Below are 144179 nucleotides of genomic sequence, written 5' to 3' on the forward strand. Positions count from 1 at the left end.
CTGCTCCTGTATGAATAGTTCATTATGCCCCTTAGCAGTTTATGGGCACAAGTATGATCAATCCATACAGCACAGATTCATAATACAACTGTATGCATGGCCTATGGGCGCATACAGTATTACATTTTAGTAGGGGCAGGGAGAATATGTGCACTAGATCAATTTCTCTATGACTGGCTATTCTCTTATCACGGTCCTTAAATATTTAATACAAGAAGAAATATTAAGGTGGAACACAAGCACAAATTCAGCTCTTACGGCTACGAATGAGTAAACTATTCTACTAGCTAGGACCAACATATCCTGCTTGCATATACAGAAGCAGGCATGCACTCCTTATACTCATTACACAACTAAGTTTTAGATTTAATCAGACTCAATTTAATTGAGATTTAATTGAGTTACCAGCTCAGCATCACATTGCTCCTACATATCTGTATCCATAGATGAGTGTTTCACACCAGCCCTATCTCCAAGTAATTTCCTCCATCGTAAACAATCTATAGAGAGCCAAACAGTAAAAAAAAATGTTACCACTAGGCAGGTACAAGGACCAAGTAATATATTTACACCATGACTAGATATTACCACACATAATGACTGAATATTACCATCATACTGTTACTGGATAAAACCACAATATAAAAGACCAAGATTATCACCATACTGTATAATACCACTGTACAGTGATCATATAATGGTCAGATACCAGTTCTACACAGGTGATCTGCAGAGTACTGTACTACCATGCCTCAGACTGTAGAAGTGAATATACAGAAAACAGAATAAACAACTAGATAGGTAACACAGTTACTGTATGGGGCAAAAGGGGGCACTAGTCATTTGTGGAACATAATAGGGGGCACTAATATTTAGGGCTTAATATTACTGTGTTTGGAAGCAAAAAAGGGCATTAATACTCTTTTGTTGTCTAAAGGGGAAACTATTATTGTGTGGAGTCCTATAGTTATGACATCAATATTTCTGGTGTGTGATTTTTTAATTTCTCCTGAGAAAGTAACCTAGAATAATGTTTAACGCACATAACTCCTTCAAACAGGTTTTACTGTTCACAAAGCGCCAGTCAGCAGTAAAAAACAAAAAATCCAGCTTATGACTGGATGCTGACTGGGCGATGCGAGCTCCTGATTAGCTCCCGATAATACTAAGTTTACTATATAAGATGTACTTAATAAATGTTCTTCAGAAGAAGAGAAGCTTGTTTGTTTCACGTGTATTCTTATCCGATGCATCATATATACAATTAAGCAAACCTGATTGATAAGGCTCCGATACACTTTGAATATCACCTAAATTAAGTGATTTTTCCAACAGTCCCAATATTTCGGAAATACAGTGTTTGGTGATCACTGTGCAACACAGCAAGTAGAATGATGGGAACAATTGGGGCAGTAAAAGGCATGGAATTGTGGGTAGCAGCAGAACAGGGAGTTTGTGCAGAAGGTGGGGAATATACAGTTAGGGTGTTGGATAAGCAATAAACTAAAGATGTCTGGGCAACAAACATGTCTTTAGCTTTTAAACTTCCAAACAGCACAATTATATAATTTGTGAAGATTTCAGAATCATACCTAAACAGCAAAAAACCTACAAAATTTGGACTCCAAAATTTGTACAAATTGTACAGATTTCCTAACGACAATGTATGTCGTTACCTGTATATGTATATGTATCTGTCTGTATATTACTGTTAAATATTAGATAAAAGTTATTATTTTTATAAATGTTATTCATGTTAAATGTTTGGAGTCCAGGTTTTGAAAAATTTTTCATTGTGATCTGAAACAAATCACTACAGCAGAGGGGTCACCGAAAACGGAAAAATTTGTCACTGAAGTAATCCCCTAAAAATTAACTTTTATTAATTCGCTTAAAATATATGATGCCCCAAAAACACACGAAACGAAGAAAACATAACACATACAACATAGATGTTCTGGTCTGATGGACTAGAAGAAAAAATTCTAACGGTCCTCTGAAATAAAAAAGGATGTATGCACAAGGCTTATTCCATGGGGGAACCGGTAGAGATAGTCCCCGTGATATGCAAATAGATGGGTCATACAAGACCTGGGTATGATTTCTATGGGTAACCGATGGTGTAACACCCAACAAAAAATTAGTTTAGCATATCTAGAGGTACCTAAACAGACCAGGAAATGCAAAATATAGTGGTAGCTGATTGATAATCCTAATGGCCAGATTCCAATGTGATGCTCAATTAGGGTTTATTGATGTCCCTGAATAATGAGCACCCAAATAATCTAGCCAAAATGAATGTACTGATTTTATCCTATTATATCCTATTATACAGCAGGATTATCAATCGAAGTGCTACTATGCAAAGGGTAGATACAGTAGGTTCAGAAAGAAACCGTAGGTTTGATTCAGACGAAGAGAATATTAAATTTTATATGTTCGACGCGTTTCCGTCATATGATTGACTCATCAGGAACGTTATCATAGATGCGCAAAGACGTGTAGAATCAAGTACCTATCTCTCCTGCCAAATACTACTTGGAGAAAGTAAGGCAAAGAACATTGTGTGCGTTTATGATGAAACGGTATATGTTCTCTCTTGATGTATTCGAGAAGAACCTACCACACTAGATACTGCCCTCGAACCAGAAAAGTAGTTCTGGAAGAAGGAATGTAGCCTAAGCCACGTATATAGGAGTGTGCCCAACAGCTAAGGGGGAGATCACTTTAGATGCATCTAGTGGTCCCTCCAAGTGCTGTGGCACCTCCTAGAACTACTAGTGTTAAGGAAATGGACAACTATAGCCCCAGGTTAGATAACTAGGCTAATGTAACAATGGTCCTTGCCCTTCATACTGCCCCTACCTAAAACTAAGATAATAGCTAGAGGCATACAGGATTCAATAAGGCCTAATGTAGCAGAGATAATACCCTAAATAGATCCTAAATAATGCCTCTCAAGGTAGAGGAATACAGAGCATGGCAGCCTCTCCAGCCCAGAAGGTAGACTGGAGAGCAATAAGGATACCTGGTAAGTGCATTCCTTAAATGGGGCCTGATGGAACACACCCCTAATGGGTGTGATGTCCAACCTCCAATGAGTGTAGGGCAAGGCATTAAACTCCACCCAGAACAAGGTGGAACTAGTGGTGTCGTTCCTATCAGTCAAATAATCAAAGGAGGTGTAGCCCCAACAAAAATTTCCCTGACGGTGTTAATGTATAACATGCTCCCTAATCCGATGGTACAGTTACTTACATGTGTAATGCGGCGATCACCTGATACACGGCCCGATGGTCGTGCTGTGTACATATGACGTCACCACGTCCGAGCGTGGTGACGCGACTCCACCCCGGTTACCATGGTGCAAAGAATGCTTAATACCCAGCCCAATAACCTGATACACAGCCCGATGGCCGCGCTGTGTGCATGCAACATCATCACGTCAAGGCGTGGTGTCGCGGCTCCACCCCGGTTACCATGGTGCAAGGAATGCCTAATGCACGGCCCAATGGCCGTGCTGTATACAAGCAACATCCAGAGGACCGTTAGAATTGATTCTTCTAGTCCATCAGACCAGAACATCTTCGTTGTGTGTGTTACGTTTTCTTCGTTTCGTGTGTCTTTGGGGCATCATATATTTTAAGCGAATTAATAAAAGTTAATTTTTAGGGGATTACTTCAATGACAAATGCATTGTGATCTGGGCACAATATAGAAAAAAAGCAAGAGTAAATTATGCCAATCGGGAAAGACATTGCACATGTAAATGTGCTACAACACTGAAGTGACATGGATTATAAATATGTAATATAGCTGAGTTATTTTTTAACAACAAGTATATCCTGTTATCAACACAAGGTCATAGTGGAATATTAGTAAAAAAAAAACAACTTGTATTTCTTCAGGAACAAAGTCGTTGCAATCTCGGTGGCAGATTATTTTTAGTCTAATTTAAAGACTTTTTGCACCCTTTTCTACAAGAACTAAATGATACTAATTACAATTTGAAATATGAAGGACTATTTAGACCTGCAAATTAGAATAGTGAGGGCAAGATTAGAATATAACACATATTACAAAAATATGGCAAGGAATGAATTTATTCTGTATGATAGTTGTTACCTGCCTAGCTGGTTCTTAAATATACCTTACGGCTAATAGAGATGGGTTAAAAGTAGAGATGAGCGAACGTACTCGTCCGAGCTTGATATTCGTGCGAATATTAGGGTGTTCGGGATGCTCGTTACTCGTAACGAGCACCACGCGGTGTTCTGGTTACTTTCAGTTTCCTCTCTGAGACGTTAGCGCGCTTTTCTGGCTAATTGAAAGACAGGGAAGGCATTACAACTTCCCCCTGTGACGTTCAAGCCCTATACCACCCCCCTGCTGTGAGTGGCTGGGGAGATCTGATGTCACCCGAGTATAAAAGTCGGCCCCTCCCGCGGCTCGCCACACATGCCTTGTGAGTTAGCTGAGGGAAAGTACTATCGTGCTGGTGCTGCTGTAGGGAGAGCGTTAGGAGTCAGTGTAGGCTTCAAGAACCCCAACGGTCCTTCTCAGGGCCACATCTACCTGTGTGCAGGCTGCTGCTAGCAGTGTTTTTTTTTTTTTTTCCTCAAAATCGGCAGTGCAGAGCATTGCACCCGTCATTAGGGACAGAAGTGGTGTATAGGCAGGGAGAGTGTTAGGAGTGAGTGTAGCCTTCAAGAACCTCAACGGTCCTTTCTAGGGCCAAATTTAACCGTGTGCAGTACTGTGCTGGCTGCTGTTAGCAGTGTTGCATTTTTTTTTTTCCTAAAAATCGTCTGTGCAGAGCATTGCACCCTCCATTGATACTACAGGGACAGAATTGTGTAGGCAGGGCCACAACACAGTTATTGTTCATTGAATATACGCAGTGGGTGCTTCCCTTTGCAAAAAAGGAAAAGAAATTATATTTGGCCTGCCTGTGTCAGTCCTAAGGTCTCCGTGTACGTGTGTGCTGCGTGGACAACGTACAAAAATCAGACGGAACCAGCTACGGTTTACTGCAGGCTTGCGCCATTGTCTTTCCTGACTGGCAAATACCTGCTCTGCTAGAGTTAATAACTCTGCTACACTAAAGTTGTGTGACACTTTTTGAGGGCCACACCACAGATATTAAACTTCTTGTTCATTGAATATACGCAGTGGGTGCTTCCCTTTGCAAAAAAGGACAAAAAATTATATTTGGCCAGCCTGTGTCATTCCTAAGGTCTCCGGTACGTGTGTGCTGCGTGGACAACGTACAAAAATCAGACGCAACCAGCTACGGTTTACTGCAGGCTTGCGCCATTGTCTTTCCTGACTGGCAAATACCTGCTCTGCTAGAGTTAATAACTCTGCTACACTATAGTTGTGTGACACTTTTTGAGGGCCACACCACAGATATTAAACTTCTTGTTCATTGAATATACGCAGTGGGGTCTTCCCTTTGCAAAAAAGGACAAAAAATTATATTTGGCCAGCCTGTGACAGTCCTAAGGTCTCCGTGTACGTGTGTGCTGCGTGGACAACGTACAAAAATCAGACGCAACCAGCTACGGTTTACTGCAGGCTTGCGCCATTGTCTTTCCTGACTGGCAAATACCTGCTCTGCTAGAGTTAATAACTCTGCTACACTAAAGTTGTGTGTCACTTTTTCAGGGCCACACTACAGTTCTAAAAGTTATTGTTCATTGAATATACGCAGTGGGTCCTTCCCTTTGCTAAAAAGGACAAAAAATTATATTTGGCCAGCCTGTGTCAGTCCCAAGGTCTCCGTGTACGTGTGTGCTGCGCGGACAACGTACAAAAATCAGACGCAACCAGCTACGGTTTACTGCAGGCTTGCGCCATTGTCTTTCCTGACTGGCAAATACCTGCTCTGCTAGAGTTAATAACTCTGCTACACTATAGTTGTGTGACACTTTTTGAGGGCCACACCACAGATATTAAACTTCTTGTTCATTGAATATACGCAGTGGGGTCTTCCCTTTGCAAAAAAGGACAAAAAATTATATTTGGCCAGCCTGTGTCAGTCCTAAGGTCTCCGTGTACGTGTGTGCTGCGTGGACAACGTACAAAAATCAGACGCAACCAGCTACGGTTTACTGCAGGCTTGCGCCATTGTCTTTCCTGACTGGCAAATACCTGCTCTGCTAGAGTTAATAACTCTGCTACACTATAGTTGTGTGACACTTTTTGAGGGCCACACCACAGATATTAAACTTCTTGTTCATTGAATATACGCAGTGGGGTCTTCCCTTTGCAAAAAAGGACAAAAAATTATATTTGGCCAGCCTGTGTCAGTCCTAATGTCTCCGTGTACGTGTGTGCTGCGTGGACAACGTACAAAAATCAGACGCAACCAGCTACGGTTTACTGCAGGCTTGCGCCATTGTCTTTCCTGACTGGCAAATACCTGCTCTGCTAGAGTTAATAACTCTGCTACACTATAGTTGTGTGACACTTTTTGAGGGCCACACCACAGATATTAAACTTCTTGTTCATTGAATATACGCAGTGGGGTCTTCCCTTTGCAAAAAAGGACAAAAAATTATATTTGGCCAGCCTGTGTCAGTCCTAAGGTCTCCGTGTACGTGTGTGCTGCGTGGACAACGTACAAAAATCAGACGCAACCAGCTACGGTTTACTGCAGGCTTGCGCCATTGTCTTTCATGACTGGCAAATACCTGCTCTGCTAGAGTTAATAACTCTGCTACACTATAGTTGTGTGACACTTTTTGAGGGCCACACCACAGATATTAAACTTCTTGTTCATTGAATATACGCAGTGGGGTCTTCCCTTTGCAAAAAAGGACAAAAAATTATATTTGGCCAGCCTGTGTCAGTCCTAAGGTCTCCGTGTACGTGTGTGCTGCGTGGACAACGTACAAAAATCAGACGCAACCAGCTACGGTTGAATGTAGCCTTGCGCCAATTTCTTTCCTGCCTTGGAAATCAAATCACTTGTAATATAGCATGCTGAGGGGTAGGGGTAGGCCTAGAGGATGTGGACGCGGCCGAGGACGCGGAGGGCCAAGTGAGGATGTGGGCACAGGCCGAGCCAGTGCGGTGGCCAGGGGTAGAGGCAGGGCCAGACCGAATAATCCACCAACTGTTTCCCAAAGCGCCCCCTCGCGCCATGCCACCCTGTACAGGTCAAGGTGCTCTACGGTGTGGCAGTTTTTCACAGAGACGCCTGACGACCGACGAACAGTGGTGTGCAACCTTTGTCGTGCCAAGATCAGCTGGGGAGGCACCACCAACAGCATGCGCAGGCATATGATGGCCAAGCACCCCACAAGGTGGGACGATGCCCGTTCACCGCCTCCGGTTTGCACCACTGCCTCTCCCCCTGTGCCCCAACCTGCCACTAAGATCCAACCCTCCTCTGAGGACACAGGCACTACCGTCTCCTGGCCTGCACCCACACCCTCACCTCCGCTGTCCTCGGCCCCATCCAGCAATGTCTCTCAGCGCAGCGTCCAGACGTCGCTAGTGCCACAGTTTGAGCGCAAGCGCAACTACGACGCCACGCACCCGCACGCTCAAGCGTTAAACGTGCACATTGCAAAATTGATCAGCCTAGAGATGCTGCCGTATAGGCTTGTGGAAACGGAGGCTTTCAAAAGCATGATGGCGGCGGCTGCCACGCGCTACTCGGTTCCCAGTCGCCACTACTTTTCCCGATGTGCCGTCCCAGCCCTGCACGACCACGTCTCCCGCAACATTGTACGCGCCCTCACCAACGCGGTTACTGCCAAGGTCCACTTAACAACGGACACGTGGACAAGCACAGGCGGGCAGGGCCACTATATCTCCCTGACGGCACATTGGGTGAATTTAGTGGAGGCTGGGACAGAGTCAGAGCCTGGGACCGCTCACGTCCTACCCACCCCCAGAATTGCAGGCCACAGCTCGGTGGTGGTATCTGCGGCGGTGTATGCTTCCTCCACTAAAGCACCTTCCTCCTCCTCCTCCTCCAACGCAACCTCTGTCTCGCAATCAAGATGTGTCAGCAGCACGTCACCAGCAGTCGGTGTCACGCGGTGTGGCAGCACAGCGGTGGGCAAGCGTCAGCAGGCTGTGCTGAAACTACTCAGCTTAGGAGAGAAGAGGCACACGGCCCACGAACTGCTGCAGGGTCTGACAGAGCAGACCGACCACTGGCTTGCGCCGCTGAGCCTCCAACCGGGCATGGTCGTGTGTGACAACGGCCGTAAGCTGGTGGCGGCTCTGCAGCTCGGCAGCCTCACGCACATGCCATGCCTGGCCCATGTCTTTAATTTGGTGGTTCAGCGCTTTCTGAAAAGCTACCCCCACTTGTCATACCTTCTCGGAAAGGTGCGCCAGCTCTGCGCACATTTCCGCAAATCCCACACGCACGCTGCCACCCTGCGGACACTGCAACATAGGTTTAATCTGCCAGTGCACCGACTGCTGTGCGACGTGCCCACACAGTGGAACTCTATGCTCCACATGTTGGCCAGACTCTATGAGCAGCGTAGAGCTATAGTGGAATACCAACTCCAACATGTGAGGCGCAGTGGGAGTCAGCCTCCTCAATTATTTACAGAAGAGTGGGCCTGGTTGGCAGCCATCTGCCAGGTCCTTGGAAAATTTGAGGAGTCTACCCAGGTGGTGAGCGGCGATGCTGCAATCATTAGCGTCACCATTCCTCTGCTATGCATCTTGAGAAGTTCCCTGCAAAGCATAAAGGCAGACGCTTTGCGCTCGGAAACAGAGCCGGGGGAAGACAGTATGTCGCTGGATAGTTGATCTGGATTATGATTTCTCCAGCAGGCTTTGGGGTATTTTGCCGCTTCCGAATTATGTCGTGTGCACACATTGTCGCGCAGAATCAGACACAAATGCTGGTCTAAAACCGGGAGAGTCTCTACAATGTGTAGAGGCTCAGGCTTTTTATTATAACACATGACAACCGCCCTTCAATGGGCGTGCAACAGATTACATCAGTAACATATAAGATTCTCATTTGTCGGATCATATAGAATCCCCCACCTCTCTGCCCACCCCCCTTCCAAGTGGTGAGGTAGTATGGACTTTTGTCCTAGCTGAAGTCAGCTCCGTCTAGTGATGAATCATTGTTTAAATAGCTTTAGGATGGGAGTGGAAGGGGGCCTAGGTAAACACTCAGTATTGAACACAGGATATACACATAACACTATAGCCCTTTAACTCTTAGAGGCTGGTTGTGCAACTTGTGTAACTTCTATGTACTTAACTAACATTAGATCAGACATCCATTGTCTAGCAAATACTATGATTAGATAGTGTGTGTGTCCTTTAAACTCCTGAGCTGAAAGTCATTACAATAGCAAAATACATTTGGGTTATATTAATCGATAGACATTTTATAAATAATCATCATGTCTATCACATAGTCAGAGCACCCACCTGTCTATATTTCAGCGTGTTGAGGAGGAGGAGGAGCATGAGGAGGATGAGGAGGAGGGGGAAGAGACAGCTTGGCCCACTGGTGAGGGTACACATGCTGCTGGGCTGTTATCCTTTCAGCGTGTATGGCCTGAGGAGGAGGAAGAGTAGGAGGAGGAGGATCCTGAAAGTGATCTTCCTAGTGAAGACAGCCATGTGTTGCGTACTGGTACCCTGGCACACATGGCTGACTTCATGTTAGGATGCCTTTCTCGTGACCCTTGCGTTACACGCATTCTGGCCACTACGGATTACTGGGTGTACACACTGCTCGACCCACGCTATAAGGAGAACCTTCCCACTCTCATTCCCGAAGAGGAAAGGGGTTCGAGAGTGTTGCTATACCACAGGGCGCTGGTGGACAAACTTCCCATCCGACAGCGCTAGTGGCAGAAGGCGCAGTTCCGAGGGCCAGGTAGCAGGGGAGGCGCAGAGATCAGGCAGCATGTACAGCGCAGGCAGGGGAACATTCTCCAAGGCCTTTGCCAGCTTTATGGCTCCCCAGCAAGACTGTGTCACCGCTCCCCAGTCAAGGCTGAGTCGGCGAGAGCACTGTAAAAGGATGGTGAGGGAGTACGTAGCCGATCGCACGACCGTCTTCCGTGACGCCTCTGCCCCCTACAACTACTGGGTGTCGAAGCTGGACACGTGGCCTGAACTCGCGCTGTATGCCCTGGAGGTGCTTGCTTGTCCTGCGGCTAGCGTCTTGTCAGAGAGTGTGTTTAGTGTGGCTGGGGGAATCATCACGGATAAGCGTACCCACCTGTCAAACGACAGTGCCGACAGCCTTACACTCATCAAGATGAACAAAGCCTGGATTTCCCCAGACTTCTCTTCTCCACCAGCGGACAGCAGCGATACCTAAGCAATACGTAGGCTGCACCCGCGGATGGAAGCTACGTTCTCTCTCACCATCCAAAACGGGGACATTTCTGCTTCATCAATCTGTGTCTAATATTCCTCCCCCTCCTCCTGCTCCTCCTCCTGAAACCTCACGTAATCACGCTGAACGGGCAATTTTTCTTAGGGCCACAAGGCTCACTCATAATTTTTCTAAACAATTTTTATATGTTTCAATGCTCTTAAAAGCGTTGAAACTTTAACTTGAACCAATTTTTCGTTAAACTGGGCTGCCTCCAGGCCTAGTTACCACTTAAGCCACATTAACCAAAGCGATTAATGGGTTTCACCTGCCATCTTGGTTGGGCATGGCCAATTTTTTGGATGTACATTAGTACTGTTGATACAGCAATTTTTGTGGGCCCTCGCCTACAGTGTAATCAAATGAATTTTTAGCCCACCTGCATTACAGCTGACGTTACATCCGCTGTGTTGGGCAATGCAATGGGATATTTTTGTGTATCGCCGGTGGGTTCCAGGGAGCCACCCATGCTGTAGGTGCACACGGAGTTTAACCTACATCTGTCCACTTGTAAAGAACCCCAGTCTGACTGGGGCATGCAGTGTGGGCCGAAGCCCACCTGCATTAAGCACGACATTACTACCTCAGCTGTGTTGGGCAATGCAATGGGATATTTCTATGTACCGCCGGTGGCTTCCTGGCACCCACCCATGCTGTGGGTCCACAGGGAATTATAAATGCATCTGTGTCCACTTGTAAAGAACCCCAGTCTGACTGGGGCATGCAGTGTGGGCCGAAGCCCACCTGCATTAAGCACGACATTACTACCTCAGCTGTGTTGGGCAATGCAATGGGATATTTTTATGTACCGCCGGTGGGTTCCAGGGAGCCACCCATGCTGTAGGTGCACACGGAGTTTAACCTACATGTGTCCACTTGTAAAGAACCCCAGTCTGACTGGGGCATGCAGTGTGGGCCGAAGCCCACCTGTATTAAGCACGACATTACTACCTCAGCTGTGTTGGGCAATGCAATGGGATATTTCTATGTACCGCCGGTGGCTTCCTGGCACCCACCCATGCTGTGGGTCCACAGGGAATTATAAATGCATCTGTTTCCACTTGTAAAGAACCCCAGTCTGACTGGGGCATGCAGTGTGGGCCAAAGCCCACCTGCATTAAGCACGACATTACTACCTCAGCTGTGTTGGGCAATGCAATGGGATATTTCTATGTACCGCCGGTGGCTTCCTGGCACCCACCCATGCTGTGGGTCCACAGGGAATTATAAATGCATCTGTTTCCACTTGTAAAGAACCCCAGTCTGACTGGGGCATGCAGTGTGGGCCGAAGCCCACCTGCATTAAGCACGACATTACTACCTCAGCTGTGTTGGGCAATGCAATGGGATATTTTTATGTACCGCCGGTGGGTTCCAGGGAGCCACCCATGCTGTGGGTCCACAGGGACTTCACAATAGGGAGTTGTACCTGCCTGTGTCTAGGAATTAAAAACCGCGGTCTGACTGGGGCATGCAGACACCTTGACAGAAAGAATAGTGTGTGGCTCATAGGTTCCCCATTGCTATGCCCACGTGTGCAGCTCCTGATGGCGGTGGCACAGGATTCTATTTCTCATTGCTTCTGTACAGCATTGTGGGCTATCGCCCCGCCCCTTTTAAAGAGGGTCGCTGCCTAGCCGTGCCAACCTCTGCAGTGTGTGCCTGTGGTTCCTCCTCATGGCAGACGCACTTCTAAATAGACATGAGGGTGGTAAGGCATTAGGGCAGCTGAAGGCTGCGCAGGGACACTTTGGTGTGCGCTGTGGGGGGGAGGGGGGCGGTTGGGCAGCATGTAACACAGGAGAAGTGGCAGTGGAGTGTCATGCAGGCAGTGATTGTGCTTTGTTGGAGGTAGTGTGGTGCTTAGCTAAGGTATGCCATGCTAATGAGGGCTTTTCAGAAGTAAAAGTTTTTGGGAGGGGGGGGGCCCCACTCTTGCCGCTATTGTGGCTTAATAGTGGGACCTGTGAACTTGAGATGCAGCCCAACATGTAGCCCCTCGCCTGCCCTATCCGTTGCTGTGTCGTTCCCATTACTTTCTTGAATTGCCCAGATTTTCACACAAGGAAATCTTAGCGAGCATCGGCGAAATACAAAAATGCTCGGGTCGCCCATTGACTTCAATGGGGTTCGTTACTCGAAACGAACCCTCGAGCATCGCGAAAAGTTCGTCCCGAATAACGAGCACCCGAGCATTTTGGTGCTCGCTCATCTCTAGTTAAAAGTAATTGTACAAGGAAAAACACATTTGAACAAAAGACCATTATGATAACCTAATTGATGGAAAAAAAGATCCAGAAGATACATTAAAACAATATCTAAATAAAGTGATAGGATTAGTAAGGAAAAAGCTTTTTATAGAGAAGGACAGAATATAATCAAATCAAAAGGCCAGATATAATCAAAATTGTGATGCCCTATAAAGTGGAATGCAGGCGAGTAAAATCTCACTGGGGAACAACTTTGAATAAAATTTTGGTTCACTTCGGTTTTTCAGGTGATTAAATTTGGCAAGCTGATTTAAAAAATGCAGTTAGTTTTCTTCTATCACGTCATTTTTTTCTCTGTAGCTTATCTTAATACGATTACTCAAGCTTGGGTTGAGTGGAGCACTAGTGTTCTCTTATTGGCTGAGAAAGAACCTCCTTCGAGTGAGGAGGGGTGGATGATAACCTTGGCAATAGGTTGTTTTTTGTCTAGGCTATTCAGTTACATGGGTGACAGTGTGGTGAGGCATTGTGTGCCGCACTATATAGTGAATTAGCTACATTTATTTTTTTATTTACACACTTATTTACATTCCTTCAGATCATATCTGCATCTACTATTTCTCTTTGTTACAATAGATACATAAGAAAGAAAATAACCCAAAGCCGATGCCAAGCAAAACTACCACCGCATGAACCCTGTAAATCCAAATCATACATATTATAGAACAAATAGAGAAACCATTCCTGTACTTTATTTTAGCATTAATATACTAAATAAATAAAAAATATCTATAAATGTTAAAAAAATATATTTTTTTAGCTTTTTACCCCCAATTAAACTAAAAAACAGAAAAAAAAGTAAGTGAAAGAGATATTTAAAAAATAGCCCTATATGTTATGGGAAAAAAACGCTGCAAAAATAATTTTTGTAGCTAAAGGAAAAAAAAAAACAGGGCAGTAAAACCACCACATGGGTAAAATCCCTAAAAAATGTCTGGTCCTTAAGGTACAAAACAGCCTGGTCTTTAAGGGGTTAAGCAGGAATAGTAAATGCTTTTAGTACCTTGGTGTTAAGCTTCAATCAATCAATTCTGAAAAAATGAAAGCTGGCATTTTTATAGGCCCACAAATACAAAAATTATTAGTGGACAACACCAATGAGAAAACCATGAGTGAGTATAAATTGCGAGCATGGACTGCATTCAGAAATATGGTATAAAACGTCTTGGGAAACACAAAGGTTACAAATTACACCATTTTAGTTGATGAGATGTTGGAATCCTATAAACTGCTTGGTTGCAACATGAGTGTCAAAGTTCACTTTCTTCAGGCTCATCTAAATTACTTTCCTGAAAATCTTGGTGATTTTACGGAAGAACATGGCGAGTACTTTCATCAGGATATTAAAGTGATGGAAAGGAGATATCAGGTAGAGTGGACTGCACATATGTTGGATGTTGACAAGAGACTGTACAGACGAACACCGAAGAAAATCCGAAAAGAGGAAATTTCAAAGGGGAGCCAAGTGGTAAATGTTAGGTATGTTTGCATTTTCACACATTACAAATGTTGTCATATATGAATGTCATTAAAAATATATGTTTTTGCAATTGTCACATTTTTGTAATTTGTGAAAAAACCTGACGGGATACGAAATTTTGAAGGTCATTTTCAGAATCTGCGGGAAACATCCATTCCAGTACACCTCTTCTTTTCAAAACAACAAAACCTTGCATATCTGTGTTATATATAACTTTCACCAACTTTAACGTAAAAGCACATTCTGGGTGTTGACCTGTTCCAATAGTTTGGTTGGACATACAAACTTAGAGGGTCATAGGTTACAACTTTCACCCACCTTTTCACTTAGGTTACCTTTAAAACCATTTTCATACCTTTACCTTACTTACTCTCCCACCCCATACCCATCCCCTCTCAATCACCAAATCATATCATACAGCTGACTACTCCCCCAAACATTATGCCACATACTGATAGCAAGAAGACCACTTTTTCAACCTGTGATGTCAAAGGACTCAACTCGTCAAGCAAACACCATCATGCTATACCAATTTAAAGAAAGACATAGACAAAGTATAGCAAGTTCAAAGAACAGTTACCAAGATGGTGAGCGGTCTGCAAATCATGTCCTATGAAAAACGTTTAAAGGATATGGGAATGTTTAGCTTACAAAAATGAAGGATGAGAGGAGATTTGCTAGCTGTCTACAAATGTCTGAAGGGCTGTCACACTGCTGAGGGGTCAGCCCTATTCTCATTTGTAGGAAAGACTAGAAGCACCGGGATGAAACTGAAAGGGAGGAGACACAGATTAGATATTAGAAAACACTTTCTGACGGTTGGGGTGATCAATGAGTGGAACAGGTTACCACGGGAGGTGGTGAGTTCTCCTTCTATGGAAGTGTTCAAGCAAAGGCTGGACAAATATTTGTCTGGGATGATTTAGTGAATCCTGCACTGAGCAGGGGGTTGGACAAGATGCCCCTGGAGATCCCTTCCAACTCTACTATTCTATGATTCTAAGTAAAAAAAGAAACCCTAAGGTAGTAGGGAAAATGTAACATATAATTGAGTGTCCATGCAAGAAATGATATATAGGTAGAACTTCTAGGCACTGGAAGGAGAGGGTTGCAAAGCACATTATAATATCAAGGTGTTTGGTAAACATAATTTGTGACAGCAATTTAATGATCATCATAAATGCGAACCTCAGGGATTCAAGTTTTCAAATATACACACTGTTACTAAAGATTGGTGTGGAGGGGAATTTATAGTCAAAATGTCGAGTGGAGTCAAAGATGATTTGAAGCTCAAGCTCCAAGAGATCTTAGTATTGAGTTCGAAATATTTAGGTTTTTAGGATTTAGGAGCAGCGGCACGAGACGGAGGCACGAGCGAGCAGGGAGCTGAAGGGGACAGCGGAGCAGCGGAGCAGCTCAGCAGCCGAAGCAGGTGCGGGGGCAGCGGCAGCCGAAGCAGGTGCGGGGGCAGCGGCAGCCGAAGCAGGTGCGGGGGCAGGAGTGACCAGTGTGACCGGAGCGCAGCAGCCGGCGCCAAGAGGCCACCAGGAGTTCAGCTGAGACAGGAGGGCAGAGTGAGCGGCCGCCGGGACAGCGGGTGACGTCACCAGGAGGAGCGGAGGAGCTGAGTATCTACCTCTGTGTGTGTTTGTGAGCTGTGTGTCTTCTGTGTATCTGGTTAGTTGTGTCTTCTGTGTGTGTGTGTGTCTGGGGGTCTAAGTGTTTGTGAGGGGGGGGGGGAAAATTTTTTTTGACTGCTTGCGCATAAGTGTCAGCGGGTAAGAGGTTGCGCGAGAGAGGCAGCGGGTGAGGGGTTGCAGCAGCGGGTGAGGGGTTGCGGTAGCGGGTGAGGGGTTGCGGCAGCGGGTCAGCAGTTGCGACAGCGGTTGCGGCAGCGGGTCAGCGGTTGCGGCAGCGGGTCAGCGGTTGCGACAGCGGCACAGCGGTTGCGGCAGAGGGTCAGCGGTTGCGGCAGCGGGTCAGCGGTTGCGGCAGCGGGTCAGCGGTTGCGGCAGCGGGTTAGCGGTTGCGGCAGCGGCACAGCGGTTGCGGCAGCGGGTCAGCGGTTGCGGCAGCGGGTCAGCGGTTGCGGCAGCGGGTCAGCGGTTGCGGCAGCGGGACAGCGGTTGCGGCAGCGGGACAGCGGTTGCGGCAGCGGCACAGCGGTTGCGACAGCGGGTCAGCGGTTGCTGCAGCTGGTCAGCGGTTGCGGCAGCGGGTCAGCGGTTGCGGCAGCGGGTAAGCGGTTGCGGCAGCGGGACAGCGGTTGCGGCAGCGTGTGAGCGGAGTGTGAGCAAGTCTATCTTCACTACTTCCACAAGTAAATTGTAGATCCCCATTAGGATGAGCTCCATGCCTGGCAATGTCATCCAGTGTGCTACTTGTGCAATGTATGCGGTCCTTGATCAGCCGATCGAGGGTGCATACTGTTGCGCAAGATGCATGCACGTTGCAAATTTAGAAGCCCAAATTCTGGATCTAAATGGGCAACTGGCAACACTGAGAGCCATTGACATCATGGAAAGGAGTTTGGTGCTCACTGAGCAGGCACTCGCTGGGGAAGAGGCGGGGGCGGATGGTAGTACGGAAGAGCAGGGGGAGCAGGCAGTCAGCTGGGTGACAGAAAGAAGGAGGGATAGAGGGAAGAGAACCAGGGAGGCTAGTCCTGAACTGGCACAACCCAACAAATTTGCAAGATTGGCAGATGAGGGGGATGCCATTACAGAGCCAGCACCGCTGCAGCACGACACGCCCTCTGAACGCCAGGGGGATGACTGCTCCAGTGAGACGGGGACGGGGAGCGCAGGACAGGCTAGACAGGTTCTAGTGGTGGGGGACTCAATTATTAGGGGGACAGAGAGGGCAATCTGCGATAAAGACCGGGATCGTCGAACGGTGTGTTGTCTACCTGGCGCTCGAGTTCGACACATCGCGGATCGGATTGACAGATTACTGGGAGGGGCTGGTGAGGATCCAGCGGTCATGGTGCACGTTGGCACCAATGAACAAGTTAGAGGTCAATGGAGGGCCCTCAAAAATGATTTCAGGGACTTAGGGTCCAAGCTCAGGGCGCGGACCTCCAGGGTAGTTTTCTCGGAAATACTACCTGTACCTAAAGCCACACTAGAAAGGCAGCAGGACCTTAGGGAGGTAAACAAGTGGCTCCGGAGTTGGTGCAAGAAGGAGGGATTTGGGTTCCTGGAGAACTGGGCTGACTTTGCGGTCGGCTACAGGCTCTACCGTAGGGACGGGCTGCATCTAAATGGGGAGGGTGCAGCTGTGCTGGGGGAAAAGATGGCTAGAAGGCTGGAGGAGTGTTTAAACTAGGGACTGGGGGGGAGGGTAAAATGAGAAATAGTGGGGTAGCCAGTGTAATTAGCGATCTGGGTCCAAGCAAAGGGAATGGGGGACGAGCAGGGGGTGGGGTTAGTACAGTTAGAACTGATAGATCAGCCATAAGTACGAATAGCAACAAAACAAATTTAAAAAACAAAAAAAATGAAATAAATTGTATGATCACGAATGCACGAAGTCTGATCGGTAAAGTGGGCGAGCTTGAAGCAAGAATGACTGATGAAAGTTATGATATAGTCGGAATTACTGAAACATGGCTTGATGATAAGTGCGATTGGGCGGTGAATTTGCAGGGGTACAATCTCTTCAGAAGAGACCGAAGGAAACAGAAAGGGGGAGGGGTATGTCTGTACGTCAAATCGAACTTGAAGCCGAGGCTACGGGAGGATATAGGGGTAGGAAACGAACAGGTGGAATCTCTGTGGGTAGAAATACAGGGAGGAAAAAATAACAAAATCCTGATAGGGGTCTGCTATCGACCACCAAAAGCAACAGAAGAAACTGAAGACTTACTACTAAGGCAGATAGAAGAGGTGTCAAAACGATACGAAGTAATTATCATGGGGGACTTTAATTACCCAGATATAACATGGGAGAACGAAACCTGCAAATCTCACAGGGGTGATAAGTTCTTGAGAGTAATTAAAGACAATTACCTGAACCAACTTGTGCAGGAACCAACAAGAGGGAGAGCCATTCTGGACCTAGTGCTAACTAACAAACCGGAACGTATAAAGGGGGTGCAGGTTGAGGGGCACTTGGGGAACAGCGACCACAATATAATCAACTTCTAGCTGTCAATCAATAGGAAGCCTTATCAAAGAGCAACAAAGAAACTAAACTTTAGTAAAGCAAAATTTGATGAGCTTAGAACTACTATCGGTAACATTAATTGGGACAACATCCTCAAAAATATCAGTACGGAGGAAAAATGGGAAAAGTTCAAAAGGATCCTAATCGCCTCATGTGAGCAGTTCATTCCCTTTAAAAATAAAAGAAACTCAGCTAAAAGGAAACCAATGTGGCTCGACAAGACGGTACGAGGGGCAATAAATGAAAAGAAGAAAGCGTTCAAACTACTAAAGCAACAAGGCAGCGAAGAAGCGCTAAAATCATACAGGGAAAAAAACAAAATATGCAAAGATACGATTAAAACTGCCAAGGAGGAAGCGGAAAGACGGATCGCAAAAGAGAGCAGAAACAACCCGAAGCTATTTTTCAACTACATAAACAGCAAAAGGATTTGCAGGGAGAGCGCTGGCCCTTTAAAAAACAATGCAGGAGAAATCATTGATGATGACGAAGGGAAAGCAAATCTACTAAACAGTTTCTTCTCAAGTGTGTTCACCAAAGAAAAGGAAATGCCACACGAGATGCAGGGGAATAAAACGAACCCCTCACAAAATATCTCATACCTAACGCAGGAGGAGGTGCGGAAGCATCTAAAGAAAACTAAAATTGATAAATCACCGGGCCCAGATGGATTACACCCAAGGATACTAAAGGAACTAAGTGACGAGATAGCTAGGCCGCTATACCTAATATTTCTAGACACTATCAAGACCGGAGTAGTACCATTGGACTGGCGCATTGCCAACGTGGTTCCAATTTACAAAAAAGGGAGCAAAAGTGAGCCTGGTAACTACAGGCCAGTAAGTCTCACCTCAGTAACGGGAAAAATTTTCGAGGGGATTCTGAGAGACGCCATCGATGAGTACCTCAAGGAGATTAAGGGAATAACTCCTCACCAGCATGGATTCATGAAGGGTCGCTCATGTCAGACAAATCTGATCAGTTTCTACGATGAAGTAAGCTCTAAGCTGGACCAGGGAGAATCTATTGATCTTGTATATCTGGACTTCTCTAAAGCCTTTGACACCGTGCCACATAATAGGCTAATATACAAAATGAGGCAGCTCGGACTGGGCGAAAACGTGTGTAAGTGGGTAAAAAATTGGCTCAACGATAGAAAGCAGAGGGTGGTAATAAATGGTTCGTACTCTGATTGGACCACAGTCGCTAGCGGGGTGCCACAGGGTTCAGTATTAGGCCCCACTCTGTTCAACATATTTATAAATGACCTGATAGAGGGGCTGCACAGCAAAATATCAATATTTGCAGATGACACAAAATTATACAATATAATGAATGCAACGGAAGACAATGTGCGGCTACAAACGGACCTGGATAAGCTGGGGGCTTGGGCAGAAAAATGGCAAATGAAGTTCAATGTTGAAAAATGTAAGACTATGCACATGGGCAGGAGGAACGGATGTCACAAATACTCACTTAATGGGGTACCACTAGGGAAAAGTGATATGGAAAAGGATCTGGGGGTATTAGTGGATAATAGACTAAACTGGAGTAACCAATGCCAGTCAGCCGCTGCAAAGGCAAATAAAGTCTTGGGGTGCATTAAAAGAAGTATAGGGGCGAAGGACGAGAACATTATCCTTCCATTATATAAGGCACTTGTCAGACCTCACATGGAATACTGCGTACAATTCTGGACACCGGTGCTCAGGAAAGATGTCACAGTGCTTGAGGGGGTTCAAAGAAGAGCGACTAAACTAATACATGGAATGACGGGACTGGAATACCCAGAGAGGCTATCCAAATTGGGACTATTTACTCTAGAAAAAAGAAGGTTAAGAGGCGACCAAATAACCATGTATAAGTACATGAGGGGACAACACATGGATCTCTCCCGCGATCTGTTTACACCCAGGACCACGACGGTAACAAGTGGACATCCGCTACGATTAGAGGAAAGTAGGTTTCATCACCAACACAGAAAGGGGTTCTTTACTGTAAGAGCAGTTAGACTGTGGAACTCTCTGCCGGAGGAAGTGGTGATGGCAAAATCCATAGAGGAGTTTAAAAGGGGACTTGATGTCTTTCTGGAGAAGGATATTACAGGATATAAATATTAGGTTAAGTGTCAATCCTGGTATATAGGCAGGTAGGAACTATTAGGGGTTGATCCAGGGAACAGTCTGATTGCCATTAGGGAGTCGGGAAGGAATTTTTCCCCCAAAAGGGCTAATTGACTTCTGGCCTTGGGGTTTTTTGCCTTCCTCTGGATCAACACAGTAGGATAGACAGGCTGGACTAGATGGACAATGTCTTCATTCGGCCTTACATACTATGTTACTATGTTACTATGTAATTGTTTTTCCTTCTCCACTGCAGGTGATCTGGATATTTGATTTTAGTAATTTTTTTCTCTATATATAATTTTTTTCTTTCATCCTTTTCTGTTGTGGGTGTCCTGGATAGATATAGGCATCAGTTGGACCTTCTAAGCTAAACATACCTCCCCTTGTCAGATCTAAGTTGGGGCCTAGCAAATATTAGTGTGGGAGACTAGCTTTGAATTCCAAGACCTGTAAACTCTTATCTTATTGTATTTTTTTCATCTTTTGTCTTTTCTTGCAATTAGTTGGATATATTTGTTTGTGGTATATGCACCCATATCTTTATTAATCTCATATACATAATTTCCATTGTAACATTTCCATGCTGTGAGGGCCCTACAGCAGTTTCAGTGTGGTTATCTTGCTGCTTTAGGATGTTTGTATTGTATTGAACTTCTTAACCTTTTATTTTTAATAAGTTACTAAGTTATCAAGAAACTTAGAGAGCTGGCCTTTTCTACTGTATATAATCACAGGTGTGGGTGTGTGGATACCACACTATTCTGTACACTTGAAGGACCGGGCCAAGGTGCAGGCTGGGGTGGTACCAAATCCACTAGGGAGGCCTCTGCTGCGACCGACAGCTCAAGGACCATCAGGATGGCAGTCAGTTAAGTCTGAGCCACACCAAATGTCCTCCTTGAAGTCATCGTGGCTTTCTCCACTGTAGTGGGAACTAGCATAATTAAAGTCTCATGCCCAGTGTTATGCTACCTTAATATAAGCTTGGGTCACTAACGAGAGTCCTTGAATTGTGTCCAGGACATGATGGGTGGTGTGAAACTCCTAGAATTATTAGTATAGATTTGTTTCCCAGATATTCTTGCTGTTAAGCAACTTTTAATAAACAATAACCAGGAACAATGTGGGGCCACTCTGGCCATACAATAATGCAACTCTCCGCAACCAGTGGAATTGTAGAGGGTGCATCAGCAGCAATGTTAAGCCATAAACTGGCAAAGTTGGTGAGTTTGTAACACAGCAATATCAGGACCTAGTCCAGCTGTAGTCCTTTAGCCAAAGAATTGTAATATCACTGAATGAGTATGACCGTAATAACAAGTCCTTGAGAGTCACCACGCTTGCTTCTGCATATTAAGGTATAGCTCACAGTCCACTAGGCCGTGTACCAGCCGCCAACAGTTACCTCAGGAGGATCCCAGGATGCAACCACTCAGTAGCAAAATCCAGTTGGGGCTTTGCTTCCTCTTCTCTCCCCATAGGGTGCTTTGGTACTGATCACTCGTCAGATCCAGAACGCGTTCTGCAGTGGAGCTGCTACGTAAGCTTCCGTCTACGCCTGAAGCCCGCTAAAAACTGTCTTCTTCCAGGATTCTGGTCAGAGATTAAAGGATCTCAAGAGAGAACGCCCACACCCAGAGACTTCCCATTCACATAGTACTGGAAACGCTCTGGTCTTCTAAACTTTAGGCTAAAGGTACCATGTGCCCATTTATAAAATCAAGTGATAACACAATATGAAACAACATTCAATATGTTGTTACCCAGTTGCACACTCAAAGAATTGATAATCTTTCTGGGAATTGTGGTGACCATTCTACTATTTTATATTACAGTTTAAAAATGTGCCAAATTTATCACATTGGTTTATAATGAAGGAGGAATTTGACGCCCCTTCAGAACCTTTTTCTTGCTAAAACGTGTCTTTTATAGTCCAAAAAACATGGTTAATGCTGCGGTCAGTGCTGACTGCAGCATCTAAAAGGTTAACAGCCTGAATTGGAGTTCTCTCCAGTCCCATCCTTTGCAGTCAGCTATCAGTTCCAAAGTCAGGAGGATAGCTTTATCAGCGCTCTGCTGAGTCCCTGAGAGAACTGTGCCACTGCATCATTGTCTCTGTCCTGGCCAAATACTGATCTGTGTAATAGTGTTGGGCAGGAGAGGAAGCATGCACTGAGCTACTGAAAACTAAGTCCTGGTGGAAAAAAAGAACTGACCTCCACTGCAGCATTCGAGGAGCAGGCCCACAGCTGAGGAGATGGTGGGGAAGATAAGGACTTTGTCACGAGTGGCACTACCATCTTCTCCCCTGAGGGTAGCTCGGGACCCAACCAAGTTACTGCTGGGGGAGGACACAGGGAAAGGTAGTTGAGAATTATCTTGAGTCTCTTTTGTCACTCGTGACGCCACTGTTCTGTCCTCTGCAGTGAAGCTGGATGTTGTAATAAAAGAGTCCACACACAGAGTAACTTTTCATGGACAAACCTGGAATGATCGTTAGTGTTCGTTTACTTCAACTTCAGAACAGTTCCAATAAATACTAGGGTACTGACACAAATTACATTTTCAGAAGGTGGGGTGACAGGGAGGTCTTCTCTGGATGACTCCGGACAATCCAAAGGCCAGTTATCTGTTAACTGTTTCTTTCCCTCATACTCTCTACCAGTCAGCACTCACTCTTCAGATGCTTTTCTCTCTCCCTCTGTGCTTAGCGGTAGCACCAGCACATCCTGGGTAGTGTGGGCCCAGGGCAGACTTCAGACCATCGCTCGTCTTCTTCCATTCTGGGCCACACAGACTAGACAGTGTCCGTGCAGCTCACTTAAACTTCAACTGCAATCACACTTGCATACCCCTTGCAAACACATATATTTAGCCTGATCACATGACATGCAACATGATACATTTCTCAGACATAACCCAGACGTTAACCCATTCAGTGCTGCAAAGGTGCAATACACATCAAATGCATACAACACAGAAGACACTGACAAGACAAATGGCACGAGACCTACATATAGCATATATGGAGGGGACCCGCTAAGTATCGTCCAGTACAACGCTAAAAAAGTCCTTCAGTCCCATGGAGCGCAGCAGACAGCAGTAAAGCAGATCAAAGGTCCTGATCTGAAATAGCTTTCATGATGATGTGACCAGTTTCATGCTGGAAGGAGAGAGACTCTGGCTGCAGGAGGGAAAACCTCTCTACACTGACTACTAACCTAGTGTGTACAGGTATGTGCAGCTATTATTAAAATAAATAAGATGCATGTAGCAGAACTGTTTGTGTATGTGAACTGTATGCATACAGTAGAGCTGTGTGTATATGTAATGCACAGTGGATATAAAAAGTCTACACACCCCTGTAAAAATGATTTATTCCCCCCTGCAATGTGACACGTTATCTGTATGATCCAATTGAAAAAGAAACTGAAATCTTTTAGCATGGAAAAAAACAAAAAAAAAAACTAAAATAATGTGGTTGCACAAAGATGCACACCATAAAGTGAATACTTTGTTGATGTTCCCATTGACTTTATAACAACATTCAGTCTTATTGGGTAGGTGTCTATCAGCATGGCACTCTTCCTTACAAAAGCGCTCCAAATCTGTCAGATTGCAAGGGCATCTCGTGTGTAGCGCCCTCTTCAGTTAGACACATAGATTTTCAATGGGATTCAGGTCTGAGCTCTGACTTGGCTATTCCAAAACTTTAATCTTCTTCTGGGGAAGCAAAATTCTTCTGTTCATTTGGAGGTCTGCTTTGGATTGTTGTCACGCTGAAAGGTGAAATTCCTCTTCATCTTCAGCTTTTTAGCAGAGGCCTGTATCAAAATGGACTGATATTTGGAACTGTTCATAACTCCTTCTACCTTGACTAAAGCCCCAGTTTCAGCAGCAGAAAAACACTGCCACAAAGCATAACGCTGCCTCCACAATCCTTACTGTGGGTATGGTGATCTTTTGGTGATGTGCGGTGTTGGCTTTGTCTCAAACATACCTTTTGGAATTATGGCCAAAAATTCCAACCTTTGTCTCATCAGACCATAACATGTTTTCCCACATACTTTTGGCAGGCTTAATGTAGATATTGGGCTTGGATTTTTTTATTTTTTTTTAGAAAAGTCTTCCATCTTGCTCCCCTACCCCACAGCCCAGACATATGAAGAACAGGGGAGATGGTTGTCACATGCACTACACAACTGGTACTTGTCATAAATTCCTGCAGCTCCTTTAATGTTGCTGTAGGCCTCTTGGAAGCCTCACACATCAGTTTTCTTCTGGTCTTTTCATCACATTTTGAGGGATTTCCAGTTTTTGGTAATGTGACTGTTGTGCCAAATTTAATCGACTTCTCAATGAAGTCTTCTCTGTGTTGCATGGAATATGTAATGCCTTGGACATGTTTTGGTCCCCTTCTCCTGACTGATACCTGATTGCTGAAACATGCAACTAAGAAAATGTCTGGAAAATCCTACTGGAAGAGAACGTAAATAGAATCCCTGTAAATAATGGCAGCAGAGTACTGACTACTATTTGACATAATACATGTTTACGCGTAATTGGCTACTTCAGAACGCAACAACATCCTCAAACATAAGTGAATGTTTGCACTTATGCAACCACATTATTTTAGTTTTTTTCTTCCACCCTAAAAGATTTCAGTTTGTTTTTCAATGGGATTGTACAGATAACGGGTCACATGGAAGCTGGAAATAAATCTGAAATAATTCATCTTTGCCATATTTTTTAACATGACAAAAACGTAGCATTTTAACAGGGGTGTGTAGAGTTTTTATATTAGCTATATATGCAGCTGAGTGGTGTGTGTGTATAATAAAGAGAGTAAAAAAAATCATAATAGGCAGTAAAGCAAAAAGGATAAAGCAGGACAAGCGGACATATTTTGCAAATATTTACGTAGACAGTAAAATGTAATGAGGTATCTTCATGCGCCAAGGCACTTCATTTCAATAGTCAAAAGATGAAAACACAGTTTGTTTAATAGCAGCAGACTGTAGCTTATAAACGCACTAAACTAGCAGTAGATTGCAAAAGTGGAATCATAGAATAGTAGAGTTGGAAGGGACCTCCAGGGTCATCTGGTCCAACCCCCTGGTCAGGAAAGCTACACCCTAAATCAACTTTATAGCTTAGACCCCTCCTCTTTCCTAGAACACAGGGAAGCTTTAATTAGTATGAAAATTAACTGATATACTGTAGACTCAAAATGGGAACTTTTGGGGTTTGATCCATATTTGCCTATGTGGGTGACATATTTGCAATTGTTGATCATTGTAAGCTTCACCATGGTATGAGACATTAGTTTATGCCCCTGATGAGCCCCTTGAATCTAGGGGTGAAACCCGTATGATAAGAGGATATGTGTTTGTTATCTGGATATAATGGTCCATTCAGAGGTGTAACTTGAAGCTCCTGGGCCCCAATGCAAAACCTGTAACAGGACCCCCAACTATAATGATTTATTCATAGTATTGGGCTCCTTATATGGAGAAGAGAGGCCATATGGGCCCCCTAAGGCTTCTGGGCCCGGGTGCAACTGCATCCCCTGCATCTCCTATAGTTACGCCCCTGGGTCCATTGGTATTGGTATTAATCTGGTATTAAGTACTATCGTACATTGATCTTCATGCAATATTTTTTGTCATTTAGAAAGCCAATCCTGAAGTTTCAGAGAGCTTTATCTTCTCCTGTGTTGTGTGTCCACAAGTTAGATTAGATCTCTTTTTTTCCTGACTCTTACTATTGCATACTCTACCCTCCCCTATTCTTAATTAGGGTGAAATAGGATTAGGCTCTTGCGTAGGGTCATCTTTTTCAGGGTGGTCATTCTGCTATATTATCTACAAGTTAGGGCTGTGGACGGATTAGGGTACAAATAGTTTTTTTTTAAATTAGAAATAATAAAAGTTATGTTTTATTATACAGCACAGCACATTTTGCTGGGATTTTTGAATTTATTGTATCTGTGATTACACTATATTTGTCCAAAGGGGCATATATGGAAACACAGTACAAAATGCATGCCTTTACGTTGCATGGGATTATATATCATATTTCACAGTACTACCAGTAAATTTTAACTAGAGATGAGCGAGCGTACTCGTCCGAGCTTGATGCTCGTTCGAATATTAGGGTGTTCGAGATGCTCGTTACTCGAGACGAGCACCACGCGGTGCTCGACTTCATTACATTTCCTTCCCTAAGAAATTTCCGCGCTTTTCTGGCCAATAGAAACACAGGGAAGGCATTACAACTTCCTCCTGTGACATTCCAGACCTATCCCACCCCCCTGCAGTGAGTGGCTGGGGAGATCAGATGACACCCGAGTATTTAAATCTGCCCCGCCCACGGCTCGCCACAGACACAAGCTAAGAGAGATCAGGGAAAGTGCTGTCTTGCTGTAGCTGCTATAGAGAGAGTGTTAGGTGTTATTTTAGTCTTCAAGAACCCCAACGGTCCTTCGTAGGGCCACATCTGACCATGCGCAGTACTGTTGAGGCTGCTTTTAGCAGTTTTGCACAATTTTTATTTTTTTTTGTATATCGGGCGTGCAGACCATAGCGTCCTCAGTCTGCAGTCATTTTACAGAGTATAGGGGCAGTACTGCTGAGGCAGGGAAAGTGGTACAGGGAAATCCATATACAGGCTATATCACAGGCAGTGGGCTTTTTCAAAAAAATTGGAAAAAAATACTATATTTGGCCTGCCTGTGACCGTCTTCAGTTTACGGCGTGTCTGCTGGGGGTACTAGTAGTCGCTGATTAATACCCAGCCTTGCGCATAATTTTTTCTGGCTGCACTGTGTTTCAATAACCACAGTCATCCTCCAACAGGGAAATCCATATACAGGCTATATCACAGGCAGTGGGCTTTTTCCCCAAAATTTAAAAAAAAATACTATATTTGGGCTGCCTGTGACCATCTTCAGTTTACGGCGTGTGTGCTGGGGGTAGTAGTCGCTGATTAATACCCAGCCTTGTGCATAATTTTTTCTGGCTGCACTGTGCTTTCAATAACCACAGTCATCCTCCAACAGGGAAATCCATATACAGGCTATATCACAGGCAGTGGGCTTTTTCAAAAAAATTGGATTCCAGTAGCTCAGTCATACGCACCTAGGTCTGACTATAGGCTTGCGCATAATTGTTTCCTGGCTCTGCTGTGCTTTCCGTAAGCGAAGTCAGCCTCCAACTACAGGCCAATAAGCGGCACATTTAATTACAGTGTTCTGTTTCTGCTCTACTCATAATACTCCATGCTGAGGGTCAGGGGTAGGCCTAGAGGACGTGGATGCGGGCGAGGACGCGGAGGCCCAAGTCAGGGTGTGGGCACAGGCCGAGCTCCTGATCCAGGTGTATCGCAGCCGACTGCTGCGGGATTAGGAGAGAGGCAAGTTTCTGGGGTCCCCAGATTCATCTCACAATTAATGGGTCCACGTGGTAGACCTTTATTAGAAACTGAGCAGTGTGAGTCAGGGCCTGGGACCACTCACGTCCTACCCACCCCCAGAATTGCGGGCCCCAGCTCGTTGGTGGTATCTGCGGCGGTGTATGCTTCCTCCACTAAACCACCCTCCTCCTCCTCCTCTTACGCAACCTCTGTCTCGCAAACAAGATGTGTCAGCAGCAGCACGTCGCCAGCAGTCGGTGTCGCGCGGCGTGGCAGCACAGCGGTAGGCAAGCGTCAGCAGGCTGTGCTGAAACTACTCTGCTTAGGAGAGAAGAGGCACGCAGCCCACGAACTGCTGCAGGGTCTGACAGAGCAGACCGACCACTGGCTTTCGCCGCTGAGCCTCCAACCGGGCATGGTCGTGTGTGACAACGGCCGTAACCTGGTGGCGGCTCTGCAGCTCGGCAGCCTCACGCACGTGCCATGCCTGGCCCACGTCTTTAATTTGGTGGTTCAGCACTTTCTGAAAAGCTACCCACGCTTGTCAGACCTACTCGGAAAGGTGTGCCGGCTCAGCGCACATTTCCGCAAGTCCAACACGGACGCTGCCACCCTGCAGACCCTGTAACATCGGTTTAATCTGCCAGTGCACCGACTGCTGTGCGACGTGCCCACACGGTGGAACTCTATGCTCCACATGTTGGCCAGGCTCTATGAGCAGCGTAGAGCTATAGTGGAATACAGTCTCCAACATGGGCGGCGTAGTGGGAGTCAGCCTCCTCAATTCTTTACAGAAGAGTGGGCCTGGTTGGCAGCCATCTGCCAGGTCCTTGGAAACTTTGAGGAGTCCACCCAGATGGTGAGCGGCGATGCTGCAATCATTAGCGTCACCATTCCTCTGCTATGCCTCTTGAGAAGTTCCCCGCAAAGCATAAAGGTAGACGCTTTGCGCTCGGAAATGGAGGCGGGGGAAGACAGTATGTCATTGGATAGTCAGAGCACCCTCATGTCTATATCTCAGCGCGTTTTGGAGGAGGAGGCGGAGGAGGGGCAGGAGCATGAGGAGGAGGGGGAAGACACAGCTTGGCCCACTGCTGAGGGTACCCATGCTGCTTGCCTGTCATCCTTTCAGCGTGTATGGCCTGAGGAGGAGGAGGAGGAGGATCCTGAAAGTGATCTTCCTAGTGAGGACAGCCATGTGTTGCGTACAGGTACCCTGGCACACATGGCGGACTTCATGTTAGGATGCCTTTCTCGTGACCCTCGCGTTTCACGCATTCTGGCCACTACGGATTACTGGGTATACACACTGCTCGACCCACGGTATAAGGAGAACCTTTCCACTCTCATACCCGAAGAGGGAAGGGGTTTGAGAGTGATGCTATACCACAGGACACTGGTGGACAAACTGATGGTAAAATTCCCATGCGACAGCGCTAGTGGCAGAAGGCGCAGTTCCGAGGGCCAGGCAGCAGGGGAGGCGCGGAGATCAGGCAGCATGTACAGCGCAGGCAGGGGAACACTCTCCAAGGCCTTTGCCAGCTTTATGGCTCTCCAGCAAGACTGTGTCACCACTCCCCAGTCAAGGCTGAGTCAGCAGGAGCACTGTAAAAGGATGGTGAGGGAGTACGTAACCGGTCGCACGACCATCCTCCGTGATGCCTCTGCTCCCTACAACTACTGGGTGTCGAAGCTGGACACGTGGCCTGAACTCGCACTGTATGCCCTGGAGGTGCTTGCTTGCCCTGCGGCTAGCGTCTTGTCAGAGAGGGTGTTTAGTGCGGCTGGGGGAATCATCACGGATAAGCGTACCCGCCTGTCAACTCATAAAGATGAACAAAGCCTGGATTTCCCCAGACTTCTCTTCTCCACCAGCGGACAGCAGCGGTACCTAAACAATACGTAGGCTGCACCCACGGATGGAAGCATCGTTCTCTATCACCATAAAAAACGCGGATCTTTTAGCTTCATCAATCTGTGTATAATATTCATCCTCCTTCTCCTGCTCCTCCTCCTGAAACCTCACGTAATCACGCCGAACGGGCAATTTTTCTTAGGCCCACAAGGCTCAGTCATATTACTTTTGTAAACAATGTTTTTACGTTTCAATTCTCATTAAAGCGTTGAAACTTGCACCTCAACCAATTTTTATTTTAACTGGGCTGCCTCCAGGCCTAGTTACAAATTAAGCCACAGTAACCAAAGCGATTAATGGGTTTCACCTGCCCTCTTGGTTGGGCATGGGCAATTTTTCTGAGGTACATTAGTACTATTGGTACACCAATTTTTTTGGGCCCTCACCTACAGTGTAATCCTAGTAATTTTTATGGGCTTCGCCTGCACTCATGATACAGCAAGGTGTGTGGGGTTGGCCTACACTTTTGCTACATAAATGTAACTGGGGCCCTGTCTATACTGCAAGTACTGAAATGTGAAAAAGACTGTTATCTCCCTAAACTGCTGCAACGGGAATGTTACTGTGGCCTGTCTTGACTGCTACTACTACTGAAATGGAACTAAGACTGTGCTCCCCCTATACTGCTGCTAGTAATATGTTACTGGGGCCTGTCTTGACTGCTACTATTACTGAAATGGAACTAATACTGTGCTCCCCCTATACTGCTACTTGTGATATGTTACTGGGGCCTGTCTTGACTGCTACTACTACTGAAATGGAACTAAGACTGTGCTCCCCCTATACTGCTGCTAGTGATATGTTACTGGGGCCTCTCTTGACTGCTATTACTACTGAAATGGAACTAATACTGTGCTCCCCCTATACTGCCGCTAGTGATATGTTACTGGGGCCTGTCCAGACTGCTACTACTACTGAAATGGAACTAATACTGTGCTCCCCCTATACTGCTGCTAGTGATATGTTACTGGGGCCTGTCTTGACTGCTACTATTACTGAAATGGAACTAATACTGTGCTCCCCCTATACTGCTACTAGTGATATGTTACTGGGCCCTATCCAGACTGCTACTACTACTGAAATGGAACTAATACTGCGCTCCCCCTATACTGCTGCTAGTGATATGTTACTGGGGCCTGTCTTGACTGCTACTACTACTGAAATGGAACTAATACTGTGCTCCCCCTATACTGCTGCTAGTGATATGTTACTGGCGCCAGTCTTGACTGCTACTACTACTGAAATGGAACTAATACTGTGCTCCCTCTATACTGCTGCTAGTGATATGTTACTGGGGCCTGTCCTAATGCTACTGCTGAAATGTTACTAATTCTGGGCTCTGCCTATACCGCTGCTAATGCTATGTCACTGGGGTGTGGAAACGGAGGCTTCCCAAAGACATGATGGCGGCAAGGCCATTTCCCACCAACGAGGTTACTGTTAAGGTGCATATAACCACGGACAAGTGGAGAGGACACGTAGTGCCTCAAAAACATCCCCCTCCTCCTCCAACAATGAAAGCATTCTTGGCAAATACCTTTGCATAGGTCCGTCTGGTGGCAGTTCAAGAATTTCACCTTTAATGACACAACAAGAGAGCCCCCCCACCATCCCCCCCGCCACGGCCCACTTAATCATAGCCACATTCCGAAAACCAACTAAATAAAACCGCGCTACTAGGTCCGCAGTCGCTACCACATTCCCACCAACGCGGTTACTGTTAAGGTACATATTACCAGTCTGACTGGGGCATGCACTGTGGGCCGAAGGCCACCTGTATTGTATCTGACGTTAGCTCTGCTGAGCAGGGCACTGCAATGGGATACATTTATGTACCGCCGATGGGTTCCAGGGAGCCACCCATGCTGTGGGTCCACAGGGACTTCACATTACGGATTTGTACCTGCCAGTGTCTATGTATTAAAAACCCCGGTCAGATTGGGGCATGCGGTGTGGGCCGAAGCCCACCTGCGTTTAATCTGACATTACCTCAGCCGTGCTGGGCAATGCAATGGGATTTATTTATGTAACGCCGGTGGCTTCCTGGGACCCACCCATGCTGTCGGTCCACACAGAGTTGTACCTGCCTGTGTCTACTTATAAAGAACCCCAGTCTGACTGGGGCATGCAGTGTGGGCCGAAGCCCACCTGTATTTAATCTGACGTTAGCTCTACTATCCGGGGCACTGCATTGGGACAAACTACAGGAGCAATACATCGCTAATGAGATGTGCACAGCTACGCTAGAATTGGAGTCCGCTGTAGGCACGCGATTGCTGAGGGTTTGTGCAGAGGCCTATGTCCTGGGTGCAGTGAAAGTCCGCTTCCAGCCTAGGATTGCTGAATCGGTGGGCCGAGGCCTATGCCGTGGGCGTGGTGCAAGTCTGCCATGTTTGGCTGCTCAGATCAATTTTTTGTTCATGTCTTGGGTTTCCTAGGACCCACCTATGCTGTTGGTGCAAACTTAGTTCCCATTGCGGTGTTTGACCTGTCTGGCACAAAGGCACTGACTGACTTGGGTATGGGGCAGAGCGCTGACGGCTTTCCCCTTGCAGTGTGGATTGAGCTATGCGACACCTTAACAGAATGAATACTGTGTGGCACATGGATTCCCCATTGCTATGCCCACGTTTGCAGCTCCTGACGGAGGTGGCACAGGATTGGAGTTCTCATTGCTTCTGTACAGCATTGTGGGCTGTCGCCCCGCCCCTTTTAAAGAGGGTAGCTGCCTGTCCCTGCCAACCCTCTGCAGTGTGTGCCTCCGGTTCCTCCTCATGGCAGACGCACTTATAAATAGACATGACGGTGGTGTGGCTATGAGGCCAGCGTGTGGCATGAGGGCAGCTGAAGGCTGCGCAGGGACACTTTGGTGTGTGCTGTGGACACTGCGTCGTGCGGGGCGGGGTTGGGCAGCAAGTAACCCAGGAGAAGTGGCAGCGGAGTGTCATGTAGGCAGTGATTGTGCTTTGTTGGAGGTAGTGTGGTGCTTAGCTAAGGTATGCCTCGCTAATGAGGGTTTTTCAGAAGTAAAAATTGTTGGGGCGGTCCCGCTCTTGCCGCTATTGTGGCTTAACAGTGGGACCTGGGAACTTGAGATGCAGCCCAACATGTAGCCCCTCGCCTGCCCTATCCGTTTCTGTGTCGTTCCCCTCACTTTCTTCAATTTCCCAGATTTTCACAAATGAAAACCTTAGTGAGCATCGGTGATATACAAAAATGCTCGAGTTGCCCATTGACTTCAATGGGGTTCGTTACTCAAAATGAACACTTGAGCATTGCGGGATGTTCGACTCGAGTAACGAGCACCCGAGCATTTTGGTGTTTGCTCATCTCTAATTTTAACTATATTAATAAGAAACGTAGAGACTAGAGATGAGCGAGCACCAAAATGCTCGAGTACTCGTTACTCGAGTCGAACTTTTAGTGATGCTCGAGAGTTCGTTTCGAGTAACGAACCCCATTGAAGTCAATGGGCGACTCGAGCATTTTTGTATATCACCGATGCTCGCTAAGGTTTTCATTTGTGAAAACCTGGGAAATTCAAGGAAGTGATGGGAACGACACAAAAACGGATAGAGCAGGCGAGGGGCTGCATGTTGGGCTGCATCTCAAGTTCCCAGGTCCCACTATTAAGCCACAATAGTGGCAAGAGTGAGACCCCCCCCCCCCCCCTGCACTGTCAGCGTAAAGATCGTTCTCCTCTGCCACAGCTGTAACAGCTGTGGCAGAGAAGAATGATGTTAGCCCATTGAATTCAATGGAGCCGGCAATACAGCCGGCTCTATTGAAAGCAATGGGCTGCCGGAGATCGCGGGATGAATTGTCGGGATGAATTGTGGGTGTGAGTGAGATCTGCCTCTGATTGGTCAGGCTGTGACCAATCAGAGGCAGCTCATTCAGCAGGCGGGGATTTTAAATCCCCGGCTGCTGAATACTACTCACAGGTGTTCAGAGCAGTTCAGGAGGACTGCAGCCGGACGCGCTGAACTCCGTCTGCCGGGACCAGGTGAGTATATATATTTTTTTATTTTTACACATTTCTGGATGAATTGCAGGGAAGGGCTTATATATTTAAGCCCTTCCCGACAATTCATCCCGCAATCGCCGGCAGCCCATTGCTTTCAATGAAGCCGGCTGTATTGCCGGCTCCATTGAATTCAATGGGCTAACATCGTTCTGCCGGGACAAGGTGAGTATATTTTTTTTTATTATTTTTACACATTTCTGCATGAATTGCAGGGAAGGGCTTATATATTTAAGCCCTTCCCGACAATTCATCCCGTGATCGCCGGCACCCATTGCTTTCTATGGAGCCGGCTGTATTGCCGGCTCCATTGAATTCAATGGTCAGTGCTCGTTTAATCGAGACGAGTACCGCGTGGTCCTCGTCTCGAGTAACGAGCATCTCAAGCACCCTAATACTCGAACGAGCATCAAGCTCGGACGAGTATGCTCGCTCATCTCTAGTAGAGACGGATTTTAAGTGGAGGTAATATGAAACAGATGCTGCTGGCCAGAAGTGAACATCTGCCTAAACAACAAGGCTCCATTGATCAGGGGTTTGATCCATTCAGCTACTGCTACCAGCTGGCTCCCAAAACCACCCAGAGCAGGGCAAGAGGTGAAGTAAACACAAATTTGGTGGAAAGCCAAACAAGGGACAAAATGGCAGCTCAGTGCTAATGAATAAAATCCCACGCGGATCCCTCCTAATGGTCCAGAATCCATACATGTGTACTACAACAGAGTTAGTAGGTGGTGCTGTAGTTGTGTGAGCAAAATGTGTATAATATTTGGTAATAGTCATTTGTCTTTGAGACAGCAATCTGGGCAGTTATGAGGGAATCGTGGCAGAGCTGACAGAATTCCAACACTGTCAATTTTTTTGGGCCCGTATGGTGGTTGCTTCTGCAACAGAGATAGTGGAAGATTATGACCATATACAGTAAGACTGGAAAAAAACGCATCCAACAGACACCAGCGGGGGCAGAAATGTGTGAGTGACAGTCAGACGATCATTGCGTAGGGTTGTGATGGAATAGAAGCAGACTACAGCTGCAAAAGTGACTGCAGAGCCGAATACCATGCACACAAACCCTACCAGTACCAAAACATTTCAAAGGGAACTACACAAGTAAGACTTTTATGGATGAGCTGCCATTCCAAAACCACTCATTAGTGATCAAAATGCTACTGAGCGAAGACAGTGGTGTAAAAGTCATAAAACGTGAGGTATGGAGTAATGGATGAAGGTCATTTGGTCGGATCAGTTGACCTTTACATCTGGAGAATGCTATCCCAAGCTTATGATCCAGATTGCTGCCAAGAGTGAAACATGGAGGGGCTTCACTCATCGTATGGGCAGCAATATTGTGGTATTTTTCTAAACCCCGCACAGTCGTATCATTGCCAATGATTATGTGACCATTTTGAGCAAGCAGGCCTATCCTATGGTGCAAAATTTGTTCCCTAGAACTTGCCAATGTTTTGCAGAAAAGAATAGTACAAGATCCCCTTGCAAACAATACAGGACTTGTATTTAGCCATTCCGAGGAGACTGCAAGCAGTTCTGACAGCCAGATGTTTTCCTGTAGCATATTATTCAAGGTTTTGTGTTTTTTCTGGTGTTTGGTGTTTTCATATTTTTGTCCACCCCCTATATATCCCACAAAAAACAAATTGTAACACAGCTTCATTGATTGAAAAATAAAAAAGGTTGGGGGTCTGAAAATGGTGATAGAAACTAAAACATTTTTCATTTTTTTAAGAATTTTTTTTAAATAAAGTAGTACAAGTGAAGGAGATAGTATGAATAGAAAAAATAAATCCCGCACTCATAAAATTGTGTACAGGAAAATTAGTAATACTCACTGGAGGAGAGGGGGGTTATGTGTTGGGATTAGCAGCTGACACCTGCATTGTATGGCATTCCAGGCAAACCTGCTCCATACAAACCCCGAACCTCCATGACATCATAATGCATCATGGAGTGTTAAAGGGGTTAAGGGATTAATATTTTCCTGGAGACTGGGACATGACATCTTCCCCATAAAAGAAAAAAAGACTTAAACAATGCTGTTAAAACAAAACAGTGACATTTTTCAAAAAACTGCTGTGTGTGAAACCACACTTGTCCTTTAATTTGATGTTTGACCACAATAACGCCTCATGAACACTAGTTGGCAGCATTGTACCATACATGTTTGATTTTGTGTCATTCTTTGTGGAGCCTTAAAACTGAAATAGTACAACTCACTTTTAACCAAAACTCCATACAGAAACACTAATCACTAGGAAGTTCCTACTGCTTGTGGGGAAAAACTACAACTAATTTGATTAACCCCTTAAGGACACGGCCTATTTTGGGCTTAAGGACGCAAAGATTTTTGGCGGATTTTCATCTCCTTTTTTCAAAAGCCATAACTTTTTTATTTTTCTGTCGACAAGGCCGTATAATGGCTTGTTTTTTTGCGTGGCGAACTGCAGTTTTTATGGGTGCCATTTTTGCGTACATAGACTATATTGTAAAACTTTTATTATTTTTTTATGATAACATGGAGAGAAAACGCATCAATTCTGCCATAGATTTTTTTTTTACAGCATTAATCTTGCAGTGTAGATGACAGACTACATTTTTTCTGCGGGTCGGTACGATTACAACGATACCAAAATTCTTATTTTGTTTTTAGGTTTTTTCACTTTTCTGCAATAAAAACCCTTTTTTGGAAATCTTTTTTTTTCTAAATTGCTGCTTTCAAATTCCTATAACTTTTTTATTTTTTCATGGACAGAGCTCTGTGAGGGCTTATTTTTTGCAAGACGAGCTGTAGTTTTTATTGGTACCATATTGAGGTACATACGGCTTTTTTTATCACATTTATTGCGGCTTTTGGGAGGTATTTTGCCTCAGTTTTTTAGCATTTTTTAAATGATTTTTGCCATCTGAGAGAAACAGAGTGTACAACTTATTGTACACGCCATTATGGACACGACGATATCAAATTTATGGGATTTTAATTGTTTTTTTATGCTAATATGCAAAAAAGCACAAAAGGTTTTCTTCTACATTTTTCTTTTTTGTACATTTTTATTATCTTACAGCATAGCACCGATGAATGCTATGATAAGGCATTGCAGGACTCTCCTGCAATGCCTTATCGCTTATTACAACGATCATAGGCAATGGTAATACAGGACGCCTGTAGGTGGTATCCTGTTACCATAGCAACCAGCCAGGCTCTCTACGATTATATCGCGAGAGACCGATGCAGTTACAGAGGGAGCGTGCACCCTCTGTGAACCCTTCCCATGCAGCGATCTACAAAGATCGCCGCAGGGAAGGGGTTAACAGTGGTGGTCGCATCTCCGATGCACCCCTGCTGTTGCAGCAGGAGTCCGGCTATCAGTGACAGCCAGCTCCCGCTGCCAGATAATGGGAGATCTCCTCTGATTTTGTGCTATCCCCAGGACGTAAGTTTATGCCGTGTTGTGGGAAGTACCCCACTGCCAGAATGTAAACTTACGCCTTGGAACGGAAAGGGGTTAAAGGCTTGGTACACTTTTGCAATCATTTGTATAATGAACCAATGCATGGCCACTCTTCCTGGGTTACTAGAGATGAGCGAGCACCCAAATGCTCGAGTCCGCGTTATTCGAATCGAGTTTTTCGTAAACTTCGAGAGCTCTACTCAAGTAACGAACCCCATTGACTACAATGGGAGACTGAAGCATTTTTGTATGTGGGACGCCAGGTGCCGAGCTTTTTTTTTTTTCCTAGGTTCGTACCTCTCTCTCTCCTGCCTGCCAGACAAAAAATTTGCAAATGATGCACGCTGCGTCGCGGTGGGGAGGGGCCAAAACAGGCACTTCACAGCGAGTAGGAGCCAAAAACTGGAGCGGGGTCAAACACGGCTTGATGCTCGTTCGAGTAAGCTCGGCAGAGTATGTTGTCTCAACTCTATGGGTTACACCTTTTACCATTCCTCCTGAATGTTTGTCATATATATATATATATATATATATATATATATATATATATATATATATATATATACTAGCTGATATACCCGGCTTCGCCCGAGTTAATTTGGTGCTGGTGTTTATCTGGTGTTCACACGGAAAATCTTATGAAGTCGTGGTTACTTTAGAGATACCGGGAAAACATATGTACACCATTTTGCATAGTTCTCTGCGTTACCCAGGAAACACCACGTGGAGGTAACCATGCGACGTTTCCTTCATATAAAATGACATCAGGAAGTGAGAGAATTAGATTACGTACATAAAATTTGGACACTAATTCTTTTGCGCTTAGAATTGAATAATCGACTTGGGACCTATTAACTTTTCATATTTATAACACAATCAATGCTTGTGCCAAATTTCATGTTTCTATGACATTGGGAAGTAAGAGATTTGGATTATGTACATAAAATTTGGACGCTAATTCTTTTGCGCATAGAATTGAATAATGGAGTTGGGACCCATTCGCTTTTCCTATTTATGACATAATCAATGCTCGTGCCAAATTTCCCGTTTCTATGACACCGGAAAGTGAGAAAATTACATTCCGTACGTAAAATTTCGACGCTAATTCTTTTGCGCATATAATTGAGTAATCGAGTTGGGACCCATTAGCTTTTCCTATTTATGACATAATCAATGCTCGTGCCAAATTTCCCATTTCTATAACACTGGAAAGTGAGAAAATTAGATTCCGTACGTAAAATTTGGACGCTAATTCTTTTGCGCATAGAATTGAATAATGGAGTTGGGACCCATTAGCTTTTCCTATTTATGACATAATCAATGCTCGTGCCAAATTTCCCGTTTCTATGACACTGGAAAGTGAGAAAATTAGATTCCGTACGTAAAATTTGGACGCTAATTCTTCTTTTGCGCTAGAATTGAATAATGGAATTGGGACCTATTAACTTTTCCTATTTATGACATAATCAATGCTCGTGCCAAATATACCGTTTCTATGACACCGGAAAGTGAGAAAATTACATTCCGCACGTAAAATTTAGACGCTAATTCTTTTGCGCATAGAATTGAATAATCGAGTTGGGACCCATTAGCTTTTACTATTTATGACATAATCAATGCTAGTGCCAATTTTCCTGTTTCTATGACACTGGAAAGTAAAGAAATTACATTCCGCACGTAAAATTTCGACGCCAATTCTTTTGCGCTAGAATTGAATAATGGAGTTGGGACCTATTAACTTTTCCTATTTATGACATAATCAATGCTCGTGCCAAATTTCATGTTTCTATGACACCAGAAAGTGAGAAAATTAGATTCCGTACGTAAAATTTGGACGCTAATTCTTTTGCGCATAGAATTGATTAATCGAGTTGGGACCCATTAGCTTTTCCTACTTATGACATACCCAATGCTCGTGCCAAATTTCCCGTTTCTATGACACCGGAAAGTGAGAAAATACATTCCGTACGTAAAATTTCGACGCCAATTCTTTTGCGCTAGAATTGAATAATCGAGTTGGGACCCATTCGCTTTTCCTATTTATGACATAATCAATGCTCGTGCCAAATTTCACGTTTCTATGACACCGGAAAGTGAGAAAATTACATTCTGCACGTAAAATTTGGACGCTAATTCTTTTGCGCATAGAATTGAATAATCGAGTTGGGACCCATTAGCTTTTCCTTTTTATGACATAATCAATGCTCCTGCCAAATTTCAAGTTTCTATGACATTGGGAAGTGAGAGATTTAGATTATGTACGTAAAATTTTGATGCCAATTCTTTTGCGCATAGAATTGAACAATCGAGTTGGGACCTATTAACTTTTCCTATTTATGACATAATCAATGCTCGTGCCAAATTTCCCGTTTCTATGACATTGGGAAGTGAGTGATTTAGATTATGTACGTTAAATTTCGACGCCAATTCTTTTGCGCTAGAATTGAATAATCGAGTTGGGACCCAATTACTTTTCCTATTTTGGAGATAATCTATGCTTGCGCCAAATTTCATGTTTCTACGACATCGGGAAGTTGGAGAACTTTTGGCGAGTCAGTGAGTGAGTGAGTGAGTGAGTCAGTGAGGGCTTTCAGCTTTATATATATAGATATTAGAGATGAGCGAGCATACTCGTCCGAGCTTGATGCTCGGTCGAGTATTAGGGTGCTCGAGATGCTCGTTACTCGAGATAAGCACCACACGGTACTCGTCTCGATTAAACGAGCACTGACCATTGAATTCAATGGAGCCGGCAATACAGCCGGCTCTATTGAAAGCAATGGGCTGCCGGCGTACGCGGGATGAATTGTCGGGAAGAACTTAAATATATAAGCCCTTCCCTGCAATTCATCTAGAAATGTGTAAAAATAAAAAATATATATATACTCACCTGGTCCCGGCAGAACAATGTTAGCTAGAGATGAGCGAACGTACTCGTTTCGAGTACTTACGCACCCGAGTACCGCCATTTTCGAGTACTTCAGTACTCGGGTGAAAAGATTCGGGGGGCGCCGGGGGGCGGGGAGAGGCGTGGTGGTGCGGGGGGTAGCAGCGGGGAACAGGGGGGAGCCCTCTCTCTCTCCCTCTCCCCCCCACTCCCCACTGCTACCCCCGTGCCGCCACGGCGCCCCCCGAATTTTTTCGCCCGAGTACGGAAGTACTCGGAAATCGCGGTATTCGGGCGAAAAAGGGGCGTGGCCGAGCACGTTCGCTCATCTCTAATGTTAGCCCATTGAATTCAATGGAGCCGGCAATACAGCCGACTCCATTGAGAGCAATGGGCTGCCGGCGATCGCGGGATGAATTGTCGGGAAGGGGTTAAATATATAAGCCCTTCCCTGCAATTCATCCAGAAATGTGTAAAAATAAAAAATATATATATACTTACCGTTTCCCGGCAGACGGAGTTCAACGCGGCAGGCTGCAGTTCTCCTGAACTGCTCTGAACAGCTGTGAGTAGTATTCAGCAGCCGGAGATTTAAAATCCCCGCCTGCTGAATGAGATGCCTCTGATTGGTCACAGCCTGACCAATCAGAGGCATCCCTCACTCACACCCATTCATGAATGGGTGAGTGAGGGCTGCCTCTGATTGGCTCAGGGGCAGCTCTCAGCTGTCCCTGCGCTAAGCCAATCAGAGGCAGCCCTCACTCACCCATTCATGAATTCATGAATGGGTGTGAGTGAGGGATGCCTCTGATTGGTCAGGCTGTGACCAATCAGAGGCATCTCATTCAGCAGGCGGGGATTTTAAATCCCCGGCTGCTGAATACTACTCACAGCTGTTCAGAGCAGTTCAGGAGAACTGCAGCCTGCCGCGCTGAACTCCGTCTGCCGGGACCAGGTAAGTATATATATTTTTTTTATTTTTACACATTTCTGGATGAATTGCAGGGAAGGGCTTATATATTTACCCCTTCCCGACAATTCATCCCGCGATCGCCGGCAGCCCATTGCTTTCAATGGAGTCGGCTGTATTGCCGGCTCCATTGAATTCAATGGGCTAACATCGTTCTTCTCTGCCACAGCTGTTACAGCTGTGGAAGAGGAGAAGGATCTTTACGCTGACAGTGGGGGGGGGGGGGGAACTCACTCTTGCCGCTATTGTGGCTTAATAGTGGGACCTGGGAGCTTGAGATACAGCCCAAAATGTAGCTCCTCGCCTGCCCTATTCGTTTCTATGTCGTTTCCATCACTTTCTTGTGTTTTGCAGATTTTCACAAATGAAAACCTTAGCGAGCATCGGCGATATACAAAAATGCTCGAGTCACCCATTGACTTCAATGGGGTTCGTTACTCGAAACGAACTCTCGAGCATCACTGAAAGTTCGACTCGAGTAACGAGCACCCGAGCATTTTGGTGCTCGCTCATCTCTAATAGATATACATTGGCACTCTAGTGGCTGCTTCAACACCTGCACTACAAAAAAATATATACATGCACACAGTACTGTGCTAAAATTGTAGGCAGGTGGGGAAACAGTGTTTCAAAGTAAGAAAGCTTTCAAACAAGCTGTAAATCATGGTACTGGCCCACATTCCATGTTTAGGAGATGTATACAGTATGCAGGGTCACCGACCGCAGGCAGGGTGGGATTGCAGAATCTGACCTGGCTGCAGACATGAGGCCTAACAGATTGTGAAGTGGAGTAAAAAAGAAAGCTGAATTAAATCAATATTTGGTGTGACCAGACTTTGCCTTCAAAACAGCATCAATTCTTCTAGGTACTCTTGAACAAAACCAGAGGTTTTCTAGGATTATAGGCAGTTGTATGGTTAACCAATTATACTAAGCAGTATCATATGCAGGGTACAATGCAGTCATTAACTGAAACAGCAAGAACTGTGTAGGAGGGTTAAAACTGTCTGAGGAAGAGCCAAACTCTGGTGAGGTCATACAGCATAACAAGACTGAGCAAAGCAGCAGGACAAAAGTTAAACTGCACCAGCAAGATTACAAGGCAGACTGGGCTTTCAAGATGTGTTGTGCAACCTCTTTTGAAGAAGCACAAAGAAACAGACAATGTTGAAGACCATTGGCACAGTGATCAGCCAAGGAAACAGCACAACAGATGAGAAATCATGCTTACTTCACTTCAAAACTAGAACATATCCGGCAGTGCTATCAGCTCAGAACTGGCAGAAACCAGTGGGACTTGGGTATACAGTACAGAGAAGTCTGGCCAGAAGTGATCTTCATGGAAAAATTGTGGCCAAAATCCCAAACCTTCGATGTAGAAGCTGCAACTCAACTATGCTTAGAAATATAGGAACTGGGGTGAAGAAAAATAGCAGCAGGTGTTTGGGACTGATGAGTCAAAATGTGAAATATTTGTCTGTAACAGAAGGCAGTTTGTTCCCTGAAGGGCTGGAGAGCGGTACTATAATGAGTGTCTGCAGGCAGCAGTGAAGCATGGTGGAGGGTGGTACTATAATGAGTGTCTGCAGGCAGCAGTGAAGCATGGTGGAGGGTGGTACTATAATGAGTGTCTGCAGGCAGCAGTGAAGCATGGTGGAGAACGGTACTATAATGAGTATCTGCAGGCAGCAGTGAAGCATGGTGGAGGATGGTACTATAATGAGTGTCTGCAGGCAGCAGTGAAGCACGGTGGAGATTCCTTGTAAGTTTACAGCTGCATTTCAGGAAATGGAGTTGGGGATTTGGTCAGGATTAGAGATGAGCGAGCACCAAATGCTCGGGTGCTCGTTACTCAAGATGAAATTTTCGTGATGCTCGAGGGTTTGTTTCGAGTAACGAACCCCATTGAAGTCAATGGGCGACTCGAGCATTTTTGTATATCGCCGATGCTCGCTAAGGTGTCCATTTGTGAAAATCTGGGCAATTCAAGAAAGTGATGGGAACGACACAGCAACGGATAGGGCAGGCGAGGGGCTACATGTTGGGCTGCATCTCGAGTTCCCAGGTCCCACTATTAAGCCACAATAGCGGCAAGAGTGCCCCCCCCCCTCCCAACAATTTTAACTTCTGAAAAACCCTCATTGGCAATGCATACCTTAACTAAGCACCACACTACCTCCAACTAAGCACAATCACTGCCTGCATGACACTCCGCTGCCACTTCTCCTGGGTTACATGCTGCCCAATCCCCCCCGCACGACCCAGTCTCCACAACGCACACCAAAGTGTCCCTGCGCAGCCTTCAGCTGCCCTCGTGCCACACCACCCTCATGTCTATTTATAAGCGCGTCTGCCATGAGGAGGAACCGCAGGCACACACTGCAGAGGGTTGGCACGGCCAGGCAGCGACCCTCTTTAAAAGGGGCGGGGCGATAGCCCATAATGCTGTACAGAAGCAATGAGAAATCCAATCCTGTGCCACCTTCATCAGGAGCTGCACACGTGGGCATAGCAATGGGGACCCCATGTGCCACACACTATTGATTCTGTCAAGGTGTCTGCATGCCCCAGTCAGACCGGGGTTTTTTATAAATAGTCACAGGCAGGTACAACTCCGCAATGGGAATTCCGTGAGCACCCACAGCATGGGTGGCTCCCTGGAACCCATCGGCTGTACATAAATAAATCCCATTGCATTGCCCATCACAGCTGAGGTAACGTCAGGTTTAATGCAGGTGGGCTTCGGCCCACACTGCATGCCCCAGTCAGACTGGGGTTCTTTAGAAGTGGACACATGCATTTACAACTCCGTGTGGACCGACAGCATGGGTGGGTCCCAGGAAGCCACTGGCGGTACATAAATATATCCCATTGCATTGCCCATCACAGCTGAGGTAACGCCCAATTAAATGCAGGTGGTCTTCGGCCCACACTGCATTCCCCTGTCAGACTGGGGTTCTTTAGAAGTGGACACATGCAGTTACAATGTCGTGTGGACCGACAGCATGGGTGGCTCCCAGGAAGCCACCGACGGTACATAAATATATCCCATTGCATTGCCCATCACAGCTGAGGTAACGTCAGGTTTAATGCAGGTGGTCTTCGGTCCACACTGCATGCCCCAGTCAGACTGGGGTTCTTTAGAAGTGGACACATGCAGTTACAACTCCGTGTGGACCGACAGCATGGGTGGGTGCCAGGAAGCCACCGGCGGTACATAAATATATCCCATTGCAGTGCCCAGCACAGCTGAGGTAACGTCAGCTTTAATGCAGGTGGGCTAAAAATTACTAGGATTACAATTAGAGATGAGCGAACGTGTTCTTCCGAGCTTGATATTCGTGCGAATATTAGGGTGTTCGTGATGTTCGTTATTCGTAACGAACACCATGCGGTGTTCGGGTTACTTTCACTTCCTTCCCTGAGACGTTAGCGCGCTTTTCTGGCCAATTGAAAGACAGGGAAGGCATTACAACTTCCCCCTGTGACGTTCAAGCCCTATGCCACCCCCCTGCAGTGAGTGGCTGGGAAGATCAGGTGTCCGCCGAATATAAAAGTCGGCCCCTCCCGCGGCTCGCCTCAGATGCCGTGTGAGTTAGATGAGGGACAGTGCTGTTTGTACCGGAGCTGCTGTAGGGAAAGAATTGGTAGTTAGTGTAGGCTTCAAGACCCCCCAAAGGTCCTTATTAGGGCCACTGATAGCTGTGTGTTGGCTGCTGTTAGCAGTGGCAATTTTTTTTTTCTCAAAATCGCCTCTGCAGAGCGTTGCACCCGGCATTAGGGACAGAAGTGCTGCATAGGCAGGGAGAGTGTTAGGAGTGAGTGTAGCCTTCAAGAACCTCAACGGTCCTTTCTAGGGCCATATTTAACCGTGTGCAGTACTGTGCTGGCTGCTGTTAGCTGTGCTGCATTTTTTTTTACTTCTCAAAATCGCCTCTGCAGAGCATTGCACCCTCCATTGATACTGCAGGGAAAGAATTGTGTAGGCAGGGCCACAACACAGTTATTATTCATTGAATATACGCAGTGCTGCCTTTTGGTGCAAAAAAACGGAAAATATTTCTATTTGTCCTGCCTCTGTCCGTCCTAAGGGCGGTGGACACGTGTCGGCTGCGTGTGCAACCTTTAAAAATCAGACGCACCCAGCTACGGTTTACTGCTGGCTTCGCCATTTGCTTTCCTTAATTGGGAAAAAAAATACCTGCTCTGCCAGAGTTAATAACTCTGCTAGCCTCACGTTCTGTGACACATTAGCAGGGACACAGCACAGTTATTAAACTTCTCATGTTCATTGAATATACGCAGTGCTGCCTTTTGGTGCAAAAAAACGGAAAATATTTCTATTTGTCCTGCCTCTGTCCGTCCTAAGGGCGGTGGACACGTGTCGGCTGCGTGTGCAACCTTTAAAAATCAGACGCACCCAGCTACGGTTTACTGCTGGCTTCGCCATTTGCTTTCCTTAATTGGGAAAAAAAATACCTGCTCTGCCAGAGTTAATAACTCTGCTACCCTCACGTTCTGTGACACATTAGCAGGGACACAGCACAGTTATTAAACTTCTCATGTTCATTGAATATACGCAGTGCTGCCTTTTGGTGGAAAAAAAACTGAAAATAATTCTATTTGTCCTGCCTCTGTCCGTCCTAAGGGCGGTGGACACGTGTCGGCTGCGTGTGCAACCTTTAAAAATCAGACGCACCCAGCTACGGTTTACTGCTGGCTTCGCCATTTGCTTTCCTTAATTAGGAAAAAAAATACCTGCTCTGCCACAGTTAATAACTCTGCTACCCTCACGTTCTGTGACACATTAGCAGGGACACAGCACAGTTATTAAACTTCTCATGTTCATTGAATATACGCAGTGCTGCCTTTTGGTGCAAAAAAACGGAAAATATTTCTATTTGTCCTGCCTCTGTCCATCCTAAGGGCTGTGGACACGTGTCGGCTGCGCGTGCAACCTTTAAAAATCAGACGCACCCAGCTACGGTTTACTGCTGGCTTCGCCATTTGCTTTCCTTAATTGGGAAAAAAAATACCTGCTCTGCCACAGTTAATAACTCTGCTACCCTCACGTTCTGTGACACATTAGCAGGAAAACAGCACAGTTATTAAACTTAGATTATACATTCACTAGAGGCAGTGGGGCCTTTCGTTTTCAAAAAAGGGAAACAATGATATTTGGCCTGCAGTCTTGCGCCAATTTATTAGCTGCCTGTGAAATCAAATCACTGGTAATACAGCATGCTGAGGGGTAGGGGTAGGCCTAGAGGACGTGGACGCGGCCGAGGACGCGGAGGGCCAAGTCAGGGTGTGGGCACAGGCCGAGCTCCTGATCCAGGTGTGTCGCAGCCGACTGCTGCGCGATTAGGAGAGAGGCACGTTTCTGGCGTCCCCACATTCATCGCCCAATTAATGGGTCCACGCGGGAGACGGTTATTAGAAAATGAGCAGTGTGAGCAGGTCCTGTCCTGGATGGCAGAAAGTGCTTCGAGCAACCTATCGTCAACCGCAGTTCTGCGCCGTCCACTGCTGCAAATCCGAATCCTCTGTCTGCTGCTCCTCCTTCCTCCCAGCCTCCTCACTCCACTACAATGACACCTGCTCAGGAGCGGGAACACTCCCAGGAACTGTTCTCGGGCCCCTGCTTAGATTGGGCAGCAGCGGTTCCTCTCCCACCAGAGGAGTTTATCGTCACTGATGCCCAACCATTCGAAAGTTCCCGGGGTCCGGGGGAAGAGGCTGGGGACTTCCGCCAACTGTCTCAACAACTTTCTGTGGGTGAGGAGGACGATGACGATCAGACACAGTTGTCTTGCAGTGAGGTAGTAGTAAGGGCAGTAAGTCCGAGGGAGCAGCGCACAGAGGATTCGGAGGAAGAGCAGCAGGACGATGAGGTGACTGACCCCACCTGGTGTGCAACGCCTACACAGGACAGGTCTTCAGAGGGGGAGTCAAGGGCATCAGCAGGGCAGGTTGCAAGAGGCAGTGCGGTGGCCAGGGGTAGAGGCAGGGCCAGACCGAATAATCCACCAACTGTTTCCCAAAGCGCCCCCTCGCGCCATGCCACCCTGCAGAGGCCGAGGTGCTCTAAGGTCTGGCAGTTTTTCACAGAGACGCCTGACGACCGACGAACAGTGGTGTGCAACCTTTGTCGCGCAAAGCTCAGCCGGGGAGCCAACACCAACAGCCTCACCACCACCACCATGCGCAGACATATGATGGCCAAGCACCCCACAAGGTGGAACGAAGGCCGTTCAGCGCCTCCGGTTTGCACCCCTGCCTCTCCCCCTGTGCCCCAACCTGCCACTGAGATGCAACCCCCCTCTCAGGACACAGGCACTACCGTCTCCTGGCCTGCACCCACACCCTCACCTCCGCTGTCCTCGGCCCCATCCAGCAGTGTAGTTCAGCGCACCGTCCAGCCGTCGCTTGCGCAACTGTTGGAGCGCAAGCGCAAGTACGCCGCCACGCACCCGCACGCTCAAACGTTAACCGTCCGCATAGCAAAATTCATCAGCCTTGAGATGCTGCCGTATAGGGTTGTGGAAACGGAGTCCTTCAAAAGTATCATGGAGGCGGCGGCCCCGCGCTACTCAGTTCCCAGTCGCCACTACTTTTCCCGATGTGCCGTCCCAGCCCTGCACGACCACGTCTCCCGCAATATTGTACGCGCCCTCACCAACGTGGTTACTGCCACGGTCCACTTAACTACGGACACGTGGACAAGCACAGGCGGGCAGGGCCACTACATCTCCCTGATGGCACATTGGGTGAATTTAGTGGAGGCTGGGACAGAGTCAGAGCCCGGGACCGCTCACGTCCTACCCACCCCCAGAATTGCGGGCCCCAGCTCGGTGGTGCTATCTGCGGAGGTGTATGCTTCCTCCACTAAAGCACCCTCCTCCTCCTCCTCCTCCTCTGTCTCGCAATCAAGATGTGTTAGCAGCAGCATGTCGCCAGCAGTCGGTGTCGCGCGGTGTGGCAGCACAGCGGTGGGCAAGCGTCAGCAGGCCGTGCTGAAACTACTCAGCTTAGGCGATAAGAGGCACACGGCCCACGAACTGCTGCAGGGTCTGACACAGCAGACCGACCGCTGGCTTGCGCCGCTGAGCCTCCAACCGGGCATGGTCGTGTGTGACAGCGGCCGTAACCTGGTGGCGGCTCTGCAGCTCGGCAGCCTCACGCACGTGCCATGCCTGGCCCACGTCTTTAATTTGGTGGTTCAGCGCTTTCTGAAAAGCTACCCACGCTTGTCAGACCTGCTCGTAAAGGCGCGCCGGCTCTGCGCACATTTCCGCAAGTCCCACACGGACGCTGCCACCCTGCGCACCCTGCAACATCACTTTAAGCTGCCAGTGCACCGACTGCTGTGCGACGTGCCCTGTGCGACGTGCCCACACGGTGGAACTCTACGCTCCACATGTTGGCCAGGCTCTATGAACAGCGTAGAGCTATAGTCGAATACCAACTCCAACATGGGCGGCGCAGTGGGAGTCAGCCTCCTCAATTCCTTTCAGAAGAGTGGGCCTGGTTGGCAGACATCTGCCATGTCCTTGGTAATTTTGAGGAGTCTACCCAGGTGGTGAGCGGCGATGCTACAATCATTAGCGTCACCATTCCTCTGCTATGCATCTTGAGAAATTCCCTGCAAACCATAAAGGCAGCTGCTTTGCGCTCGGAAACGGGGGCGGGGGAAGACAGTATGCCGCTGGATAGTCAGGGCACCCTCCTGTCTATTTCTCAGCGCGAACAGGAGGAGGAGGAGGAGCATGAGGAGGATGAGGAGGAGGGGGAAGAGACAGCTTGGCCCGCTGCTGACGGTACAGCAGCTGATTGCCTGTCATCCTTTCAGCGTGTATGGCCTGAGGAGGAGGAGGAGGAGGATCCTGAAAGTGATCTTCCTAGTGAAGACAGCCATGTGTTGCGTACAGGTACCCTGGCACACATGGCTGACTTCATGTTAGGATGCCTTTCTCGTGACCCTCGCGTTGCACGCATTCTGGCCACGACGGATTACTGGGTGTACACACTGCTCGATCCACGGTATAAGGAGAACCTGCCCACTCTGATTCCCGAAGAGGAAAGGGGTTCGAGAGTGTTGCTATACCACAGGACCCTTGCGGACAAGCTGATGGTAAAATTCCCAGCCGACAGCGCTAGTGGCAGAAGGCGCAGTACCGAGGGCAAGGTAGCAGGGGAGGTGCGGAGATCGAGCAGCATGTACATCCCAGGCAGTGCAACAGTCTTTAAGGGCCTGGCCAGCTTTATGGCTCCCCACCAAGACTGTGTCACCGCTCCCCAGTCAAGGCTGAGTCGGCGGGAGCACTGTAAAAGGATGGTGAGGGAGTACGTAGCCGATCGCACGACCATCCTTGGTGACGCCTCTGCCCCCTACAACTACTGGGTGTCGAAGCTGGACACGTAGCCTGAACTAGCGCTGTATGCCCTGGAGGTGCTTGCTTGTCCTGCGGCTAGCGTCTTGTCGGAGAGGGTGTTTAGTGCGGCTGGGGGAATCATCACAGATAAGCGTACCCGCCTGTCAACCAACAGTGCCGACAGGCTAACACTCATCAAGATGAACAAAGGCTGGATTTCCCCAGACTTCTCTTCTCCACCAGCGGACAGCAGCGGTACCTAAACAATACGTAGGCTGCACCCGCGGATGGAAGCATCATTCTCTATCACCATAAAAAACGGGGACCTTTTAGCTTCATCAATCTGTGTATTATATTCATCCTCCTCCTCCTGCTCCTCCTCCTGAAACCTCACGTAATCACGCCAAATGGGCAATTTTTCTGAGGCCCACAAGGCTCAGTCATATGACTTTTGTAAACAATGTTTATACGTTTCAATGCTCATTAAAGTGTTGAAACTTGCGCCTGAACCAATTTTTATTTTAACTGGGCCGCTTACAGGCCTAGTTACAAATTAAGCCACATTAACCAAAGCGATTAATTGGTTTTACCTGCCCTCTTGGTTGGGCATGGGCAATTTTTCAGAAGTACATTTGTACTGTTGGTACACCAATTTGGGCCGAAGCCCACCTGCATTAAGCACGACATTACTACCTCAGCTGTGTTGGGCAATGCAATGGGATATTTCTGTGTACCGCCGGTGGGTTCCAGGGAGCCACCCATGTTGTAGGTGCACACGGAGTTATTACTACATCGGTACACTTGAAAAGAACCCCAGTCAGACTGGGGCATGCAGTGTGGGCCGAAGCACCTCCAGGGCATACAGCGCGAGTTCAGGCTACGTGTCCAGCTTCGACACCCAGTAGTTGTAGGGGGCAGAGGCGTCACGGAGGACGGTCGTGCGATCGGCTACGTACTCCCTCACCATCCTTTTACAGTGCTCCCGCTGACTCAGCCTTGACTGGGGAGTGGTGACACAGTCTTGCTGGAGAGCCATAAAGCTGGCAAAGGCCTTGGAGAGTGTTCCCCTGCATGTGCTGTACATGCTGCCTGATCTCCGCGCCTCCCCTGCTACCTGGCCCTCGGAACTGCGCCTTCTGCCACTAGCGCTGTCGGATGGGAATTTTACCATCAGTTTGTCCACCAGGGTCCTGTGGTATAGCATCACTCTCGAACCCCTTCCCTCTTCGGGTATGAGAGTGGAAAGGTTCTCCTTATACCGTGGGTCGAGCAGTGTGTATACCCAGTAATCCGTAGTGGCCAGAATGCGTGTAACGCGAGGGTCACAAGAAAGGCATCCTAACATGAAGTCAGCCATGTGTGCCAGGGTACCTGTACGCAACACATGGCTGTCCTCACTAGGAAGATCACTTTCAGGATCCTCCTCCTCCTCCTCAGGCCATACACGTTGAAAGGATGACAGGCAAGCAGCATGGGTACCCTCAGCAGTGGGCCAAGCTGTCTCTTCCCCCTCCTCCTCATGCTCCTCCACCTTATCCTCCTCCTCAAGGCGCTGAGATATAGACAGGAGGGTGCTCTGACTATCCAGCGACATACTGTCTTCCCGCCTCCGTTTCCGAGCGCAAAGCGTCTGCCTTTATGCTTTGCAGGGAACTTCTCAAGAGGCATAGCAGAGGAATGGTGACGCTAATGATTGCAGCATCGTCGGTCACCATCTGGGTAGACTCCTCAAAGTTTCCAAGGACCTGGCAGATGTCTGCCAACCAGGCCCACTCTTCTGTAAAGAATTGAGGAGGCTGACTCCCACTACGCCACCCATGTTGGAGTTGGTATTCCACTATAGCTCTACGCTGCTCATAGAGCCGGCCAACATGTGGAGCGTAGAGTTCCACCGTATGGGCACGTCGCACAGCAGTCGGTGCACTGGCAGATTAAACCGATGTTGCAGGGTGGCAGCGTCTGTGTTGGACTTGTGGAAATGTGCGCTGAGCCGGCGCACTTTTCCGAGTAGGTCTGACAAGTGTGGGTAGCTTTTCAGAAAGCGCTGAACCACCAAATTAAAGACGTGGGCCAGGCATGGCACGTGCGTGAGGCTGCCGAGCTGCAGAGCCGCCACCAGGTTACGGCCGCTGTCACACACGACCATGCCCGGTTGGAGGCTAAGCGGCGCAAGCCAGCGGTCGGTCTGCTGTGTCAGACCCTGCAGCAGTTCGTGGGCCGTGTGCCTCTTCTCTCCTAAGCTGAGTAGTTTCAGCACGGCCTGCTGACGCTTGCCCACCGCTGTGCTGCCACGCCGCGCGACACCGACTGCTGGCGACGTGCTGCTGCTGACACATCTTGATTGCGAGACAGAGGTTGCGTAGGAGGAGGAGGAGGGTGGTTTAGTGGAGGAAGCATACACCGCCGCAGATACCAGCACCAAGCTGGGGCCCGCAATTCTGGGGGTGGGTAGGACGTGAGCGGTCCCAGGCTCTGACTCGGTCCCAGCCTCCACTAAATTCACCCAATGTGCCGTCAGGGAGATATAGTGGCCCTGCCCGCCTGTGCTTGTCCACGTGTCCGTTGTTAAGTGGACCTTGGAAGTAACCACGTTGGTGAGGGCGCGTACAATGTTGCGGGAGACGTGGTCATGCAGGGCTGGGACGGCACATCGGGAAAAGTACTGGTGACTGGGAACCAAGTAGCACTGGGCCGCCGCCGCCATCATGTTTTTGAAAGCCTCCGTTTCCACAAGCCTATACGGCAGCATCTCCAGGCTGATCAATTTGGCTATGTGCATGTTTAACGCTTGAGCGTGCGGGTGCGTGGCAGCGTACTTGCGCTCAAACACTTGCGCTAGCGACGGCTGGATGCTGCGCTGAGAGACATTGGTGGATGGGGCCGAGGACAGCGGAGGTGAGGGTGTGGGTGCAGGCCGGGAGACGGTCGTGTCTGTGTCCTGAGAGGGGCGTTGGATCTCAGTGGCAGGTTGGGGCACAGGGGGAGAGGCAGCGGTGCAAACTGGAGGCGGTGAACGGCCTTCGTCCCACCTTGTGGGGTGCTTGTCCATCATAAGCCTGCGCATGCTGGTGGTGGTGAGGCTGGTGGTGGTGGCTCCCCGGCTGATCTTGGCGCGACAAAGGTTGCACACCACTGTTCGTCGGTCGTCTGCACTCTCAGTGAAAAACTGCCAGACCTTTGAGCACCTCCGCCTCTGCAGGGTGGCATGGCGCGAGGGGGCGCTTTGGGAAACAGTTGGTGGATTATTCGGTCTGGCCCTGCCTCTACCCCTGGCCACCGCACTGACTCTTCCAACCTGCCCTGCTGCTGCACTTGCCTCCCCCTCTGAAGACCTGTCCTAAGTAGGCGTAGCAAACCTGGTGGGGTCAGTCACCTCATTGTCCTGCTGCTCTTCCTCCGAATCCTCTGTGCGCTCCTCCCTCGGACTTACTGCCCTTACTACTACCTCACTAATAGACAACTGTGTCTCATCGTCGTCGTCCTCCTCACCCACTGAAAGCTCTTGAGACAGTTGCCGGAAGTCCCCAGCCTCATCCCCCGGACCCCGGGAACTTTCCCAAGGTTGGGCATCGGTCACGACAAACTCCTCCGGTGGGATAGGAACCATTGCTACCCATTCTGGGCAGGGGCCCGAGAACAGTTCCTGGGAGTCTGCCTGCTCCTCAGAATGTGTCATTTTCATGGAGTGAGGAGGCTGGGAGGAAGGATGAGCAGCAGCCAGAGGATTCAGAGTTGCAGCAGTGGACGGCGCAGAACTCTGGGTGGTCAATAGATTGCTGGATGCACTTTCTGCCATCCACGACAGGACCTGCTCACACTGCTCATTTTCTAATAAAGGTCTACTGCGTGGACCCATTAATTGTGAGATTAATCTTGGGACCCCTGAAACGTGCCTCTCTCCTAATCCCGCAGCAGTCGGCTGCGATACACCTGGATCAGGAGCTTGGCCTGTGCCCACACCATAACTTGGGCCTACGCGTCCTCGCCCGCGTCCACGTCCTCTAGGCCTACCCCTACCCCTCAGCATGGTGTATTACCAGTAGTGCAGAAACAGAATGCTGTAATTAAATGTGCCGCTTATTGGCCTGTGGTTGGAGGCTGACTTCGCTTACGGAACAAACAGCAGAGCCAGGAAAGAATTTTGCGCAAGCCTGTAGTGAGACGTAGGTGTGTATGACTGAGCTAGTGGAATTCACAGCGCAGAAGCAGTCAAGTGTCCAAAGGCCACTAGTAGGCCTTAAGTATTTTGCTTCTATTTTTTTAACGGCTGAGCTGAGACAGCAGACAGATACTGTAGGCAGCGTAAATATGTATACTGTTTCCCTCTGGTCGGGATGACGGCTGTGATGTAACGGGCAACGTAGAGCCAGGAAAGAATTTTGCGCAAGCCTGCTGTAATACTCAGCTGCGTATTAATTAGGACTACTACCCCCAGCAGAGACGCAGTACACTCAAGACGGTCACAGGCAGCCCAAAGATAGTATTTTTCCCAAAATTTTTTGAAAAAGCCCACTGCCTATATAGACAGTATATCTCTTTCACCTTTCCCACTGTCCCTGCCTCACCAGTACTGGCCCTATACTATGTAAAATTACTGCAGACTGTTTCCCTCTGGACAGGATGACGGCGGTGATGTAACGGACAACGCAGAGCCAGGAAACACTTTTGCGCAAGCCTGCTGTAACACTTAGCTGCGTATTATTTAGGACTACTACCCCCAGCAGACACGCAGTACACTGAGGACGGTCACAGGCAGCCCATATATATTTTTTTTTCCCCAAATTTGTTTGAAAAAGCCCACTGCCTATATAGACAGTATATCTCTTTCACCTTTCCCACTGTCCCTCCCTCACCAGTGCTGGCCCTATACTATGTACAATGACTGCAGACTGAGGACGCAATGCTCTGCACGGCCGATATACAAAAAAAAAAAAAGGGCAACACTGCTAAAAGCAGCCTCAACAGTACTGCACACGGTTAGATGTGGCCCTAAGAAGGACCGTTGGGGTTCTTGAAGCCTAAAACAACTCCTAACACTCTCCCTATAGCAGCTCCGGCATCAGCAGCACTTTCCCTGATCTATGTCAGAATGCATCTGTGGCGAGCCGCGGGAGGGGCCGATTTAAATACTCGGGTGACACCTGATCTCGCCAGCCACTCACTGCAGGGGGGTGGTATAGGGCTTGAACGTCGCAGGGGGAAGTTGTAATGCCTTCCCTGTCTTTCTATTGGCCAGAAAAGCGCGCTAACGTCTCAGAGATGAAAGTGAAAGTAACTTGAACATCGCGTGGTGCTCGCCTCGAGTAACGAGCATCTCGAACACGCTAATACTCGAACGAGTATCAAGCTCGGACGAGTACGTTCGCTCATCTCTAGTCAGGATTAATGGTGTCCTTAAAGCTGAGAAACACCTATCCATCATACCGTACCAACAGAGGGGCACCTGATTGGTTTCAAATTTATTCTGCAGCAGGACAACAACCCCAAACATACAGCTAATGTCATTATGAACTATCTTCAGCGTAAAGAAGAACAAGGAGTCCTGGAAGTGATGACATGGCCCCATAGATTCCTGATCACAACATCGAGTCAGTCTGGGATTTCATGAAGAGACAGAAGGATATGATCAAGCCTACTTCTACAGAAGATCTTTGGTTGGTTCTCCAAGGTTCTCCATGCTGAATTCCTTCAAAAACTGTGTGCAAGTGTACAAAGAATTGATGCTGTTTTGAAGGCTAAGGGTGGTCACTAGAGATGAGCGAACACCAAAATGTTCGGGTGTTCGTTATTCGGAACGAACTTCCCGTGATGCTCGAGGGTTCGTTTCGAACAACGAACCCCATTGAAGTCAATGGGCGACCAGAACATTTTTGTATTTCGCCGATGCTCGCTAAGGTTTTCATGTGCGAAAATCTGGGCAATTCAGGAAAGTGATGGGAATGACACAGTGACGGATAGGGCAGGCGAGGGGCTACGTGTTGGGCTGCATCTCAAGTTCACAGGTCCCACTATTAAGCCACAATACCGGCAAGAGTGGCCCCCCCCGCCCAACAACTTTTACTTCTGAAAAGCCCTCATTAGCATGGCATACCTTTGCTAAGCACCACACTACCTCCAACAAAGCACAATCACTGCCTGGATGACACTCCACTGACACTTCTCCTGGGTTACATGCTGCCCAACCGCCCCCCCTCCCCCCCCACAGCGCACACCGAAGTGTCCCTGGGCAGCCTTCAGCTGCCCTCATGCCACACCACGCTCATGTCTATTTAGAATTGCGTCTGCCATGACGAGGGACCGCAGGCACACACTGCAGAGGTTGGCACGGCTAGGCAGCGACCCTCTTTAAAAGTGGCGGAGCGATAGCCCACAATGCTGTACAGAAGCAATGAGAAATAGAATCCTGTGCCACCGCCATCAGGAGCTGCACACGTGGGCATAGCAATGGGGAACCTATGTGCCACACACTATTCATTCTGTCAAGGTGTCTGCATGCCCCAGTCAGACCGCGGTTTTTTAATTCATAGACATAGGCAGGTACAACTCCCTATTGTGAAGTCCCTGTCGACCCACAGCATGGGTGGCTCCCTGGAAATATCCCATTGCATTGCCCAACACAGCTGAGGTAGTAATGTCGTGCTTAATGCAGGTGGGCTTCGGCCCACACTGCATGCCCCAGTCTGACTGGGGTTCTTTATAAGTGTACAGATGTAGTAAAAACTCCGTGTGCACCTACAGCATGGGTGGGTGCCAGGAAGCCACCGGCGGTACATAGAAATATCCCATTGCATTGCCCAACACAGCTGAGGTAGTAATGTTGTGCTTAACCCTTTCCAATCCAATTTGTATATGGTTTTCCTAGGGGGCTTACTCTTTTTCTGCTGTTATACAACGGCGCTATATGCTGGCTAAAGCCAGTACTGCATGAGCTGACACGTAGGATAGGCTCCGACAGCAGAGAGGCTGGCAATATACAGTAAGAGAACCCCGACGGACGTCTACCAACAACGGAGCTGTACAGCCTTAAACCCTAATGTCTTCACAGGTCACACAGTGGACTGGAAAGGGTTAATGCAGGTGGGTTTCGGCCCACACTGCATGCCCCAGTCAGACTGGGGTTCTTTACAAGTGGACACATGTAGGTTAAACTCCCTGTGGACCCACTGCCTGGGTGGGTGCCAGGAAGCCACCGGCGGTACATAGAAATATCCCATTGCATTGCCCAACACAGCTGAGGTAGTAATGTCGTGCTTAATGCAGGTGGGCTTCGGCCCACACTGCATGCCCCAGTCAGACTGGGGTTCTTTACAAGTGGACACATGTAGGTTAAACTCCCTGTGGACCCACTGCCTGGGTGGGTGCCAGGAAGCCACCGGCGGTACATAGAAATATCCCATTGCATTGCCCAACACAGCTGAGGTAGTAATGTCGTGCGTAATACAGGTGGGCTTCGGCCCACACTGCATGCCCCAGTCAGACGGGTTCTTTAGAAGTGTACAGATGTATTAAAAAAACTCAGTGTGCACCTACAGCATGGGTGGCTCCCTGGAACCCACCGACGGTACATAAAAATATCCCATTGCATTGCCCAACACAGCTGAGGTAACGTCAGCTGTAATGCAGGTGGCCTAAAAATTAATTTGATTACACTGTAGGCGAGGGCCCACAAAAATTGCTGTATCAACAGTACTAATGTACATCCCAAAAATTGGCCATGGCCAGCCAAGAGGGCAGGTGAAACCCATTAATCGCTTTGGTTAATGTGGCTTAAGTGGTAACTAGGCCTGGAGGCAGCCCAGTGTAACGAAAAATTGGTTCAAGTTAAAGTTCCAATGCTTTTAAGCGCATTGAAACTTATAAAAATTGTTCTGAAAAATTATTTGAGTGAGCCTTGTGGCCCTAAGAAAAATTGCCCGTTCAGCGTGATTACGTGAGGTTTCAGGAGGAGGAGCAGGAGGAGGAGGAGGAGGAATATTAGACACAGATTGATGAAGCAGAAATGTCCCCGTTTTGGATGGTGAGAGAGAACGTAGCTTCCATCCGCGGGTGCAGCCTACGTATTGCTTACGTATCGCTGCTGTCCGCTGGTGGAGAACAGAAGTCTGGGGAAATCCAGCCTTTGTTCATCTTGATGAGTGTTAGCCTGTCGGCACTGTCGGTTGACAAGCGGCTACGCTTATCTGTGATGATTCCCCCAGCCGCACTAAACACCCTCTCCGACAACACGCTAGCCGCAGGACAAGCAAGCACCTCCAGGGCATACAGCGCTAGTTCAGGCCACATGTCCAGCTTCGACACCCAGTAGTTGTAGGGGGCAGAGGCGTCACCAAGGATGGTCGTGCGATCCGCTACGTACTCCCTCACCATCCTTTTACAGTGCTCCCGCCGACTCAGCCGTGACTGGGGAGCGGTGACACAGTCTTGGTGGGGAGCCATAAAGCTGGCCAGGCCCTTAAAGACTGTTGCACTGCCTGGGATGTACATGCTGCTCGATCTACACACATCCCCTGCTACCTTGCCCTCGGTACTGCGCCTTCTGCCACTAGCGCTGTCGGCTGGGAATTTTACCATCAGCTTGTCCGCAAGGGTCCTGTGGTATAGCAACACTCTCGAACCCCTTTCCTCTTCGGGAATCAGAGTGGGCAGGTTCTCCTTATACCGTGGATAGAGCAGTGTGTACACCCAGTAATCCGTCGTGGCCAGAATGCGTGCAACGCGAGGGTCACGAGAAAGGCATCCTAACATGAAGTCAGCCATGTGTGCCAGGGTACCTGTACGCAACACATGGCTGTCTTCACTAGGAAGATCACTTTCAGGATCCTCCTCCTCCTCCTCCTCAGGCCATACACGCTGAAAGGATGACAGGCAATCAGCCGGTGTACCGTCAGCAGCGGCATGGCAGATGTCTGCCAACCAGGCCCACTCTTCTGAAAGGAATTGAGGAGGCTGACTCCCACTGCGCCGCCCATGTTGGAGTTGGTATTCGACTATAGCTCTACGTTGTTCATAGAGCCTGGCCAACATGTGGAGCGTAGAGTTCCACCGTGTGGGCACGTCGCACAGCAGTCGGTGCACTGGCAGCTTAAAGTGATGTTGCAGGGTGCGCAGGGTGGCAGCGTCCGTGTGGGACTTGCGGAAATGTGCGCAGAGCCGGCGCGCCTTTACGAGCAGGTCTGACAAGCGTGGGTAGCTTTTCAGAAACCGCTGAACCACCAAATTAAAGACGTGGGCCAGGCATGGCACGTGCGTGAGGCTGCCAAGCTGCAGAGCCGCCACCAGGTTACGCCCGTTGTCACACACGACCATGCCCGGTGGGAGGCTCAGCGGCGCAAGCCAGCGGTCGGTCTGCTCTGTCAGACCCTGCAGCAGTTCGTGGGCCGTGTGCCTCTTATCGCCTAAGCTGAGTAGTTTCAGCACGGCCTGCTGACGCTTGCCCACCGCTGTGCTGCCACACCGCGCGACACCGACTGCTGGCGACATGCTGCTGCTAACACATCTTGATTGCGAGACAGAGGAGGAGGAGGAGGAGGAGGGTGCTTTAGTGGAGGAAGCATACACCTCCGCAGATACCAGCACCGAGCTGGGGCCCGCAATTCTGGGGGTGGGTAGGACGTGAGCGGTCCCAGGCTCTGACTCTGTCCCAGCCTCCACTAAATTCACCCAATGTGCCGTCAGGGAGATGTAGTGGCCCTGCCCGCCTGTGCTTGTCCACGTGTCCGTAGTTAAGTGGACCGTGGCAGTAACCGCGTTGGTGAGGGCGCGCACAATGTTGCGGGAGACGTGGTCGTGCAGGGCTGGGACGGCACATCGGGAAAAGTAGTGGCGACTGGGAACTGAGTAGCGCGGGGCCGCCGCCTCCATGATACTTTTGAAGGACTCAGTTTCCACAACCCTATACGGCAGCATCTCAAGGCTGATGAATTTTGCTATGCGGACGGTTAACGTTTGAGCGTGCGGGTGCGTGGCGGCGTACTTGCGCTTGCGCTCGAACACTTGCGCAAGCGACGGCTGAACGGTGCGCTGAACTACACTGCTGGATGGGGCCGAGGACAGCGGAGATGAGGGTGTGGGTGCAGGCCATGAGGCGGTAGTGCCTGTGTCCTGAGAGGGGGGTTGCATCTCAGTGGCAGGTTGGGGCACAGGGGGAGAGGCAGGGGTGCAAACCGGAGGCGGTGAACGGCCTTCGTCCCACCTTGTGGGGTGCTTGGCCATCATATGTCTGCGCATGGTGGTGGTGGTGAGGCTGTTGGTGTTGGCTCCCCGGCTGAGCTTTGCGCAACAAAGGTTGCACACCACTGTTCGTCGGTCGTCAGGCGTCTCTGTGAAAAACTGCCAGACCTTAGAGCACCTCGGCCTCTGCAGGGTGGCATGGCGCGAGGGGGCGCTTTGGGAAACACTTGGTGGATTATTCGGTCTGGCCCTGCCTCTACCCCTGGCCTTGGCCACCGCACTGCCTCTTGCAACCTGCCCTGCTGATGCCCTTGACTCCCCCTCTGAAGACCTGTCCTCCTGAGTAAGCGTTGCACACCAGGTGGGGTCAGTCACCTCATCATCCTGCTGCTCTTCCTCCGAATCCTCTGTGCGCTGCTCCCTTGGACTTACTGCCCTTACTACTACCTCACTGCAAGACAACTGTGTCTGATCGTCATCGTCCTCCTCACCCACAGAAAGTTGTTGAGACAGTTGGCGGAAGTCCCCAGCCTCTTCCCTCGGACCCCGGGAACTTTCGAATGGTTGGGCATCAGTGACGATAAACTCCTCTGGTGGGAGAGGAACCGCTGCTGCCCAATCTAAGCAGGGGCCCGAGAACAGTTCCTGGGAGTGTTCCCGCTCCTGAGCAGGTGTCATTGTAGTGGAGTGAGGAGGCTGGGAGGAAGGAGGAGCAGCAGACAGAGGATTCGGATTTGCAGCAGTGGACGGCGCAGAACTGCGTGTTGACGATAGGTTGCTCGAAGCACTTTCTGCCATCCAGGACAGGACCTGCTCACACTGCTCATTTTCTAATAACCGTCTCCCGCGTGGACCCATTAATTGGGCGATGAATGTGGGGACGCCAGAAACGTGCCTCTCTCCTAATCGCGCAGCAGTCGGCTGCGACACACCGGGATCAGGAGCTCGGCCTGTGCCCACACCCTGACTTGGCCCTCCGCGTCCTCGGCCGCGTCCACGTCCTCTAGGCCTACCCCTACCCCTCAGCATGCTGTATTGCCAGTGATTTGATTTCACAGGCAGGAAATAAATTGGCGCAAGACTGCAGGCCAAATATAATTTTTTCCCTTTTTGGAAAACGAAAGGCCCCACTGCCTCTAGTGAATGAATAATCTAAGTTTAATAACTGTGCTGTGTCCCTGCTAATGTGTCACAGAACGTGAGGGTAGCAGAGTTATTATAACTCTGGCAGAGCAGGTATTTTTTTTCCCAATTAAGGAAAGCAAATGGCGAAGCCAGCAGTAAAGCGTAGCTGGGTGCGTATGATTTAGCAATGTTTTTCACGCAGCTCACACGTGTCCACCGCCCGTAAGGACGGACAGAGGCTGGACAAATAGATTTGTTTCCACTTGTTTTTCCACCAAAAGGCAGCACTGCGTATATTCAATGAACATGAGAAGTTTAATAACTGTGCTGTGTCCCTGCTAATGTGTCACAGAACGTGAGGGTAGCAGAGTTATTATAACTCTGGCAGAGCAGGTATTTTTTTTCCCAATTAAGGAAAGCAAATGGCGAAGCCAGCAGTAAAGCGTAGCTGGGTGCGTATGATTTAGCAATGTTTTTCACGCAGCTCACACGTGTCCACCGCCCGTAAGGACGGACAGAGGCTGGACAAATAGATTTGTTTTCACTTGTTTTTCCACCAAAAGGCAGCACTGCGTATATTCAATGAACATGAGAAGTTTAATAACTGTGCTGTGTCCCTGCTAATGTGTCACAGAACGTGAGGGTAGCAGAGTTATTATAACTCTGGCAGAGCAGGTATTTTTTTTCCCAATTAAGGAAAGCAAATGGCGAAGCCAGCAGTAAAGCGTAGCTGGGTGCGTATGATTTAGCAATGTTTTTCACGCAGCTCACACATGTCCACCGCCCGTAAGGACGGACAGAGGCTGGACAAATAGATTTGTTTTCACTTGTTTTTCCACCAAAAGGCAGCACTGCGTATATTCAATGAACATGAGAAGTTTAATAATTGTGCTGTGTCCTTGCTAATGTGTCACAGAACGTGAGGGTAGCAGAGTTATTATAACTCTGGCAGAGCAGGTATTTTTTTTCCCAATTAAGGAAAGCAAATGGCGAAGCCAGCAGTAAAGCGTAGCTGGGTGCGTATGATTTAGCAATGTTTTTCACGCAGCTCACACATGTCCACCGCCCGTAAGGACGGACAGAGGCTGGACAAATAGATTTGTTTTCACTTGTTTTTCCACCAAAAGGCAGCACTGCGTATATTCTATGAATAATAACTGTGTTGTGGCCCTGCCTATACAATTCTTTCCCTGCAGTATCAATGGAGGGTGGAATGCTCTGCAGAGGCGATTTTGAGAAGCCCCAAAAAAATGCAGCACAGCTAACAGCAGCCTGGACAGTACTGCACACGGATAAATATGGCCCTAGAAAGGACCGTTGAGGTTCTTGAAGGCTACACTCACTCCTAACACTCTCCCTGCCTATGCAGCACTTCTGTCCCTAATGCCAGGTGCAACGCTCTGCAGAGCCGATTTTGAGAAAAAAAAAATGCCACTGCTAACAGCAGCCAACACACAGCTATCAGTGGCCCTAATAAGGACCTTTGGGGGGTCTTGAAGCCTACACTAACTACCAATTCTTTCCCTACAGCAGCTCCGGTATAAACAGCACTGTCCCTCATCTAACTCACCAGGCATCTGAGGAGAGCCGCGGGAGGGGCCGACTTTTATATTAGGCGAACACCTGATCTCGCCAGCCACTCACAGCAGGGGGGTGGTATAGGGCTTAAACGTTGCAGGGGGAAGTTGTAATGCCTTCCCTGTCTTTCAATTGGCCAGAAAAGCGCGCTAACGTCTCAGGGAAGGAAGTGAAAGTAACCAGAACACCACATGGTGTTCGTTACGAATAACGAACATCCCGAACACCCTAATATTCGCACGAATATCAAGCTCGGACGAACGCGTTCGCTCATCTCTAGTGGTCACACCAAATACTGATTTGATTTAGATTTCCCTTTTGTTTATTCACTTAGCATTGTATTAACTGACAAAACTAAACTAACTCTTCTGTGTTTGGCCTTAGTCACACGGGCGTTTTTTCCCGCGATTTGCGGATCGCATGACGGATGCGCATCCGCAAATCGCGTGACTGGGGCCGAAAAATCGCCCGAAGAAACTGCTCCTAGAAACGGGCCGGAGCTGTCCAGCGCATTGATTTCAATGGAGCCGGCAATACAGCCGGCTCCATTGAAAGCAATGCGCTGCGGGCGATCTCAAGATGAATTCATGAATCGGTGAGTGAGTGCTGCCTCTGATTGGCTCAGCGCAGGGACCAATCAGGGGCAGCTCTCAGCTGTCATTCATGAATGGGTGTGAGTGAGAACTGCCTCTGATTGGTCAGGCTGTGACCAATCAGAGGCAGCTCATTTAGCAGGCGGGGATTTTAAATCCCCGGCTGCTGAATACTACAGAGAGCAGTTCAGGAGAACTGCCGCCGGCCGCGGCTGAACTCCGTCTGCCGGGACGAGGTGAGTATATATATATATTTTTATTTTTACACATTTCTGGATGAATTGCAGGTAAGGGCTTATATATTTAAGCCCTTCCCGAAAATTCATCCCACGCTCGCCGGCAGCCCATTGCTTTCAATGGAGCCGGCTGTATTGCCGGCTCCATTGAATTCAATGGGCAAACATCGTTCTCTGCCACAGCTGTTACAGCTGTGGCAGAGAAGAATGATTTGTCTACTATATGTTCTCAATGGGGTCGGCGCTGCTGCCGCCGGCCCCATTGAGCGCATATAGAGAAGAGAACAGGAATCGCAGATAGGCGCGACCTGCGATTTCTGTTCTATAATTTATCGGACGAGCGCATAAAAAGTGCTCATGTGTCCGATACCATTGCAAAGCAATGGTTTTATAAAATCACTGGACGCATGCGCATGCGCAAATCGCGCGAAAAAAAGCCTGTCTGACTAAGCCCTTTGAATGTATATATATAGATATAATATTATATCTATATATATAAAATTGAATGTATGTCTGTTTGCGTGTCTGCGTGTCTGTCTGTCTGTTTGTCCTTTATGCGCTACTACACCATTAATCCGATCGCCATGAAACTTTGGGAAGTTGTTGAGTACACTCCTGGGAAGATTATAGGCATAGTACATTTATGCTACGATAAATGGCGCACGTGCTTGCATTGTCGACAGTTACGACCCCCCATGTAGATCGTTCGATTTCCATCATTGCCACTAATTCTCTCACTTCCCGATGTTGTAGAAACATGAAATTTGGCACGAGCATTGATTATGTCATAAATAGGAAAAGGTAATGGGTCTCAACTCGATTATTCAATTCTAAGTGCCAAGAATTAGCGTCCAAATTTTACGTACGGAATCTAATTTTCTCGCTTCCCAATGTCATAGAAACTTGAAATTTGGCACGAGCATTGATTATGTCATAAATAGGAAAAGCTAATGGGTCCCAACTAAATTATTCAATTCTATGCGCCAAAGAATTAGCGTCCAAATTTTACGTACGGAATGTAATTTTCTCACATAGAAACTTGAAATTTGGCACGGGCATTGAATATGTCATAAATAGGAAACGCTAATGGGTCCCTACTCGATTATTCAATTCTATGCGCCAAAGAATTAGCGTCCAAATTTTACGTACGGAATCTAATTTTCTCACATAGAAACATAAAATTTGGCACGGGCATTGAATATGTCATAAATAGGAAACGCTAATGGGTTCCAAATCGATTATTCAATTCTATGCGCAAAAGAATTAGCGTCCAAATTTTACGTACGGAATGTAATTTTCTCACATAGAAACTTGAAATTTGGCACGGACATTGAATATGTCATAAATAGGAAAAGCTAATGGGTCCCAACTCGATTATTCAATTCTATGCGCAAAAGAATTAGCGTCCAAATTTTGCGTACGGAATGTAATTTTCTCACATAGAAACTTGAAATTTGGCACGGACATTGAATATGTCATAAATAGGAAAAGCTAATGGGTCCCTACTCCATTATTCAATTCTATGCGCAAAAGAATTAGCGTCCAAATTTACGTACGGAATGTAATTTTCTCACATAGAAACTTAAAATTTGGCACGGACATTGAATATGTCATAAATAGGAAAAGCTAATGGTCCCAACTCGATTATTCAATTCTATGCGCAAAAGAATTAGCGTCCAAATTTTGCGTACGGAATGTAATTTTCTCACATAGAAACTTGAAATTTGGCACGGACATTGAATATGTCATAAATAGGAAAAGCTAATGGGTCCCTATTCCATTATTCAATTCTATGCGCAAAAGAATTAGCGTCCAAATTTTACGTACGGAATGTAATTTGCTCACATAGAAACCTGAATTTGGCACGGGCATTGAATATGTCATAAATAGGAAACGCTAATGGGTTCCAACTCGATTATTCAATTCTATGCACAAAAGAATTAGCGTCCAAATTTTACGTACGGAATGTAATTTTCTCACATAGAAACTTGAAATTTGGCACGAGCATTGATTATGCCATAAATAGGAAAAGTTAATGGGTCCCAAGTCGATTATTCAATTCTATGCGCAAAACAATTAGCGTCCAAATTTTACGTACGGAATCTAATTCTCTCACTTCCTGATATATATAAATGAATGTATGTCTGTCTGTCTGTCCATTATGCATTACTACACCATTCATCCAATCGCCATGAGACTTTGGGAAGCTGTTGAGTACACTCCTGGGAAGATTATAGGCATAGTACAACTATCCTACGATAGGTGGCGCGCGTGCGAGCATCGTTGACAGTTATGCCCCCCAGACAAAGATCATTTGATTTCCATCTCAAGCACGAAAGCAAAATGCATTACGAGCAACGGGATGAGTGTTCAACCAGAAAATGATGCATCCGCCGAACGTTTCGCAAGACAATTGCTGGATATTCAGAATGCTGAGGTAAAATGAAAGCTGTGCTGTGATTGGTTGCTATTTCTTATACTGCTGAGGTAACATGAAAGCTGTGCTGTGATTGGTTGCTATATATTATACTGCTGAGGCAATATGAAAGCTGTGCTGTGATTGGTTGCTACTTCTTATACTACTGAGGTTACATAAAAGCTGTGCTGCGATTCGTTGTTATCTAGATATATAAAAACTAATGTGTGTCTGTCTGTCTGTCTTCGCAGCAACGCGCGACGGGTAAGCTAGTATATATATATATATATATATATATATATATATATATATATATATATACATATATATATATATACACTACCGTTCAAAAGTTTGGGGTCACCCAAACAATTTTGTGTTTTCCATGAAAAGTCACACTTATTCACCACCATGCGTTGTGAAATGAATAGAAAGACATTGACAAGGTTAGAAATAATGATTTGTATTTGAAATAACATTGTTTTTACATCAAACTTTGCTTTCGTCAAAGAATCCTCCTTTTGCAGCAATTACAGCATTGCACACCTTTGACATTCTAGCTGTTAATTTGTTGAGGTAAGCTTGAGAAATTGCACCCCACGCTTCTAGAAGCATCTCCCACAAGTTGGATTGGTTGGATGGGCACTTCTGGCGTACCATACGGTCAAGCTGCTCCCACAACAGCTCAATGGGGTTCAGATCTGGTGACTGCGCTGGCCACTCCATTACCGATAGAATACCAGCTGCCTGCTTCTGCTGTAAATAGTTCTTGCACAATTTGGAGGTGTGTTTAGGGTCATTGTCCTGTTGTAGGATGAAATTGGTTCCAATCAAGCGCTGTCCACTGGGTATGGCATGGCGTTGCAAAATGGAGTGATAGCCTTCCTTATTCAGAATCCCTTTTACCCTGTACAAATCTCCCACCTTACCAGCACCAAAGCAACCCCAGACCATCACATTACCTCCACCATGCTTAACAGATGGCGTCAGGCATTCTTCCAGCATCTTTTCATTTGTTCTGCGTCTCACAAACGTTCTTCTTTGTGATCCAAACACCTCAAACTTGGATTCATCCGTCCACAACATTTTTTTCCAGTCTTCCTCTGTCCAATGTCTGTGTTCTTTTGCCCATCTTAATCTTTTTCTTTTATTGGCCAGTCTCAGATATGGCTTTTTCTTTGCCACTCTGCCCTGAAGCCCAAAATCCCGCAGCCGCCTCTTCACTGTAGATGTTGACACTGGTGTTTTGCGGGTACTATTTAATCAAGATGCCAGTTGGGTACCTGTGAGGCGTCTGTTTCTCAAACTAGAGACTCTAATGTGCTTATCTTCTTGCTTAGTTGTGCAACGCGGCCTCCCACTTCTTTTTCTACTCTGGTTAGAGCCTGTTTGTGCTGTCCTCTGAAGGGAGTAGTACACACCGTTGTAGGAAATCTTCAATTTCTTAGCAATTTCTCGCATGGAATAGCCTTCATTTCTAAGAACAAGAATAGACTGTCGAGTTTCAGATGAAAGTTCTCTTTTTCTGGCCATTTTGAGCGTTTAATTGACCCTACAAATGTGATGCTCCAGAAACTCAATCTGCTCACAGGAAGGTCAGTTTTGTAGCTTCTGTAACGAGCTAGACTGTTTTCAGATGTGTGAACATGATTGCACAAGGGTTTTCTAATCATCAATTAGCCTTCTGAGCCAATGAGCAAACACATTGTACCATTAGAACACTGGAGTGATAGTTGCTGGTAATGGGCCTCTATACACCTTTGTAGATATTGCACAAAAAACCAGGCATTTGCAGCTAGAATAGTCATTTACCACATTAGCAATGTATAGAGTGCATTTGTTTAAAGTTAGGACTAGTTTAAAGTTATCTTCATTGAAAAGTACAGTGCTTTTCCTTCAAAAATAAGGACATTTCAATGTGACCCCAAACTTTTGAACGGTAGTGTATATATTAGATGGAGATGGGAATGCTGTTCCACATGGATGGAAAGAAAAAGGCCATAAGAGGAGTATCTTTGAATTCTGCCTAAGTTTTTTTACATTCAAATTATCTTAATTAATGCCACCAAACAGTAGCCTTGCCTATTACCACAATGAATTCCAAACAAGCTGTAAATCATGGCACTGGCTATTATTCCATGTTCAGGCGATGTATACAGTAGCCTGAACCAGTCAATGTATTTAAAATCTCAGCTTAGTGAGGCTTTCTAGGATATGCTGATCAGTGACAGAGGCCATTGATGTTTTAACAAATGCCTCCTCTCTACTGCAGTGTCGGATGCAGCAACGCTCATTTCAGTGTGGCTGTATCTGGTATGGCAGTTCAATTGCATTTAGCCCTACACTTGACTGATCTGAGCTGCAGTACCATGCACAGCTATACATTATACTGTATATGTGTGTAGCTGTGCATAGTACTGCCTAGAGATTGCCACCAAGAGATATGCCATGAAAGGCCAGTAGATATATAGATGCAGCATCTTACATTATACTGTATACTGTTAATTTCTTACAACATTACAGTAGAATCTAGCAATCTATTGCTGCAATGGTCAAGGATAATGTTAAAAATGGAGAAACCCTCCAGGAGGGGCAGGGGATTTAGGAAAAAAAAATAGATTGATCAACAAATGGCTTTATTGATATATATATATATATATATATATATATATATATATATATATATATATATATATATATATATATATATATATATGTACAAAGAGAAATATCTAATAGGGTGTTTCAAAAAATGTTCAGTTTCTTTGTTCTTCCCTCCATTAGGTACTCTTGCTCTATTTTCTCCCACACCCCAGAAACATACTGGTAAGTTCATTGGTGTCCTACAAGAATTGACCCTAGTGTGTATGTGTGTCTCAGATAAAGTAAGTTAAACGAAAGCCCCTTTGGGGACTGCTGTGAGTGATTTTAATCTCTGTACAGAGCTGAGGAATATATCACTTTAGGTATACAAGACATAAATATTTAGAACAACTTTAGTCAAAGTATCAGTCATATCAATTTCAGCCACTAGGTGGTGCTGTTGTTACACATATGATATACAAAGTAATAGCGAATATTTTTTTACCAAAATAAGCACTTTGGATTATGGACTGAAAAGTGACGGTGAAGTTTAGAATACACAGGTGTAGATGGATGTTTGGTGACAAAAACAATTAGACTATTCCTAATTATATGCATAGCATTATAATAAGTATGTATAGGTCATGTGTACACAAATACATGAATGACCAAATGGATAAATCAGCTTGTGTTTCTGTATGTAAGATGCATAAGTATTGGTGGAGTGTAGAGACGTCAACCTGAGGAAGCGCTTCACAGGGCGATACTTAATCAGCAGGTTATGGAAAAATGGGAGGCTTATGTAAAAGGAAAGGGCTAAAAATATTCAGACCCTCTATATTAAAATCAAATCCCAGATCTTTAAATTTAATTTCAGACCTAAGACCCCCAAATATGTTTTGACCCTAGAGCCCATATATTTATATTAGCCCCCAAATGCCTAACTTAATTCAGACCACCTTAACCCCTTAAGGACCAGGCTGTTTTGTACCTTAAGGCCTCATGTCCATGCAGTTAAAATCCGCAGCGTTTTTCCCGCACGCGGATCCGTGCCCCATAGGGATGCATTGGAAACCCGCAGGTAGTTAAATACCTGCGGATGTAATTTTTCACCTCAGGCGCGGATCCGCGTGCGGGAAAAAATCCGGACATGCTCTATTTTAGTGCGGGTCTCCTGCGGGGACGGCTCCCGCAGGCTTCTGTTGAAGCCTATGGAAGCCGTCCAGATCCGCGGCACACCCGCACCATAATTAAAACTCACCTGTCCTGGACGCTGCAGGTCTCCCTTCCTTCCCGGCCGGATGTTCTTTCTTCGGCCTGACGGATGTGCCCGGCGCATGCGTGCGGCACGCTGCCGGCATGCCGAGCACATCCGCCGGGCCGAAGAAAAAAGATCCGGCCGGGAAGGAAGAACCGTAGCGTCCGGAGAGGTGAGTTTATTCTTATTTTTTGGCCTCATGTCCGTGGGGCAGGAGGGACCCGCTGCGGATTCTCCATGAAGAATCCGCGGCGGGCCTGATTTTCCCTGGGCCTAAGGACTAGACACTTTTCAGGGATTTTACCCATGTGGTAGTTTTATTGACCTATTTTCTTTTCTTTAGCTACCAAAATTATTTTTGATGCTTTTTTTCCCATGACATATAGGGCTATTTTTTAAATGTCTTTTTCACTGACTTTTTTTCAGCTTTTTTAGTTTTATTGGAGGTAAAAAGCTAAAAAAAGAGATTTTTTTTTTAACACATAGTTATTTTTTAAATTAGTATATCTACGCTAAAATAAACTATGGGGATGGGTTTCTCAATTTGTTTTGGACGTTTTAATATATAATATGCCTGGTTTTGGGTTACAGGGTGCATACAGCGCCGATTTTAGTTGGTGTCGGCTTTGGGTTATTTTCTTTCATATGTATATATTGTTGTTTTATTCTGTAATTTTTGTTTACTTATTTATGTAATTATTCTTTGTATTATCTATGTCCCCATGACGTCATGTAAGACCTCTGGGGGACATTCACATGCTTTTGTTTTTTTTACATTTTTTGCATGATTGCAAAAGCAGAAGGCTTTAATCCCCGCCGTAATTTTACATATGGCTTGGCCTTAAGCCTGGGATCAATTCAATTCCCTGACCAAACCCTCACAAATATAGTCAGACTCCAGACCCCCTTTATGAATTTCAGACCTGGAATAGACCAAAAATATTTAGTTCCCTGTCCAGGCTGTATACCGTATTTTTCGCTCTATAAGACGCACCTGATGATTAGACGCACCTAGGTTTTAGAGATGGAAAATGGGGAAAAAATGATTTTGAACTCCCTCAGACCAGGCAGTGAGGGAGGTATTACATTAGGAATAAAGAGCAGTAGTACTGCCTCGGAACGAAGTATATACCATCAGATCAACCTGCCATTAAGGATCCAGGAAAGCTGAGTGTAAATGTAATGGTTATCTTTCTACTTGTCACCTAGCTTTCCAGGAGCCCTGAATGCCATGTTTGACTAGTTATACCAATGCATGTTGTATACATGCTTGAATAACTCTGGAGTTGGCATTCAGGATCCTGGAAGAGCTGGGTGAAAATGTAATGAGGATTCCATTAGTTGTCACCCAACTTTCCAGGAGCTCTGCATGGCATGTCTCATTATGGTTATGTATGGAGTAGATATCTGTGCATAAATAGGCCAAAATGTATACAACATACAGGCAGCTCTCTCCCCTTCCCCCCTGCTATGTAGCCGGCAGATGTGAGAGCTGTCTTTAACTACATCTGATAGATAAGTCAGAGGGGGGGCAGCAGTTCCTCTTACTAATCAGCTGTTTTATGGGCGCTGGGCTCTGCTTTGGCACGCTGTCTGTGGGCTTCATAGCAGGAGCCGCTGGCTGCCCGACCAACTGTCGAGCTCCCTGCTGCTCCCCCGCCCCCCCAGTCAGCTGTTTTATGAGCGCTGGGCTCTGCTATGGAGCAATCATTATCACACTATCTGTGAGCTTCATAGCAGGAGCCGTGGCCGCCCGTAAAACAGCTGAGCTCCCTGCTACTTCCCCGCCCCCACCAATCAGCTGTTGGGCCAGCCGCTCTGCTCTCCTGCTGTGTTGGCTTTGTACGCCGGCTGCACATTCGCTCTATAGGACGCACAGACTTATTCTCCCCACTTTGGAGGGAAAAAAAGTGCGTCTTATAGAGCGAAAAATACGGTAGTTCCCCTCTTTGCCCCCAAACCCTGGTCAGCTCTGGGCATCTTTGCATGGTTATGTTTACCAGACAGTGAACCCCATGAAAGCAAAACGCAAAAAAGGGGGAAATTTCTGGAAGGGGTTTTCCATTCCCCCCTAAAAAAATGTAATAAAAATTATACAACATATTATACATTTACCCATATATAGTTACCCTATTAGAATATACAACCCATCCCACAAAAAAAGCATACCCCAATGTCAACGAGTTATGGCTCTTAAAATGTGACAGGGTAAATTGTTCGGTCCTTCAGGCACGAAAGAGGCCGCCAATAAGGGGTTAAACTGGGTGAGTTGATACGTCTAGAAATGGGATAAGATTGAAACTTATAGCCAGTTTTTTCACTGGACCACTTCATCATCTCTTCCTAGTCCTTTAAAACTCAGAATACATTTTACTTTTGTATTGTTAACTGGATCTAAAGTCTACATGGCAGCTTTCTATCCGAGTTATCATGTTCGGTGTTCATGCATTCACAGCTCATCTTCTCTGATATTTATTTTGAAGCAGGCATTCACTTTAATGTTGAAAATTAGAGTGGACAGCATTATTCCTAATATAACCCTTTATCATGGTACTTTTGAGTACGCAGGTCAGAGTGGGGGGGGGGGGCGTGGGGGGCTGCTATGCTATAGGGAATGGGAGAGAGGGGTAACATACTTTTTGTTGAGAAGGATGGGAGCCAGGTTACTATGCTTTGAAGACAGGCTCAAATGCTACTGTTAGCAGGTATTTCAGATTCCAGGCTAGGTTTACATCTATGTTGATGGCTCTGTTAGGAGCCTCCATTATAGAATTTGTCAAAAATTCTGGAAAAAATATAATTCTGAGCTATTTAAGTAAAGTGACTGAAACAATGGTGGACAAACAATGGACCCCGTTATAGTCAATGGGCTGAGCTGCACTGTTTCCTAAATACCCATTTACTTTGCCTTGTATAATAGAGCGCACATGCATCTGGCTTCAGTGGGGGACAACGCTGGATCACAGGAATGCATGAATATAAAAAAATACGTTACCTGGCTCCATTCTTCGCTTCCTTCCACAGATGGAGCTATTCGGCTGCGTGAATTCCCCTTTCCTGCTCCCAGAATGAAGCAACGAAAGCAGAAGCTCAAGTCCATATGTGAAACCACCCAAAGAGGTGCTCTACTGAATGTGCTGAATTTATAGACTGTATCTTCTATAATGTGTTCTCTATAGGGATGATGTCCCAGTAGTGTTTGCCTTTATTCCTAGTATAGGTTCTGTTTCAATTATGAAATGCAAACATGGAGGAAAAAAGTAAGCCTGGAGTAAAACCAGAATGATTGCGATACGACAAAAGAAAATCTAGGACTGTGGAAGTTCCATTAGTACTTGGAATAATAGAGGTGCTGCCTACCAGATAATGCACCACCTAAGTGGGTGTAAATGCATAGGAAGAAATAGCCAAAATAACTGGTTGTTTGGCACAGCATTGCAAATATAGAAGAATATTAAAGATCAGAGACAATTCAGTGTGAAACTTCTCCTTTATTGAATAACATGTGTAGCCAGCACGGGAAATCGCATTTTGGGGACACACCCATTCATCAGTTTGGCTGGTTAAAATATACAGACTAAGCAATAAGTAATGAGAAATAAAATTCAGAATGTAATCGGCTATATGCAGCGTCCCGTAGGGTGCCCTCGGACACATGGCGTACGCTGAGGAACTGGGAGGCCAAGATGCTGGCTTCTCATGGTGGCACTTACCACACTCCCTCCCAAGGGGATGCATGCAGCCAAGGCCAGGGCAGCACTGGGCCTCTTCCGGACACCCCCGGCATGGGAATGTCCAATAGATGGTAGAACAGGGAAAGAGTTTGTCATGGGTGACGCCACCATTCCAGTACCCACCGGCATGAACATTGGCAGGGAAATAATTTAACCGCAGACAATGATAGAGTACCTCAGGACCCCGGGAATATGTAAAACCCATAGGGGCTCCCGACGTCTGTAAATAATATTGATCATTAAATGAAACAAAATTATGTTGTAACAAAAATTCCACTAATAAAATTATAAATTCTTTTAATTCATTTGTATATACACTAAATCCATCTAAATGATACCTAATAGCTTCTCTGGCCGCATGGCGTGGTATGCTCAAGTAAAAATCTTTTACATCCCAAATTAGCCAACAATAATTAGCTTTCCAATCCAAATACTGCAATTGCTGCACAACAGATTTGCTATCTCAAAGAAACCCCGGGACTCTGCAAACTAATGGTTGCAGGAATCAATCCATTCACGAACTAAGACGTTCACAGGGTGAATCAATCCCTGCAACAGTGGGATGTAATGGGGGTGGAAACTCCCCCTTATGCAATTTAGGAAGACCATGAAATATGGTCAAAGCTGGATTTTCTGGACAAAGGAACTGTGCCTCCTTATCACTTAGAATACCCATATTAACTGCCACTTCTAAGATTTTTTTAAATTTGGTGAGACATTTCTGTAAAGGGTTACATTCTATTTTCCTATAAATTTTATTGTTATGCAAAATCTTCTCCACTTTTAGAGCATAAAGTTTGGAGTCCATGATAGTTACATTACCCCCTTAAACCGATCTTTTAATTATCAGATTTTTATTTGATGCTAGTTTCTTTAGATTTTTTTTTTTCTCCTTCTGAGAGATTATTCTTCTCAGGATATACATCATTACTAGATTGTTTCATTTTAACTAGTTCTTTCTCTAAAATATTCTGAAAGTCATCCATAAATTTAGATCTAGATTCTTGAAAGAATGCACTCACTGGATGCTCACTCTCTGTCTTTGGGGGCTCACTCTCTTTTCATAGAAGTGGGCACTCCAAAAAATTTCTCCTCCTCCTCCATCTTCAGCACATAAATGCTGAGGGTGCCCTCATGTGTCTCTGTGTTTTCTCTAGCAACTCTATAAAATGGAAGACTAGATGAAAGCCCTTTCCCGCTCTCAGGCACTCACATTTATAGCCTCACTCATACCACTTGACAAGACATAAATTGATACATTTGCAGACAGTATCCAGGCTTTGCAAACACTTAACCTCTCACTTGCTGCAGCTGGGCAATACATATAACAGAATGACAAGACAGTTTTGCACAGTGCATCTACACAAGACACTACATATATGACATTATGGAGGGGGCCAGGAAAGTATGTATTGGGCCACTACATACACTTTATCTCTGGTCTCTAAAATTCATCTGTATTTGGAGTGTTGTGCCAAACCACCAGTTCTTTTGGCTGCTTCTTCCTGTTTCCATTATGTTATAATTGTGCTTGAGTTTATTCTAGCACCTCCTCCTCTTGCTCACATCACTCTTCTATTTCTTTGACCTAGAACAGATAATTAAATCCATTAGTTTTCACTATTAATGATGATTACATTCACATTTATTTCTCTGTCCCTAATGTTACCTCGCTGCTGTTCAGAGACCCAGAGTATTTATCAGTTTCTACTTCTCCTCCCACTTCCTAAAACCCAGAATGGATAATCAGTCTTCATCTTCTAACCATCCCATTCAGTCTCATTACCAGAACTATCAATCGCAGTAAATCGCTCCACACTTTTCTCAGTCTCATAAGTTAGCTGACTTGGACTCTACCCTTTCCTTCTAGTCTAAACAATCAGAAAATCACCCAGGGTCATGCCAGGCTAATTCAACAATAACCAAACAAAGTTGTCTTATGGGAACAAAAAAGCCTTGGTTATGGCCCCCACCAATATTAAAACGCAGTGTTTATTGTGAAAATTAAAACAAAACCACCTAGGAGGATACTTAAAATTACAGGACTATTGAAGCTCATATGAACTACCGTATATACCGGCATATAAGACGACTTTTGAACCCCGAAAAATCTGCTCTGCAGTCGGGGGTCGTCTTATGCGCCGGTAATACAAAAAAAAAAAAGTGTAAAAAAAAAAATTTTTATTACTCACCTCCCACGGCGTCCTGTCGCGCTCCGGCAGGATGTCGCTCGCTCCGGCAGGCTGTCGCTCGCTCCTCGTCCCCGCCGCAGCATAGCTTTCTGAATGCGGGGCTTGAAATCCCCGCTTCCAGAAAGCTAATACACACGCCGGCAGCCATGACAGCATTGAATGGCTGTGATTGGCTAAAACACACGTGGCTTCAGCCAATCACACTATTCAATGACATCATTGAATGGCTGTGATTGGCTGAAGGCGCACGTGTTAGCAATCACACCCATTCAATGATGTCATTGAATAGTGTGATTGGCTGAAGCCACGTGTGCTTTAGCCAATCACAGCCATTCAATGATGTCATGGCTGCCGGCGTGTGTATTAGCTTTCTGGAAGCGGGGATTTCAAGCCCCACATTCAGAAAGCTATGCTGCGGCGGGGACGAGGAGCGAGCGACAGCCTGCCGGAGCGAGCGACATCCTGCCGGAGCGCGACAGGACGCCGGGGGAGGTGAGTAATAAATTTTTTTTTTTTTTCTCCACTGAATACCGGCGTATAAGGTGACAGTTGGGGGGTCGTCTTATACGCCCCGTCGCCTTATACGCCGGTATATACGGTAAGTATTGATAGAACATTAATCAGACCATCCAATTGTAAAGTTGTGCAGTCTCAAAACTATCACCTATGGTACTCTTATATGCAGGAATTAACGCTGATCACAATAATCACATATGTATAGTAAAGGCAGCAGAAAGTCCTGAACTGAAATGCGAACCCCTTGCTCCACCGACATGTTTTGCTTAACTAGGCATCACCAGGGAAAAGAACGAGGCAACAGTGAAGTCAGCACCGCAATGACAGCTCCTAAATAACACATAACTGGAACAAGCAATCCATTATCCAATAGAATCACATATATTGTGTTCAGCCAATAAGGAATTGGCAATGGCGCTTACCGCTTAAGGTGGACAACAAGACCCAGTTATGATTGTTCCATTATATCCTAATAAACAGCTCCGCTGATGCATACCTTCTAGTCTACAAATCAAAGCCCCTGCCACCTCCTGTAATTTACATGTAAAAGCATTTCTTGAATTCCGCCTTTTTTTCTTAGATATTGTCATCAAAAATGCTTGTACATGCCCTCATCATTTCATGTCTAAACTACAACAACACCTTCTTTTGACATCCCCTCTAAAGATCCCCATGTACATTAGACTACAGTTGTCCGAGCCCTTCAGGATTCAAACTCAGGACCTCCGGTGCTCCGGATGGTGTCTCTCCCCAGTGAGCTTTTCAGCTTGTTGTAAAAGCTCTCCTGCTGAACCTAGCCTTATTCCCCCCTAAAAGGAATTATAAAAGCCGAACCCTGTCACTGCACCAGTGCATGATGATTATGCTTACTGCCTTTAGTCTAGCTCTTGCTACTACTGCTCCTATCGATACAATTGCTGAGACACACTGATACTAACCTCTGGCTTTCCTCCTAACAACAATACTTGCCTCCTCCATTTGTACTGCGAACCTGAGACCACCTGATACTGACCTCTGGCTTTCCTTCCGATAATGATACCTGCCGCCTCCATTTGTACTGCAAACCTGAGACTACCTGATACCAACCTCTGACTTTCCCCTGACTACTCTCTGAACCTGCATGACTACTACACTCGCAATTCCAACCTAGCACCTAAAATGCTACACCAATTTTGACAGGACTGGACGACATTCATGCATGTATGGGGGCCTCCTGACTTTCTTCTGGCATAAAATGTTGGGGTGGAGGGATCAGGCACGTTGAGTTTCAATTCAATATAAGAAAAATGTCTAGTACTTGGGATATTCCAAAATCTAAAATGCTTTATTAATCCTGTGTAAATATACCTTTAAAAACTGAAGTACAAAGCTGTTACAAATTCAAACATGTTTCCAACAAATGTGTCCTTTTACAACTACAAAGAAAAAAAAGGGGACAGCACTCCCAAAAAAACAGATAAAGAAGTGGGTAAGATAAATGGAGAACTCATCTGGTGTGGTGAAACCACCCCAGGAAAGTGTGGTAGGTCATCACGCTTAAAACTTAGGATGACCTTCAGAATAAATATGAAATATAAATACACTCAAAAGAATCCTTGGACATCCACTAAGGAGTGCGCCTAACTCTTCATTCCAACAACCAAGGGCCTGGTAATGAGTAGAGAATCAAATTCTAAAAAGTAGAGCGATAACACTCAGATAAAATCTTCAGTCTCCAATAATGGATAAAATAGAATGTGTGGGATAGATAGAATGAATAAACATGGTTTCACACCTTCACTTGGGAGTTCTGATTTCCTCCTTCATTCAGAGAGCAGGAAAGGGGAATCCCTGTATTTTGAACTGGATCTGTGACAGAACCTTTAACCAGAGGTTCCAGCGCAGATGTGAAACCGGGATTACATCAGCAATTATTGGATACCCCTGAGCGCTATCTCTCTTCTTTTTTAAATGTGTTCTTAGTCAAGGTATACTTCAAAAAAGCAATGCAAGATATTTAAGCAATAAGTAATCAAGCAGAATATAGTATTGATAACACTAAAATAAAAACAGCGAAAATAAAATAGTTAAAGAAATTATAAACTATGTTGTATGCAAATATGTAAAATTGTAACATTGACTCCTTCAGTGTCATGCTGGGAAATTTTCTGGGATGAGCTCCCGGCTATGTTTCACTATGGACCTGCAGAGCACAATGGTATAAGTTGTGGCATTATGCTCTGCCTGCACAGACCCACACAGAACAGTGCAGGACTGTAAAAAAAGAAGCAGGAAGATATTACCGATCTGCCAGCAGCTTCCCACTTCTTTTTTTAAACTCCTGCACTGCTTTGTTTACAGGTTGCCAGAGAGACCATCGGCTTGTCAGAAGCCGGACGATTGTCTCTGTGGCAGGGAGAGCTGGGGCTCGGCTATCAGATGATCGCCGGGCATCAGCTCTTACAGCAGAGGACGGAGAAAACCTCCAATCTCTGCTGTTTAACCCTTTACATGCCACATTCTATGCGACCGCAAAATAAAAACCCTTTCACAGCTCCACTGATAAAGAAATTTAAATGCTAGGGGTCTTTGAATGAAGTGATGAAAAAATACTCGTTTATTTATTTAATTTTTTTTAAACTCTGAAAAAGTAGCAAAAAAGAAAAAAACTGTTACAATTTGGTATTGGCATAATCATACTGGCCTGTAGAATTACTTTAATATATTATTTATACTGCTCAGAGAATGCAGTGAAAAATAAAAAATAGAGATGAGCGAGCACCCAAATGCTCCGGTCCGCGTTATTCAAGTCGAGCTCTTCGAAAAATTTGAGAGCTCTGCTCGAGTAACGAACCCCGTTGACTACAATGGGAGACTCGTATGTAGGGACTTTTTGTATGTGGGACGCCGGGTGCTGAGCTTTTTCTTTTCTCTCTCTCTCTCTCTCTCCTCCCACCCACCCCACACCCCCGCCTGCCGGACAAAAAATTTGCCATTGACGCACGCTGCGTCGCGGCTGGGAGGGGCCAAAACAGGCACGTCACAGAGGGGAGGAGCCAAAAACAGGGGCGGGGTCGAACACAGCTTGATGCTCGTTCGAGTAACGAGCACCATTAAGTACACTAATACTCAAACGAGCATCAAGCTCGGCAGAGTACGTTCGCTCAACTCTAATAAAAAACATTCCAGAATTACAGATTTTGTTAATCTTGCCCCTAGAAAAAATGGAATAAAAAGCAATCAAAATTTTACATGTTCCTAAAAAATAGATAAATGAAGATTAGAGTTCATCCCACAAAAAACAAGAGCTTCTAGAGCTCTGGCAGTGGAAAAATAAAATTAATACGGCTCTTGGAATATGGCAACAAAAAAGCAAACCTTTAGGCCTCATGTCCACGGGGAAAATCAGGCCCGCTACGGATTCTCCATGGAGAATCTGCAGCGGGTCCCTCCTGCCCCGCGGACATGAGCGCTGAAAATCAGAATAAATCAGAATAAACCTACCTCTCGCACGTTCCGGATACTTCCTTCGCCGCGGCGTCATCTTCTCTGCGTCGCGGCCGGATCTTCTTTCTTCGGCCCGGCGGATGCGCAGGATGACGTCGGTGACGTGCCCGCGCATGCGCCGTCCCGAAGCAAAATGATCCGGCCGCGACTGAGAGAAGATGACGCGGCGGTGAAGAGAAGAAACGGAGCGGGTGAGTAAAATCTGATTTTTGTCTCCCGCGGATCCGGACAGCTTCCATAGGCTTCAATAGAAGCCCGCGGGAGCCATCCCCGCGGGAGACCCGCATGAAAATGGAGCATGGTCCAGATTTTTTCATGCTCCATTTTTTTAAAATCACTTTTATTGACCATCCGCGGGTATTTATCTACCCCGCGGGTGGTCAATGCATCCCTATGGGGTGCGGATCCGCGTGCAGGAGAAGAGTTAAAATCTGCTGCGGATTTTAATTCTTCTTTTGCTCGTGGACATGAGGCCTTAAGAAAAAAAAATGTTTTAAATGTACAAAAACAGCAAAACATTAAAAAACTGCATAAACTTGGTATCGCTGGAATCGTGTTGACTCAGAGAATAACGTTATCACATTATTTATTCTGCACGCTGAAGGCCGTAAAAATGAGAAAGCAGAATTTATTTTTTCTCCCCAATCTTCCTACAAATTTTTTTACAAAAGTTATGCAATACATTATATATACCCCAAAATGATGCCATCAAAAAAATGCAACTTGTTCCACAAAAAACAAGCCCTCATAAAGCTGTGTGAATGGAAAAACGAAAAAGTTATGGCTCTTGGAATGTGACTGGAAAATTAGTTGAAATTAAATTATTGGCCCATTTAAAAAACCTGCCTTGGTGGGTCTGACAGGGTGATAAATCTACATTCAGAGCTAAAGGATCCAAAAAAGCCTTTAGTGTTCGTAAAGCATGTTTGCGTCTATGTCTTTTAACTCTTAAATTCTGTGATTCTAAAATTATTTAATGAATGAATATGAACCTTTTGTGCCCCCTAAAGATACTGTAAACTGCCACCAGAGCTCTCTGTAGTATTCAGCAGCCGGGGAGCTGAGCCAATCAGTGGCAGCACTCACTTACCCATTCATGAATTCATGAATGGGTGTGGGTGAGAGGTGCCTCTGATTGGTCAGGCTGTGACCAATCAGAGGCAGCTCATTCAGAAGACGGGGATTTTAAATCCCCGGCTGCTGAATACTACAGAGAGCAGTTCAGGAGAACTGCCAGCTGGCCGCAGCTAAACTCCGTCTGCCGGGACCAGGTGAGTATATATATATTTTTTTATTTTTACACATTTCAGGGTGAATTGCAGGGAAGGGCTTATATATTTAAGCCCTTCCCGAAAATTCATTGTGCGATCGCCGGCAGCCCATTGCTTTCAATGGAGCCGGCTGTATTGCCGACTCCATTGAATTCAATGGGCTAACATCGTTCTGCTGGGACCAGGTGAGTATATTTTTTTTTAACTTTTTACACATTTTAGGATGATTTTCAGGTAAGGGCTTATATTTTTAAGCGCTTCCCGAAAATTCATCCCGCGTTCGCCGGCAGCCCATTGCTTTCAATGGAGCCGGCTGTATTGCCGGCTCCATTGAATTCAATGGGCTAACATCATTCTGCTATGCCACAGCTGTTACAGCTGTGGCAGAGGAGAACGATCGTTATGCTGACAGTGCGCGGGGCGTCTCACTCTTGCCACTATTGTGGCTTAATAGTGAGACCTCGGAGCTCGAAATGCAGCCCTGCATGTTGCTCCTCGCCTGCCCTATCCATTTCTGTGTTTTTTACATGACTTTGGTGATTTGCTAAGATTTTCACAAATGAAAACCTTAGCAGAGCACCAGTCATATACAAAAATGCTCGAGTCGCCCATTGACTTCAATGGGGTTCGTTACTCGAAACGAACTCTCAAGCATCACTGAAAGTTCAACTCGAGTAACGAGCACTCGAGCATTTTGGTGCTCGCTCATCTCTAATTGCTAATAAGTAGAGAGGAGGTATTGGTTTGTGTTTTAGCCTAGAATACGTAAGCTCACAAGCTCATGTCAAGGGTCCTTGTTGTCTTGTGAGTCCGTACTCTAACAAGACAACTAAAGCCACAGCAAAGAAACCCTGCCTACAAGTAGGGCAATTGTCTCAAAAGGGACAGCCCAACGCTGGAACCTAGGGGCTTGGCTCACCCTAGATGGTAACAGGCAGGAATATCAGACAGGAGAAATAACATAATAGGCATCTGCTCACCTACAGACATGGGGGAATACAACATAGAACATAAAACCCACCAGGTGTCTGCACACCTACAGACATAGATGTCACCACAAGAAAATCAACTATGCATCCACTGTATACCTGTTACATCCGTGCAGGCTATAGAAACAACAACCTACACAAATTCATTGTTCACACCCAATGTCTGTATACCTGTAAACAAACACTGAACAGAACATTATTCAAATCAACAAACAGACACAAGGGAATACCACCCAAAACCTCATGCATACAACTTACACTGAAACAGATGATACATGACCTTAAGGACCAGAGTTCTGAGAGGTAAATTGATAAATGGCAAAATGATCAGCACTCACAAGTAAGAGGGGCTGGTATTTATGGGCACAAGGGTGATGGTGATTGGCTGACAGGCCAAATCAACCACACCTGCAGTAGTGTGCTCCCAGAAACCCATACATCTACAGATCCCAGGAGCACAACATGACAATGCCTGTTAGCAGCATTAACCTCATTCTCATGGACAAACAATCAGTGCCATGCTCGGCATAAGAAACCAACTTTGTTTCTTATATGTTATGGACTTCTTTATGGTCAGATGGCTTTTGCTAAGGAAAAATGGGAACAGACAGTATTGCCCTGGTTCCCAGGCCTGTTATACTTTTGTTGTGGCTGGGCTGGCCTATTCTTGTTCTATTTCTTGATAAACCTGTTTTGAAGCATCTAGAAAGTCCTAGAGCCATTTTGATACCACAGGGGTAGTTTAAGGAGGTACAGTACTGGCCAACACATAAGATAGAATGGCCAGGGCCTGGCCATGAGGTCCTTCCCTCCCTACTGCCTTAAAGGGGTTGTCTCGCGCCAAAATGGGTTTTTTTTTCCATAGGCCCCCCGTTCGGCGCAGGACAACCCCAAAGGATGTGTTAAAAAAAAAAATTTTATTACTTACCCGAAGCCCCGCTCTGCGACGTCTTCCTTCTTCCTTCTTCTTCCTTCACCAAGATGACCACCAGGATCTTCACCCACGATGCACCGCGGGTCTTCTCCCATGGTGCACCGTGGGCTCTGTGCGGTCCATTGCGGATTCCAGCCTCCTGATTGGCTGGAATCGGCACACGTGACGGGGCGGAGCTACGAGGACCAGCTCTCCGGCACGAGCAGCCCCATTCACCAGGAAGAAGACCGCACAGCGCAAGCGCGTCTAAAAAAGCAAGAAGACATCAGAATTAGACGGATCCATGGCGACGGGGACGCTAGCAACGGAGCAGGTAAGTGAATAACTTCTGTATGGCTCATATTTAATGCACGATGTACATTACAAAGTGCATTAATATGGCCATACATAAGTGTATAACCCCACTTGCTGCCGCAAGACAACCCCTTTAACAAGCAGGTAAGGCAGCAATGACTCCACAGGTGAGTACACCTTGCTGCCACCTACTTCACCACATCCTTTTCCTGCATCCCAACCATCCCTTATCAATCAGGATAGACCCCAGCCTTCTCACAGGCTATACATGTTTTTATCATTTATTCCTTCTCTGTATTTGAACTTCTATGATTTCAGTTAATGGATATTTTGCTTTATTATGGTAATGTCACAATGATATACATCTGTAGCAAGCATTAACATGAGTGGTGTTAGGTTGTGCAGCTGGGACCTGTTCTATGGGTTTTTAGGAGCACACCTTTACAGGTATGATATAATTGAACTGGCTGGATGTGGAGTTCCTCCAACCAGCCAATCATCACAGGTTTGTTACATATAAATATCAGCTCTCTGGTGTTTGAATTCATGTATGTAGTTCTAAAGATGTGAACAGTGATGTGTGGTGTGTGTTTGCGCAGGGTGACGGATATATGGTGTGATCAATCCTGTATTATTTTGGATGCATTCCAGGATATGTTGGTGTGAACTTTGTCCTGTGTGGCTGACTTGTTTACCATCTTTGGGCGAGCTAGGTCCCTAGGTTCCAGCATGGGACGGTTACCCCACATGCAGGCAGGATTCATGTGGAAGTTTTCTTGTCAGAGTAGGGACCCACAAGACAACGAGGAGCCTTAAAGTGGGCTCACGGGCTCTTAAGTGACTTGGCCAAGTCATGAACTACTACCTCGTACTTTTATAGCTTTTCCATCTGGTTATGTGTGCAGGTATGTATGGTGTGTGTTTTGTTCGTCAGTTCAGTCTTTATGTTATGTCTGCCCATGAGTCTAGTTTGTAGTTTACTGTCACTTGGTGTTCCATTTGTGTATTATCTCATGTTACACAGGCAGTGCATCTTGTGGTTTAGTACATAAGCCCAACATTGTAACGTGATATTGTTTGTTAAAGAAAACCATTATAATGTATTGCTATTTTTCTACACTGAATAATAGTTTGTAAAATGTAATATCCCTCTTCCACCCTTAGATGTCACATGAAACACTTTTAATCAGTAGTTACAGAAACTTTTTCCTCCCTTTGTGTCAGCCAAAACTGACTGGTGTCAGAAGGAGGATGGAGAGGGTCATAACATCCTTATATTAGAGCTTTATGGGGTATAGTGCAAAGGTAAACTGTCAGCTGCACATCGTATGGGCTCTGTACATTGTGAGGGATATGGGAATTTTGTGTATATAGAGTATGAGGCAGATGGCATAAGGCATGTGGCCTCTAAGGATACAGATACAGCATTCTACGGAATATGCAGTGTTTGGTGTATGGGCTCTGTAATCGAACAGCTGGAGAGTGTAAGGGCTATACCATATACCATAATTCTGAGCAGACATTGGTGAGAATAGAGGGGTATGGGATGCAAGATGCTAGACAATAGATGATGACAAGGTTTGCATGTACTGTTGGCAGTAGAGAAGGACATCACCTAGGTGTTGATGATCTACAGGGATGGGTGGCAGTGAAGTGTACTGTATTCACTATGCAAGTGGGTAGCTGCAGGGTGTAGAGTATGCATTATACTGTGTATGGCCTGAGCATTGCAGGGTATGGCATAGAACATTTTACAGGAAATGCTGAGGTTCACATGTGCTGTATACAATAAACCTGTCACGATTCTGGCGATGGACTGGAGTCTCAGGTGGTAGCCAGCAAGGGCAGGCAACATCGTCAGGCAAGCTAGGAGTTTTTACACAGATAGGGTGATGCAGTACAGAGGATTCAGCAGAGACGTAGTCAGGAACAAGCCAGTGGTCAGTACACAAAGGACAATCTTCTTTTAAAGGGAGCAGACAGAGGTAAGAGTTGTTTTAAAGGCTGAGGGCTCAGAGCACAATAAACACACATTAAAGAAGTAGCAGGGCCAGGCTTTTATAGTGTGCCTAATCAAGAGAACAGAGCTGAGCCAGACGGGGAAGCAGGAACTGGATTACAGGGGCAAGAAACATGAAGCCAGGTTTATGCAGGGGCACTATCCAAAGGGCTGGACAGCTCACTAGGAAGAGTTGACACCTGGAGTACAGGAGCTCTAAGGTTCAAGTCCTGGCAAAACCCATGAAGAAAACCCAAGTTAAAAGGTTATAACAAGTCTGCTTGTACATACTAGAATGCAAAACCAGCAACACATTGTGCTTGACCAGATTTAATTCATAATTAAAAGGGACAATAGGAAAAAAAGTGGGTGAACCACAATTAATCCAATACTAAACAACATAGCAATATATGCAAAACGTGCAGGTACAGTATAAATAATTACCCCTATAGGATGTACAATATGCAAACCAGCCTGACAACACTGGCAGATTAGACATTTACCAGTAACCCAAGTGTGACAGGTATGCCTAAGTATGATGAGTATTTTCGTATATATAACAATTGTTCCGCTGTTGGTTGAACAATCATTTTTTTGACGGTTGTTGAAGGGCAGCATGAGCAGCTTGGGATTGTTCTCATACATATCAGATTATCATTCTATCCTGTTATCCTGTTGTTAATATCAACAGGGGTTGTATACAATCTAATACGTATGACCAGTGGAAGTTACGCACATTATAGGACACAATTTTTCCCGGATGGATTTGGTATGTTGATTCTGTAACATCTTAAACTGTGAGGGCTCTTTGCTTCTTTGCCCTTTATCAAACTAGAATGAATTGTGTAAGTAAGATGTAGGGGCACGTCTGTGCCTTCACTGAAGTGATGAGTAGCATTGGCCGCTCTGACAAGCACTCATAAGTGCCAGAACTAAAGTACTGTCACCTTCAGTACTGCCAGGTGCTTTGAGCACCAAGAGAAGTGGATCCACCTCCACTATGACACAGGCAATGACATGGATAGCATGTCACTCGCCTTGGGAATTGTCCCCATGTTACAGATGTGTTGGAGCTAGACTCTGTCCCCTGGATTGAAGCAGTGCATTTATAATGCCCCTATCTTTTCTAGAGAGTAACACAGCAATTAACCTGATTTAAGTGATGGAGGCCAGCTGCAAGTGAAGAGAGAGATTCGAGCTTCAGGTGCAGTCATATCCGAGTATGAAAGCCTCTATTTCATAATTTTACCCTCCAATGAAAATTTTGGTTTGATCCTGTTTTGCTTGTGATCTTGGTGGCCCAAGCAATTCATAGGAGTTTCCTCCAGCACCAAAGTTCGAAGGCATAAATCTTCCTCTGGTTCATTTTCTTCAGTGTCCAACTTTCACAGCCGTAAGTTGTAATTAGGAAGAGGATTGCATTGACTAGCCGGCATTTTGTTGCAATGCCTATGTCTTTAATTTTCCAAATCTTATCCATACTTAACATTGTGCTGTGAACTAGCACAATTTATCATTTTATTTCAGGTCTGATTCTCCATTGAGGTTGATTTTTGATAAAAGATAGATGAAGTCTTGAACTGCTTAAATTTCTTCGTTGTTGATTTAGCTTTTTCCTGTACTGTTACCATGATTTTAGTTTTTATGATATTTACGCATAGGCCTACTTTTTCACTTCCTTCTTTAAGTTTTAGTATTAGTTGTTCAAAATCGTCCTCACTTTCTGCCACCAAGGTTGTATCACCTGCATATTTGAGATTGTAGATGTTTTTCTTCCTCCAATCTTGACTCTGATATTGGATTCGTCTTAATTGGATCGCCTCAAGATTGCCTCTGTACGTATACAGGTAGAACAATGTAAGGGATAAGATGCAGCCTTTGCATACGAATCAAACCATTTCGTGTTTCCATTAGAGGTCCTGACTGTTACCTCTTGGTTTGCGTATAATGACTGTATGAGTTGCCCCAGATATCCCGGGACTCCCAGCTGGTCATGTTCAATGCAATCAAAGTCTTTGCTGTTATCAATAAAGCATATGTACACCTCTTTGGTTGTTTATCCCTGTATCCCTGAGAGAATATAGACCTTACCACCAGAAAGAAACTGTAAGTTTTATTCACAATTTACTGTTTAATGTGTCTCCAGCACTTCACTAATCCCGCTGTGCAATGAAAGAGACTGTGAGTTAATTCCGCATGGCGCTAAAATCGTTCCAGTTAAAGACTGCGCTGTCCAGTTCCAGAGTCGGTGTTGCTGTACTTGAGGAGTGGTAGAAGACATTGTTTCAGACAGAAACAGTCCAGGTGTACGAAATTATTCTAGAGTGGGTGCTATGCCATAGTATTCTATGGCATTTAATGTTTTAGATTGTATTGTAAAATGTCATGCAATGTTTAAATAGTGAACAAACTGTACATATCATGTGCAGATGGCTTTTGAGTGATCATTTTGCATAAACTACTAATTGGTACTAATACCTATTAGTACCAATTAGTAGCATGTAATCCTCTGGGAGCTGTATTGAGGGAACAGACCACCCGCTGTTTGCTGAATGCATTCCCTTTGCTCTGCTAGGGGGGCTGACAGCTGAGAACAGCTAAGACAATGTAATCAGCTGTTATCAGCAGTCCCTGGGCAGAATACACCCTGTGGTCCTGCTTATCAGCTGTTCTGCCGAACGATGGATTTCATGCCGAACTGAAATCCATCGTTCAACAGAAAACTGAAATATAGGCACATTTACACGCAACGATGATTGCTCAAAAGATGGCTTTTGAGCGAATTTTGAGCGATAATCATTGTGTCTAAATAGGCCTTAACAGAATGGACAACAGTCACAAAATCAAATTCTATTTTTCTTGCCAGATACTTAGGTACATTCTGTACATGTTAAGTAATTCACCTTCAATTACCTACCAGGAAGAAACAGAAAAGTCACCATTGCTTAAAGTATCTTTCCTCCGAAAATTGTTTTAGAACATCTACTTGAACTCTAGAATTTTTTCTTTAGAAGTATTATTTTAGTTTTAAACATTAATGTACAAAATAATTCTAAGTTATTAAACTATTCATCTTCTGGCAAAATATGTTTAAGTGAACAGTATAATCCTAATATCGGAATCCCGGAACATACAGATCTTGCTATACTTCGTATTCTGTGTACTGCTCTACAATTGAACACATGACATGGCAAACAAATAGAATCATTTTAAACTCCCTACCCTCCGGAAATGTTTCACCTATTCAGCTTCTGGAACAACAAAATGTCATAAACATAATTTTAGGAAGGTTAAAAATGACTTGAGGAGATAGATCTGACCTCTCCTTGTCTGTTGAAAGAAATATATTAGAGAATACAGTACGTACAGTAGTGGCTTCAGGAGCATGGGCTACGGTTTTAAAAATGAATGCAATAAAAAAGATAAAATAATTACTTTTAGATACTGAAGGATAATTATTTGTTTTGACTGTAAAACAGTAGTAATAATTACATTTACAATTTTTATGAGTTGATTTGGAGTTGTTCTTAACCTGATTGTTCCAGAAGTTTATACCGGCATTGAAATGCCTACAGCACTTTGTGAATATTGTAGATTATGAAGTGCACATTGTATAGAAGTAAATGGCTAAAATGCAATAATAACCGCTAGCTGCATACTTCTCCTTTATAATACTGAAAGCTACTGTATCAACTTAAGACTTAGACGGAAGGATTAGTTCAAAAAAGTTTTCAAACTAGAAAAAGTGAAGAATAATTGTTTAGTCTAAACACAGCCAACAATGAGCAACAAACGATAATCGTTCACTTTTTGTTCGTCATTCATATTATGCAGGCATAAAAATCATCGTTGCTGGGTCACTTATCATTCAGTTTAAAGACCAATCATTCAGTTTTTCTCAGTTACTTATACAGCGAATGTGAACATCTGAATCATTTCTCATTTGAACAAGCCAACAATGTATCTGCCTCGTTCATATGATAATCGTTTGGTATATATGGACCCTTAGGGCTCAGTCACACGGGCGCATCGGCGCCCGTGTTACTGCAGGTAGCAGACGGCTGTACCTCAAGACGGATGTCTCGCTGCAGTGCCGGGAGAAAGAACATGCGCTGCAAAGAGACGTCCGTCTTCAGGTACGGCTGTCTTCTAACTGTCAGTCACACGGGCGCATCGGCGCCGGTGTACGGGTTCTGATGCGCCCGTGTGACTGAGCCCTCAGTCATTTTAGCCATTTACTTAAAGGGTATACAAAATATCAGTATTAGGGATGAGCGAACGTACTCGTCCGAGCTTGATACTCGTTCGAGTATTAGCGTGTTTGGGATGCTCGTTACTCGTAACGAGTACCACGCGATGTTCGGGTTACTTTCACTTTCATCTCTGAGACGTTAGCGCGCTTTTCTGGCCAATTGAAAGACAGGGAAGGCATTACAACGTCCCCCTGCGACGTTCAAGCCCTATACCACCCCCTGCAGTGAGTGGCTGGCGAGATCAGGTGTCACCTGAGTATAAAAATCGGCCCCTCCCGCGGCTCGCCTCAGATGCGTTGTGACATAGCTGAGGGACAGTGCTATCGTGTTGGAGCTGCTATAGGGAGAGTGTTAGGAGTTAGTGTAGGCTTCAAGAACCCCAACGGTCCTTCTTAGGGCCACATCTAACCGTGTGCAGTAGTGTGGAGGCTGCTTTTAGCAGTGTTGCACTTTTTTTTTTTGGTATATCGGCCGTTCAGAGCATTGCGCCCTGCAGTAATACTCCAGGGACAGAATTGTGTAGGCAGGGCCAGAAGACATATATTATAGATTGAATATACGCAGTGGTCCTTTTGAAAAAAATATTGGAAAAAAATCTATTTGGCCTGCCTGTCACTGTGCTCAGTGTTCTGGGTCCGTGTCTGCTGGGGGTAGTAGTTCTCCAAATAAATACGCAGCCAGCTAAGTGTTACAGCAGGCTTGCGGCAAATTATTTCCTGGCTCTGAAATCACCGGTCTGTTGCAGTTAATAACAGTGCAACACTGCAGTTCCGTGACACAGTCCAGGGACAGAATTGTGTAGGCAGGGCCAGAAGACATATATTATAGATTGAATATACGCAGTGGTCCTTTTGAAAAAAATATTGAAAAAAAAATCTATTTGGCCTGCCTGTCACTGTGCTCAGTGCTCTGGGTCCGTGTCTGCTGGGGGTAGTAGTTCTCCAAATAAATACGCAGCCAGCTAAGTGTTACAGCAGGCTTGTGCCAAATTATTTCCTGGCTCTGAAATCACTGGTCTGTTGCAGTTAATAACAGTGCAACACTGCAGTTCCGTGACACAGTCCAGGGACAGAATTGTGTAGGCAGGGCCAGAAGACATATAATATAGATTGAATATACGCAGTGGTCCTTTTGAAAAAAATCTTGAAAAAAAATCTATTTGGCATGCCTGTCACTGTGCTCAGTGTTCTGGGTCTCTGCTGGGTGTAGTAGTTCTCCAAATAAATACGCAGCCAGCTAAGTGTTACAGCAGGCTTGCGCCAAATTATTTCCTGGGGTTCCGTAAACGAAGTCAGCCTCCAACCACAGGCCAATAAGCGGCACATTTAATTACAGCGTTCTGTTTCTGCACTACTGCTAATACACCATGCTGAGGGGTAGGGGTAGGCCTATAGGACGTGGACGCGGGCGAGGACGCGGAGGCCCAAGTCAGGGTGTGGGCACAGGCCGAGCCAGTGCGGTGTCCAGGGGTAGAGGCAGGGCCAGACCAAATAATCCACCAACTGGTTCCCAAAGCGCCCCCTCGCGCCATGCCACCCTGCAGAGGTCAAGGTGCTCTACGGTGTGGCAGTTTTTCACAGAGACGCCTGACGACCGACGAATAGTGGTGTGCAACCTTTGTCGCGCCAAGATCAGCTGGGGAGGCACCACCACCAGCATGCGCCGGCATATGATGGCCAAGCACCCCACAAGGTGGGACGATGCCCGTTCACCGCCTCCGGTTTGCACCACTACCTCTCCCCCTGTGCCCCAACCTGCCACTGAGATCCAACCCCCCTCTGAGGACACAGGCAGTACCGTCTCCTGGCCTGCACCCACACCCTCACCTCCGCTGTCCTCGGCCCCATCCAGCAATGTCTCTCAGGGTAGCGTCCAGACATCGCTAGCGCCGCAGTTTGAGCGCAAGCGCAAGTACGACGCCACGCACCCGCACGCTCAAGCGTTAAACGTGCACATTGCAAAATTGATCAGCCTAGAGATGCTGCCGTATAGGCTTGTGGAAACGGAGGCTTTCAAAAGCATGATGGCGGCGGCGGCCCCGCTCTACTCGGTTCCCAGTCACCACTACTTTTCCCGATGTGCCGTCCCAGGCCTGCACGACCACGTCTCCCGCAACATTGTACGCGCCCTCACCAACGCGGTTACTGCCAAGGTCCACTTAACAACAGACACGTGGACAAGCACAGGCGGGCAGGGCCACTATATCTCCCTGACGGCACATTGGGTGAATTTAGTGGAGGCTGGGACAGAGTCAGAGCCTAGGACCGCTCACGTCCTACCCACCCCCAGAATTGCGTGCCCCAGCTCGGTGGTGGTATCTGCGGGGGTGTATGCTTCCTCCACTAAACCACCCTCCTCCTCCTCCTCCGCAACCTCTATCTCGCAGTCAAGATGTGTCAGCAGCAGCAGCACGTCGCCAGCAGTCGGTGTCACGCGGCGTGGCAGCACAGCGGTGGGCAAGCGTCAGCAGGCCGTGCTGAAACTACTCAGCTTAGGAGAGAAGAGGCACACGGCCCACGAACTGCTGCAGGGTCTGACAGAGCAGACCGACCACTGGCTTGCGCCGCTGAGCCTCCAACCGGGCATGGTCGTGTGTGACAACGGCCGTAACCTGGTGGCGGCTCTGCAGCTCGGCAGCCTCACGCACGTGCCATGCCTGGCCCATGTCTTTAATTTGGTGGTTCAGCGCTTTCTGAAAAGCTTCCCCCACTTGTCATACCTGCTCGGAAAGGTGCGCCAGCTCTGCGCACATTTCCGCAAATCCCACACGCACGCTGCCACACTGCGGACCCTGCAACATCGGTTTAATCTGCCAGTGCACCGACTGCTGTGCGACGTGCCCACACAGTGGAACTCTACGCTCCACATGTTGGCCAGACTCTATGAGCAGCGTAGAGCTATAGTGGAATACCAACTCCAACTTGCACGCCGCAGTGGGAGTCAGCTTCCTCAATTATTTACAGAAGAGTGGGCCTGGTTGGCAGCCATCTGCCAGGTCCTTGGAAAATTTGAGGAGTCTACCCAGATGGTGAGCGGGGATGCTGCAATCATTAACGTCACCATTCCTCTGCTATGCCTCTTGAGAAGTTCCCTGCAAAGCATAAAGGCAGACGCTTTGCGCTCGGAAACGGAGGTGGGGGAAGACAGTATGTCGCTGGATAGTCAGAGCAACCTCATGTCTATATCTCAGCGGAGGAGGGGGAGGAGCATGAGGAGGAGGGGGAAGAGACAGCTTGGCCCACTGCTGAGGGGACAGATGCTGCTTGCCTGTCATCCTTTCAGCGTGTATGGCCAGAGGAGGAGGAGGAGGAGGGGGAGGAGCATGAGGAGGAGGGGGAAGAGACAGCTTGGCCCACTGCTGAGGGTACAGATGCAGCTTGCCTGTCATCCTTTCAGCGTGTATGGCCAGAGGAAGAGGAGGAGGAGGAGGAGGATCCTGAAAGTGATCTTCCGAGTGAGGACAGTCATGTGTTGCGTACAGGTACCCTGGCACACATGGCTGACTTCATGTTAGGATGCCTTTCTTGTGACCCTCGTGTTACACGCATTCTGGCCACTACGGATTAATGGGTGTACACACTGCTCGATCCACGGTATAAGGAGAGCCTTTGCACTCTCATTCCCGAAGAGGAAAGGGGTTCAAGAATGATGCTATACCACAGGGCGCTGGTGGACAAACTGATGGTAAACTTCCCATCCGACAGCGCTACTGGCCAAAGGCGCATTTCCGCGGCCCAGGTAGCATGGGAGGCGCAGAGATCAGGCAGCATGTACAGCGCAGGCAGGGGAACACTCTCTAAGGCCTTTGCCAGCTTTATGGCTCCCCAGCAAGACTGTGTCACCGGTCCCCAGTCAAGGCTGAGTTGGCGGGAGCACTGTAAAAGGATGGTGAGGGAGTACGTAGCCGATTGCAGCAGCATCCTTGGTGACGCCTCTGCCCCCTACAACTACTGGGTGTTGAAGCTGGACACGTGGCCTGAACTCGCGCTGTATACCCTGGAGGTGCTTGCTTGTCCTGCGGCTAGCGTCTTGTCAGAGAGTGTGTTTAGTGCGGCTGGGGGAATCATCACGGATAAGTGTACCCACCTGTCAACCGACAGTGCCGACAGGCTTACACTCATCAAGATGAACAAAGCCTGGATTTCCCCAGACTTCTCTTCTCCACCAGCGGACAGCAGCAATACCTAAGCAATACGTAGGCTGCACCCGCGGATGGAAGCATCGTTCTCTATCACCATCCAAAACGGGGACCTTTTTGCTTAATCAATCTGTGTATAATATTCATCCTCCTCCTCCTGCTCCTCCTCCTGAAACCTCACGTAATCACGCCGAACGTGCAATTTTTCTTAGGCCCACAAGGCTCAGTCATATAATTTTTCGAAACAATTTTTATACGTTTCAATGCTCATTAAAGTGTTGAAACTTTCACCTCAACTAATTTTTTATTTTAACTGGGCTGCCTCCAGGCCTAGTTACCAATTAAGCCACATTAACCAAAGCCATTAATGGGTTTCACCTGCCCTCTCGGTTGGGCATGGGCAATTTTTCTCAGGTACATTAGTAACATAGTAACATAGTATGTAAGGCCGAATGAAGACATTGTCCATCTAGTCCAGCCTGTCTATCCTACTGTGTTGATCCAGAGGAAGGCAAAAAACCCCAAGGCCAGAAGTCAATTAGCCCTTTTGGGGAAAAAATTCCTTCCCGACTCCCTAATGGCAATCAGACTGTTCCCTGGATCAACCCCTAATAGTTCCTACCTGCCTATATACCAGGATTGACACTTAACCTAATATTTATATCCTGTAATATCCTTCTTCTCCAGAAAGACATCAAGTCCCCTTTTAAACTCCTCTATGGATTTTGCCATCACCACTTCCTCCGGTAGAGAGTTCCACAGTCTAACTGCTCTTACAGTAAAGAACCCCTTTCTGTGTTGGTGATGAAACCTACTTTCCTCTAATCGTAGCGGATGTCCTCTTGTTACCGTCGTGGTCCTGGGTGTAAACAGATCGCGGGAGAGATCCATGTGTTGTCCCCTCATGTACTTATACATGGCTATTTGGTCGCCTCTTAACCTTCTTTTTTCTAGAGTAAATAGTCCCAATTTTGATAGCCTCTCTGGGTATTCCAGTCCCGTCATTCCATGTATTAGTTTAGTCGCTCTTCTTTGAACCCCCTCAAGCACTGTGACATCTTTCCTGAGCACCGGTGTCCAGAATTGTACGCAGTATTCCATGTGAGGTCTGACAAGTGCCTTATATAGTGGGAGGATGATGTTCTCGTCCTTCGCCCCTATTCCTCTTTTGATGCACCCCAAGACTTTATTTGCCTTTGCAGCGGCTGACTGGCATTGGTTACTCCAGTTTAGTCTATTATCCACTAATACCCCCAGATCCTTTTCCATATCACTTTTCCCTAGTGGTACCCCATTAAGTAAATATTTGTGACATCCGTTCCTCTTGCCCATGTGCATAGTCTTACATTTTTCTGCCCAAGCCCCCAGCTTATCCAGGTCCGTTTGTAGCCGTACATTGTCCTCCGTTGCATTAATTACATTGTATAATTTTGTGTCATCTGCAAATATTGATATTTTGCTGTACAGCCCCTCTATCAGGTCATTAATAAATATGTTGAACAGAGTGGGGCCTAATACTGAACCCTGTGGCACCCCGCTAGCGACTGTGGTCCAATCAGAGTACGAACCATTTATTACCACCCTCTGCTTTCTATTGTTGAGCCAATTTTTACTGGTACACCAATTTTTGTGGGCCCTCGCCTACAGTGTAATCCAATAAATTTTTGGCCCACCTGCATTACAGCTGACATAACATCAGCTGTGATGGGCAATGCAATGGAATATATTTATGTACCGCCGGTGGGTTCCAGGGAGCCACCCATGCTGTGGGTCCACAGGGAGTTGTAACTACATGTGTCCACTTCTAAAGAACCCCAGTCTGACTGGGGCATGCAGTGTGGGCCGAAGCCCACCTGCATTAAACATGACATTACTACCTCAGCTGTGATGGGCAATGCAATGGGATATTGTTATGTACCGCCGGTGGCTTCCTGGCACCCACCCATGCTGTGGGTCCACAGGGAGTTGTAAATGCATCTGTTTCCACTTCTAAAGAACCCCAGTCTGACTGGGGCATGCAGTGTGGGCCGAAGCCCACCTGCATTAAACATGACAATACTACCTCAGCTGTGATGGGCAATGCAATGGGATATTGTTATGTACGTCCGTGGCTTCCTGGCACCCACCCATGCTGTGGGTCCACAGGGAGTTGTAAATGCATCTGTTTCCACTTTTAAAGAACCCCAGTCTGACTGGGGCATGCAGTGTGGGCCGAAGCCCACCTGCATTAAACATGACAATACTACCTCAGCTGTGATGGGCAATGCAATGGGATATTGTTATGTACCGCCGGTGGCTTCCTGGCACCCACCCATGCTGTGGGTCCACAGGGAGTTGTAAATGCATCTGTTTCCACTTCTAAAGAACCCCAGTCTGACTGGGGCATGCAGTGTGGGCCGAAGCCCACCTGCATTTCATCTGACGTTAGCTCTGCTGTCCAGGGCACTGCAATGGGATACATTTATGTACAGCGGGTGGGTTCCAGGGAGCCACCCATGCTGTGGGTGCACACGGAATTCCCATTGCGGAGTTGTACCTGCCTGTGACTATTTATAAAAAACCGCGGTCTGACTGGGGCATGCAGACACCTTGACAGAATGAATAGTGTGTGGCACATAGGTTCCCCATTGCTATGCCCACGTGTGCAGCTCCAGATGGAGGTGGCACAGGATTGGATTTCTCATTGCTTCTGTACAGCATTGTGTACTATCGCCCCACCCCTTTTAAAGAGGGTTGCTGCCTTGCCGTGCCAACCCTCTGCAGTGTGTGCCTGTGGTTCCTCTGGCAGACGCACTTATAAATAGACATGAGTGTGGCATGGCATGAGGGCAGCTGAAGGCTGCGCAGGGACACTTTGGTGTGCGCTGTGGACTCTGGGTTGTGCGGGGGGGGGGGGGTGTTGGGCAGCATGTAACCCAGGAGAAGTGGCAGCGGAGTGTCATGCAGGCAGTGATTGTGCTTTGTTGGAGATAGTGTGGTGCTTAGCTAAGGTATCCATTGCTAATGAGGGCTTTTCAGAAGTAAAAGTTGGTGGGGGGGGGCACTCTTGTCGCTATTGTGGCTTAATAGTGGGACCTGTGAACTTGAGATGCAGCCCAACATGTAGCCCCTCGCCTGCCCTATCCGTTGCTGTGTCGTTTCCATCACTTTCTTGAATTGCCCAGATTTTCACAAATGAAAACCTTAGCGAGCATCGGCGATATACAAAAATGCTCGGGTCGCCCATTGACTTCAATGGGGTTCGTTACTCGAAACGAACCCTGGAGCATCGCGATAATTTCGTCCCGAGTAACGAGCACCCGAGCATTTTGGTGCTCGCTCATCTCTAATCAGTATGTATAGGAGTTACATCAGCAACATGAGTTAAGCTCCCCAAAAAATTGCAAGTCCATCTTTGACACATTTTTTTGTGTGGAATTTCTGTTTGATAGCCGCATGCAGATTTGCCTCATTCGTTGATGCTAAATCTGAGCATGCATCCGCACGCAACGCTGCAGCAGATTTTTAAGGGTCAGTCTCGAATTTCTGCAGTGGATAATTTTGGCAGATCCAAATCCAACATAGATTAGCCAAATAAACTTCATGTGAACATGTCATTAAGCTACCTTATAGCACAAAAACCAATATGAGGGTGGCACTCAAACGGGACTGTTACAGATTTACCTCCAAAATTTCCCACAAAATTGCACATACATCCAATGGGGGGGTAAGCAAGCCGCTACTCCCCTATTGCTAAAGGAAATCCCAAGTCAAGTAGGAATTAATGTCCCAGGCTTTATTTCAAAAGCCCCAAAGCAATGTGCAAGGGTCTCTCAGGCCAGTGCTCCCTTCCTCAGTCCTTACATAAGGTGCATCACGTATACAGCAAAGCATACATCTATTTATACATAAAGTACATAGACATTCACTTACATGGTTGCCGCCATCTTCCCTCCTATACCCCAGAAGTCCTAATCAGAACTCGTAATAGTCACATGACTTCATCCAGGACCTGAAAGTTTCCATACTACAATGGAAATACTAAGTAATTTTTCTTAACATTAGTAGATCCTTTATGAAAAATGAAAATGCATTGCAAATTACTGATTTTTCAAAAACATAGAAATAACTAGTTAAAGGGGTTTTCTGAGATGTAAAAAAATGGGTTAAAATCAAGTAAAAGTGAATGCTCACCTATCCTGGCAGCTCCCCATCTAGAGCTGCAGTCCTGATGCCCGCGGCACAAAACCAGGAAGTAGCAGCGGGAGGTCCTGTGTTGTTTATTGTGCATGTGACTGCTTAGCTACTTACAGGCTTCAGTTATACACTGACAGGCATAATACACTACAATACAGAAGTAATCAAGAAATCAAGTCCACTAGTAGTACTAAAATTTAAAAAAGGAAAAAAGCAAAAGAAAATTAAAAAAAAGATTTTAAAATAATAATATATATTTTTTTTATTTCAAGTCATTTATTTTGGGAAAAAATATTAAAAGAAAACCCCCCAAAACTGTACATAATTCAATATAGCTGCTTCCATAATTATTCAAAATTATTATATTATATGTCCCGCAAATTGAGCCCCATAAAAAATCTAAAAAGCTACCAAAATTCTTATTTTTTGGTAATGGAACTTGGAAACATGGAATAAAAAAGAAGTCAAAATTTATATGTATCTCAAATTTGCACTAACGAAAACGTCAACTCATCCCACAACAAACAAGACTAGAGATGAGCGAGCACCCAAATGCTCGAGTCCGCGTTAGTCGAGTCAAGCTTTTCGTAAAATTCGAGAGCTCTACTCGAGTATCGAACCCCATTGACTACAATGGGAGACTCGAGCATATTTGTATGTGGGACGCCGGGTCCCGGGCTTTTTTTTTCTTCTCTCTCTCTCTCTCTCTCTCTCTCCTCTGCCTGCCTGACAAAAAAGTTTGCCAATGACACGCGCTGCATCACGGTGGGGAGGAGCCAAAACAGGCACATCACAGTGGGGAGGAGCCAAAAACTGGGGCGGGGTCGAACACGATTTGATGCTCGTTCGATTAACGAGCACCATCGAGTACACTAATACTCAAACGAGCATCAAGCTCGGCAGAGTATGTTCGTCTAAACAAGACCATACATAGCTCCATCAGCAGAAAAATAAAAATATATGGCTCTCAGAATACAGTGACACAAAAGCAGGATTTTTTTTTACTATTTTTATTGTGCAAAATTAGTAAAACATAAAAAAAGCTAAAAAAAATGATATCACAGTAATTACACTGACCAGCAGAATAAAGTTTTCTTTACATGTAATCTACATAACATAGTGGACATCGTAAAATGAGAAAACAATGAAACCTCATCAATTTTGAGATTGCTATTTTTTTTTTTTTCTTGCATTAACCCTCCCCCCCAAAAAATAATAAAAGCCAATCAATAAAGCCCCCATACATCTGCATTGATGGGAAAATTTTAAAATGTCATAGCTCCTGGAAGGCGAAAATGACTGAATGTCAGGCCCTTAAACGGTTAAAGTCTTCATCAAGAAAATGACTTTGTTTTTAAATTTATGTAAATCCAAATTAGCCAAATTACCTTGTATACACTTCCCAGCAGTGACTAATCGTGAATGTAAATGGGGGTCTGTAAATTTTGTATACTCATAAATGCGCTGTTACCTTTAAATTAGAATGAATTATCATAATTCCAAATAAACCTTGTCGGGATTTTTTACTGTACATTTTTTATATTTAGCGTAACGTTTTAAATATGTGGATGCAAACTTGTTTTAATAACTTGTCTCAGCCCTAATTATTGTAGCTAATTTGTCAAGCTGATGTCTTCCATGCAAATTATTCACAACCTTATATGCAAGGAAATGTCTAGAAAAGCTACTATTGGTGTCATGCATTCCACATCCAGTCAGCTGCGCAAATGGATCGTAGTTTTATTAGTTGCTATAGAGACATAGGAGCAAAATTGGTACCCCATCCATTTCATGCATGCCCATCAAGTGATAACTATTACTTACCAACCATAAGGCAGTTTACAAGGAACTATGTAAAACCAATGATTATAACGAGCTACAGCACATCTTCTGTGCAGACATAAAAATGATCATTTGCCGGCACTGCATCCCCTCATATAAACGAGCACCTCTGCCTGTTCTATGTGACAACACAATATGAGAGGGGGAAAGTAAAGTGTTCTTGTGAATGATTGCCGGCACCAAAAATACACCTAAGCATTGTAGCACTCAATGCAAGTGTTATAGATCTAGCAATTTGCTGTATCGTCAATCGGCACTCATTGAGGGTAATTCATGTGCCCATGTAAAAGGACCTAAGATTACCGCTCTCATTTTTAGGCACTTACCAACTGAAGAGACAAATGGTCTGCAACTAGACGTTTCGCAGTACAAGGCTTTATGCCGTAGCTTGCAAAGTTTGGGATAACTTTTAAGTTGCAAAACATCTTTCACTCCTTTGAATGGTGCGTATGTGAGGTATGCAATAGACAAAATTCAATGATGTGGGATTTGATTGGCTGTATGACAGAAAAACAAATCCAGGGAACAGTCACCTCTTGTCATGGCAGAGGATGTGGGTTCGCTGTGCCTTACAACTGATTTGACTTGGGGCTAGATCCAGGAGAAGCACCTAGGGTTCCCCAGTTTTCACACTTTTACTGGCATCTGGATTTCGCTGTGAGGACTACTAGACCACTACTGTAGAAATAGTCACAGGTAAGAGGAAGCTGACGCACTTGGTAAGGTTTTCCGGGTTTAAACGAGAACGTTGTCAAAGAAAAGAGTCAAGGCTGGCGGAAGACTTTGATGATGTAGATCAGACCAAGGGTAGGCAGTAGAGATGAGCGAGCATATTCGCTAAGGCAAACTACTCGAGCGAGTAGTGCCTTATGCGAGTACCTGCCCGCTTGTCTCTAAAGATTCGTCTGCTGGCGCGGGTGAGCGCTGAGTTGCGGGAGTGAGCAGGGGGGAGCGGGGGGGGGGGGGGAGAGAGTGAGAGAGAGATCTCCCCCCGTTCCTCCCCGCTCTCCCCTGCCGCTCCCTGCCCCCCACCGGCAGCCGAATCTTTATAGACGAGTGGGCAGGTACTCGAATAAGCACTACTCGCTCGAGTATGCTGGCTCATCTCTAGTAGGCAGTCAATTAATGAGCCAAAGTCAGGATTGCAGAGGTCATGGAAGCTGGGTGGTTTAGACATGGGTCAAAGAGCAGGAGATCAGACAGAAAGAAATTTGTACCTTCATACAGTATGGAGATTGATTGCTCAGGCATGGGTGGAGACTCGAATGTTGGGTGCACATGCTAACTCTTTAATGTTTGCACTGGGTTTGTGCTTATACTCTGTAGAAACCAGGAAACTGACAGAAAATGTTGCATCTACCACAGATGACATGGGGAATATGGACTGGCCACACCAGACTGCTATAAAATTTGCATAGTCAATGCTCAACCAGACCAGCCGTGCATTCCACTCTTACTTAACAGATTTCTGACAGATATGACCAATATGAAATGCTGAATGCTCAAACTCCTCCAAATGGAATTAAACAAGTAAACGCAAAGTTAGATATTAGTTTAATGCATGCATATAGCCAGACGTATGGGGAATGGGATTGTTAGCCCATCCATTTTGCATGGACAGTACATTCATGTCCATGAAGTGAAAACTGTTTTGATTACCAACCGTGAAGTAGGTTTCGTCCACTCCTACAGGGTTTTGTGCATGCAAATACACTACGTTCACACTAGGACAACACACCCCTTCCATGGTTTAAAAGGCTATTTAACCTAATGATGTCCAGATGTGTTCTTTTCGCCAGTTTTGCGCAGTGTTTCATAGATTTCCTGGCGTATTTGCGCTCCTTCCATGGATTTCTATGGGGGCCTTTGGTGTGCAATACGAAGGAAGATAGAGCAGATCCTATTTTTTGTGCCCACATGAGAATGAATCCATTGACATGAATAGGTTCTATTCTCTGCATATCGCAAGCATATATTTTACACGTGCAAGAAGCCCTTAGGTCGCCCACCCACTGGCGTTTGCGTTTTCCGCGGGAAAAAAACGCAGCGTTTTCGCCGCGTTTCCCGTGATTTTTCCGCACGTTTTTCGCGGCGTTTTCGCGGCTTTTCCGTTAATTTCCATTGACATTCATGGGTGCATTAGGAGAAAAATAAGGACACATATGCAACTGACAGTTCCTATGTTAAAAACGCAAACGCAACGCAAAAAAAACGCCAGTGGACAGGAACACATGTTATCTCTATGCCTGTGCAGGAAAAACGCAAAACGCAAAACGCAGGTAAAAAAACGCCAGTGGGTGGGCGCCCTAAATGTGCTAACATGCGAATGCTCAGAAAAAGTGATCATTCATGTGTATGGAAGAGCAGGTTGAATAAACTGTCAGATGAACAATTATGCATCCAACATTTGTTGAAAGTGTATGGAGGCACCTTTACATGCCACATTTGTCTTTGCATGTACTTTGAGGGGTGCTATATTTTGCTTTGTACTTATTTAGGTCACTGATAGAACCCCGATTATTATTCATCTCACTACTCATTGCCTTTTTCATATGTACACTAGGGATACAAAGGGTTCTGCTCATTAAGAGGCATTGCATGGAATTTCCTCTGATAATAGTCTTTGTAAAAATTTTAATTGTTAAAAAATATAGAACATATTGCTCTTCTCCAAATCACAAGAGACTTGATACATTCTGAGCTGAAGTACACTCTTTATTTTAATGTTTTAAAACTGTTACAAGCACAGTCTTATGTGTTTGGAATAATATGAGTTTCAGTGTGGCTGTCTGTGATATCCAGTCATACAAACGGAAACAAAAAAAAAAAATGAACAGCATTTAAATAGGTGCAAATTATTATTTTTTTCATTAGTGTTTAACTACAGAGAGATAATATCCTAATGCAAACTAATAGGAAATGCAGATGTAGTGGGAGGTGGTGCGCGATGCAGGTTTCAGGATAAGATGGAGCCAACAGAGTTACCAAAAATATACAAAGTTTATTTAAAAATACAAGAATGTAAATAATACTAGTATAAGAGTAAATAAGCAAGCTTCCCTCCAATCTATGATTATTTAGGGCTCATGTCCACGGGCGGGTTTGAATTCGGGAATCCATATGGGACACCCACATGGATGATCCAGAGTTCAAGCCGCCCATAGATATTTATGGGTGCCCGCAGCTTAATCAAAGCATGCAAGTTTGTTTTCCGGACAGCATGCTCTATTGTGCCGCGGATCCCACAGGGACAGCTTCCATTGAAATCAATGGAAGCTGTCCGATCTCTGGCACACCCAAAACTATCACTCCGGGTGTGCTGCGGGTCACACGGGAAAGCAGGAGATTTAGAAAAACAAATCTCCACTGTGCATGTGTGAGGGATGTGCTGGCCGACGGGCCCGCCCACACGCACAGAGGAGAAGACAGAGGACCTGCTCGGCGGCCAGAGGATCCGTACTGGTAAGCAATGTCCTCATGCCGCGGGCAGGGTGAGATCCCGGAGTGGGTCTCCTGCCCACGGAACCCGACCCGCCCGTGGACATGAGGTCTTACTGTTATTTAAACTCTGTTCTACAAATATTACTCACTGCAAGTGATAAGATAACAACAATTCTTAGAAAACACTATTAATGATATTTACTGGAATTGGTCCTATAACAATGGGATACAGTTCATGTGGCACAATACACAGTGTTTCTGAGCAAGCTTATTACTTCACTACTATTAACACTATATAACTGAACACAGTGTTTTTACTCCAAGTGTTCACTTTGGAGTATTGTGTTAACTCTGTTGATAACTAGCAAGCCATGTCCCTTTAATTATTTGCTGCAGTGTTTCCCTATACAACAGGCCTGTTGTATTATCTAGTCCCTGTCAGTTTGCTCACTATTAACATGGAGGTCGACCTCACTTACAGTTTAGCACTTGACAGATTAATTGCCATTGTCCCAATATCCTATGCAGAAAGAATGGTATAAGAGCAGCACTTGGACAAAAAGGATATTAAAATAGCAAAAATAAATGTAAGGGAACTTACCCGGTGTAAGTGGTCAGGCCACGGTGGATAGTGAAGACCGCTACCCCTAGAATTCACCCTCAAAAGCTGATACAGGCTTTTCTCAAATTTTCAAATTCCCCCAGAAAAAGAGCTGCAGGATCCATCACCAGCTAACATCAAAGTTCCCAGGATAAACATTGCATAAAATAAAAGTAAAAAAAAACCTCTTCACTTCTTTGTGGGAGTAAACCACAATTGCCAAGTAATAATCTTGTTCAATTTGGGGGTGTTTTCATGGAAATGACCCCCCTCAGAAGTAAGAGAACTACCTTATCACTTGGCAATTGTGTTTCCCTCCCACAGAGAAGTGCAAGATTTCTATTTACTTTTATTTTTTTAAATGTCCTTTGCGGATGATCATCGATGGTCCTGTCCAGTAACACAAAGGCTCCCTTATTGTATCACTTTTACATGTTGCCCTTCTTGCAGCTTGTGGCTTCCTTGCAGTGTAGTTCCAAGTGCACATTCTGCAGCACCCAACATCTCGCTTTCTCTCCCAGTTGCTGAGTCTCACCACCTCCTAGGGCTGTATCCTGACGTTTGCCACTCAGGGTCAGTCAGGCTCTCCAAACCTCTGCATCCCTTCACAGCCACACTCTTTGTACTCCTTTTACTGGTATGTCACAGCAACTAATTTCTTTTGTTGTCCAACTGCCAATCAACCCATGTCCCTCTGGGCATTGTTTGCTTTCAAATAATCGCAAAAAATGCTGCACAGGTCAATTTGTCACGAGAATTGTTGCATCTCACTACTTGTTAGCATGGTGACCAGTTAACTTCCTCCTGGGTAGCCCATTATACACACTGAAATGGAAAGAAGTAATACTATGCAAAGCACTTGGGTAGGTTGGAAAATTGCAAGTTTTTCCCTTAGAAAAAGTTGAAAATATATACTTTGTGTAAGACCGGGAGAAACGTTTAAGCAGTATGTCATGCTTATGTATTAGTAATCCATGAGCATTACATTTCCATATTTATCACAGTTGTGTTAGGACACTTTTAAATGTTGTCTGCTAAAGAGAATGAGTCATCAGAAAATGACCTAATGTATAATTTAAAACTTTATGTTAGACGTGTTATGGGAATAATATCATATTCCATGTACTTCACTGCCCTGCTCGAAAATTGGTTATAATGAGAAGTAGCATGCAGGCAATGTATCTGAGTCTGACTCCATATTGGTCATTCTCCAGTGCACCTCTAGTTTATTGTTAACATCACAATGCAGATATAGTGGGAATGACACATGTATGATCCCAACATCATAACAACTCATGATTGGCTTAGTATATTCCAGTGTTTTTTAAGAATTTCTTTAATAGAGCTCTGATGAGTACTGTAATAAATGATGGTTGGCTTTGTTTTTCTTTTTGTTCCTCTTTTTTCTTTCCTTTTAGTAACTGTAATGTTTCTTGTTCTTGGTAATCTTCATTTAGAATCATCTTATTTGCAGTTTCTATGAGGCTTTTTGGCTAGCCCTTCTCGTTAAATCTTTTTATCAGGATCTTAGCTTGTCTATTATATGTTTCTACCTGTGAGCAGTTTCTTTTCATACGTTTAAATTGACCTTGTGGGATATTTAGTTTCCAGTTTTTTGAATGACAGCTTCCAAAGTCGAGGTAGCTATTGGCGTCAGTTGGTTTAAAGCGAATCTGTGTTGTTATTTTACCATCTTTTGTATGTATTTCTAGGTCCAAAAATATGGCTTTATCCTTGTGTATGTTCTCCGTGAATTCCCGGTTGCACTTGTTTTCAATTGAAGGATGAAATCCATTAGATCTAGTCTATTCCTATTCCAAATCATAATAATATTGTCAATGAATCATTTGAAAAATATTATCCTCTTATCTAAAAACTTTTCTTTCTCAAAATAATCCATAAATATATTCACATATGAAGGCGCAAATTTGGTACCCATGGCGGCTCCATTTATTTGGATCTAAAATTCTTCTTCAAAAATAAAGTAATTGTTTGTCAAAATGAATCTTATGGCTTGCAAGATAAAATCCCTTTGGCGGACTGGCGTAAGTGAGTTGGTTTCTGAAAAGTATTTGACCGTCTTTATTCCCAGATCATGTGCAATGTTGGAGTACAGGGCACTGAAATCCAATGTACACCTTATATACTGGTTGTTTCAAGTTATCTCTTCCAGTGATTTTAATAATGGCTAGTGTTTAAATGCGATGGAAGTTAAACTACATATTTTTGTAGGTGCTTGTCAATGTAATCTGATAGGCCCCTTCTTAGTGAGCCTATTCCCGCAATGATTGGAAATCCCGGTGGTTCCTGCAGGTTTTTGTGAATTTTAGGGAACTGATAAAAGTACGGAAGTTCTGGATTTTTTTTATACAGATGTAATTTTTTTCTTGTTTTGAAAGACAGTTATTGGAGTATTCACACCGAAGGCATCACTCTAGCAAACAATGCCATCATGAGTAAGCCCGTTGTATTTTGTTTTTAGATGTTTTGAACTCCACGGGAATTCTCTCCACTGGAAAGTGTCACTCAGATGAGTGACATTACTCCAAATAAGCACAATAGGCATCTGAACAAATAGAATGCAATTGCGTTCCATCTGGTGGCCATCCCTACATCCAAATCACCACATCTAATGGAAAGCATCACAAGGCTGGTGAGCCCCCTCTGCTTGAAGGCATCACCTAGTCGAGTGACATCACCCCACACAAGCGCAATAGACATTTGACCAGATGGAATACATATGTGTTCCACCTGGTGGTCATCCCCTGCACCCTAATTACCACTCCTACTGGGAAACGTCACAAGGCCGGCGCTGTCACCAGATAATGATGCAATATACCAACCCCTCCTGAGTGTCTGATAGCAGGGAACGGATCATCGATGTTGTAAGCGTTTTAATTATAATTATATCGTATGTACATAAATATATATACTTGTGCACATCTAAAATGGACTATTCTGCTTGAGAAAGGCATACTATATGCCAAAACGCATTGCAGTTTGTTTTTACCTCCCGTTGTAAAAAGTTCCAAGGCTTGTTCTCCAGATCCTCTGGATATTTGCAGGATTACATTGAAAGCATACCTGGACCACTGGTGCAAATGGGAGATTCCAGTTATACTGGGGTCCCCCCAGCACCAGGTGAGTTGATTCTGATTACTTAGTTTGAACACTGACCTCCCATTAGCGCGCTGCCCACATTGTTTTTTCTAAATGCTGTAAATGGAACTCAGGATAGATGGCTGCCCATAGTCAGATGCAAAAATCTACAATAAGAAAATTAAAAAAAAAAAGATTAGAAAATTTAAATATGTTTTTCTAGCTGGTTTTAATTAGTAGCATTTTAAATTATATATTCCCTTTAAGGGGGATATTACGGGGAGAAGCATTGAGTTTGCATTTTGTTTGTAACTACAACTTATTTATCACATTGTGGCAACAGAATTTTGTCAGCCGTCTAAAACTTTAGAATATTCATTCATGTTCGAAACATTTATCACTGTCTCTGCAGTATTTTAACAGACATTGCTTTGATTAATAGTGTTTATAAAGTGAAAAATATTCATCTGGCAATGTTGATAAATATGTCCCTCTGTGTTCTTGGAACTGATTTCTAAGATTAAAGAGGTATTCTTCTGTTAGACATTTGCAACGTATTTACAAGATATTCTAGAAATGTCTGATGGATGCCAACTCTGGGACCTGCATCTATCTCCAGATCATGGGACCCTGGTGAGTCACAGGCCACCATATCCAGGTGGAGAGTAAATGAAGAGGTGAATTCGCATCTGCACAGATCTCTCCATTCACATCAATGGGAGTCATCAAAATAGCTGAGCCTTGACTCTCAAAGATCCGAATATAGCGCCACACACATTTACAGCTACCTCTGTAATGGGACTGTGGTGTTTCGCAAGGGTTCAGGATATGACAGACACTTTTGAACCATTTGTGAAAGCTCCCCTCACTGCATGTCACTTCTCTGTACGCAGTGGCTCTCTCTCACCTTATGGAGCTACCTTTTTCTCTCCACGTGGTCGGCCCACGCTCACTCTCTCCACACCACAAACTTTCCTGTGTCACCATTCCTGTCTGAGCAAGCTCTCTCAATCCAATTCAGCCCCTCTGCAACCAGGTGACCCGAACACACCAGTTAGCAAATTGTTCAGGGAAAGCAATCCAGAGGTATTTTTATACAAATTAACCACAACATGCTATGGGTTGACCAACTACAACTATCATTTATGCTTTTTTCACACGTTCCAGCAGAGTAGCCCCCTACACCCCTCTACTGAATCTCCATTTAGATGTGGCAGCCTGCCACTGTCGAGATGGGTGTGGGTCTCAGAGGTGGAACCTTACATTTTTCAAACAAGATATGCCATAAATGTCTAAGATGAGAAGACCTATTGAATTACAAGGGGAGCTCTACATACTGCTAAATATTAAAACACCCAATTGTGTCTTAAGAAATGCATATTTTTCCCAGAACTGAAACCTGCTACAGCAATTCTCATTGAGTCCCCATGAAAGTAGAACTATGCCTTGCTGGAATGTCTCAGACAATATTTATACTGCAGAGAGGAAATATTTATTCTCTTACTTAGTGTGACAACACTGTTGACAATTAATGTTACTTTAAATGGCACACATTTGTAATGGTTACATTCTCTAGAAGAGGTACAGTATCTTGATGGTTTCTCTCACAATTGGTGTGTACCAAGCCGACTGAGCCAAGCAGACTGATCAAGTGTTGTTTGTCATGCAGAACTTCCACCAGCAAAAGACCACCTGTTTTGCTAATGCTACCAAAACAGAGACTATATTCTTTTGGGTGGTCATGCAATGGACACAAGACCCACATGTTAATAAGTGTTTGGGACTGTATCCTATGAGTTTGCAATGTTTGAAGTCTCTTGCCTTCTTATGGAGTGAAGAATGTAACTACGTATGTTCAGTAAAGTGTGTGTTTTGCTGCACAAACTATCTCCCTTCTGTCTGCTGCTCCATCGTTAACTGCCTTCATTCTTAAGACCTACTTACACAAGTGTACTCAGCTTGCGTATTAAGCACATATTTTTATGCATGTAATATGCAGTAAATACGCGAGTAATACACACCAAAATAGTAACAGTGTGTAAATCTGAGGGAAAAAAACAAATGGGAAGATGGAACAATACCTCTGCAGCGCCACCTATTGGAAGGCAGCATTTCTGCAAGTCAATGTCAGACTTTTTAAACAAGCCTTATAACAATGACTGGGAGTTGCAACACAAGCCAGAATACCATAGACAGACAGCTGTTTCAGGGGTTTCCCCCTCATCCATGTGCAGTAGGGTTTTGGCTTGGCTAGTGAGAGGCTTATAGACCTTGGTCAGGAAGGATATTGTTTCTCCTTAAGGAGGTGTCTCTGCAGATGTCTTGTTCCATCTTCTCATTTGCATATTTCCCACAGAAGCATGAATGGCGTTTCTAGGTGCTCTCCTTAAGAGAAATTATACTCTTCCTGATCCAAGTCTGAAAAAAGATAAATGTCCATATAGTTCAGCATATTAACCCCATGCCATGTTGATCCAGAGAAGAGCAAAACACCTCATGAGGTAGAAGCCAATTTTCCTCATTTTAAGGGAAAATTAATTCCTTCCTGATTCTAATCTTGCAATCAAAATAAATCCATGGATTAATACCCCTTCTGAAGTAATTACTAACTATAACATGTAATATTATTACGCTCAAGAAAGGCATCCAGACCCCTCTTAAACTCTTTTATCAAATTTGCCATTACCACGTCCTCAGGCATAGAGTTCTATAGTCTCATTGCTCTTACAGTAAAGAACCCTCTTCTATGTCTGTGTAGAAAACTTCTTTCATCTAGATGTAAAGAATGCCCCTTTGTTGCAATCAGTCCTGGGCACAAATAGATGATGGGAGAGATCTCTGTATTGTCCCCCAAAATATTTATACATAGTTATTAGGTCACCCCTCAGCAACTAAACTAAATTATCCCAACTTTCATAACCTCTCTGGGTATTGTAGTCCACCCATTCCATTTATTACTTTAGCTGCCACCTTTGAACCCGCTCAAACTCTGATATGTTCTTCTGAGCAAAAGTGCTCAAAACTGTCCACAATATTCCATGTGAGGTCCTGCCAGTGACTTGTAAAGAGGAAGAACAATGTTCTCATCATCTGCCCCTAGACCTCTTTTGATGCACCTCATGATCCCATTTGCCTTGGCAGCAGCTTCCTGACACTGGTTGTTCCAGTTAAGTTTACAGTTAACTAAAATCGCCAAGTCCTTTTCCATGTCAATGTTACCCATTCATGGTGGCTTCACAAGAGTGTGTGCGTATGCATACATACATGTGCACAAAAGCGCGCGTTCATGTTGTTATGGAAATAAATCATATTCCAGAAGATTTCACTGGTTTGCTCCAAATTGGTTATAATGAGAAGCTTCATGCATGAATATATGTATTTGAACTCAGGGGTACTTTCTGTGAGCCCCCATACCCTTCTGGTTTATTGAAAGGAAGTACAATGCAGTTATACTGAATGTGACGCATTAATTACATACATACCCCTCCCAACATCATAACAACTCATGATTGGCCTAGTATATAACGAGGCTGATTATTAACATATGTTAACGCCTCAGGTGTATGTTGCTATGTGAACATGTAATTCCTATTTACCCAAGTAGCATAGACTTTATTAATATTCCAATCTGGACCAAAGAATCCAAGGAATGAGATAAGGAGCAGCCCCCCTCTTATGAGCGGTGGGCATCGCAGGTCTTTCTCATGAGAAACACATCTCAGGACCATGTTAAGTCTTGGGAACTTGTGTAGGAGTGTATTGCAGATACCAGCACAAGAATACAACACACACACACAGTGTACAGTATTGAACCAGTTAACCATTTCAATGCTAGCTATTTTCTCTGAAGGTGGATATATGAATATGTATATATGTTTACATAGGCGGATTTAAGAAACACATTTATATTATTATTACTACAACAGTTTCTCCTTTTCGTTTCTTTAGAGCAGCCGAGTGAACGTCTATGTCAGGTACATACAAATGCCCTAATTGCAAGCGCCGGTATTCCTACACTATTTCTTCGGATCCCCCAACCGACGTTCTTATCTTATGCATAAACAAAAAGTATGATGGGAAGGCACTGCAAGAAGAGAGGGCTGATCGAAAGCGGATTCAGCTTTAGAGTCAGTAGTCAAAGGCAAAGTATCATCATGCATAACAGGGACTGCTTTGTCAAAAGTCTTTGGGAAAGTTCCTTGAAGCCACTGAATAATGCAGTCAATAATAGCAATGTCAGTAAAAATAGTCACTAAAGTTCTAGCAAAAGATGAAATCTGGTGGCTCCATCTGCTGAAAGTATCAGTGCACCAGTCATCAAAAGGGGTCGGAGATACCAGAATTTGCTGCTAGTTCTTTAAACAGGCTAATTAGACCCTTCAGAGCCTTAGTTCTGGAACCATAGCTGTGAGAAAGATAACAGGGATTGAACAACCTAAAAGAAAAGCATATGTTCATCATGGTGGGAAGACTCTCTTGCAATGAGATGCGTGTATCCAATTGGATTTGTCCTTCCAGCTGAACATCTGTAGCCGTGGTCAGGAACATTTGTTATTGACCATCAAGTCTGGGGTCTAGAGCTTTACGGTCTTGTCTTTTGGTAACCACCCAATCTCCTAGTTTCACAGAATGCGTTCCTTCTAAGCTGTTAGGCTCTGGAAGGGAAGCAAATACTCGAGAATATGCATTATTTAAGTGTTTTGTAAGAGCTACAACACAGTTTGTCAAGCTACCAGGCTGCATCTGGAGTTATTGCGGTAAATACAATCCTAATCTTGGGGCCGACCCTGAAAAAGTACCTTATATGGGCTGAGGCCTATTCTGTCAGGTGAGTACCTTACGGAAAAGAGTACCAAGGGGAGACACTCGGTCCATGGTCTATTGAGCTCTGCCATGGCCTTCTGTATCATGGTTTCCAAGGTACCATTTAAACTTTCTGCTTTACGACTGCTTTGTGGATGGTACGGAGCATAAAAGGCCAGTTCTACCTCCAACTTTCACTAATTTCTGCTTCACTACTCCCGTGGAGGGAGTGCCTTGGTCACTCTTAGTTGTCTCTTGTACTCTGTAACTGAATACCACTTCAGAGGTCAGTTTTTGGTAGTGGGGTTTGTGAGCGGGTATGCCAGACTGGCTACCCTGAGAACGGGTCTAGGCAGACCAGAATGAACTCGTACTTGCCCACCCTTGGCAGCTGTAAGTAGTCTACTTGAAGACGTTGGAACGAGTAGTCAGGGCGAGGGGTGCACTGCATGGGAACCTATACGGACCTACCCACATTGTTCTGTGCACAAATCAGGCAGCGCTCTGTGTGTGTGACTGCTGTGACGCTAAATCCTAGTGCAGACCAGTGACTAGCAGCCGCATGTGTCATAGCTGTTTTGGACAGGTGTGTATTTCCATGGGAGGCTGGAGCCATGATGGGATAGGGGCCTGTGGGAGACAAGGCTTGTTAGATACCATCTATTTATCTCCAGGTGTCTCTCTGCCCCTCTTGCTATTTCCCATTCTTCCTTTCTCCCCACTTTGGTTGCCTGCTTTTGTAACTGAATCAACAGGTAATAATCCACTGGGGGTAACATCTGAGGGGGTATCTGTACCACCCCACCCCCTAGAGGATCAAGTCTGGGCTTCTGTGTGGATGTCTTCACAGCCTGATCAGCCTCTTTTGTGCCATCCTTGGAGTGGCCTTTTGTTGCATTTTCAGGCCACTCTCTCAGGCAGCAAGAGACCTGACATCAGTGCTTGTACACCTTTTCTGTTTTTTTTTTTTTTTTAATTGCTTTCAAGAATGACCTCGCTCTCCAGATGGGAAAGGAGAGTGCAACATAACCTCTATAGAACTTGCCTACTTAACCATATCTTGATCCATTCACAAAGAGTGCAAAATCAGGGTTATCTAATGACTGATCAACATGACTGAATCCCCTGTCTCCTGGGCCATTAGCTAGTGCATAGTCATGTGTATCAAGCTGAAAGGAAAAAACTATCAGGTGATTATTCCCACTTCCCTCCTTTTCCAGATGTAGCAAGGTAGCTGGACTGAGGGCGTTGCAATGCTGACACATTGAGTGGCATGAGCAGGGCGCACTGTAGGTAAAAGTAACATTCTATGAGACAAAGTCTGAGTAAAGACCTATGACAGTGTTCTAAATACTACCATTGAAAATTGAAAGCTATCTAAGAATTTATTATTATTGTTTTTTCTTTTCTGCTGCTAGGTATGTACCTAACTGAGAAAAGGACTAATGGAAGGCACACAATCCAAGGTTTGCCGTTTCCTCCATTGGCTTTTGTATTTTAAATTTTAGGATACCGTTCATCCTTTCTACTTTCCCACTACTCCGTGGATGGTAGGGTGTGTGAAAGGCCTGGGATATACCCAGAGCAGACATAATGTGTTGCATTATTTCACCTGTGAAGTGTGTACCGTTGTTTGACCCAATTACCTCCGGTACCCCATATCTGCAGATTACCTCATTCATGAGCTTCTGTGCGGTTACCTGCTCATTTACCTTGGTAACAGGGTAGGCCTCCAACCTGAAAAGACATCAACAACAAGCACATATTCATACTTCCCAACAGGTTGGAGCTGAATGTAGTCAATTTGCAATCTCTGAAATGGGTAGTGTGGTCTAGGCAAGTGTTTTTGTGGCAAATTTACTTCACTTGCTTGAGTATGCTCTGGATGTCATGAGGGGTGAGGACCATAACTTTGCTCCCCTTGCGGAGGTCATGAACCATGCGGTAGGTGTCTGGCTGACCTTTTTGTGCCTTTTTCCTTGACTGGAAAAAGAGTGGTTTTTGCTGAAGAATGTATCTCGCACAAAGCCCCCATTGAAACCAAGTCTCCCACTTGTTTCCCAACAGGATTTTCTTGTGGGAAACTAAAGGGATACTGTTTGACCCAGGGGTATGTATCCTGGTTTCAGATATACCATCGGGGGGGGGGGGGGGGGGGGCGGGGGTACATTCAATTTCCCTATGTCTGTCTTGGAGGTGGCCCACAATTTGTCAGGAACCGCGGAAAACTAGGTTTCTTTAGTGACTGTCAGGACAACCACATAAGCTGGATCCACCAAGAGAGCAGTTAGTTTACAAAACACTTCTGAACTGGCACCTGAGGTCTCAACCCGTACTGATCCATCCGGTGAGAGTTTTATGGATGCAGATAAGGTTTGTAAGATATGTACAAATGTACAACCAGACACTCATAAGTCAATTGGTCTGTTAACCCTTTACATAGCTACAAGGTAAACACAGATTTCTATCAGGGCACAGCATCACCAATTGCTCAAACAAATCGATAAAGCATGTCAAAAAAGTTCATGTCCAAACACAATTTATTAATCCCAATAAGAGCCAGTCGTTATAGAGTGCAAATAATATAAGCTTTTATTAATAACCTGTTACAAAAAAATATGCAAAACAGCAAAACGCCAACTAGTGAAAGCCTGTCATGCCTCATCCCCAGAAGCATCAGATGCAGACAACTATTGGAACACCTGCTCGTTCTTCATCCCCAGCAACGTGATTGGTGGTGAGTGGTTCCTGTTCATCTGGATTAGATCTGTGCTTGATTTATGTATAGTCTGTGATTGGTGTTCTGTCTCTATATATGATGGAATTAGTGATGGCAGACTTCAGCTTGACAAAGACCCTGTGACAGGGTCGATACGTGGCTCGTCCACCTTTTACTATGTGGTTTCAATAAAGAAGCATCGATTGTGATGCATAGTCATTTAGCCACTTGTTGCTGATCATTGGATCTATTTTGATTGTATGGACTTTGGAACCCAGAAGTCGGGCTCCTTTCTCTGAGCTTTTCAACAAGGATTCCCTCACACCAATAGGTGGTTTACAAGGAAGTGCTGCTGGTACGTACACTCTGTCTTGAAAAGGTTTGTAAGATGTCAGTGTCAGTGCCAATAACAGAGACATGAGTTACAACAGGGCAAAATAATCCACAAACATCTATCCACATTGCAAATGTGATATCCTTTAAGCAAATTCATTATTAATCTGATCATGCCTGCAGTGTCTCATCAAATCTGAGAAAATAAACTTTTCCTGACTGCACAAGATTCTCAACCGCCCCCCTTTTTTGGTCAAGAGAGCGCTACCTCCACCCCTTTGATTGTGGCTGTTCGAAGGCTTCTTCATGCTTTCATTTGAAATTTGCAGTCTGCATATGCAGAGGGGGGACAAAAACTTTTATCCCCAGTCAATATCTGCATCACACATTTTACATTCATCAGAGCCTGAACACTGGGCATTAACTCTCATCCATCAATGCGGTCAAGTCTGTCTCTCTCAAACAAATGTTAATAACACTGTGATTCTCCACACACACAATGTTTACTGTTGTTACGGAGTCCTGGAAATTGTGGATACACCAACCAGACCAGCTGTGGACAGTCCCTGAGCAGCTAGTAGCTGACTCCTCAGATAAATAGACTTTAGACAGTGGAACTGACCCTTGGCTGCAGGGAGAATGGCAGACCCCTACCCATAAGCAGAGTGTTCGGCCTCATAAGAGCAGCCCTGCACTGGAACCTTGGGTCTGACTATCCCTAAAGGGGTGAAACTCAAGACCAGAAGGAACTGGCAGTAGACAGATGCAGGAAGACACACATATATAGACAGAACTGGTGAGCATGTCAGCTCAAAAAGCCTATAGGGGACTCACAGAAGCATGGTATAGTTCACACAGGACACAGTAAGATGCACACTGGTTCACACCAGGACAGCAGGACATACAGATATGCCTGAACAAAGGCACAACACAGGGAAGGCTGAGTGTGATAAGCAAACATCAATTGAAAGGCATTAAAGTGCATCAGTTCAGCTTAAATAGGGGTGTAATGGCTAATAAACCCCTCGGGTGAGTTCAGGAGGAGAGAGCTGGGTAACTCTCTCAGTGCTGGACAAAAGCAGACAGGGAAAGCAGAGTGACGCTAGCAAATGGCCGAGTGTGATAAACAAACAAAGAAAAAGTTACAGAAGTTCTACAACCGTTTTCATCTTACATACCAACGCATTCAATCGCTTCCACCTCTCTCTGGAATTCATGTTATCAGGGAGAGCAGCAAAGAGAAGAGGAACATTCAAACTTTAATTGTTTGTAATACTAGAGATGTACAACAGATTCCACAGCAACCACTGTGTCACAAATATTTTACCATAGTAGCAACACACATTTAGCAATTATACACACGTCCAACCAACCACAGAACTGACATTTACACAAACAACAGCAAGAATATACCTTAAAATTCCTTTCTTTCCTATTTTTAAGACAGCATGATTCACCGGATTCATTACAGGTTTCTATTCAAATCACACAAGCAAATAAATAAGATTTACAGAGTCAGACTCTCACACTACGCCTTTCTGTTGGTTCTCTTATCTATGAGGAGGGGGCTGCTCCCACAGCTCCAGCTCCTTGCAGCACACATGCCTTCTCTCACTAAAACTCTGAAGGGGGGGGGGGGGGTAACTGGGAGCTCCAGTTTTTCACAGATCAAGCATTAACCCTTTACCTATTCCTATATATATCTATCTACCTAGTATCATACATGTTTTCCTATATATCTATAGTTGACACAATAACACTCTTGCACTGTATATATATCTATTATCACATATTGATCCCTTCTCTCTCTCTGCAAGCTTTTCTACTGCTGTCTGTGATCCTAGCACCTGTAGGGACCTTTCTCCTCAGCACTATCTGACACTTATGGGAAATAGAAATCACATACAGCAATGACAGAGTGTTAGGACATTAAAATATACAAGACAAATGGTACGGTGGTTAATTGTCACATAGTTGTCCACAGATTCTGCATGAACTTGCTTGACACAGACTATGAAAGGATTCCCTTTCTCCCCCATTTCCCACTTTGCGTCATAGGGGGACACAGACTATGCAAAATTCAGAAAAGGCACTCATCATTGCAGTGCAAAAAATTGGGATGTCAGGAAAAAACATACATTGATGGGACATAAGAAGCCAGCTCATTTCTGCTATGGAGCTAAGATGACGCCTGGGCGCACGAGCGTCTCCTGGCCTGTACCCACACCCTCACCTCCACGGTCCTCCACGGCCTCTAGCAATGTCTCCCAGTGAAGCATTGAGCTGTCGCTAACACAAGCGTTGGAGCGAAAGCGCAAATACGCCGCCACTTACCCGCATGCACAAGCTTTAAACGTGCACATTGCCGAATTAATCAGCCTGGAGATGCAGCCATACAGGCTTGTGGTAACAGAGGTTTTCAAAAACATGATGGCAACGGCGGTCCTACGCTACTCGGTCCCCAGCCTCCACTATTTTTCCCGGTGTGCCGTCCCCACCCTACACTAGCACGTCTCCCGCAACATTACCCGTGCCCTCAACAATGAAGTTACTGGGAAGGTCCACTTAACCACGGACACGTGGACAAGTACTGGTGGGCAGGGCCACTATATCTCCCTGACGGCACATTGGGTGAACTTGGTGGAATTTGGGACTGATTCATAGCCTGGGAACGCTCACGTGCTACCCACACCAAGAATAGCGGGTCCTACCTTGGTGCTGCTATCTGCAGCGTACTATGCCACCTCCTCCAAACGCTCCACCTCCTCCGCCACCTCTACCTCTTAATTATGAAGTGTGAGCACGTCGCCAGCGGCACGGCAGCACAGCGGTGGGCAAGCGTCAGCAAGCCATGCTGAAACTAATCAGCTTAGTTGACAAGAGGCACACGGCCCCCGAGCTGTTACAGGGTCTGACAGAGCAGAACAACCTCTGGCTTCCGCCACTGAGCCTCCAACCGGGCATGGTCGTGTGTGACAACGGCTGTAACCTGGAGGCGGCTCTGCAGCTCGGCAGCCTCACACACATGCCATGCCTGGCGCACGTCTTCAATTTGGTGGTTCAGCGGTTTCTGAAAAACTACAGCCACTTGTCTGACCTGATTGGCAAGGTGCGCCACGTCTGCACGTATTTCCGCAAGTCCACCAAGGGTGCTGCCACCCTCAGGACACTGCAACGTCGGTTTCAACTGCCAGAGCACTGACTGCTGTGCAATGCTCCCACGCACTGGAATTCTATGCTGCACATGTTGGTCAGGCTGTACGAGCAGCGTAGAGCAATTGTGGAATACCAGCTGCAACATGGGCAGCGGAGTGGTAGTCAGCCTCTGCAGTTCTTTACAGAGGAGTGGGCATGGATGGCCAACATCTGCAAGGTCCAAGGAAACTTTGAGGAGTCTACCCAAATGGTGAGCGGCGATGCGGCCAATATTAGCGTTACCATCCGCTGTTTTGCCTGCTGAGAACGTCGCTGCTAAGCATAAAGGCCAACGCTTTGCAGTTAGAAGAGGAGATGGGGTATGACAGTATGTCACTTGATAGCCAGACCACCCTTACGTTTATATCTCAGGGAGTTTTGGAGGAGGAGGAGGAGGAGGGGGAGGGCGAGGAGAAGGGGGAAGGGACTGCTGGCCACACTGCAGGGGGTACCCATGCTGCTTACCTGTCATCTGTTCAGCGTTTATGGGCTGAAGAGGAGGAGGAGCATCTCCTAGTGAGGACAGCGATGTGTTGCGTACTGAGACTCTGGCACACATGGCTGACTTCATGGTAGGCTGCCTTTTCCGTGACCCACGCGTTAGACGCATTCTTGCCAACACAGATTACTGGGTGTACACCCTTCTTGACCCATGGTATAAGGAGAACCTTTCCACTCTCATTCCCAAAGAGGAAAGGGGTACGAGAGTGATGCAATACCACAGGGCCCTGGTGGAAAAATTGATGCTAAAGTTCCTATCTGACAGCGCTAGCGGTAGAAGACCCAGTTCAGAGGGCCAACTAGCAGGGGAGGCGCGTGGATCAGGCAGCATGTACAGCGCAGGCAGGGGAACACTCTCCAAGGCCTTTGCCAGTTTTATGGCTCCCCAGCAAGACTGTGTCACCACTCCCCAGTCAAGACTGAGTCGGAGGGAGCACTGTAAAAAGATGGTGAGGGAGTACATAGCCAACCGTACCACCGTCCTCTGTGATGCCTCTGCTCCATACAACTATTAGGTGTCAAAGCTTGACACGTGGCACGAACTTGTGCTGTACGCCCTGGAGGTGCTGGCCTGCCCTGCCACCAGCGTCTTGTTCGAGAGGGTGTTTAGTGCTGCTGGGGGGATCTTCATGGATAAGCGTACCTGCCTCTCAACTGACAGCGCCGACATGCTTAGCCTCATAAAGATGAACAAAGTCTGGATTTCCCCAGACTTCTCTTCTCCACCAGCGGAAAGTAGCGGATCATAAAGATTCTTTTCGCTGCAACAGGAGAAAAATGCATCCTCCATCACCCTAAAAAAGGGGAGAATTAGCTTTGTGTATCCCTCTCGGATATTACTCATCCTCCTCCTCCTAAAGCAGCATGTCATTACCCTGAACTGCCAATTTCTCTGCGGCCCGAAAGGCTCTATTTAATGGTTTTAAAAGTTAAACAAACCAATATTGGCGGAGGGCTGCCTCCAGGCTCTGTTACAAATTAAGCAATAATGAACTGTATCTTTAAAAATGTTTATGGGTTTCACCTGCCCTCGGCGTTCAGCCATTTTTTTACGGGTACACTTGTACTCTTAGTACACCAATTTGTACACCAATACTGTTAGCAAACTAATTTTTCCGGGCTCCGCCTATATTCTTGGTATACAAATTTTTTCAGGTGTTCACCTATACTCTTGGTACACCAATGCTTCAGGGGTTCGCCTATACTCTTGCTACACAAATGTTACAGGGGTTCGCCAATACTTTTGCTACTGAAATGTTACTGGGGTCCCCCTATACTCTGGCTACTGAAAGGTTTGAGAGGTTCGCCTATACTCTTGCTACAGAAATGTTACAGGGGTTCATCAATACTCTTGCTACAGAAATGTTACTGGGGTCCGCCTATACTCTTGCTACATAAATGTTACAGGGGTCCGCCTATACACTTGCTACTGAAAGGTTTGAGATGTTCGCCTATACTCTTGCTATAGAAATGTTACAGGGGTTCACCTATACTCTTGCTACAGAAATGTTCCTGGGGTCCGCCTACACTCTTGCTACTGAAAGGTTTGAGGGGTTCACCAATACTCTTGCTACAGAAATGTTACAGGGGTCCGCCTATACTCTTGCTACATATATTTTACAGGGGTCCGCCTATACACTTGCTACTGAAAGGTTTGAGGGGTTCGCCTATACTCTTGCTACATAAATGTTATACGGGTCCACCTATACTCTTGCTACAGAAATGTTACTGGGATTCGCCTATACTCTTGTAACAGAAATGTTACAGGGGTCCACCTATACCCTTGCTACAGAAATGTTACAGGGGTCTGCCTATACACTTGCTACTGAAAGTTTTGAGGGATTCGCCTATACACGTGCTACTAAAACGTTGGAGGGGTCCACCTATACTAGTGATGGGCAACCTTTGCAGCCCAGCATGTCAGCTCCCGACTCCACCGACCGGAAGTGATGTCAGCGGCCTAACCATAAATCGCTGCACTAGACGCTCTGTGCCGGAGTTCTGTTGTTTTGGCCTACAGACCTCTGGCACAGAGTGTCTACAGCGATGTTTTATCCTCGGCTATTGCACCTGGCCGTGCAAGAGCCGAGGATGAAACATCCTTTTTCCGGGTTCTCAGCATGCGGCCCCATACTTCTCTGTTTGCAGCCGCGTGTCAGCGAACATGGCTATGCGTGTCAGTGCTGACACGCAGGTCATAGGTTCGCCATCATGGTCCTATACACTTGCTACTAAAAGGTTTGAGGGGTTCACCTATACTTTTGCAACAGAAAAGTTTAGGGGGCCGCCTATACACTTCCTACTTAAAGGTTTGAGGGGTTCGCCTATACTCTTGCAACAGTAATGTTTCAGGGGTCCGCCTATACTGTGGGTGCACAAAGGTTTCCCATAGCGGTCTTCAGCTGTCTGACACATACACAGAATGAAGTGTGTGGGGACACATGGATTTCCCATAGCTATGTAACTCACGGCACCTTAGGTCACACAAGGTGGAGGCTGGGACTGAGCCCGAGTCCGCTTTATGCCCAGGATTGGTGAGGGTGTGGGCCAAGGCCGAGGTCCTTGGTGGGGTGTAACTCTGCCATGTTAGGGCACTCTGATTTCTTTATGTGTAATACCATCTTTGAGTTCCATGGGCTCGCCTATGTTGTGGGTGCACAAAGACTTCCCATTGCGGTGTATTATCTGTCTGGCACAAATACACTGACTGACTTGGGTAGGGTGCAGACGGCTTTCCGATTGCAGTCTTTTACCTATGTGGCACAAATACACTGAAAGACTAGAGCAGAAATGTAGGCCGAGGCCGAGCTCCTTGGCGGGGTGAAACTCTGCCATGTTTGGGCACTCTGATTTCTTTATTTGTAATACCGTCTTTGAGTTCCATGGGCTCGCCTATGCTGTAGGTGCACAAAGATTTCCCATTGCGGTGTTTTACCTGTCTGGCACAAATACACTGACTGACATGGGTAGGGTGCAGACAGCTTTTCCATTGAAGTGTTTTACCTATCTGGCACAAATACACTAAAAGACTAGGGCAGACGGGTGGGCTGAGGTCCTTGGTGGGTTGAAACTCTGCCATGTTTGGGCACTCTGATTTCTTTATGTGTAATACCGTCTTTGAGTTCTATGGGCTCGCCTATGCTGTAGGTGCACAAAGATTTCCCATTGCGGTGTTTTACCTGTCTGGCACAAATAAACTGACTGACTTGGGTAGGGTGCAGACGGCTTTCCCATTGCGGTGTTTTATCTATCTGGCACAAATACACTGAATGACTAGGGCAGAAGTGTGGGCACTCTGATTTCCCATAGCGGTGTTCAGCTATCTGACACCTACACAGAACGAATTGTGTGGGGACACATGGATTTCCCATTGCTATGTAACTCACGGCACCTTGGGTCACACAAGGTGGAGGCTGGGACCGAGCCTGACCCTGGGCCCGCTCACATGCTTCCCACACAGAGTATTGTGGGTCCTACCTCGGTCATAGCTTCTCTTATTATGCCACCTTCTCCTGCTTGGGGTCTGGGGATTTGCGTTGGTCGGCATGTATTATCTCTCATGCTACAAATTATCACAATTATCCGAGATACTGGATTGGAGCATTCAAAGGAAGCGTTAGCGATTTCATAGAGACATTCACAGGGTCACTGTATATCTGTGGTGGCTACTTTTGCTATACCTCCTGCTTCAAACCAATCTTTGGTGTTAGTATGTGCTGTTGCATTGTGGAGATGTGTAGAAGTGCTGGCACCTGAGTTCCCTTTATGCCCACGTTTGCGGCTCCTGACAATTTTGTGATAGAGGTGGCACAGGATTGGAATGATGATCGTACGTTAATTTATCATCAATTCTCATCAGCATTGCGGACTATCGCCCACACTTTCAAAGAGGGTCGCTGCCTGGCCCTGCCAACCCTCTGCAGTGTGTGTCTCCGATTCCTCCTCATCGCAGACGCACTTATAAATCGACATGAGGGTGGTGTGGCTATGAAGCGAGCGTGTGACATGAGGGCAGCTGAACGCTGCACAGGGAAATTTTGTGTGCGCTGTGGACGCAGGGTCGTACGGTGGGTTGAACAGCAATGCCAGCATGTAACCCAGGAGAAGAGGCAGCGGTGTCACCCGCAGGCAGTGATTGTCCTTGGTTGCAGGTAGTGTGGTGCTTAGCTAAGGTGTGCCTTGCTAATGAGTGTTTGTCTGAAGTAAAAATTGTTAGGGGTGATGACGCCAGACTCTTGCCCCCATTTTGGCTTAATCGTGGGACCTGGGTGCCTCAGATGAACCCATACATGCTGCCCCTGCCGTTCCCTATCCATTTCTGTGGTGTTTCCATGATTTTCTCATGTTTTCAGGTGTTTCACAGATCATCCCCTATGCGGAGCATCAGTCCCATACAAAAATGCTCGAGTCCCCCATTGACTTCAATGGGGTTCTTTACTCGAAACGAGCTCGCGAGAATTACGAAAAATTCGACTCGAGTACCAAGCACCCGAGCATTTTGGTGCTCGCTCATCTCTAATTCTTATGTTATATACCAACCTTCTTAAGCGGCTCAGTATCAAACGCTTTGGAAAAATCAAGGTACATAAGATCCAATGACTCTCCCCAGTTTAGTCTAGAACTTTCCTCCTGGTAGAAGCTGATCAGTTTGGTTTGAGAGGAGCGATCTCACATAAACCCATGCTGATATGGAGTTATACAGTTATTTTCCTTGAGGTACTCCAGGATAACAACTATAATAACCTTCCAACATTTTACCTGCAATGGAAGTAAGACTTACCAGCCTATAGTTTCCGGGTTCATTTTTCAACCGCTTTTTGAATATTGGTACCATATTTTTTATGCGCCAATCCAGTAGAACAGACCACCATTACTATCGAGTCCTTAACTAAAAGAAGCAAGGTTCTGTCTATCACATTACTTAATTCCCTTAGAGCCCAGGGGTGCATGCCATCAGGACGTGGCAATCTTTTTATTTTAATCTTTTTAAAGTGGCTCTGCGCTTCTTTTTGGGTTACACAAGTGACATTTAATGGAGAATATACTTTATCAGTTTGCATTTCAGTTGTCTTTTAATTTACTTGCAGCTTGTGCCACTCTTGCCTGCACTACTTCTCCTGGCCTCTTGTTTTTTTGCAATGTCACGGACTAAGGCCTCTTTCACACGGGCAACAGCGATTTTACAGTGAGAAAATCTCATAAAAATGGTGCATTGGTTCCTGCAAATTTTTTGCGATATCATTGCTTTTTTGTGAGGATAATTTCACATCATGCCATAGAATTGCATGTTAAAATTGCGTGTTTTTTTATCGCAAAAGTCAATAGGAGTTTATAATGTTAAAATCGCATCACACGAAAATCGCAAGTTCATGCGATTCGGTAATGAATGTGGCTCCATAGGATAACATGGGAGATGGCACATCGCAGAAAGATAAAGCAGATTTATTTTTCTCGCAACATAGCATCAGTGAAAACATTGCAGATGGTAAGTGAACCATTGGAAAGCAAAGCCTTCACGAGAATGCGTTTTGAAGCGATGTCACATCGCCAGAAAATCATACTATTTTGTAGCCCATGTGAAGGCACGCTTAGTAAAATGGTGCTGTCTGGAGCTTATATTGTCTTGGCGTGTTGCACTGGGTTGAGGCCTAGCCCGACATAACTCTTCCTCACATAGGAACTGATCTTTTGGACAATAATAAGCTAGATGGTTACTACAGCATAATAGAAGGAGGGGGGTGAACTTCTTTATTCCAGCACCTGCAGTGCCATTGGAATCTTTCTCCTGCCATGTCCTCAGCGGAGGGTAGAGCATAGTGTGGTGGTTCGGTCTTCTGTGGAGGGAGCAGGGAGCACACCCTCTACCACATTAAACCACAGCCCCCCAGGTGTCTTCTCTCTGCTCTCTGCTACCATTGGTAGCGGAGAGCAAAGAAATGTAAAAAAAATTTTGGCATCTCCCTGATGACGCCATCTTGGCCGGTGGGTGCAGGCACAGCACCGGTAGCCCAGACCCAGGGAAGGCAGAAGGCAGTGAGGGACTGCGGCAGTCTCCAGGTATGACTGGGCACTGCAATATGCAGCTCCCAGTATGTGCTCCAGACTCCTACCTACCTCTGTTAGGTAAGAGTCTGCAATTGTAACACTCCACGGGCCCGTGGTTCTATTTCACAGAAAGGCTGTTTTTTGACAACCGTGTGGAATAAGGCCCAGCTCGGGAGGCTGCAAAAGGTGTATCCGCGGTCATTAAGGGGTTAACCAAGTGTGTACATAGGGGGCATAGGGCTCTATGATGTCTGACACCTTAGTCACTGCTCCATCAGATTGCGGATGTCTGATACTATTTCCCTTACTTGTGTGTGTGGATATTTAACCTTTGTTCTTTTCAATAGATGTATTGTTTGATGAGATTCTGGGTGGGATTGCTTTGTGTTTGTAGATGTGCAGACACCTGGTGTAAACAATGTTTTGATCAGTGCCTGTTAGTTGGAGTGCAGACACCTGGTGTAAACAATTTATTGTTCAGTGCCTGTTAGTTGGAGTGCAGACACCTGGTGCAAACAACGTCTTGTTTAGTGTCTTTTTGTTGGTGTGCAGACACCTTCGGTGAATCATATCTTGTTCAGTGTATATTTGTAGATGTGCAGACACCTGTTGTATATTATGTCCTATGTTGGTGTTTCCCAGTGTCTGTGATGTGCAGACATCTGTTGTGTGTTAGGTCCTTGGCTGGTCTTCCTGCCTATTTCTATCTAGGTTGAGACAGGTGGTCCCTAGGTTCCAGTGTGGGGCCATCTTTATTGGGATGATCAGCCCACTTGTCGGCATGGTTCTCTTTCCTGGGTTTATTATCTTGTTTGTGTAGGGACTCACAAGACAATGAGGACCCTTGACATGGGCTTGTGAGCTTACGTAGTTTGGCCAAAATACTAACTAATACCTTGTACTTATTTATATTTCCATCTGCTTGTTGTGTTAATACAATTGGTAAGTATTTGGCCGTCTGGTGTTGTTGTTGTCTTTAGGGTCATTGTTTGCACATTTGGCTTATGTTTTGGTGTGTACGGTGTCTGTTTATGTGAGCCTCATCCCTACCACCTGGACTTTACAGATACACTATATACAGGCACCCTAAGGGTGAATGCAAACGGCTGGGTCAGATTCCAACTGCAATATTCTCACAGCGGGATGCAACCTGTGCCTCTGCAGTGACCCTCGGCTGACCTGTCCAGCGTCTTTGCTCTGCTCTGCGGATGTGCCGGCTGGCGCACAGCCGCACATGTGCAGTGCAGAGCCATCACGTCAGCGATGACGCAGCAGTGCGAGCCTCTACGAGTCTTGCACTGAAATAGGTCATGCCCCGATTTTGTTTCCGCGTGAGTTTTCCATGATCAAAACCACGGCTGTCTGCATAGGATTGCATAAACCAATGCAATTCTATGGCAGTGTACAATGGCAGAAATTCTGCATAAAATGAATTTACACCCGTGTGCATTCAGCCTTAATCATAGGGAACATTTTTCAAATAATAATACACATATTTATAAATGACTTTAACTGGCATTTTCTACTCCCTGAATAAATATATAAAAAAGTATTAGACAAATACATAGTCCTAGAAAATAACAAAACTATGTCATAGCTAGGTTATTTAGTTATTTCTTTGCTTTAATCAAATCAGCAGGGAATGTGATTAATGAAAAGAACCATATACGTGGTTGAATGCATTTCTACATGTCAGGTTAATTCTTCTTTTCTTTCTTTAAATAAAAGAAATGTGGTTTCAAACTGAATCAATTGAATATGTAGAATAATCAACAGAAAGGGCAAGTATGAAAAAATGAGCACAAATTTCCTTGGAATAAATCTACCTAAGTAGGAAAAAAAGTATAAAAACAAATAAAACTTGTGTTATCTGTATTTTGTGAATTATTTTATCTACATTGTGTAATACCCAGAGTTCTTAAACCATTGAGGAATTGAGCTTAATTTACCTAAGCTGTGTTCTTAGATTCAGTACTGTATACTATAATTGTACTAAGAAGATGGGTACAGTGAGCTTTCCCCTTAATTGGGCCCTGAATTAGGTTGCGTTAATGAATTGTGGTGTTTCCGATGATCAGGTTTAATTTTAAAGGGAATGAATTACTATATTTTTTTACTGATTAAAACAATATACTAAAACATATTCCATTTTTTTAATTAGTTTTTACTGATTGTTGATATTTAAATTATATTATGTGGTGGTCATCTGCCAGAGTTCTAGTTAACAGCTTTTAAAGATGGTTTACAGTATAATTCATAGGCCATTCACACAATGAACAGGACTCATTCACTTCTATAGGAGAATGTTCTAGGCATGCTCTGTAACACATGCCGAGGTCATCTTGCAGGTAAGGGGGAGATGTGAGCTATGAGCATTACCTATTAGGCATGGTGGAGCCTGTGTTATCTATATATTTAGGTGTCACGTCTCATTGTACTCCTGTCTGTGATGATAATCAGATGGCAGCTGAAAAATTTTCTTTGCAGGACAGAAAGGGTCAGGCTATTCGTAATGGTCAGTCTAAAACAGCAGGATTGTTGAGTTATTTTCAATGCAAATTGTAACATCGAAATTTAAAAAAAAGACCAAAAATATTTTAAAAGATGTTTGACATCATAATTTATACAATAGCTTATTTTCTGATAACACATTCCCTTTAAGCTGGTACTATAGGTATACATACCAGGCAATGTATCGCTTTAACTCTTCCTTCCCAGTCATATAAAACTGAACCACTCAGCACTAATACTGACCTTCCTGTGTCTGTCACCTTATAATATTTGGAAAGGTTAAGTGTCTCCTAATTAGTGACTACTAATTGTTTTTATTATGAGATGACAAAAACAACATTTTTTTTTAAGTTCCAAAGTTACTTGGTAAGACGTGAACCATTTTATTAAAATGCGATTGTTCTCAGCAAGAGAAACCAAGTAATCTTATAGATATGATAGCTTTTAATGGCTAACAAAAATACATGATGTTACAGCGAGCTTTAAAACCTATCAGTATTCTGAAAGCTTTGAAAGCTTGCTATAACATCATGTATTTTTGTTGGCCATTAAAAGGTATCATATCTACAAGATTACTTGGTTTCTCTTGCTGGGAACAATCATATTTTGCTGTACTGGCTAACATGGTGCCAAACCTTTTTCATCACACCATTTTATTAAGTTATTCTTTCTGTCATGTACATTGAAACAGTTTACTTGTTTATACCTAATAACCATGACAGCGAGACCAAATTACAGCCAGCAATATCTATGCACTTTATGTATACCATATTTATTGTCTTCTTCACAGAGCCAACAAGGTAAAATAATAGACCATTTCAAACTCACATCTGATTTTGATGAAACCAGGACAATTTGTATAATACCCTCTTTACACCCCTCTAAAATACAAATATCGGTATATACTAAACAAAACATTTCTTTTAGAACCTACATACAGAAAATAGGACATACAAGACAAGAGACAAATGGGAATCTGGGACACATGTAAATTACTTGTTACCTTGCTGTAACTTCTAAGTAGCCATGCTAAAAATTTCAACTTCACCCATTGCCAACAGTGGAAGAGAAAGAAGAGTGAAAACATTGTGTTCTGTAGTGCAATTATTAGTTACAGTAACAAAAAGTTTGATACTCCCCAGCTCTATCAACACACTGGGAATATATTGATATACAATGACATTAGGCACCCTTTGCTGAAACTTTGACAATATCATGATCGAGTATTTCTGTAATAAAAAGGCTTGTATGCATAACTTGCTCAATTAGTTGCACATCCACATCGTTTCTTTCATTTTAGAGCACATTTGAACTAAGAGGGATTCCCTCTGAGCATCACAAACATAGATCTCTGCACTAAGGGACCATCAGTATTAACAGCATGTGGCATGAATATGAAAACACCATTTACACTTTTCATAACCCCCATGTGCACATAGCAATTCATTTAATATGAACATCTAATTTACTGCAGAATACTACATATAAAAACAAAATGCAAAAAAGACTAAAGCAAGCATTAGCTAAATTCCAAACTTACATGTAGTGATATGAATTGGGTGGCTACTGTACTACGGGTGCATTCACACGAGCATGTGCGTATGCATACATAGGTGCGCACAAAACCATGCACCCACGTACCTGCACAATCACGCATGAATGCAGGTCCGTGTAGCATCATTTTCAATGGGGCTAAGACTGCTGCTGGCAGCCACATTGAAGGCAATAGGATGCCAGCACCCCTGCAGTGATTTTTAGGGAAGGGCTTAAAATATAAGCTCTTCCCTGAAAATCAACCATGGTTTGTGTTAAAAAAAATGTATATACTTACCTCTTTGCCACTGCTCTCCAATTATTCCTTGCTGGGAGTAAAGAATCTCCTGCCAAAGCTGTATCAGAGGATTTCTTCATCTCCGGGGGAAGTCCCCTTGTGACTGAACACTGTGACAGCACTGTCACAGTATTCAGTCACAAGGAGACTTCCCGTGAAGCTGAAGAAATTCCCTGCCATAGCTGTGACAGCTGTGGCAGAGGATCGCAATGTTCTCCCATTGCTTTCAATTGGACCAGCGCTTCTGCAGTTCCATTGAAAGCAATGGGCTGCCGGCAAACCCTGCAGGGATTTTTGGGGAAGGGCTTTAAATATAAGCCTTCCCTGAAAGTCATTCCTAGAATGTGTTAAAAATAAAAAATATATACTCACCTCTCCTCAGCTGCCAAGGCTGAGGCTCATCCAGCCTGTCTTCTCCCTGCTCTGAATCAGTTTCAGCAGGCCGGGGTTTAAAATCCCGGCCTGCTGAAAGGGCTGTATCTGATTGGCTGAGCATTCAGCCAATCACAGGCAGCACTTGGCTATTCTTGAATTCAATGAATGGCTGAGTGCTGCCTGTGATTGGCTGAGTGCTGTGACCAATCACAGACAGCACTCAGCTATCATTCAATGAATGGCTGAGTGCTGCCTGTGATTTTAAACCCCTGCCCGCTGAAAGAGCTTCACAGCAGTGCAGAGAGAAGACAGGCTGGACGCGTCCTTCCCTGAAAATACCTGCAGGGCTTGCCGGCAGACCACTGCTTTCAATGGGACTGCAGAAGTGCCGGTCCCATTGAAAGCAATAGGAGAACATTGCAATCCTCTGTCACACCTGTCACAGCTGTGACAGCTGTGGCAGGGGATTCTTTACTGACAGTGGATTCTTACACTGACAGTGCTGTAACAGTGTTCAATGACAAGGGGACTCCCCGTCAGGAACATTTACATGCACCACGTACGTATAGTGCCCGCATGTCCTATCTTTTACAGGTACGTGCGTTTGCATGGCAATAAAACACGGACATGTGAACACACCATAGGGAACCAATGGTTCTCGTAGATGTGTGGTTTTGTGAGCACATAAACATGCTCATCTGAATCCACCCTAAGGGTAATTTAAGTTTTATATCAAGAAAGAAATGACTCCTGAATTTGCATATTAAAATCATAGAAAGAGGCGAGACTTTCTGATACAAGGATGGATCAGACACCAATTCCCAGCAGCATGCAGAAGCCACAATGCTATATGGAGAAGGTTGCATGAGTACATTATAATGGTGAACACCCATTTACACACCACGAGGGGAAAGGCATGTTTTTGCACACGTAAAATATACGCGCAAAACACAAAAAATAGAACCCATTGATTTCATTAAGTTCGAACTCATGAGTGTGTTTTGTATGCGCAAAAAAAGTAAGACCTGCTCTATCTTTCTGTGTTTTGCACAGCAAAGGCCTAAATAGAAATCTATGGGAGGTGCGCAAATACGCAAGGGGTTTGTTAAACACTGCGCAAAACTGAAGAAAAGAACACATCTGGACCTCATTAGGCTAGAAGCCTTTTATTCCACAGAAAGGGTGTGTCATATGCACATGTAAACTGGCTCTGCATGTGCAAAAAGTACCCTATTATGCACAGACATGCATGCTAATTTAACCTCATCCAAGCTGATTCATGTGCAAATACATTGCACTGTGGTGAGAGTTTTTGCGCTAGCGCTCATCTGCAGAAGCCCTTAGGGCAGCTTCAGATGAGCACATAAGCAAATATGCTTGCATCATGTAGTTTTGCGTGTGTATCAGCGCATAGTACTGTACTTTTTGCGCACGCAGGGCCAGTTCACACACGAGCACGACACACCCGTTTCATGATTTAATAGGCTATTTAGCCTAATAAGGTCCAGATGTGTTCTTTTCCCCATGGAATTGTGCAGCGCATTGCAAATTTGTATGTATACTCATTGCATTTTTGCACACCTCCCATAGACCTTTATGGGGCCCCTGGTGTGCAAATACGCAGGAAAATTGAGTAGGGCTTATTTTTTGTGTGTGTACGAAATGTGCGCGAAAAACACGATCATGAAAATGAACCCAGTGACATCAATGGTTACTATTCCCCGCACACTGTGCATGTATAATTTACGCATGCAAAAACATGCAAATACAGTCGTCTGAGGAAGCCATTATACTTGCACATAGTTAAGGCTTTTATAGGGTGTCAGTCAATCTGCCGCCTATTAATTATGCCCATACTAATAGATCAGACTGGCTACACCAGCACCTTGTAAGAGCATCACATGAAGTACTGGCACCCTATCTCCCCAACATTACAAAACCAGACTGCATCCTGCAAAAAGGAAAAACATATTCATATTTTGGGCGAATAAAGACAAACTCGCAATTCGTATCAAAGGTCTTCAGTCTTGGGATCACATTTACTTAAAATCACAATTCGTAGCCATAGTTACTGATACCACAAGGGCAGGTTCACACGCTTCTTCCAAGCAGCATGCTGAAGCGCGATGTTACCTGGAAGGTTGCACATTTCTAAAGTTTTAGCAAACATTAAGTTCTATAAAGCCAAACTTTCCCTCATAATACATTTGCTTTAAAGTAACCGGTTTTATTAATAAGGAAGATTTGTAGTTGAAATTACCTCAAGGCTCATAAGAGACCAAAAAACATGAATCCTAAAAAATAACCTACTGGCATTAACCTATTAATATTCTGCTAGCATAAACTAGTAATAAACTCAACCAAATAGTTCCTTATCTTTTTTCAAGATATTGGTTTTAAAAATCATGCACATGGAGAAGCTATGAGCTTGGATCAGATACAGGTTTCCATAAAATTTCTATGGGTCCATATTATGAGTATATTATAAAGTACTGGGTCACACATAAAAGAGATTCGACTTTACTCACATATTTCAATGCTATGTTGGGCCACCTTTGGTGTCAATGTCCTTCCTAGGCATACTTTCCACCAAATTCTAATAGATGTGTGGAGGGATTTACCTCCATTTCCCAAGGAGAGCTTCAAATATATGGATACAGTATTCTAGTTCATCCCAAGGATGCTCCATGGGATTGAGATCTGGACTTTAGCTAGCCAATGAAGTTTGTATATATTTTGCCTCAACACTGTGTGCTATATGACAGTGATCTGCCATGTTGGTAGAGACACAGAGCTGTACCAAAGTATTGCCACAGGGTACGTAATGCCATATTGTCCAGAATGTCTTTGCACCCATTGGCATTGAGGGTGGACTTTACTGTAACCAATGACTCTGGTCCTTTGCAGCAGAGACACCCCCCATGCTATACCAGTACCTTCTCCAAATGTCGCTGTTGGGATGTGGCAGTCGAATAGAAACTGCTCTCCAGGATACTTCCACATCCAAGTGAAGCATTCTGATCGCAAGATAGTTTACTGTGATTCAGCTGTCCACAACACCTCCTTCCACTCATTTACAGTCCAAGAATGAGGCTCCAAGCACCAGTGCAGTCGCCTCTGTGCATTGACTGCTGTGATGTTGGGCTTGTGTGCAGCCGCTCGTCCATGGCAATCCTTCATATGTAGTTCCCTATTGATGGCTCTGGTGCTAATGGATGTTCCAGTAGCCTGTGAGACCTCCTCAGCAAGCGCTTTGGCAGAAGATATGCGTGATGTCTTCACAGCTTGTACAAGGCTTCATTGTCTACATTATATCAGTTTACGAGGTCTCCACGTGGCTGCATTGCACACACACCAGATGTTTTCTATTTCTGAATGTGATTGTTCTCAGTGAGAGAAACCAAGTAATCTTGTACATATGATACCTTTTCTGAATAACATTTCCATCAGTGCATTTAGGAAGGTCTAAAAGCTCTGTGATGTCCTGTACTGATTGGTTGATCAGGTGACATCCAGAGATGAGCGAGCATACTCGTCCGAGCTTGATGCTCGTTCGAGTATTAGGGTGCTCGAGATGCTCGTTACTCGAGACGAGCACCACTCAGTGCTCGTCTCGATTAAACGAGCACTGACCATTGAATTCAATGGAGCCAGCAATACTGCCGGCTCCATTAAAAGCAATGGGCTGCCAGCGAGCGCGAGATGAATTTTCGGGAAGGGCTTAAAAATATAAGCCCTTACCTGAGAATCATCCTAAAATGTGTAAAAAGTAAAAAAAAAATATACTCACCTTGTCCCGGCAGAACGATGTTAGCCCATTGAATTCAATGGAGTCGGCAATACAGCCGGCTCCATTGAAAGCAATGGGCTGCCGGCGATCGCACAATGAATTTTCGGGAAGGGCTTAAATATATAAGCCCTTCCCTGCAATTCATCCAGAAATGTGTAAAAATAAAAAAAAATATATACTCTCCTGGTCCCAGCAGACGGAGTTCAGCTGCGGCCAGCTGGCAGTTCTCCTGAACTGCTCTCTGTAGTATTCAGCAGCCGGGGATTTAAAATCCCCGCCTGCTGAATGAGCTGCCTCTGATTGGTCACAGGCTGACCCATCAGAGGCAGATCTCACTCACACCCATTCATGAATTCATGAATGGGTGAGTGAATGCTGCCTCTGATTGGCTCAGCGCAGCTCTCAGCTGAATGACAGCAGTTCAGCACCACAGTGCAGGGGACAGCAGGAGAAGACACAGCTGAAGGGAGGTGAGTATCTATTTTTTTTGTTTTTTAAATCCCTTTTAATTCATTTCCAGGGAATGTCTTATATGTAAAGCCCTTCCCTGAAAAAGAATTCAGGTGTGCCAGCGGACCATTGTCTTCAATGGAGTCGCCGGCAGCAGCAGCGGCTCCATTGAAGAGAATGCCTGCATTTTTATTCTTTTTTACACTAAAATCTTTCTTTTTCAGGTAAGGGCTTATATTTTTAAGCCCTTCCCGAAAATTCATCCCGCGCTCGCCGGCAGCCCATTGATTTCAATGGAGCCGGCTGTATTGCCGGCTCCATTGAATTCATGGGCTAACATCGTTCTTCTCTGCCACAGCTGTTACAGCTGTGGCAGAGGAGAACGATCTTAATGCTGACATAATTTTTATTTTTTATTTTTTTACACATTTTAGGATGATTTTCAGGTAAGGGCTTATATTTTTAAGCCCTTCCCGAAAATTCATCCCGCGCTCGCTGGCAGCCCATTGCTTTCAATGGAGTCGGCTGTATTGCCGGCTCCATTGAATTCAATGGGCTAACATCGTTCTTCTCTGCCACAGCTGTTACAGCTGTGGCAGAGGAGAACGATCGTTATGCTGACGGTGGGGGGAAGGGGGTGGTCTCACTCTTGCCGCTATTGTGGCTTAATAGTGAGACCTCGGAGCCCGAAATGCAGCCCTGCATGTTGCTCCTCGCCTGCCCTATCCATTTCTGTGTTTTTTACATGACTTTGGTGATTTGCTAAGATTTTCACAAATGAAAACCTTAGCGAGCACCAGTCATATACAAAAATGCTCGAGTCGCCCATTGACTTCAATGGCGTTCGTTACTCGAAACGAACTCTCGAGCATCACTGAAAGTTCGACTCGAGTAACGAGCACTCGAGCATTTTGGTGCTCGCTCATCTCTAGTGACATCCCACCACCAGACCCCGTTGGAAGTCTGTCAACTCTATACCTCATGATATTCTGATGGTTTCTGTACTGAGATATGCCTGTGTGATCCTTCCCTCTATACCTTATGCTCACACATCGCCTGACAGCACAGGTTGGTGGGTGTACCAGTGCTTTTGTCAACTTGGTGTATTTTAACTCCATGAAAGGCAAAGAAGCATTTCACAATTTTTTCATTCTCACAGATTCTGTGATATTTAACCCCTTGTGTGACAACCTGTTCTCAAATGCTCAATTCAGACACTGATATTACAAGATACTGGATAAAATGCAGAAATGAGAAACCTGTTTTACTCGGACCTAAAAGTTAAGCGAATTGTAGATATCTGCTTTAAAATATCATTGACATCCACTGTACATTAATGGTGTTATCCATGACTAATTTGGTTTTTCAAAAGCTGCTTACTATGTTGTACCAACACAAAGTAAGCCATTCTCACCTCCCCCTCTCCCCCCCCCCCCCCCCCCCCGTCCCTAATCTACTGGTGCTCAGTGCCCCACTGGACTTCACTTTTGGGTGCAATGAGTCAGCGATGATGTCAGCAGAGCCATTTGAATGCTGCACTATCTCACTTCAACTGGTAATTAGCTGCAGCGATCACATAACCGCATGAAAACCTTTAAAATCAATAGATGTCCCTTGATTTCAAATGCACTGTAGGTGTATGGTTTTCTGGCTTTTGGTTTTCAATTCCCAATCAGTGTTATAAAGACTTGTATACAGAGTCTGATATTGAACTGCAGGGATCCTGCCTTCAAACAGGTTGCACTGGAGAAGTATTGTTCCAACACCTCTTAAGTGTATCCTCACACATTTTCTAAGTGCTCTACTTAAGGAGAGATGATACCTTTCGGGACCCTTGATTTCAATTGATACTGCACAATGATTCAAATGATCATTTACATTGCAGCTGATTGTGAAATGCAATAGCAGATTTACCCCACAAAAATAGCATGTCTCTCAGTGTTTAGAAGTGGTGTCATGTCTCCTTAAGGAATGCACCCAAAAAGTGTGTAGGGACACCTAGGGGGTGAGTGGATATGGGGATGGTATAGCACCCAGAAGGAGTGTGGGGACACCTAAAAGCTAAGTAAGGAGACTTATAATTCAATTCTCCTCTGGGAAATTTATGCAAATCAGTGTTTATTTACACTCAGTAGATTTGTTCCAGAATTTTTGCAACTGTCTCATTCATCTAAGGGCTTAGTCACACGGGCTGTTTCTGCACTAAAAGACGTCCACACTGCAGATGCGGACGAATCTCCGCAGCGCCGGAAGAAAGAACATGTGACCTGCTCCATTGCCGGTCATGTGTTCTTTCTTCCGGCGCTGCGGAGAGACATCCGTCCTGAAGTGCGCCCGTCTACTTTGTGCAGTAAGACGGGCGCCGATGCGCCCGTGTGACTAAGCCCTGCATTGGGCTTGAGGAAATCCATGCGCCTGTCACCAAAGCAACCATATCCAGGTGAACAGAACTGATTTTCAGTCTCAGAAATTTCTGCAAGTGTGAATGTATTCTAAGAATTCCCATGGAAAGGGGATGACTAAACCACATAAACAGTAGCTACGCAGTTGATCACGATCTGTCCTCAGTGTTCCTGAAGAGACAGTCTTTAGTATCCATCAATGAGACTGCCATTGACATTTTTGTTTCCTGACAATATCATCCTTCCCAATTTTTGCTGTGGTTTAACACCGTCTTGAAAATTCTTTAGTGTGTGTACAAGTGAGTGCTACGCTTCACCGTATAAACTGAGATGCCGACATAATCTAATAATTATGTCTTTCCCTTTTATATAGTATTCCTTCATATCGTCCTCATCCATGATAGAGGCTGTGTATGTTAGTGTCCTTACTTGGTAGTTGGGAAATGTGAAGAGGTGGGTGATTGAAGTTCATCCATCTAAGTTTTAAGGCTTTAAGAAGATGAATTAACTATGCTGTGCACGTAAGCAACGTTCAATAATTTATTCCATTAAGACAACAGTAGGGGTGATAATCCTGTTTCTGTACTGTGATCATAATGTATTTCCCACTTCTAGTTCTACTATAAACAAAACCCTGTGGGACATACAATGCTGAAAGAGGGCCTTTTATGAAATTTGCTTCAATATGATTTTTTATAGTTTAGCTAAATCACAAACTTTTGAAATAAACTGATTGTGCTGTTGTCTTAAACAAAGCAACAAAGTAAGGCAATTATTGTTTTATTTTTGTACTGTAGTTCACTGACTAAAAAGAGAATTTAAATAGGTTTCCAGCATTTTCAGAAATCTATTCTCACTTGGATTAAAGCAATAAAAATATTGAAATAAATAGGTTAGACTACAATTACTTATTTTATTATTAAATACATCCCTTTATGACCAGGAAATTTTGGCTTTTATTAGCAAGCACCGTTCATATGGCTTTAGTATGTGCTGTTTAACTTTTATATTTTTAATCTTGAATGATGTTTTGAGAGCAGATACATTTTTGTTTCATTTTAGGGTTCTGGTTATAAGGCTTTAACATTAAATATGATGCAGTATATGACTGCTTTCATGTCAGCATATTTTAACTCCATATTTGTTCCGTGTTTTGCGGATCATTTTTTTAAAAAGCAGCATGACCTAATTTTTTTGTTTTTGCCTCTATTTTAGTATTTTAAATTGGGTCAATAAAGATTGGTATTTGTCCACTGGAAAATAAAACCACTGGCAGCAAATACAGGGGAAAATACAGTTGAAATTCAGAACAAGTACTGATGAAATACTGATGACATATGGTTTGAGGGTGCATTCAGACAAGCGTGTTTATGTGTGTACATATGTGCACACATAACTGCGTGTCTATTAGAACCATTGGTTCCCCATGGTGTGTTCACATGTTCGCGTTTTACAGGCGTGCAAACGAGCGTACCTGCAAAACATAGGACATGCGTGCACCAGAGGTCCGTGGTGTGCATCAATATTCCCCACGGGTAGTCCCCTTGTCACTGAACACTGTGACAGCACTGTCACGGTGTTCAGTGACCAGAGGACTCCCCACGGGGAGTAAAGAATCCCCTGCCACAGCTGTGACAGCTATGTTCTGACATTGCTTTCATTGGGCCCTTCTGTGAAAATTAATCCTATTTGTGGTAAAAAAAAAATACATACTTACCTTTCCGCCGCTGCTGGGGCTCATTTGTGTCTAACCACTTGGGTCCCGGCACAGTAATGAAATTCTTTCAGTAGGCAGGGATTTAAAATTCCCGCCTGCTGAAAGGGCTGCGTCTGATTGGCTGAGTGCTCAGCCAATCACAGGCAGCACTTGGCCATTCAATAAATTCAAAATCCCCATCTGCTGAAAGAACTTCATTACAGTGATGGGACCCAAGTGGCTGGATGCACCTGAGCCCTGGCAGCGGCGGAGGGGTGAGTATATATATATATTTTTTTTTATTTATTTTTAATTTTTTTTAATTTTTACTATAACTAGGATTGATTTTCAGGGAAGGGGTTATATTTAAAGCCCTTCCCTGAAAATCCCTTGAGGGGTTGCTGGCAGACCATCGCTTTCAACAGGGCTGCCGGTAGCATTTACATTCCCGGTACAGCATCAAACAAAAACAAACAAAAACTCTAACGCCTCAACAAAATTTTCCTAGTAAGTTTAACCCCTTAATGCTACAGGATGCACTGTTAGGTCCTGCGGCATCAGGGCATGTATGAAGGGAGATCGCAGGGCGACCTCTCTTCATACAGCACAGGCGTCAGCTGTTTATTAGAGCTGACACCCGCGGGCAATAGCTGCAATCAGCTGATCGGTGCTATTAACCCTTTAAATGCCGCTGCCAATTCTGACAGTGTCATCTAAACCCCCCAAACGATGTTTGGGGTGTCCTGTACGGCCTTTCCACGATGAGATCACAGGGAGTTGTGTGGGTATCATGGCACCTGGGGGCCTTCTGAAGGTCCCAGGGCTGTCTTAGCAGACTACCTATCAAGCCATCCCAATGGGGTGGCTTAATAGACTGCCTGTCTGATCGCAGTATGAAGTAATGCTATAGCATTACATCCTACCGCAGGAGCGATTAAAGCATCGCTAGTTGTGGTCCCTTAGGAGGACTAAAAAAGAAAGTAAAAATAAGATTAATAAAGTACTACTAATTGTAAAAAAAATAAAAATAAAAGTTTAAATCACCCCCCTTTTGCTATATCTATAATAAAAGAACCTAAATCATGAAACAAAAATACATATTTGGTATTGCTGCGTTCGTAAGTCCGATCTTACAAAGTCATGCATTATTTACCTCGCACTGTGAAAGTTGTCCAAAAAAAAAAAGAAGGCCAGAAATGCACTTTTTTGGTCGCACTGTCTCCCAAAAGAATGCAATGCAAAATAAATTAAAAAGTCATATGTATTCCAAATTGGTATCAACTAGAGATGAGCGAGCATGCTCGGATAAGCCAGTTACTCGAGCGAGCCTCGCTCTTCTCGAGTAACTGCATTCCTGTCCAAGCGTGCTCGGGGGGTGGGGGGAGAGAGATCTCTCTCTGACTCTCTCCCCCACTCGCTCATCTCTAGTACCAACGTAAACTACCGGATGTCCCACAAAAAATGAGCCCTCTTACAACTACGTTGATGGAAAAATAAAAAAGTTATTGTGCGCAGAAGATAGTGGTAGAAAATTATTTAAAAGAAAAAAAATAAAAGTAGTACAGCAAAAAAATTACTATACAAGTTTGGTATCATAGTAATCGTACTGACCCATAGGATAATGTTATCATGTCATTTTTGTTGCAGTTTGTGTGTCGTAGAAACAAGACGCACTGAAATAATACGGAATGTTTTTTTTTTTTTCATCTTACTCTACTTAGAATTTTTAAAAGGTTTTTCAGTACATTATATGTAATATTACATAGTACCATTGAAAAATACAACTCGTCCTGCAAAAAAAAGCCCTCATACAGCTACATTGATGGATAAATAAAGGAGTTATGATTTTTTAAAAGGTAGGAGGAAAAAAGGAAAATGGTAAAAAAAAAAAAATTATACTCTCCTATTCCATTTCTCCCCAGTCTCCTTACCACATCTACTCCGGGCTGAGCTTCTGCAGTGTCCCGGGTCACCTCCCCGCATGCTTGCTGTCTTGTACTTAAGGCTCCATTCCTCACATTCCTTCCAGCCAGGTCAGTGAAGGTCACATCCCTGTGCCATAGTTTTCACTGCCTATCTGAGCAATCTCAGAAGCAGATAGGCAGTCCTCCTGCTGACCTGTGAGCTGTGATGTAACGTACATCACAGGAGACTGCCTGTGCATGTAAGTAACCTCACAGGAAGGAGAAGAATCAGGAGAGGTGACCCCCCTTTTCTTGGACTGCAGGAGACAGGAGAAGATAGGTGATTTGAAGATCTGGTAAGCAGACTGATGGGGAAGAAATAGATAAGTATAGATTTTTTCCTTTTTAAATGACAGAACCCCTTTAAGGGGTTAAAGGTAATGGGTCACATTTATGGTGATTGGTTTAGCTTAGAGGTCTTTTCTGATTTTAAAAAAATTGCCAGGGGGCAGAAAATGGTGTAAAAGAAATGAAAATCTTACCTTTCAAATGGCCCTTGGTTCAGTGCCCTCATTCCAGTCCCTACTGATCTGGTCCTGGAATGCTCCTATAGTGTCAATGTGCTGCTAATCGTTCATGTGACCACTGTATTCAGTTACTGGCCTCAGCGTTCATGTACCATTCATACAGACATGACCACAAAGGCTAGTGCATTCATGTGAGTGATGAACTACATGTGACCACTTCAGCAGCTTCCAGGACCAGAGCAAGGTGGATTTGTAGTGGCCCAGTACATGCTTTCCTGGCCCCCTCCATAATGTCATACATGTCATGTCTTATGTTGGTGCACTGTGCAAATCTGTCCAGTCATTCTGTTATGTGTATTACACAGCTGCAGCGTGTGATGGGTTAAGTGCTTGCAAGAGCCTGCAGATTGCCTGTGAATGTATCGATCTATGTCCTGTCATGTAGTATGAGAGAGGTTATAAAAGTGAGTGTTTGAGAGCAGGAAGAGGTCCATGTCTTCTCAGTTCCTGATAAAAAGTGCCAGCTACATGAGGGTACCTTTATCCCTCGAGTAGTGAAGAATAGAAGAGGAGGATAGGTTCCCTGGATTGCCTGATCTAGCATGAGAGAGTAGTGAGCCCCCAATTGGACAGAGAGCATGAGAGAGACGTAACTGGAGTTTTCCCCAAGGCCCAGTGCAGAGGTACTCTTGTCAATTGTTCAGAATCGAGCATCCTGAAGTCTGGGACCACCGGGTGGAGATATACTTCTTCAATTGTTCACACTGAAGCATCCTGAAGTCTGGGACTGCAGGGTGGAGATGCGCATCTTCAAATGCTCACAGAGGAGCATTCTGAAGCCTGGGATCACTATGTGGAGGTACTCCTAATCAAGTCAGTCTAAATGCCTGCACTTGGAAGATTGTCTACTTTGCCTTGTACTGCTGGAGTTTGTTTAAGTAAAGTTGTTCCAGGCCTTGACCATTCCCAGGGACCTGAGGTACATTATATTTGTCTGCGGCTCATTTATTCCCCGCCGAAGGCCATTCTGGTGTGTATCGGAACAGTGGTGTCACCTGTTACAACTACTATCCCTGTTCTACTCCTAGGAGTTTCCAGAAGAAGCCCAGCGCTGCCCCCAGCCTTGGCTACGTGCATTCCTCTGGGAGGGAGCGTGGTAAGTGTAGCCGTGACAAGCCAGCATCTTACCCTCCCTGCTCCTCAACGTATGCCTTGTGTCCGGGGTCACCCTACAGGACACTGCAGATTTGAGTGGCGATGTTGGAATGGGGAACCATTTGAAAGATGAGCACTGTGTTTGTGTTTCTATTACACCATTATTTACCCATGGTACCTTTTTTTTTACTAGAAAAACTCCTTTATTATGGAATTAGGGGGCACAGACAATCATTCCACCCTTTAAGCCAATCAAGAGTGTTCAAACTTACTTATGTTTCCACAATCATAAAGATTCCTCAGTCTAAGGGCTCTTTCACATGGGCATTGTAATTTTCGGCCACTGCATCGCAGCTCAAAAGCTTATGACTGACCAAGTCACGGCTAAATCTCCCACTTTCTTGCCCATTCACATAGCCAGGTTGCGGCGTATATATGCCGCAGTCTGGAATTCCGTGGGCCAGGAGGAGAGACCTTAGCGCTGCTAAAGTCTCTCCCCCTCCTCTTGCCGGCTGGTTGCGGCAATAGAAGCTTCCATAGCAGTGCTTGCCACAGTAAATTCCCTCCCTCCCCAGCCTAGGAGAGCTGCCAGCAAAGGGGAGGGACTTTAGCAACTCCTTCCCCTATACCTTTACTGACAGCTCTCATAGGCTTCTATAGGAGTCTATGGGAACAGCCGGCATATTCCCGCAAAAGATGGGACAAGTCCTATCTTTTCCAGCCACACTTTACAGCAGTTGGTTGGAATGCACACTGTATGTGCTATCTTATCCGGCTGATTTTATGCACTGGAATCCAATGCTTCAGATGGTTGTGATTTTTGGCTGGCATTTTTTCACGTCAAAATAGCCGCGATAAAACATTCATGTTGAAGAGGCCTAAGGGTGCTTGTACAAATTAGATCTATATTAGCCATATTCATTGATTTTGGTGGGACTGGACAATCATCTAATGTTTAGAGGAGCTTCTTATTTCTACTGTGATTGCAGATGTTGGGGTAAATCTGGATTAGGCAGTTGAATTCCAACTGTCTAATCCTTTTTTTCTTGGGTAAGGAGATGAATTACAGCAAGAGTACATGCCCTCACACTATTCAAGAAAACTCAGGAAAGAGACATGACTTGAAGTGCTTCAAGATGGTAGCTTAAAGAAAGAGTTCCTAAATCTACCACTTATAACAGCTGAAAAACTACAGCTCAACTGGCTGTGAAGCACCAAAAACAATGTAGGCAGAAGGATTTGCCTCTGGGAGAGCAGCCTCTAAGTTGCAGAACATAGATTCATACCTCCATAAAGGAAACATAGGGACCATGAACAGCCCGTGTTCTTCATCACCTGGTAGCATGGCAGAGTGGCAACAGCTATCAGCACAGCAACCTAGTGCAGACCTTGAGTGCCTGGATAATATTCAGGTGGACCACACATTGGCTGAGGTGCACACCACACCACCAGGTTGTGACTCTCGAAGGCCTCTGATGATAGAAGGCCTGGGTTATTGCAACGGAGAAGGTCAGTGTGCCGACATCTCTAGCCCAGTAAACTCGCTGACACTGCCACAGGCAGAGCACTGGTCTTTTGTTGACCTCACACCGACTAGCAGCCCCGCTGTAGATGACGAGACATGTGTGGTGTGCTCTGGTGGACAGCACACAGTAAGCAGCCTCTGAATAATCAACCTGTAATTTTTTTTCAACTATTCCACAGCTACATGTGCTGCATGACTGCAGTTCTCCAAATATAGAAGATTGGTCACTTTCATCTACTACGCCATTTCATCAGCCAGCCCCTCACCCACAGAGGGGTTCAACACCCCCATATTCCCATAAGCAAATGACCTGGGCTGACCCCAGATGATAACCTGGACTCTAATATGTCAGGATTACAAGGTTCATAGCGCTTCTCTCCAGAGTTTGTGTGTGGTGATGGATTATGGCATGGCAGAGGGAGACAGGCCTATATCGTAGTGAGTGGAGAACCTACATGAAACATCCCCCCACTAAAGAAAATTTCAAAGATGCATACAGACTACAGAGAGTATTTATGAGTAAGCAGTCTCCCAATGCAATAGGACCTTAAAATAAACCTTGAAGTTATATTTAACAAAATCCTTGGAGAGTCATCTTCTCGTCATGTGTAGATGGAAAGAACTAATCATGTTGTTTGCCCTTAAAGCCTTTATTCTCAACCACAAAACATCATATGCCAACTCTGGGCTTACAAATTATGGGGAAGTTGCACACACTTCACCATTTTGACTTTGATGAAGTATAGTCCAATCTTGATTGAATCTCCAAAAATGCAGACAACTCAAACCACTTTTGATGAGTCTGAAGGAGCAGGGAGCTACATTAGATGGGGTTTCCCCTTTGCATTGACTAATACAAAAAATGTACAGTCTACCTCTCTTCGATCCTATGCAGATTTGCAAAACATCTGCACCACATTGGATGTACCTATATTTGACCTCTAGAACTAGGAGATTGCGGCACCTCCTTCAACCTCACCACAAATCTGACAAACATCTTATAGCAAGAATAGAAGGGTGCCCTCTGCTTCAGAATCACCATGCTCCCAAAGGTCACAAGTCTCCAGAATTGCAAGAGATGGCTGTGGCTGATGTTCATTTTCAGTCCCCCCGTTGTTCTTCAATGACTAACTACACATTACCTTCTGTTTTTTGGGGTCTTTTTTTTACAGTTAGTCCCTCTATAGCTGAGTGTCATTACATTTTTGTAAAGTTAAATGTTAGATACTGGGTATTACTTAATGTTTTGCAGGATTCACCTTTTGTGTTTGTCTTGTCATTGTAGGTTGCCCCCCTCCTAATGTTTCTTGTAATAGGCAGGGCAGGGTAAGGGTATCTTTATACGGAACCCAGTAAATAAATGACTGTACTCTCTGTGTGTCTTTGACAATAGAAGATCATGAATGGGGTAAGCCTACAAATGCTATGGTTTTATTTAAGAACTAAATATGGCAATTCAACTGGTTATTTTGAATGTTAGAGGCCTCAACTCTAATGCCAAAAGCCGTCTGACTCTCAATGACTTACAGGTGCATGGGGTACATGTAGTATTCATTCAAGAAACCCTCCATGATGCCATGTGTAATTTTAACTTTGCGTGTAGGCACTAACATAAAGTTTAAACAGCTGTACAAAATAAGAAAAAGGCTGGGGTGGTGATACTTCTTTATCGTACTTGCCCCAAACAAATCACCACCTTGACCTCTGATCCACAAGGTAGAACCCTCATTTTGCAAGGTATATATCAAGGGAGTCCAATTGAGTTGTATAATGTCTATGACTCTAATCATTCTCTGATTAAAATTCCCCCAACTGCCCATATACTCGGAAGTGATTTTAATGTAACGTTTTTGCCTAATCATGACATACTAAATGTGTTCAGCACTTGCCCCAATTGTAGCGAAAAAGAAACTTTCTAGAGAATTTCACAGATTAATATGTGGGTTTGCCTTGTATGATTTGTGGTGAGTCATCCAATCCCTTTGACTGCACCCTCTCTTTTTATTTACCAGTTCACA

The sequence above is a fragment of the Eleutherodactylus coqui genome, chromosome 7 (genome assembly GCF_035609145.1).
Source record: "Eleutherodactylus coqui strain aEleCoq1 chromosome 7, aEleCoq1.hap1, whole genome shotgun sequence".
NCBI classification, from domain to species: Eukaryota; Metazoa; Chordata; class Amphibia; order Anura; family Eleutherodactylidae; genus Eleutherodactylus; species Eleutherodactylus coqui.